At 41.0% G+C, this 144,179-nt stretch overlaps 1 protein-coding gene across 1 annotated transcript; it reads right to left on the bottom strand.

The window, feature by feature from the left end:
• Nucleotides 1-52,318: 52,318 nt before the first annotated feature.
• Nucleotides 52,319-112,130, bottom strand: LOC135557211 (TOX high mobility group box family member 3-like). The gene is made up of 7 exons (XM_064990418.1): nt 111,370-112,130; nt 76,702-76,755; nt 65,780-66,022; nt 56,373-56,633; nt 55,889-56,119; nt 55,140-55,220; nt 52,319-54,683 (listed from the first exon to the last, which is right to left on the bottom strand). The coding sequence occupies exons 1-7, from the start codon at nt 111,469-111,471 to the stop codon at nt 53,814-53,816; spliced, it is 1,842 nt and encodes a 613-aa protein (XP_064846490.1). The 5' UTR covers nt 111,472-112,130; the 3' UTR covers nt 52,319-53,813.
• Nucleotides 112,131-144,179: the final 32,049 nt, after the last annotated feature.

Genomic DNA, 144,179 nt, shown 5'->3' with positions numbered 1-144,179 from the left:
GGGATGCTGAGAAGTGTATGTATGTATTAAGTATCTAATTAAAATAAAGCAGTATAAAAATATGTATTCTAATTTCATAAATTCACAATTTGCAACAAACTCTCAGTTTTGCATAAATTAAGATTTTGTTCATAATATGACCACCCTTGTGGTCTGATTGTGCTTAAATTACTGTAATTATTATTATTTTACCTTTATTTAACTAGGCAAGTCAGTTAAGAACAAATTCTTATTTTCAATGACTGCCTAGGAACAGTGGGATAACTGCTTTGTCCAGGGGCAGAATGACAGATTTTTACCTTGTCAGCTCGTGGATTCAATCTTGCAACCTACCGGTTACAAGTTCAACGCTCTAACCTGCCGCCCCATTATGTATTCCTTACTGCCTCATTTACATAAATGCCTCATTTACATATAGCATTTCAATTAAAAAAGTGACTTTTATTTGAATCATCTCTGTGTTCTACATCAGCCCTGAAAATGTCATAACAATATGACCACCCTATTTGAGATATTGGACAAAACGTGCTGCATTTAAGAATCCAGACAGGCCATTTGGTGCCATTTCTTGCCATTATTGACTAGATATTAACACTGATCTGTCCGCGACCCTTTTGACCTTTTCCGATCATTTGAAAATAAGATAACTCAGCAAACGTAAGTCCTATCCTCATGAAATAATGTGTTCTGTGTTCCTGAGAAGCTCATCTATACCGTGGATAACACCAGAACTCACGTTCCATGTTGTCCCCTAACACCCTACTGTAGGCCTAGATTGTTTGCCCATATCCATCATGCAGCCCAATGTGACACATTGTGGAAATTATTTATTTTTTTAAATTAAAAATTAACAATAAATAAACATTGTGGAAATGATAAGAAAAGTTCAGGAAATACAGAAATTGATGAAAATGCTGACAACTATTTTTGATTGAAGTTGGATTGAACAGTACAAAACAATCCGAATGGAGAATCCCCCATTGAAATCACCTAATTTATGGATATAACATTTGTATTTCAGTCAAATACAGTCAAATACTGTCATACCATAAAAAATGTGTCCTGATTTGATAACTGCAACTATTTGAATACAGATTTCAGAAAGTGACTACTTTCTAACCTATTTGAATACAGACCTGAGAAATCAACTACTTAAAAAAATATTTGAATACAGAAGTGAGATCTGTACTTTTCTGAAACTATTGGATTGGCTGCCTTCATCTAACGGCAGGGCTGTATCTGGAACTGCATGTTGAAGATAAATAGAATGAATAGAGCACACACAATCTCCTATACTATTCCAATCTATCCTACAGTCATATTTGATCTGCAATATACATTTATATCTGAACATTCTGTAAATGTCCATTCTCCTGAATGTCCATTGCCCCAGGTGTACTGTACATCATCAAGTCAAACCAAATAACCAATTACATCATGTACAGATACGTATAAATAAGCTGTGATGATCAACTACTGTATGACTCTTTCAACTTGCCACAGAAACAATACATTTTATGATTTACAAAGATATAAACACAAAAAAGTGTTGGTCCCATGTTTCATAAGCTGAAAAGATCCCAGAAATGTTATATATGCACAAAAAGCTTATTTCAAACAAGAAAATGTGCACAGGTTTGTTTACATTCCTGTTAGTGAGCATTTCTCCTTTGTCAAGATAATCCATCCACCTGACAGTTGTGCCATATCAAGAAGCTGATTAAACAGCATGGTCATTACACAGGTGAACCTTGTGCTGTGAAAAATAAAATGACACCCTAAAATGTGCAGTTTTGTCACTCAACACAATGTCACAGATGTCTCAAGTTTTGAGGGAGCGTGCATTTGGCATGCTGACTGCAGGAATACACCAGAGCTGTTGCCAGATTATTTAAGGTTAATTTCTCTACCATAAGCCGCCTCCAGCGTTGTTTTAGAGAATATGACAGTACGTCCAACTGGCCTCACAACAGTAGACCACGTGTAAAGCTTCGTGTGAGTGAGTGGTTTACTCTTGTGAACAGAGTGCCCCATGGTGGATATAGGGTTATGTTATGGGCAGGCATACTGTCAACATTGATGACAATTTGAATGCAGGCATACTGTCAACATTGATGGCAACTTGAATGCACAGATATACCGTGACTAGATCCTGAGGCCCATTGTCGTTCCATTCATCCACCGCCGTCACCTCATGTTTCAGCATGACAATGCACGGCCCCATGGTGCAACAATATGTACACAATTCCTGGAAGCTGTTTTCCCAGCTCATTCATGGCCTACCTACTCACCAGGCACGTCAACGATTGAGCATGTTGGGATGCTCTGGATTGACAGCATGTTCCAGTTCCAGCGACTTCGCACAGCCATTGAAGTATGACAATATTTCACAGGCCACAATCAACAGCATGAGGCAAATGGTGGTCACACCAGATACTGACTGGTTTTTTTAATCCATGCCCCTACGTTTTTTTAAGGCATCTGTGACCAACAGATGCATATCTGTATTCCCAGTCATGTGAAAAATCCATAAACTATTGCCAAATCAATTTATTTCAATTGACTGATTGCCTAATATGGACTGTAACCCAGTAAAATATTTGAAATGGTTGCATGTTGCGTTTATATTTTTTTTCAGTGTATATACTGCAGAGTAATTCAAATCCATTTGCAAACAGAACATTGGATGCTTAGCAAAAACAACTTGAACCTCTTTCTCCATCTGAGGGTAGGCCTAAGTGTTCTTGTTTCAAACACACAGTATACTATCTCTAAAAGGATAGTATACTCCGAATACAAAATGACATGATTTTCCACCTACCTTGGCTGGAGTTTGATTATTTAGTTTCCTTTCGACACTTAATAGACATATTTTGTTACTTTTAGCATTCTCAGTAACACTTAACATTAAACTGTTATTGTGCCTGTGTAATAAAATGGAAATTAACTTTGGAGAAACATCTTATTAGCATGTTGTTACATAATACTTTGGTAATTATATTTTAATTCCATAGCAATGAGCTGAGTTTTTGTAACTACTGTACACGAGGAATAGTGACTGTTCCATATTCCACTTATGTAATAACTCCATTATTATGCAATTATAAAGCAATTTCCAAAGTCCTATGTAACAAAAATGTTGCTATTGTAATAATCACAAAGTTATTATACATGTATAGGAACTTGATGTCAAGTGATACTGCATTACCTTATGTCTCAGTTATGAAAATATACACTACCGTTCAAAAGTGTGGGGTCACTTAGAGATTTCTTTCTTGGCCTTCCAGGCAGAGATGCAAAGAAAAAGCCATATCTCAGACTGGAAAATAAGAAGAAAATACTAAGATGGGCAAAAGAACACAGACACTAGACAGAGGAACTATGCATAGAAAGTCAGCATCCCGGAGTCGCCTCTTCACTGTTGACGTTGAAACTGGTGTTTTGCAGTTGAGGACGTGGGAGGCATCTGTTTCTCAAACTAGACACTCAAACTAGACACTGTACTTGTCCTCTTGTTCAGTTGTGCACCGGGGCCTCCCACTTCTCTTTCTATTCTGGTTAGAGCCAGTTTGTGCTGTTCTGTGAAGGGAGTAGTACACAGCGTTGTACGATATCTTCAGTCTCTTGGCAGTTTCTCACATGAAATAGCCTTCATTTCTCAGAACAAGAATAGACTGACGAGTTTCAGAAGAAAGTTATTTGTTTCTGGCCATTTTGAGCTTGTAATCGAATCCACAAATGTTGATGATCCAGATACTCAACTAGTCTAAAGTAGGCCAGTTTTATTGCTTCTTTAATCAGAACAACAGTTTTCAGCTGTACTAACATAATTGCATAAGGGTTTTCTAATGATCAATTAGCCTTTTAAAATGATACACTCTGATTAGTTAACACAACGTGCCATTGGAACACAGGAGTGATGGTTGCTGTTAATGGGCCTCTGTACGCCTATGTAGATACTGTACGCCTTCTTTGAGGAAAAGATCATGATTATTAGAAAGCAAATTACGGACTCCTCTTTAAATCTGCGTATTCCTTCAAAGCTCAGTTGTCCTGAGTCTGCACAACTCTGCCAGGACCTAGGATCAAGAGAGACGCTCAAGTGTTTTAGTACTATATCTCTTGACACAATGATGAAAATAATCATGCCCTCTAAACCTTCAAGCTGCATACTGGACCCTATTCCAACTAAACTACTGAAAGAGCTGCTTCCTGTGCTTGGCCCTCCTATGTCGAACATAATAAACGGCTCTCTATCCACCGGATGTGTACCAAACTCACTAAAAGTGGCAGTAATAAAGCCTCTCTTGAAAAAGCCAAACCTTGACCCAGAAAATATAAAAAACTATCGGCCTATATCGAATATTCCATTCCTCTCAAAAATTTTAGAAAAGGCTGTTGCGCAGCAACTCACTGCCTTCCTGAAGACAAACAATGTATACAAAATGCTTCAGTCTGGTTTTAGACCCTATCATAGCATTGAGACTGCACTTGTGAAGGTGGTAAATTACCTTTTAATGACATCAGACCGAGGCTGTGCATCTGTCCTCGTGCTCCTAGACCTTAGTGCTGCTTTTGATACCATCGATCACCACATACTTTTGGAGAGATTGGAAACCCAAATTGGTCTACACGGACAAGTTCTGGCCTGGTTTAGATCTTATCTGTCGGAGATATCAGTTTGTCTCTGTGAATGGTTTGTCCTCTGACAAATCAACTGTAAATTTCGGTGTTCCTCAAGGTTCTGTTTAGGACCACTATTGTTTTCACTATATATCTTACCTCTTGGGGGGGATGTCATTCAAAAACATAATGTTAACTTTCACTGCTATGCGGATGACACACAGCTGTACATTTCAATTAAACATGGTGAAGCCCCAAAATTGCACTCGCTAGAAGCATGTGTTTCAGACATAAGAAAGTGGATGGCTGCAAACTTTCTACTTTTAAACTCGGACAAAACAGAGATGCTTGTTCTAGGTCCCAAGAAACAAAGAGATCTTCTGTTGAATCTGACAATTAATCTTAATAGTTGTACAGTCGTCTCAAATAAAACTGTGAAGGACCTTGGCGTTACTCTGGACCCTGATCTCTCTTTTGAAGAACATATCAAGACCATTTCAAGGACAGCTTTTTTCCATCTACGTAACATTGCAAAAATCAGAAACTTTCTGTCCGAAAATGATGCAGAACATTTTATCCATGCTTTTGTCACTTCTAGGTTAGACTACTGCAATGCTCTACTTTCCGGCTACCCGGATATAGCACTAAATAAACTTCAGTTAGTGCTAAATACGGCTGCTGGAATCCTGACTAGAACCAAAACATTTGATCATATTACTCCAGTGCTAGCCTCCCTACACTGGCTTCCTGTCAAAGCAAGGACTGATTTCAAGGTTTTACTGCTAACCTACAAAGCATTACATGGGCTTGCTCCTACCTGTCTCTCTGATTTGGTCCTGCCGTACATACCTACACGTACGCTACGGTCACAAGATGCATGGCTCCTAATTGTCCCTAGAATTTCTAAACAAACAGCTGGAGGCAGGGCTTTCTCCTATAGAGCTCCATTTTTATGAAACGGTCTGCCTACCCATGTCAGAGACGCAAACTCGGTTTCAACCTTTAAGTCTTTACTGAAGACTCATCTCTTCAGTGGGTCATATGATTGAGTGTAGTCTGGCCCAGGAGTGGGAAGGTGAACGGAAAGGCTCTGGAGCAACGAACCACCCTTGCTGTCTCTGCCTGGCCGGTTCCCCTCTTTCCACTGGGATTCTCTGCCTCTAACCCTATTACAGGGGCTGAGTCACTGGCTTACTGGGGCTCTCTCATACCGTCCCTGGGAGGGGTGCATCACCTGAGTGGGTTGAGTCACTGATGTGATCATCCTGTTTCAACTGTTCTGCCTTATTATTATTGTAGAAAGCTGGTTATTTATGAACTTTCGAACATCTTGGCCATGTTCTGTTATAATCTCCACCAGGCACAACCAGAAGAGGACTGGCCACCCCACATAGCCTGGTTCCTCTCTAGGTTTCTTCCTGGGTTTTGGCCTTTCTCGGGAGTTTTTCCTAGCCACCGTGCTTCTACACCTGCATTGCTTGCTGTTTGGGGTTTTAGGCTGGGTTTCTGTACAGCACTTTGAGATATCAGCTGATGTACGAAGGGCTATATAAATAAATTTGATTTGATTTGATATTCAATCAAAAAAATCTGCCATTTCCAGCTACAATAGTCATTTACAACATGAACAATGTCTACACTGTATTTCTGATCAATTTGATGTTAGAATAACATTAAATACATGAGGGACATTGAATCACCTAAAGATTAGAGTAGACCACTTTTACACATACACTACCGTTCAAAAGTTTGGTGTCACTTAGATATGTCCTTGTTTTTGAAAGAAAATCATGTTTTTTTGTCCATATGATTTTCTTTCAAAAACAAGTACATATCTAAGTGACACCAAACTTTTGAACGGTAGTGTATGTGTTAGTCATTTTTAAGCTGCAAAAGTGGTCTACTCTAATGTTTAGTTGATTCAATGTCCCTCATGTATTTAATGTAATTCTAGCTATAGGCTATATTAAGATTCATATCTAACAGCCCTCCACACCATGTGCTAGTGATCATATATTTTCATGAATTCAACTAACTATTGTCGTTTTTGGTTCTTCATTAAATATTTGTCAGCCATCAAATAAATATGTATTTTGCTTTCAAATACTTTACATGCATTCAAATAGCTTACATGCATTCAAATACCTTACAGGCATTCAATTAGCTTACATGCATTCAAATAGCTTACATGCATTCAAATAGCTTACATGCATTCAAATACCTTACATGCATTCAAATACCTTACATGCATTCAAATACCTTCAAATATGATTTGGTTTTCTGAGGCGTCCACAATGGCCAACCACAATCACCAACAGTGATGTAACCACCAAAATACTTAAAAATATGATTTGGATTTCTGAGACTTGAATATCAAAAAAATACTGTAGTTGGCTTTTAGTTGAAACTCCTCATAAACTATATTAGACTATCTCAAGTATTTGAAAACATTTATATACAACTATTTTCTGCCCAGGTCTGCTGTCCATTAAGCCAACTGACACCCCGTGGACATATGCTATAGCCGTGAAGTTGCCTAGTGCTAAGCTGCATTCACCACTGTTTAAATCAGCATAGGAAGTGACCCATTACCTGCTCAAGTGACAATTTGAATAAAATTCACATTTTGAAATTGAGTGTGCTACTGCATTTTAAACTCAAATCACTGAAAACATTTGCACAGCAGATGGCAATTGCTGTCTAATCAATCTTGATTATTGTATGAATACAAAGACAAAAAGGATCTGCTCATTCAACAAGTTACATAATCAAAACCTTGCTTGACTCAAGTTACTACAAGCCACACTAATTTGTGCACTATGTTACCATAACTAGGCCTACAGCAAGATCTTAATTCAGTCGTAAGATGATTTCCAAAACCAATATGGCCAAGGAAATGAAAATCAAGGGATCCAAAGAGCAGTGACAAAGACCCAAGTCCATCAGGGCTTAAATGGTCAGTTCATTTCAACACTGCAGCTGTTATGGTGGACGCTTTGTTACAGTCTATGGAGCGTCCACAATGGCCAACCACAATCACCAACACTGATCTTCCCCAAACCAATGACCCTTAAACGCACCCAATGACCTCCCAAAGGAAAGAAATATGTCAGATAGTCCTAATGTTACTAGGAAGAGAGATGTTATGGAGCACAGCTCCTAATCACAGTGTAGCTGCAGTTCTGAGATGGTCCACTCCAATCCTACTATCCTACTGTAAGTGTAGGTCCCCTCTCCTGCAATGGTGTGTGGCTGCCTGTGGCAACAAGCTACAGTCTACGTAGGCCTGCAGGAAAGCAAGACAAAATTCGGTATTCCAGCAATCAGGCTTACAAGCTACCATCGTCATACTTCTTTTGATTATAAATGGTAAAAAAAACACTAATGATCTAGGGTTAGATTACTTTACCACTGAATACCAAAACATGGCAATTATCCAAAGCCATTTATTTCTCAAAGACTCAAAAGATTATAATGTCTTTGACCATCTTGTTTTCCCTTTCTCCGTACAGTATCATTAAGGCGTCCAACCACTAGGACTACCAAATAACTTAGATTAATAGCCCAGGTGTTTATTTGCTTAAATCACCAAAAGGTGCGTACTAGACAGGCTTTTATTTGAGCCAGGCTTTTCCTTAATGTACATAACAATGCAAATGTGCAAAAGCTAATTGTTTAATTCCAGCATTCACTTCCAGCATTTTAATAAATGTATTCAATTCCTGCACTAATATGTTATCATTTACACACTGTGTCACGTTTCTTTTGTCTTAGTATGCCTGTATACATTGTTTTAAAATCATTTATAGAATAATTATTCTCCTCTTTGACTGTGTATTTTCGGCAGATCTTACTTTCACCACTGGAAGGTTATTGGCCGATTTCTACATGTCTGATCTCCCAAAGTTGTTGACTGTCTTACGCTTGCTAGTTAGCTACCAATTCTCAGCTGTTAGCAGCCAATGGCTAGCAGTTTCTTACTAGTCTTACAAGCTTAAAGGTGCAATATGCAGAAATGCTTTGCCATTTCCAGTTTACTTAAATTATAAGTGTGCCTAATACAAAAAAAGTAATGTATAGTGTAGAGAATCATTGTACCATCTAAACCCCTGGGAAATATATTTTAATAACCAAAAATATTGTATTTTCATTTAATTGAAGTTTTACTGTATATAGACTGACTTATACAGGTTATATTTAAAAGTTTTAGCATTTGTGGCACAAATTCTATTCAAGTCATGTGCCCGAAATGTAATTTTTTTGCCTATCATGTCCAAATCATCCGAAAAATATAAAAAATGTGTTGTGAACCTTAAAGCTAAAATATGTAACTTTTTGGGAGACGCGAACAAATTCACGTAGAAATGTGAGTTACAGCTCTGTCATTCTCATTGAAAGCAATTCTAAGAAGCGGTAGTTCTGTTCTACTGCATGTGCGCTATTTCTATGCCTCCCGTTTTCAAGTTTCATTTTTGCATCTTTTCCTTACGTTTCTGTACACCAGTTTCAAACATTTGAAAATACAATCTTTTTTGGTTATGGAAAAGCGATTTCAAGGCGGTTTAGATGGTACAATGATTCTCTACACTATACTAGTTTGTTTTGTCACAAACTGAAATTAGGCAAACTATTAGAATTTTAGCAACCAAGAAATGGCGGAGCGATTTCTGCGGAGTGCATCTTTAATGAAACAAATCAAACATTAAACATTATAAACAATTTATGGTAATTCATGGTAACCTCATAAACAATTCATTTAGACAAGGCGTTTATTTGAAACAGGCATTTATTTGCTGAAATGTGTGACATTGCCGGGGAATTAAAAGGGACAGGCGGATATTTGAGACTTGCCATTTAATGCAACCGCTGTGTCAGATTTCAAACATCTTTACGGAAAAAACAAACCATGCAATAGTCTGAGTCTAGCGTTCAGACAACAAAGCAGCCAAAAAGATATCCGCCATATTGGGTGGTCGACATTAGTCAAAAATAGCATTATAAATATTCACTTACCTTTGATGATCTTCATCAGAATGCACTCCCAGGATTCTCAGTTTCACAATAAATGCTTGTTTTGTTCGATAATGTCCATCATTTATGTCCAAATAGCTTCTTTTGTAAGGGCGTTTGGTAAACAAATCCAAAAGCGAGTTCAGGTCCTGCCGAACAAAAAGTTCAAAAAGTTCCGTTACAGCCCGTAGAAACTTGTCAAACTAAGTATAGAATCAATCTTTAGGATTTTTTTAATCATAAGTGTTCAATAATGTTCCAACCGGAGAATTCCATTGTCTGTAGAAAAGCAATGGAACGAGAGCTAACTCTCTCGTGACCGCGCCACAGAGCCTGTGGTAATCTGCCAGACCTCTGACTCATTCCTCTCTCATTCGGTCCCACCTCACAGTAGAATCCTCAAACAAAGTGCTAAAGACTGTTGACATCTAGTGGAAGCCATAGGGAGTGCAACATAACCAATATCCCACTGTATCTACAATAGGGGATGAGTTAAAAACTACAAGCCTCAGATTTCCTATTTCCTGGTTGGATTTTTCTCAGGTTTTCGCCTGCCGTATGAGTTCTGTTATACTCACAGACATCATTCAAACAGTTTTAGAAACTTCAGGGTGTTTTCTATTCAATACTACTAATACTATGCATATATTGGCATCTGGGACAGAGTAGCAGGCAGTTTACTCTGGGCACCTTATTCATCCAAGCTACTCAATACTGCCCCCCTGTCACCAAGAAGTTGATTTAAGTTTTACAGTATAGTCTTATAGACAGACTTATACCAGACATCTCAGAAACACATGTCCTGACCTTTCCACAAAGCTCCTCCATTTATTTTTAATACAGTTTTTGTGAGGTGGCCTGTTCTCATAGCCACAAAAGGTCATAGCCAGCGCTCATGTTTGACGTACACCCGCTGAATTAGCTGCATCACCCTTAATCTTTTCAGAAAGCAGGTCTCGCCACTCTGACTCTTTGTCTCAAAGTTTTGTTTGAATGCATTTGATGCATTTTTAGGGTACTGTCTGACACTAACTATAACATGAGACTTCTAGGTTTATTGTTTTGGTTAATAAAAAAATATTGTTGTTTTGTCTAAATAATTCACAGGATGAGAGCATGCAATTTAATCTGATACAGGGTAGTGAATAATCCAGTGGCGGGCGGTGCTGTTTACGATTAAGGAGCACCATTTTTTTAATGATCATCATGGCCTTATTTCTATTACAGCATATTGGATGACTGTCATTCATACTCCATTCACCCAGGTCATCATAACATTGCTGCATTTACTACATTTTTAGGTTTAGGGTTACTTCCTGTGTTCTGCCTTTCAACCAGGACAACGGAATGGATCCCAGCCGGCGACCCAAAAAAACAACTTCGTAAAAGAGGGAAACGAGGCGGTCTTCTGGTCAGACTACGTAGACGGGCACATCGTGCCCCACTTCCTAGCATTCTTCTCGCCAATGTCCAGTCTCTTGACAACAAGGTTGATGAAATCCTAGCAAGAATAGCATTCCAGAGGGACATCAGAGACTGTAACCTTCTTTGCCTCACAGAAACATGGCTCACTGGAGAGACGCTCTCGGTGGCGGTGCAGCCAGCGGGTTTCTCCACGCATTGCGCCGACAGAAACAAACACCTTTCTGGTAAGAAGAGGGGCGGGGGCGTATGCCTTATGGATAACGAGACGTGGCGTGATCACAGAAACATACAGGAACTCAAATCCTTCTGTTCACCTGATTTAGAATTCCTCACAATTAAATGCAGACCGCATTATCTACCAAGAGAATTCTCTTCGATTATAATCACAGCCGTATACATTCCCCCCCAAGCAGAAACATCGATGGCTTTGAACGAACTTTATTTGACTCTTTGCAAACTGGAATCCATACATCCTGAGGCTGCATTCATTGTAGCTGGGATTTTAACAAGGCTAATCTGATAACAAGACTCTCTAAAATGTATCAGCATATCGATTGCGCCACCAGGGCTGGCAAAACCTTGGATCACTGTTATTCTAACTTCCGCGACGCATATAAGGCCCTGCCCCGCCCCCCTTTCGGAAAAGCTGACCACGACTCCATTTTGCTGATCCCTGCCTACAGACAGAAACTGAAACAAGAAGCTCCCGCGCTGAGGTCTGTCCAACGCTGGTCCGACCAAGCTGATTCCACACTCCAAGACTGCTTCCATCACGTGGACTGGGACATGTTTAGTATTGCGTCAGGCAACAACATTGACGAATACGCTGATTCGGTGTGCGAGTACATTAGAACGTGCGTTGAAGATGTCGTTCCCATAGCAACGATTAAAACATTCCCTAACCAGAAACCGTGGATTGATGGCAGCATTCGCGTGAAACTGAAAGCGCGAACCACTGCTTTTAATCAGGGCAAGGTGACTGGTAATATGACTGAATACAAACAGTGCAGCTACTCCCTCCGTAAGGCTATCAAACAAGCTAAGCGTCTGTATAGTGACAAAGTAGAATCTCATTTCAACGGCTCAGACACAAGAGGCATGTGGCAGGGTCTACAGTCAATCACGGACTATAAGAATAAATCCAGCTCAGTCACGGACCAGGATGTCTAGCTCCCAGGCAGACTAAATAACTTTTTTGCCCGCTTTGAGGACAATACAGTGCCACTGACACGGCCCGCAACGAAAACATGCGGTCTCTCCTTCACTGCAGCCGAGTGACATTTAAACGTGTTAACCCTCGCAAGGCTGCAGGCCCAGACAGCATCCCCAGCCGCGCCCTCAGAGCATGCGCAGACCAGCTGGCTGGTGTGTTTACGGAAATATTCAATCAATCCCTATACCAGTCTGCTGTTCCCACATGCTTCAAGAGGGCCACCATTGTTCCTGTTCCCAAGAATCTAAGGTAACTGAGCTAAACGACTACCACCCCGTAGCACTCACTTCCGTCATCATGAAGTGCTTTGAGAGACTAGTCAAGGACCATATCATCTCCACCCTACCTGACACACTAGACCCACTCCAATTTGCTTACCGCCCAAATAGGTCTACAGACGACGCAATCTCAACCACACTGCACACTGCCCTAACCCATCTGGACAAGAGGAATACCTATGTGAGAATGCTGTTCAACGACTACAGCTCGGCATTGAACACCATAGTACCCTCCAAGCTCGTCATCAAGCTCGAGACCCTGGGTCTCAATCCCGCCCTGTGCAACTGGGTACTGGACTTCCTGACAGGCCGCCCCCAGGTGGTGAGGGTAGGCAACAACATCTCCACCCCGCTGATCCTCAACACTGGGGCCCCACAAGGGTGCGTTCTGAGCCCTCTCCTGTACTCCCTGTTCACCCACGACTGCGCGGCAACGCACGCCTCCAACTCAATCATCAAGTTTGCGGACGACACAACAGTGGTAGGCTTGATTACCAACATCGACGAGACGGCCTACAGGGAGGAGGTGAGGGCCCTCGGAGTGTGGTGTCAGGACAATAACCTCACACGCAACGTCAACAAAACTAAGGAGATGATTGTGGACTTCAGGAAACAGCAGAGGGAACACCCCCCTATCCACATCGATGGAACAGTAGTGGAGAGGGTAGTAAGTTTTAAGTTCCTCGGCATACACATCACAGACAAACTGAATTGGTCCACTCACACAGACAGCATCGTGAAGAAGGCGCAGCAGCGCCTCTTCAACCTCAGGAGGCTGAAGAAATTCGGCTTGTCACCAAAAGCACTCACAAACTTCTACAGATGCACAATCGAGAGCATCCTGGCGGGCTGTATCACCGCCTGGTACGGCAACTGCTCCGCCCACAACCGTAAGGCTCTCCAGAGGGTAGTGAGGTCTGCACAACGTATCACCGGGGGCAAACTACCTGCCCTCCAGGACACCTACACCACCCGATGTTACAGGAAGGCCACAAAGATCATCAAGGACAACACCCACCCGAGCCACTGCCTGTTCACCCCGCTATCATCCAGAAGGCGAGGTCAGTACAGGTGCATCAAAGCTGGGACCGAGAGACTGAAAAACAGCTTCTATCTCAAGGCCATCAGACTGTTAAACAGCAACCACTAACATTGAGTGGCTGCTGCCAACACACTGACTCAACTCCAGCCACTTCAATAATGGGAATTGATGGGAAAGGATGTAAAATATATCACTAGCCACGTTAAACAATGCTACCTAATATAATGTTTACATACCCTACATTATTCATCTCATATGTATACGTATATACTGTACTCTATCATCTACTGCATCCTTATGTAATACATGTATCACTAGCCACTTTAACTATGCCACTTTGTTTACATACTCATCTCATATGTATATACTGTACTCGATACCATCTACTGTATCTTGCCTATGCTGCTCTGCACCATCACTCATTCATATCTTTTATGTACATATTCTTTATCCCCTTACACTGTGTATAAGAAATTAGTTTTGCAATTCTTAGTTAGATTACTTGTTGGTTATTACTGCATTGTCGGAACTGGAAGCACAAGCATTTCACTACACTCGCATTAATATCAGCTTACCATGTGTATGTGACAAATAAAATTTTATTTTATTTTATTTTATTTACATGATACACTAAGTTGCCTTATACCCAGCACGTGGTCCCCCCAACATAGCCTGCAAATGAAAGTTTATAATGTAGGTGCACAGGTTGAGAGACACATTGGAGTGATTGGTGACAGACAGTGACACATTCTTTACCACCTTGCACTCTCTTGCCTGCATATAGCTGATCGAGGATGTAATCATTTGTCCAAACAGTTGCAAAATTAGAGTTTCTATTGAACAAATTCAGGCAGGGCCATCCACGTTTCGCCTTAAGAAATGTTTTGCAACAGAATCGGTGGAATGAATACACCCCTGATCACCCGTGCAGACACAGTTCACTTTCATAGCAGCCATACAACATCATCATCACATCTTCGCATTCTCCTCCTCTCACATTTTCCCTTCGCTTGTGGAACGCGTTGTGCACTTCAGCTGTCTGTGACCAGGGGAAAAAACCTCTCCAAGTCAAACCTTCATATCACAACCGCTAACCGCTACACAGTGTCTTCATCGTTGTCACCATATTAGCTAACACCATTGTCAACATAGCTACTGGAACTAATGTGTTAATAAACCCACAATCAGCAAGCAGTTTAACACTTACACCCTTGGGCCCTGGTGGTACAAAATTAATACAACAGAAAGCTTACCTTAACTTGGAAGAGTTGGAGTGTTAGATTGCCTTAGCCTGCAAGCTAACATAAACCATTCCTCTCTGTTTGAGTCAGGTTGTTGTGTAGGCTAAATTAACTGCATTGGCTAGCTAAATAAGTGAAAGTGAATGTGGAAAAATACAACTATTGTCTTTCTCTTTGAGTCAACTACTCACCACATTTTATGCACTAGCTAAATTAATTAGGCCCTAATCTATGGCTTTCACATGACTGGGCAGGGGCGCAGCCATGATGGGCGCAGGAGGGCATAGGCCCAGCCACCAGGGGAGCCATGCCCAGGCAATCAGTATGAGTTTTCACCACAAGAGGGCTTTATCACAGATGGAAATACTCCTCAGTTTCATCAGCTGTCCGGGTGGCTGGTCTCAGGTGTAGAAGTTGGATGTGGAGGTCCTGGGCTGGCGTGATTACACGGAGTTGGCAGTTGTGAGGCCGGTTGGACACACTGCCAAATTCTCTAAAACTATGTTGGAGGCAGCTTATGGAAGAAAAATTAACATTAAATTATCTGGCAACAAGTCTGGTGGATTTTCCTGCAGTCACCATGCCAATTGCACGCTGCTTAAAAACTTGAGATATCTGTGGCGTTGTGTTGTGTGACAAAACATGAGACAAACAGACAGTATAGATTCAGTATAGATTCATTCTCTGATCCTTTGATTGGATGGAAAACATGTCAGTTCATGCTGCAAGAACTCTGATAAGTTAGAGGATGTCCTCCAGATGTCATTATAATTACTGTGTATGTCTATGGAAGGGGGCTAGAACCATGATCCTCCTAGATTTTGTATTGAAGTCAAAGTACCAAAAGGGGGATGGAAAATAGTTGTCCTCCGGCTACACTATGGTGCTACCCTACAGAGTACTGTTGAGGGTACTTCATTGCAAAACAGTGTGTTTTTAATTAATTAATCAGTTATTTGGTGACATGAATATATTTAGACTAGTTTTATCTAAAAGGTTTTTTGATGTTTCACTATTTACATTTTTATGAAATTCATTGAGTAGGATGGTCCTCCCCACTTATTTTTTTTGCTTGACAGTTTACCCACCCTTTGCTGAAAAATGTACTGTCTTGCTTTTTTTACCACTACATCACTGACTATGGCAAAGCCTTACAGCTCTTACACTAACTCCAATCATCCCAAATACAGTAAATAATTTAATAACCCATATGCATGGATGAGGGGGATGGGGAATAGCAGTGCTTGTACTATTCCATCAATCAAATGTGGCATTGCATTCTCATTTGAATTGTTAAAATGGAGTGAAATTAAGAACATAGTGAAAAAAGTACCCCTTATGAATGTGAACAGCTTTTGAGGGTAGGCTTGGTTGGGGTAGGGGTCATCCAACCTGACATTGATAGATCATACTTCCGCAGATGATGAACACAGAATTAGTGCATTAGACCCACCTTCTGTCACCCAGACCCCACCATCACATCAAACACCAAGACAAATTGACTGCACCCACTGATTAAACTGGTTCCAGTCAGTAGCATGCCTAGGCTGCCTATGTTTGTATGAATCCTGGCTGTCACCCAAATCACAGAGCCTCCACTTCCCAACCCACACTGTCCAGCTTTTCCAATTAGGCTACATTGGTATTGAGGAAGTGGAAGTAGAGAACATAGACATGTTCAGATGAACCCTGACCACTGTGCAGTATGGGAGGAATTGGCCATGGACTGTAGCCATATTGATTCCTGAACCTAGATAGTGGCTGAAACAACTGACCCATTGTTAGCAGTGTGAGGGCAAAATGTGCAATTAGTCTTCTCGTCCATATCAAAATATTACAAGCTTAATTCGTAAGGTTATAGTTATTGGGCCTATTGGTAACTTGTAGGCTACACCAATATGAACTTCTTTGCGCAATATCTTCATTCCCAACATTTTTCTTCATAGTACATTTTCCTTGAAAGAAATGGGCGTATAGGCTGCTAATGTTTGAAATAGTTTGTATAGATACTTGACTTTACTCACCATCAAATGCTACCATTCCAGTTCAAAACTTTAATTATGGCGTCCAAAGCTTGGTGCACTGACGGGAATTGTACATCTGTCTCCTGTTCCTTCCCGAATCCGAAAATGTCTGTCTCCTGATTTTTTCTGCATCCGAACATCATACAGGTGTTATTGACTTCAAGAGAAGATGGTGCGAGTCTCACATTGACCCACGAAATGATATAACCTGCAAAAAATGTGCACGGAAAAATATGCCACTGGTTAAAGCTACAACATTTATGTCGAGAACAAGTGTGTAGTGCTGTGGAAGCTTGAAGGCCTCTGTCACGCCTTGGTCTTAGTATTTTGTGTTTTCGTTAATTAGTTGGTCAGGCCTGGGTTTATGTTGTTGTATTTCGTATTGGGGTTTTGTAGTTATTAGGATTGCGGCTGAGTAAGGGTGTTGAATAGGCTTGGCTGCCTGAGGCGGTTCTCAATCAGAGTCAGGTGATTCTCGTTGTCTCTGATTAGGAACCGTATTTAGGTAACCTGGGTTTCACTTTGTATTTTGTGGGTGATTGTTCCTGTCTCTGTGTAGTGTTCACCAGATAGGCTGTAATTAGTTTTCACGTTCCGTTTGTTGTTTTGTATTTATTTAAGTTATTTCATGTATCGCTATCTTCTACATTAAAGACATGAGTAACCACCACGCTGCACTTCGGTCCGACTCTCTTTCAACAAACGAAGAACGCCGTTACAGAATCACCCACCACACACGGACCGAGCAGCGTGTTAACAGGCAGGAGCCACAGGAGAGGCAACAGAAGCAGCTTCAGTGGGAGAGGCTGCACCACTTGGAGAACTGGACATGGGAGGAAGAACTGGACGGAAAAGGACCCTGGGCAAAGCCTGGTGAATATCGCTGCCCCAAGGAGGAACTAGAGGCGGCTAAAGCGGAGAGGCGCTGATATGAGGAGGCAGCGCGGCGACGTGGATGGAAGCCCGAGAGTCAGCCCCAAAAATTTCTTGGAGGGGGGGGGGGGGCTCAGGGAGAGTGTGGCAGAGTCAGGAGTCAGACCTGAGCTCACTCTCCCTGTTTATCGTGAGGAGCCAAGGAGGAGACCAGAACCGGTGTTGGAGGTGAGCGAAGCAGAGACTGTGAAGGAGTTAATGGGGAAATTGGAGGAGAGAGAAATGAGGGAGTTGCTGTGTTGGTGCTTTTTGCATGGAATTCGCACGACAGAACGTGTCAGGGATTTGATGGCACCTGGGTCAGCGCTCCATACTCGTCCTGAGGTGCGTGTTAGTCGGCTGGTGAAGTTGGTGCCAGCCTCACGCACCAGGCATCCTGTGCACATCCCTAGCCTTGCACGTCCTGTGCCAACACTGCTCTCAAGATCTCCAGCACGCCTTCACGGTCTAGCCCATCCTGTGCCACCAGTCTGCATGGAGCAGCCAGAGCTGTCAGTCTGCATGGAGCAGCCAGAGCTGCCAGTCTTCATGGAGCAGCCAGAGCTGCCAGTCTGCATGGAGCAGCCAGAGCTGCCAGTCTGCATGGAGCAGCCAGAGCTGTCAGTCTGCATGGAGCAGCCAGAGCTGTCAGTCTTCTTGGAGCAGCCAGTCTGCATGGAGCTGCCAGTCTGCATGGAGCTGCCAGTCTGCAAGGAGCTGCCAGTCTGCAAGGAGCTGCCAAAGCTGTTAGTTTGCATGGAGCAGCCAGAGCTGTCAGTCTGCAAGAAGCCGCCAGAGCTGTCAATCTGCATGGAGCAGCCAGAGCCGTCAGTCAGCATGAAGCAGCCAGAGCCGTCAGTCTGCCAGGATCCGCCAGTCAGCCAGACTCTTCCAGATCTGCCAGTCAGCCAGACTCTTCCAGATCTGCCAGTCAGCCAGACTCTTCCAGATCTGTCAGTCAGCCAGACTCTTCCAGATCTGCCAGTCAGCCAGACTCTTCCAGATCTGCCAGTCAACCAGACTCTTCCAGATCTGGCAGTCAGCCAGACTCTTCCAGATCTGCCAGTCAGCCAGACTCTTCCAGATCTGCCAGTCAGCCAGACTCTTCCAGATCTGCCACTCAACCAAACTTTTCCAGATCTGCCAGTCAGCCAGACTCTTCCAGATCTGCCAGTCAGCCAGACTCTTCCAGATCTGCCAGTCAACCAGAATCTTCCAGATCTGCTAGTCAACCAGACTCTTCCAGATCTGCTAGTCAACCAGACTCTTCCAGATCTGCTAGTCAACCAGACTCTTCCAGATCTGCTAGTCAACCAGACTCTTCCAGATCCGCTAGTCAACCAGACTCTTCCAGATCCGCCAGTCAGCCAGGATCTGCCAGATTCAACTGCCTGGCTGGGCTTCCTCTCACTGCTGGGCTTCCTCTCAGTGCTGGGCTTCCTCTCAGTGCTGGGCTTCCTCTGTCCCGAGCTGCCCCTCTGTCCCGAGCTGCCCCTCTGTCCCGAGCTGCCCCTCAGTCCAGTAGGGTTCTGGGTGAGGACTACTAGGCCATGGTCGGCGGCGAGGGTGGACAATCCTAGGACGCGAAGGGGAGGAACTATAACATTTATGGAGTGGGGTCCACGTCCTGAGCCGGAACCGCCACCATGGACAGACGCCTACCCGGACCCTCCCTATGGTTTTGAGGTGCGTCCGGGAGTCCGCACCTTAGGGGGGGGGGTTCTGTCACGCCTTGGTCTTAGTATTTTGTGTTTTCGTTAATTTGTTGGTCAGGCCAGGGTGTGACATGGGTTTATGTTGTTGTATTTCGTATTGGGGTTTTGTAGTTATTGGGATTGCGGCTGAGTAGGGGTGTTGCATAGGCTTGGCTGCCTGAGGCGGTTCTCATTCATAGTCAGGTGATTCTCGTTGTCTCTGATTGGGAACCGTATTTAGGTAGCCTGGCTTTCACTTTGTATTTCGTGGGTGATTGTTCCTGTCTCTGTGTAGTGTTCACCAGATAGGCTGTAATTAGTTTTCACGTTCCGTTTGTTGTTTTGTATTTATTTAAGTTATTTCATGTATCGCTATCTTCTACATTAAAGACATGAGTAACCACCACGCTGCACTTCGGTCCGACTCTCTTTCAACAAACGAAGAACGCCATTACAGCCTCCCTTTTTTCCATTTCAAAATGCACTGTCTGCCTTGTTGTTCATTAAACTCAGCAGACCCCCTCTTGCACAGTGGAACCCTGAAAAATGTGTGATCATCTACAGGAGTTACAGCGAAAATCACTGGGAAAATAAGCCAGAAAAAAAGCCATACAACATTTGTGTTGTAATAATTGGGTTGTTTGCTCTATAACTTGTTATTTCATAGGCCTTGTGACCATGATATATAATGCATTCTGGAAGTATTCAGACACCTTGACTTTTTCCACACTTTGTTATGTTACAGCCCTATTCTAAAATTGATTCAATTATACATTTATATCATCAATCTACACACAGTACCTCATAATGACAAAGTGAAAACAGTTTTTCTGACATTTTTGCAAATGTATTAAAAATAAATAAAAAATATCTTATTTACAATAGTATTCAGATGCTTTGCTCTGACACTCAAAATTGAGCTCAGGTGCATCCTGTTTCTGTTGATCATGCTTGAGAAGATTCTACAAGTTGATTGGAGTCCAGCTGTAGTAAATTCAATTGATTGGACATGATTTGGAAAGGCACACACCTGTATATAAAGTCCCACAGTTGACAGTGCACGTCAGAGCAAAAGCCAAGCCATAAGGTTGAAGGAATTGTCCGTAGAGCTCTGAGCCAGGATTGTGTTGAGGCACAGATCTGGGGAAGGGTACCAAAACATTTCTGCAGCATTGAAGGTCCCCAAGAACATAGAGGCCTCAATCATTGTTTAATGGAAGAAGTTTGGAACCACCAAGTCTTTTCCTAGAGCTGGCCGCCCAGCCAAACTGAGCAATCGGGAGAGAAGGGCCTTGGTCAGCGATGTGACCAAGAACCTGATGGTCACTCTGACAGAGCTCCAGAGTTCCTCTGTGGAGATTGGAGAATCTTCCAGAAGGAAAACCATTTCTGCAGCATTCCACCAATCAGGCCTTTATGGTAGAGGGGCTAGACGGAAGCCACTCCTCAGTAAAAAGCACATGACAACCCGCTTGGAGTTTGGAAAAAAAAGCACCTAAAGATTTTTGGACCATGAGAAACAAGATTCATTGGTCTGATGAAACCAAGATTGAACTCTTTGGCCTGAATGCCAACCGTCACAACTGGAGGAAACCTGGCACCATATCTAAGGTGAAGCATGGTTGTGGCAGCATCATGCTGGGGATGTTTTTCACCGGCAGGGACTGGGAAACTAGTCAGGATCGAGTCAAAGATGAACAGAGCAAAGTGCAGAGAGATCCTTGATGAAAACCTGCTCCAGAACACTCAGGACCTCAGACTGCAGCCGCCGGAGTGGCTTTTTTGACAAGTCTCTCAATGTACTTGAGTGGCCCGACCGGACTTGAACCCAGCCGAACATCTCTGCACAGGCCTGAAAATCGCTGCCAAAGTACTGAGTAAAGGGTCTGAATACTTATGTAAATGTAATATTTCCAGTTTTCTTTTTAAATAAATTAGCAAAGATTTCTAAAAATATGTTTTTACTTTGTCCTTATGTGGTATTGTGTGTAGATTGATGTGGGGAAAAACTATTTCATACATTTTAGAATAATGCTGTAATGTAACAAAATGTGGAAAAAGTCAAGGGGTCTGAATCCTTTCTGAATGCACTGTACATTAAAAGTGCTCATCCAAGAAGGCTCAAGGTCGTTGGCCACAGATATAATTATGTCAAATCACGTTATATCTACTGTAGATTTGATTGGACTGATCATGTCAACATCATACTTTCAAAATCGTATCTAGCAGTCATCATCATGAATCAAGTCGACAATCTACTGGCAAATCCTTTTCAATTCTTGTCGTATGAAGAGAAATTATGAAGAGAAATTATAGATAAAATGTATCGGTGCTCATCGGCCATTGGACATAAACATTACACAACAAGTTGGAAATCCAACAATGAGTAGTTTGGAAGGAATCAGTGGCTAACTACAAGCAATCACTATCCTGCTATTCAGTGGAGTGGGTGTATAGTCCAAATCTTGGTTTTAAGGTCTCTTTCTAAGCTTAAAAGTGTAAACATTCAACAAGATGGGGCCAGAAAAGGTTGAATACATTGCCATGCTGTCAATCCAGCATGACTTCTGCCGTGTTCAAAACAACTGGAAACTCGGAACTGGAAAATCTCAGACTCCAGTGAGTTCAAGACAACAGTGAACTCTGAAAACAATTAGCTCCGTCTGGGAAAATAAGTTTTGAACGGTCATTCAACTTGGAATTCCAAGTTGGGAACTTTGGCCTCTTTTTAGTTCCAACTTGAAGACCGCTGACTCCATGATTCGACCTTGTTTTTTTTTCACATTTCCCAGTTGCATTGAACGCACTGTAAATCCAGAGAATGACAGACTTTGATAACAAAGTTTGATGACAACAGTTGCCCAATTACGACCGCCGTACCACCTTCCTCTTCAAGTGAGCACAGCACAACAAGAAGATTACAACAAAGTATTGAATGCTGCTGCATAAATGATATAATATTTCAGGGAGATTTGTGTACTGTAGCTAAGAACGTAATACTAAGTGTATGTTGTATAGTAAGCTGTTAGTAGCCCATGAGCCTCACCCTAAAAATGTGGTCCCTGTCCCCTTCCTAACTTAGCCCACTGTTCTGACTTGGTGGTGCACATGTAGCCTATAGCCTGTTTAGAGAAATGTAATCATTGAATATCGTCTGCTTTCATTGTCTGCTTATATGCCCCCATTATTTATTCTACGGTTCTGACATGGGGTACAGGGAGAATACTGTAAGAATGGACTATGTTTTTAATTCTGTCGCTGTACATTTCAAAAGTGCTGAACAAATAGTTATATTGACTACATCTGTCCTAGCTCATTAATGCCTTAATCGAAATGATGCATTGCCACTTATCCGCTCTTTGTTCTCTTATGCCATATCTCAATTGTCAGTATACACCACATTTGTTTAAGCAAGTCAGCCATATCAGCTATGTTTTTTAAAAGGCAGTAAATGAGGCTGAATTAAATGTTTAGCTGCCAGACAAGGCTCCGCTATTAGCCAGGTGTAGCAGTGGTAAGGATTCACTCCATGGTGCAGAAAATAAATCTCTGCTGTTGGGACAGCTTTGTTTAGTTTGTGGACACTGTTATATATTGTTTAGTGTTGTGTTGTGGCTTTGCTGGCATGCATCTAAAAATGTTTTTAAGTTTGCTCCAGCAAGATTTACATGTTAAAATATGGCCACTGGTTTATTGAGATGCGTGAATACCCTACTCCAAAGGCTTGATTTTATGGCTATTTTTAAATGAGTGATTTATGTTCACTACTTGGTCAATTGATTTGATGAATAAATCTACCCAAATAAATTCTATGAATTGATAGTTCACCTCTCTGTTTTCTTTATTCTGTAATATGGGAAAATTGTTACCGTGTGTTCAGGCTAATCAAATCAATGTTTATTTAGCTATGTCCTTCTAGAACCAGGCCGCTCCAATCGTTTAAATAAGATTTATCAATATCTGTCCTACTCATTATTATTATTATTACAAATAGGATATTATCACTTCTCACAATGGTGCCCTTTAGTAAAGTTAGATCAAAGCTGAATCAATGTCTTGCAAGATCAAATAACGATTAATTTGTTTTTTACATTAAAATAAACAAATATTATACCATAGTAGGCCTATAACATTACTGTTACACCAAAATTCGCTCCTCATTTCTAATTACATTTTAGGATGGTTAGCTGAAGCTGAATAGTAAAAATAAATGGGCCAAAACTCAATAGAGCCACTAGGCAGGATATACTGTATGCTTTGATTATATATTAGTTTGATAACACCATAAAAATGTATATGCTGTTGATTGAATTCCAAATATTTTATTATTTTTGTTTAATTTGAACCTACCTGCTTGTTTTATATCAGCCTAGAAGTCATACTAGGCCAAAATCTAATAATCAAATCAAAGTTTATTGGTCATTCAAGGTAGACAGTTTAGTATGCTATAGCAGGTGCAGTGAAATGCATATATTACTAGCTCCTAACAATGCAGTAAAATGTCAAAGTACACAAATAATAATTTAAAAAAATAATAATAATCTTGAAATGTCGGAACGAAACCAATTAACAACCCAAAGAACACTATAACAGTAATCCAAATGCAATCTACACTTTATGTATAGACACTGGAGGAAATCCTTTTCTTTTATCATAAAAAACTCCCTTGTCGATGACAATTATACCCATGATATGATGCAGCCACCACCATGCTTGAAAATATGAAGAGTGGTACTCAGTGATATGCTGTGTGAGGTTTGCCCCAAACATAACAATATGTATTCAGGACATTGTTCAGGACAAGTTGTTTTCTTTGCCACATTTTTTGCAGTTTTACTTTTGCAGTTTTACTTTAGTACCTTATTACAAACAGGATGTATGTTTTCTGTATAGGCTTCCTTATTTTCACTGTCAATTAGGTTAGTATTGTGAAGTAACTACAATGTTGTGGATTGTTAAAGACATCCTTCCCAATCTCACTCTCCCTTCCTTACTATTCAGTTCCAGTGACCTTTTGAGATGCTATGGTAATATCAAATTCCCCTCGTCTAGCACATGAGTCAAGTACCCTCTTTGGCCTTCTCGGGGGGTTCATGGTGTATCAGGAATATGGCTCCCACGATCAGACAGCTCGGGACGGCCAGCACACCTGTGAAGCCCCACCCTCTCGCAGAGAACATATCATCAGCCAGAGGTCAAGTCACACTTTCATTTCTATGAACGCTCACAGCGGGGAAAGGTCGGGTATAAGGGAATCTTCAGTAGAGAGTTAAACCCCGAACCCTGTTGGTTATGGTTCTGCTCCTACACCTGTGATTGTTCGACAGTGTCAGTGTCTTGCCCTCTTACAATGTGTGATATGCACCCAGGTAGCTCTTTCAGCTATTCTCACCGCGAAGGCTGTCACCAGGAGTACTTGGTATGGCCCCTCCCAACAGGGCTGCTTCCTGTCTATTCTCCTCAGGGACTGGATTGAGTGAATCTCCTTCTCCTGTAATTCACCTGTAGTGCATAACATCTTGGACATACAGGTTTGGTTAACAAACAGTTTCTCATTTGTTCTATCTGATTATATCTGTAACTTCTATGCCTACTTGTTATCTAGAATTTTGTAATGTTTTTATTAGTTTATTATCCAGTAGGCCACAAAGTGTCCTATCCTAGGCCCCCCTAGGCCCCATCCTATCCTAGACCACAATTTACCCATCCCCCCTTTGATACCTGGCTCTGCCCAGGTAACAACCTTGCCTACTCTAAACAATGACTTAGGTAAGATTAGTAAATTATCCTTATGTTCTGACATTATCATGTAGTCCCCTTTCATTCTCCACATATCCAATTCTCCCTTGGGCATCCATTCATGTCTATCCTGTATCAATTCACTGTCAAGTGTCTTATCTACTTTAAGAGATATCTGTGCTGCTTTGTATGTTCTTAAATATATATATGTTTATCTATTTAAACAGTAGCCCTTTTCTCTCCTTTCTTATTTCACAGACACTAGTCAACGCTACTATTTCGGTGTCACTCCAATCTTGCTCATTTCCTGACCCCCCCTTCTCCTCTCTGCTCTCCAACCTTCAAGGTCTCAGCAGTGTGGGGAGGGCTCCTCTGTCTGCCTTTTCCCCTATCTGTCTGTTTCTGTCTTTTTCTCATAACAGTCAGTAACAACTATGTGTTGTTTCCAAATATTAACTCAGTGTCTCACTGTTTGGCTTTATCTAAAATAATGGATTTTAGAAAAAACATGTCTATGGTAGCAATCTCTAAAGTCCTTACATAACCTGAATCACCACAGATGTCATATATCCCTATCAACTTTAGTACTATTTAAATAAAAATCTTCTAATGGTCTGTCACTGGTCTTAGTATTTAGTGTTTTCTTTATTATTTTGGTCAGGCCAGGGTGTGACATGGGCTTATTATGTGGTGTGTTTTGTCTTGTTTTTTTGTAGGTATTGGGATTGTAGTATAGTGGGGTTATCTAGAAAAGTCTATGGTTGCCTGAAGTGGTTCTCAATCAGAGGCAGGTGTTTATCGTTGTCTCTGATTGGGAACCATATTTAGGCAGCCATATTCTTTGAGTGTTTTGTGGGTGATTGTTCCTGTCTCTGTGTTTGTTTGCACAACATAGGCAGTTTAGGTTTTTTCACACTGTTCGTGTTTTCATCTTTATTAAAGATGTATACAAATAACCACGCTGCATTTTGGTCCTCCTCTCCTTCATTGGAAGAAAACTGTAACATGGTCAAATAAAGCCAAAAGGAATGCTAACCATATCATATCCTTTCTGTACTAATGAGCTCTCTCCTTCAGGAGCCCACTGTATTTTATCTAACAATAACATGGGTTAACCTTAAAATCAGCCTCATCAATAATTTAATATATGTTGCATAGTGTGGGATACCTTATCTACAGTAATTTACCATCCCTAAGAACTGCAACTTATTTCTTTTCATTAATTTTAATGCTTATAACATCACTATTTTTCTATGTATTTTCCTGGCCTATTGGCTTAAAATATTTCCTGTCCAAACCTCAATGTACCTTAACTTCCCCTATTTATTATCAATGATAAATAGGATTTTTTTTCCTGTTGTAATACCAAATCAATAATAGCCAATTCGAAACCTTCAGTCAGTGTTTACAACAGAATCCCTAAACCTCTTCCTCACTAGAGTTTATTCCCCCGCTCCCCATAATTTGTCCTTCCACTTTCGCCTCTGTGGTTCAAACTACAATTATGTCCAAGAGCTTTAAACTCCATCATAAGTAATTTACCTTGAAATCAGTATCACAAATGACCACAAATTCCTTATCCAAATGGCCCTCCCCAGAGGCTGATCAGACCACAAGGGAAAGCCATGATAGAGGTCAAAGGTTATACCACCCTTTTACAGTCATGTTCCATACTATATTGAACATATTAACTTCTTGATGCTACCCATCCCTTAAGCGGGATAATTGTCATCAGCAACCGCTGAATAGCATAGCGCCACAGTCAAATAAAATTACTAAAATATTAATATTCATGAAATCACAAGTGCAATATTGCAAAACACAACTTAGCCATTTGTTAATCCACCTGTCGTCTCAGATTTTGAAATGATGCTTTAAAGTGAAAGCAATCCAATCGTTTGTGTTAGTTTATCGATAGCATATCAAAACATTATGTGCACTAAGCATTAAGTAGCTAAGTCACGAAAATCAGAAAAGCAATCAAATTAATCGTTTACCTTTGATGATCTTCGGATGTTTTCACTCATGAGACTCCCAGTTACACAACAAATGTTCCTTTTGTTCCATAAAGATTATTTTTATATCCAAATACCTCCGTTTGTTTGTCGCGTTATGTTCAGAAATCCACAGGAAAGAACGGTCATGACAACGCAGACGAAAATTCCAGATAATATCCATAATGTCCACAGAAACATGTCAAACATTTTTTTATAATCAATCCTCAGGTTGTTTTTAAAATATATATTTGATAATATATCAACTGTGAGTGTAGGTTTTTCAATAGGACCGGGAGAAACAATGGCCGCTTTACTCTGTTACGCAAAACTCATTCTGAGAGTCCGCACCTATCCACTTACGCAATGTGATCTTTCTCGCTCATTTTTTAAAGTAAAAGCCTGAAACTATGTCTAAAGACTGTTGACACCTTAGGGAAGCCATAGAAAAGGAATCTGGTTGATATCCCCTTAAATGGAGGATAGGCATGCATAGTAACAGGGAGGTTTCAAAATAAGAGGCACTTCCTGATTGGACTTTCCTCAGATTTTCGCCTGCAATATCAGTTATGTTATACTCACAGACAATATTTTGACCGTTTTGGAAACTTTAGAGTGTTTTCTATCCTAATCCAGCTGAGAAATAGGCAGTTTCAAATGGGTACGTTTTTTAGCCAAAAACAAAAATACTGCCCCCTACACGCAAAAGGTTAAAGAACCCTTTATCTAAAGAATTCACGTGTTTAATTAGAACTCAGAAAATAAAACTCCTAATATTCCATATGTGAGTGTACCCCTTTAACCTCTTACATCTATGGGGGCGCTATTTCATTTTTGGATGAAAAACGTTCCCGTTTTAAACAAGATATTTTGTCACAAAAAGATGCTCGACTATGCATATAATTGATACCATTCGAAAGAAAACACTCTGACGTGTCCAGAAATACCAAGATATTCTCTGTGCGTGCCCTAGAACGTGAGCTTCAGGCAAAACCAAGATGAGATGGCATCCAGGAAATGACAAGGATTTTTGAGGCTCTGTTTTCCATTGTCTCCTTATATGGCTGTGAATGCGAGAGGAATGAGCCTGCCCTTTCCCCAAGGTGTCTGCAGCATTGTGACGTATTTGTAGGCAGATCATTGGAAGATTGACCATAAGAGACCACATTTACCAGGTGTCCGCCCGGTGTCCTGCGACGAAATTGGTGCGCAAAAGTCACCTGCCAGTATTTTTCCATGCGATACAGAGAGGAAAGCAAGCTTCCACGAACTGCATATCAATGAAGAGATATGTGAAAAAACACCTTGAGGATTGATTCCAAACAACGTTTGCCATGTTTCGGTCGATATTATGTAGTTAATCCGGAAAAAGTTTTACGTTGTAGGTGACTGAATTTTCGGTTCGTTTCGGTAGCCAGACGCAATGTAGAAAACGGAACGATTTCTCCTACACACAGACGCTTTCAGGAAAAACTGCGCATTTGGTATGTAACTGAGAGTCTCCTCATTGAAAACATCAGAAGCTCTTCAAAGGTAAATTATTTTATTTATTTGGTTATCTGGTTTTTGTGAAAATGTTGCGTGCTAAATGCTACTCAAAATGCTATGCTAGCTTTGCATACTCTTACACAAATTAGTCAATTTCTATGGTTCAAAAGCATATTTTGAAAATCTGAGATGACAGTGTTGTTAAGAAAAGGCTAAGCTTGAGAGCAGACGCATTATTTTCATTTTATTTGCGATTTTCAGAAATCATTAACGTTGCGTTATGCTAATGAGCCTGAGGCTTTAGTCACAAACCCGGATCCGGGATGGGGAGTTTCAAGAAGTTAAGATATCTTGTCTCTAAACCCAAACGTTTACTAAAAACAAAACCTAATAATTATGATAATACTATTGTACTCCCTCAAATCCTTTGTTTTAAATTTCCTCAATGTTTCATATAACTCAGTCAGTCATTCTCCAAATAGTCTCCCCAAAATGCTTGTTAGGAACACCCTGCCATTAGACACACACAACTGTGATAAACGTGCACTGTCCCTTTAAAATCAAATGAACTCAGCCTGCAATCCTCTGCGGACCTTTCATTGTTCCCCGTAATGGAAACAGATTATAATGTTAGTATACCTTAACTTCCTGTTAAATTTCACTGGTGTTACCTAAACAATCAAACCAAAATCAATAACCGGGAACTATTACAAAACTTTTAAGATACAACTATTCAGACCTCCCTCTCTTATAGCCAAATATAGCCCAGTGAACGCTACCAATCAGTGATGGCCAGCTAGCAATTTTGTTGCTAGTTTTAGCATCTTTTCAGACTACCCTGACGATATTGAGCAACTTTTAAAAACGTATTTGGAACTTTTATCAACTTTTGAAAAGTGACTCAAATCTACAACGCAAGCATTTTCCCTCTAAATGACACAAACTATTTTCTCTGTCACCCTCAGTCACAACCTCATTGCCTGGCTGCAAAAGTGCATTGTGAGAGACGTCAGCAACAGGCGGTGCCCAAGCCGCAGCAACTTCAGCCAATTGCAAATCATTGTTGGCTGACTGCAGCAGCAGTAGTACGGGTTCGACAAGCCAAACCCAATTAATCACAAATGTTGGATCTTGAATAGAACTTACAACATCAATCAACATCTCTTAATCAAAATTGTACTGCCAGAAGTACAGAAAAGAGTGTACCTGAACAACGGTCAAATCAATTTGAGTAACGTTATTGTGTATTCAACGTAATGACGCAGTCTTACGTTATCACACAACCTGCCTCCAGTAACTTACCCTGAAAATTAGTAGCCCACACAGCAACTAACTCTCTCATTCCTGCCTCTAGGCAAAAATATACCCCCTACTCCAACTGAGTTCTGCTTAAATCCTATCGTAAGAGCAAAACCAAACTTTTCAACTTTCTCTACTCCAAAATGTAAAAGCACCATGTACTTCGCTAAATGTATAATGTATGTTAAAAAAATATTTTGATGGGCACAACACTACAGTAGTTATCTCTTTGTTATTATTTCAAATTCATTAGATGTAGGTAACTGTCTCATCTATGATTCAGCATTTTGAATACGACTCCATTCCCAATACGTTATTCCAGAGGGCTATTTAGGCAAGATAGCGTATTCCAACGACATCGCCCTGCTATTATTTAGAATGGATTGGTCTTTCCATTTCACCTAAACAATCTATTAAAAAGTTCAATTTATATCTTATACAAACACAAGCGAACATATCTTTCTCGGCAAAACATACAAATAGTTTAAATTACAATCAAAAACTCAAATTTTAGTCAGAGCATTTACCTGGAACCGAACTTGGGTCTCAAGCTTGGAATGATGCTGGTTTACCACTGAACCACCATCACTATTGGAATGATGGAGCCTCCCCACCAACACCCCGATTATTATGGTTGTCTGTAGTCACAAACTCCGGCACCGAGACAATTCCCAGAAAATAGCCCTAATTCAAAGGTCCAAGCTTTTACCCAGCAAGAATTCTCCTTACTCTCTCTCTCTCTTTTTCTATATGTCCCCTTATTTTCTTCTATGTGTATGTGCTTTTTACCTTCTATGTGTGTGTTCTTTTCTACCGCTATTCAATTACTATAGTTATAATCTACAGTATATTCTCACAATATAGTTGTATATATTTCTATGATCTATGTATGTGCTGTATACAATTACCAAGTCATTATGTTTGTTCTCCTGCCTGACTAAGTGTGTGTCTCTTTAATGCTTACAATCTATGTGTATGGATTTCTATTTGTGTTTTCTCCTTTCTGGAAACTTTATCTATAGCGTTGACTGTCGATCGGATATTAGGTGTTACCTATACAACTATAAGCCATTACCCAGGGGTCATAAATCCCTAGTTAACCTCTTATTTCGGGTTGTGTCGGAGGATTTTTAAAGTACACCAATATCTCGTATCTCCCTTCACTACTTTAGGCTTCCCTCTCCTCCTTTTTGGACACTATCCAAGTGTTGAGTAGGTTAACTGATCCTGTTAGTTATTATTTGTACAAGACATCCGTCCTACCTAACAACACCCATTTAGTATCCCGGCTTAATCTCGGGCGAATGGACCTCTGTTATTAAGTTTAGTTTTATTTATGGTAGGACTCCTTACCTCAGGTCATCGCGGACCTGTTACAACTCTGTATATTGGTCATACAAAACCGTGTGTATATTGGTCATACAAAACCCCATAAACCTGTTTGGAATAATGAAGCTCCTATTATTGATAAATTCTAAACATTTTTAGAACATCAAATCAAAGATATCATTCGCCCCAAATTCCAGAATAAAGACCATTTACCGTCGTCTTGTAGACTGGGAAAAGCAATGTTCGTGAGATTCCGTCACCGTCTCTGTCGGCCTTAGATATATACCGGCCTGTTCTTTGAACCCCAATTCAGGGGCCAGGTCTTTAATTTACGGTTCAACGACCCGCCCGTGCACGGTTTTCGGCGTGCTACCTTCGGACGACAGGGACAGATTTTGGAAATCCGCTCGAAGGACCAAATTGTTAAAGGAATTTTACAATTCCTATATGTATTCATTAACCAATTCAATTTAAATCACTCTGTCTGTTCTAAGAATTTGTAAGATCCTTATTTGCATAAAATGGACAGAGACCAGTCGACCAAAATTAGCCAATAGCATTTATTCTCGAGAGCGCTGGTCATAATACAATGTACATTGGTTTATATACCTAACATTTCATCATAAATGTCCCTCCTCCTCTCAGATACAATGGCAATATAGTTCACAAGCCTTTCCACATTGTCTCCCACCTGTTAAGCAATCTACTACAAGACCAAGGTCTCCCCCCTCCCTGGGTAGGGACAGAATGTCCTGTAAGGAACACAGTATTGAGGGTCCTTACAATCATCTGTATGTGTGGGATACAGAGATTGGGTAGTCATTGGGTAGTCATTCAAAAATCATGTTAAACACTATTATTGCACACAGAGTGAGTTCATGCAACTTATTATGTGACTTGTTAAGCACATTTTTACTTGTGGATTTATGCTTGCCATAACAAATGGGTTGAATACTTATTGACTCAAGACATTTCAGCTTTCAGTTTTTTATTAATTAGTAAGAACGTGCAAAAACAAAATTCTTCTATGACATTATGGGATCTTGGGATCTTGCCAGGGACAACATATCTCAATTTCATCCACACACCTACTCATTCAAGGGTTTTTATTTATTTGTACTATTTTCTACATTGTAGAATATTAGTGACAACATCAAAACTATGAAATAACACATATGGAATCATGAAGTAACCAAACAAGTGTTAAATAATTAAAAATATATTTTATATTTGAGATTCTTCAAAGTAGCCACCCTTTGCCTTGGTGACATCTTTGTACACTCACTATGGACAGTATGTCAACAGAAAAGGTGTGTACACCAGTAGTTATATAGGAAGAGCCATGACTAGAATACAGTATGTACTGCACATATAAAGTGGGTAAAACTGTATGTAAACATTATTAAAGTTACCAGTGTTCTATTGGGGCTCCTCAGAGGAGGAAGGGGAGAACCATCCTCAGTGAATTTCATTAAGGAAAAATTGTGAAACAAAAAATGTTATCCTTTTTAGATAAAACTATAATAAATATATTCACGTCACCAAATAATTCTTAAAACACACTGTTTTGCAATGAAGGTCTACAGTAGCCTCAACAGCACTCTGTAGGGTAACACCAGGGTGGGACCGGAGGACAGCTAGTTTCCTTCCTTCTCTACGTACATTGACTTCAATACAAAACATAGGAGGCTTGCAGTTCTCAACCCTTCCATAGACCCACACAGTAGTTATGCAACTTCCAGAGGACATCCTTCAACCTATCAGAGCTATTGCACCATGAACTGACACATTGTCCACCCAATCAAAGGATCAGAGAATGAATCTAATAGTGAAGGCATAAGCTACAGCTAGCTAGCACTGCAGTTCATACAATGTGGGGAGTAGTTTAGTCAAAGAGAGAGAAAGACAATAATTAATTTCTTTAAAAATGAAGGAGAAGCAAGAGAGAGAGATTTCATTGTTTTTTTTTCACTTTCACTTAACTATATGCAGTTAGCTAGTTTAGCATACTCAAACACCCGGCTCAGACAGAGAGGGATGCTATGTTAGCTAGCTGGCTATGGCTATCCAACACTGGAACTCTTCCAAGTCAGGGTAAGCTTTTGGTGTTATTAATATATTGCCACTGTGGCCTTCTGGTGTAACTGTTAAACTGCTTGCTGACTGTAAACTGTACTGCATGATTGTAGTGTGTTTACTAATTCATTAGTTCTAGCTATGTTGACGATGACATTATCTAATATGGGGACAACGATGTAGGCAGTGTGTAGTGGTTAGAGGTTATGATATGAAGGTTTGGCTTGGAAATATGTTTTGCCTAGTTACAGACAGCTGATGTGTTGTGCACTAAAGCACAAGCGAATGGAAAAGGTGAGAGAGGAGGAGAACCTGTAGATGCGAGAAGGAATTATACAAGCAAAATTATTATGCTGTTTGTATGTGGCTGCTATGAAAGTGTAAAGTGGGGGTAATGAGTGAGGTAATGGAGTCCAGGTGTGCTTAATGATGAAGTGCAGGTGCGCGTAATGATGAATGCCAGGTGCGCGTAATGATGGTCCCCTGCACCGGTGGTTAGTAAACTGGCAACGTCGAATGCAGGAGGGGAGTAGACGTGACAGAAATTGAACTGTGTTTGTGTGTGATCAGGGGTGTATTCATTCCACCGATTTGGTAAAAAAAATCTTAAACGGAAGCCAACGAAATGAAACTGGGATAAACATACCTGAATTTGTCCAATAGAAACTCTTGTTTGCAACCGTTGGACTAATGATTTCACCCCAGATCAGCTAGATGCAGGCAAGAGTGTATTGAAGAGTGTAAGAAGGCGGTATTGAATGTGTCGCTGTCTGTCACATTGATTAATCACATTTTTCTCTTGATCTTTGCACCTACGTTTTAATTTAATTTTAGAGTGTCATGTAGTAGCCTAAACCTATCAATGTTATATTGAGCTGGGTGAATGGAATAGGATGACAGTAATACAATATGCTGTAATAGAAAGAAGGCAATGCTCATAAAAACATTTATCTTCTTCCCTCATCTTAAACATCACAGACCGTCACTGCAGTGTTGAATGACAATACATAGGGCAGAAGTCTCTACAGTGCAGGGTTGAGTACCGGGTGGTAGCCGGCTAGTGACCGTGTCTAAGGTTTTAGTGAAGGGTTCTGGGCGGACACGGCTAGCGATGATTGTTTAACAGTGATGGCCTGGAGATAGAAGCGGTTTAGTCTCTCGGTCCCAGCTTTGATGCACCTGTACTGTCTCTACCTTCTAGATCAGGGCTGCCCAACCCTCTTACTGGAGATCTACAGTCTTGTAGGTCTTCAGTCCAACCCTAATTTAGCATATCTGATTCAGCTAGCTAAGGTCTTGTTGAGCAGCTAATTAGTAGAATCAGGTGTGTTAAATTAGGGTTGGACTGAAAACCCACAGGACGGTAAATCTCCAGGAAGAGGGTTGGGCAGCTCTGTTCTAGATGTTAGTGGGGTGAACAGGCCATGGCTCAGGTGGCTAAGATCCTGATGATCTTCTTGGCCTTCCTGTGACACTGGGTGCTGTAGATTTCCTGGAGGGCAGACAGTGTGCTGACCGCACAACCCTCTGGAGAGCCCTGCAGTTGCGGGCGGTGCAGTTGCAGTATCAGGCGGTGATATAGCCCGACAAAATGCTCTCGATGGTGCATCTGTAGAAGTTCTTGAGGGTCTTAGGGGCCAAAACAAATTTCTTCAGCCTCCTAAGGTTGAAGAGGTGCTGTTACACCTTCACCACGGTGTAGGTGTGAAGGGTGTGTTTCAGGTCCTCAGTGATGTGCACACTGAGGAACTTGAATCTTTTGATCCTCTCCACTGCTGCCCTGTCAATGTGGATGCGGGCATGCTCTCTCTGCTGTCTCCTGTTGTGCATTATCAGCTCCTTCATTTTGTCGACATTTATGGAGACGTTATTTTTCTGGCATCACTCAACCAGGGCTTTCACCTCCTCCTGGTGTAGGCTGTCTCGTTGTAGTTGATAATCACGCCTACTAGGAGTTCAGGTTGACATTCACAGAGCATGGACTTAGAGTAAACTGTGTAGGCCTACTGTAGGCTTGGATCTGTGTGTGTAGAGTGGGAAGAAGAGTGCAAACCTCTGACACTGCACTGAAGACCCCTGCTTTTTCCCCTGTTCCCTCCCCCTGCACTGGCCCCTTCCCTCCCTCTGTCTCTCTTCTGTACAGTGCAAACAAAGAGAGGACACAAACAATGGATCACTCTGAGAGCTGAATGGCTTTGCGGGTCAAGCACTAAACCCCCTTTTTGACAGAAACACAACCCACACTTGTTCTGCTGAAGAGAGGCTGACCCTCCCGGCAAAGAAATAATGAACGCTGCCTGTGCTTTAAACTGATAAAACTGCAGGCACTGAAATCAGTACAGCAGCCAAATCACCTCTAATAGGCTAATGGTAACAGACTGGAGCCTGCCCCTCTCTCCTCCTTCTCCAGGCATACAGACATAGTGTCATTTAACTTAGCTACAGTAGATTTAGAAATGAATGAGGAGAAAGTTGATCTAATTATGTTAGAGTCTTAATTTCAAAACTCCTTTTTCCTGAAAAAGTATTTCCAAGATCAATCTATTGAACAACATAAATCTATTGGAAGAGACAGCATAAATAACAAACTGACAATCCGGTGCAAAAACAACACCTGCATACATTTGTTAGTCAAATTGCATTTGTTAGTCAAATTGCATTATCATCAATGTCTGTTTGTAAATGCAAGTTCCACCAATAGACACCTCTCTTACAGCCTCAGATGGAAAAGGAAATGTACCATTCATTCACAGTCATCATTAAACATACTTTCAGTATCCCAACATGCACACACACCTTTTAGGCAACTAGCCTTGCAGTTAATAGCATTGGGCAAGTAACCAAAAGGTTGCTGGTTTAAATCCCTGACCCAGCAAGGTGGAGACATCTGCCTTTCTGCCCAGTTAATCCCCAACAACAACTGTTCCCCGGGTGCTGATGACATGGATGTTGATTAAGGCAGCCCCCCGCACCTTACTGATTCAGAAGGGTAGGGTTAAATGCGGAAGAGACATTGTGGTTGAATGCATTCAGTTGTGCAACTGGCTAGGTATCCCTTTCCCCTTTCCGCCTCTGTGTACTGGTGGTAGTATATTGTTAGTGCCCACTGCACTGCATGTATTTGTGACACGTTGTTACTTTTGTAGATGGTTGCCCTATTCTGACAACAGTTCTGTGTGGCTCTAATAGTGTTTTTACAGCTCACAGGTTGCAGGGTTTGGCACAATTCAGAATTGAATTGAGAGTGCCTCAAATTCCAATGAAATCTTTGAATTGAATTTGAATTGAAGTAGTAAACATGATACAGAATTGCAAATTTTATTTGGATTAAAGGAAATAGAATTGAAGGAATTGAAATTCAATGAAATCCAAATTCCTCTTCTATTCTATATTAGGTGTACCCTATACAAATATACATATTGTACATAAAACATCAAACATGTCGTTAAATACATGAATATAAAATATTGTTTGAACATTTGATTTTCAGAAGAAAATGTAAAAAATGTATGATCAAGGAAAACAAACACTGTATGAGAATATTCTAAGTTATTTTTAATTTCATAAATCACTTAAATTTGGATAATTGTGGGGAAAATTCATTTCCCAGAATGCATTAGTTTAACCCTCAAGTTGACCTTCAAAAAGAAGCCAAACAAATGAAATGGTTGGTGGAAATATAATTGGCTGTTCTAAGCACTAATGTTGAAAGAGAAACATTGTTTCCAGGCAAAAGTTATGTATTCTTTGGTATCTGGAAGTGTGACCTGTCAGAATCAATGAAACTCACATGTTCTATGACTGAGTGGGATTTCTTTGAATCTGAATTGAGCCCAACCCTGTCAGGTTGTGTCCGAAATGGAACCCTATTTCATATATATTGCACTACTTTTGACCAGAGCCACCATGGGGCTCTGGTCAAAAGCAGTGCACAAGTGAATAGGGTACCATTTCTGACACAGTCACAGTCTGCATGGACAGCTGAAGTCTGAAGGCATGCAAGCTGTTCAGTCTTCCACATCTCCTGGCTGCTCCTCCCCCAGGTCAACCAGCCATACATTAGAGCAGGATCAGTCTCACAGGGTCCAGGGACTGGTGCCAATCATTCTACAATACAGGGCAATGAGCATCACACTGATGGGGACAAATAGAGCCCCTTAATAAGGAAGGATGCAATGAGATGCACTCATTTAGGTTGTGACCCAGCCCTCTCTGATTATGTTTATATTTGTTTACCTAATCTGTTTGTTTAGTTTAAGTGTAAAGATATGTTGATATGGTCTGGTGACAAGGTATGTTAACTATTATACATTTCTATATTCTCTGAAAATACCAGTTTTTCTTCAGTGGATCATTCGATTTTCCTTCGATTTGTTGATTTTGAATGTGATTTAGTCTGTTGATATGGTCTTATGATTAGTTCTCAGGCTTGTCAACTATTACACATTTCTAGTATATTCACTAAAATAATTCTTCCTTCTCTATCATGTGATTCCCCCTCTGGCCCTCTGCCTGTTTAATTCAGTCTCATTTAACACCTGTGTTTTACATGCTCTCCTACCAGCTTCTCCATGCTACAGCAGGCACCAGGACAGTGATAATATACCATGATGTTTCCCCCCTAGTCCATTTGTTTTTGTCCCCGGAGCACACATAGAACTGAGGGTGACTGTGTGAACAGTGAAACCATCCTCATCCACAGTCTCCGTCTTTATCATCTCCTGATCCACTGATGCTTTAAGGCTCTTGTAGACTAAGGGATTAAATTGCACTCACTGTTTCTGGATAGACACTTGTTACTCTGATGATTTGAGGGAGCCAACAAAAATGTTCCATCTACCTCCTCTCCTGCTCTCTCCCTCTCTCCACTGAGTAATATTCAGCGCGGTCAAACTTGTCTAACCTTTTCCTGCCCCCTTTGTTTGGCTTTTGTTTGGCAACAGCTGGTATCATGTTTTTTTTGGTCAGCTGTGATTGCTCCAGGCAAAACAGCAGCAGATGGTGTTTTGCTATGCATGAATGGAGCGTTAGAGGAGTTTGGACTGAATAGGCCAAGTTTTGAATGGTGTCTACAGAGCACCTGCCCCTTGTAGCATCAGTGACATCCTAGTGGCTTGATCTATCTTAGCCTCCCGGTTTCCTTCTAGTCCAAAGTGGATAATAAAAGAAACAAGAAGGGGGATCCTTGTTGGACACGTCCATATTTATTGATTTTCCTCCAGAGCAGAGGAAGACATAATGGTGGTATATAGTCAGTCTGACTTAATTGGATATGACACAGCACACACATGTCAGCTATCACTTTGGTCTGGTTTTGTTGCCATAGAAACAGGTGAGCTCGGTAATAGTTTATAAACAGGCTAAGTAAATTGCAATAAAAAGCAATGTCAGAGAATGGGCAACTCTGCAGAACACCTCTGGGCTATGATGTTCTGTCACAATATACTGTAGCCAGAGTTCTCAAATCACTGACATAAATGACCAGTCACTCGTAGCTACAACTCAACACAAAATAAATACTGCAAAATACATTAGAACTTCAGAATGCTTGCCTGACAACTCATCCTGAATTTAATTCCATGGCTCTATCGATTGCTCCATACATCAGTCTCAATCTACCATCCTAGAAATTGTTTGTGCAGACGTAAAAATTGTGATTCATGATTTGTGTAGACCGGCTCTGGTCCAACCCATCGGTTTCTGGGACTAATCAGATCGGTTTGAATGTGTTTGCATTTGAGAAGTCATCGGGGAGGACAAATTCAGAGGGCGTGGCATTTGGCCGGAGCGATGTGGATGGGGTAGCCGGTCAAGCTGCAGAATGCTAAGTGTAGTTGCCCACTTGAAAAAAAAACTGGTTGAATCAGCGTAGTTTCTAAGTAATTTCAACAATAAAAAATTCAATGTGATGACGTTGACTCAGCGTGGGAAACTGATTGGATTTGCAAAAAGTCATCAACGTAAGGGAATTTAGTCTTTTTTTCATCCAACTTTTCACCTAAATCCAATGACAATTGTGATATTTTGTCACGCCCTGGTCGAAATATATTATGTTTGTCTTCATTTATTTGGTCAGGCCAGGGTGTGACATGGGTTTTTGTGGTGTGTTTTGTCTTGGGGGTGTATAGCATAGTCTATGGCTGCCTGAGGCGGTTCTCAATCAGAGTCAGGTGATTATCGTTGTCTCTGATTGGGAACCATATTTAGGCAGCCATATTCTTTGAGTATTTCGTGGGTGATTGTTCCTGTCTCTGTAGTCACCAGATAGGCTGTATAGGTTTTCTCATTCCGTTTGTTGTTTTGTATAGTAAGTTATTTCATGTCTAGTTCATTCTTCATTAAAGAACATGAGTAACCACCACGCTGCATTTTGGTCCGCTTCTCCTTCAACAGACGAATGCCGTTACATATTTTTGGTTGATTTCATGTTGAATTCACATTAGCTGACAACTCAACCAAATTTCTATCAAAACTAGACATAGAACTGACTCCTGTGCCCAGTGGGTGGTCTCAATGTATATTCAGTTCACACCATGGTTGGACGATAGGCAGACTTGATGGCATTTTTGTTCAACTATTTGACTTTAGATGTTTGTTCGATGAGCTTTGCAGAAGTTGACAGTAACGATTGTGGAATGTTCCCTTGCCTCGTACTTGAGGAATGTGTTCTGATTCTTGTTTCTGTTCACCCTAAAGTTTCTTCTGGAGCTGCTGCTTTCACCTGATGGTTGGATTTAAAGAGACATGAGAACTAAAACAAACTGAAGTGATGTGTAGTGACTGTCTTAGAATAGTTTCATTCGGCTTGAGTGTATAAAACATTAGGGACACCTTCTTAATATTGAGTTGCATCCCCTTTTGACCTCAGAACAACCTCAATTTGTCAGGGCATGGATGTGGCCCTTGTTGTTGGCTCTAATGCTTCCCACAGTTGTGTCAAGTTCGCTGGATGTCCTTTAGGTGGTAGACTATTCTTGATACACATGGGAAACTGTTGCCTGTGAAAATCCCAGCAGAGTTGCAGTTTTTGACACTCAAACCAGTGTGACTGGCACCTACTACCATACCCTGTTTAAAGGCACTTCAATATTTTGTCTTGCCCATTCACCCTCTGAATTGCACACATACCCATTCCATGTCTCAAGGCTTAGAAATCCTTCTTTAACTTGTATCCTCCTCATCATCTACACTGATTTGAAGTGGATTTAACAGGTGACATCAATAAGGGATCATAGCTGTCAAATGGATTCACTTGGTCAATGTCATGGAAAGAGCAGGTATTCCTAATGTTTTGTATGCTATACTGTCAGAGTGGATTTCCAGTTTGTATTTGGTTCTATTTCAGGAGGTAGCCTATACGCTGGGTTCGTAAGGATGTTTGTTAGCCTACATAAATGCCAGATTGCAAACCTATAAAACACGTCTGGAGCTGGGTACCCCTCTAAATATGGTATTTTATATTTTTATGGTAAACTAACGCCAATAGCAGGCCTGTGATATAGTGTGACTTAGCATGAATCTCAGACCAACTAAGGTCAGTAGAGTGGTCAGTTCAGCCTTACATTCACTGAATTCAACAAAAGAGGGGATAAACCTAAAGACTGAATCACTGTCACCAAGGATTGAGAATGTGTGTGTGCTCAGTTTCAATGTGTTGGTTATACTACCAACACGGCAAACTACTGCTGTAGTTTCTTTTGTTTTACAAAAAACAGAGCAAAGGACCCTAACCCAAGGCATTATATTCTTTTTAGTAGGTCGAAATTCATTATAGCGACAATAAAATGCAAATGACCTACACTAACATTATGGATACGTATCAGTGAAAGTTTTAGAGGCGACAGGGTAGCCTAGTGGTTAGAGCGTTGGACTAGTAACCTTCCGGTTACTAGTCCAAACCCCCGAGCTAACAAGGTACAAATCTGTCATTCAACCCCTGAACAGGCAGTTAACCCACTGTTCCTAGGCTGTCATTGAAAATAAGAATTTGTTCTTTAACTGACTTGCCTAGTTAAATGAAGGTGAAATTACAGGGGTTGTATGGTGTTATCACAAGCTTCCCACAGACACTAAATTTGTCTTATCATCTGGAGAGTTTGCTTATCGTCGCAACTACAGTGGGGCAAAAAAATATTTAGTCAATCACCATTTGTGCAAGTTCTCCCACTTAAAAAGATGAGAGAGGCCTGTAATTTTCATCATAGGTACTCTTCAACTATGACAGACAAAATTAGGAAAAAAATTCAGAAAATCACATTGTAGAATTTTTTATGAAATTATTTGCAAATTATGAGAAATTTTATTCCGCTGTGCAATCCGGTTTCCGAGCCAGTCACTGGTGCACCTCATTCACGCTCAAGGTACTAAATAAAATCATAACCGCCATCGATTAAAGACAGTACTGTGCAGCCGTCTTCATCGACCTGGCCAAGGCTTTCGACTTTCTCAATCACCATATTCTTATCGGTAGACTCAGTAGCCTCGATTTTTTTAATGATTACCTTGCCTGGTTCACCAACTACTTTGCAGACAGAGTTCAGAGTGTTAAATCGGAGGGCATGTTGTCCGGTCCTCTGGTAGTCTCTATGGGGGTGCCACAGGGTTTAATTCTCTGGCCGACTCTTTTCTCTGTATATATCAATGATGTTGCTCTTGCTGCGGGCGATTCCCTGATCCACCTCTACGCAGACGACACCATTCTGTAAACTTCTGGCCCTTCCTTGGACACTGTGCTATCTAACCTCCAAATGAGCTTCAATGTCATACAAATCAAATCATCAAATCAAATTTTATTTGTCACATACACATGGTTAGCAGATGTTATGGTACCAAGAGAATTCTCTTCGATTATAATCACAGCCGTATATATCCCCCCCCAAGCAGACACATCGATGGCTCTGAACGAACTTTATTTAACTCTTTGCAAACTGGAAACCATTTATCCGGAGGCTGCATTCATCGTTGTTGGGGATTTTAACAAGGCTAATCTGAAAACAAGACTCCCTAAATTTTATCAGCATATCGATTGCGCAACCAGGGGCGGAAAAACCTTGGATCACTGTTACTCTAACTTCCGCGACGCATATAAGGCCCTGCCCCGCCCCCTTTCGGAAAAGCTGACCACAACTCCATTTTGCTGATACCTGCCTACAGACAAAAGCTAAAAAAGAAGCTCCCACGCTGAGGTCTGTCCAACGCTGGTCCGACCAAGCTGACTCCACACTCCAAGACTGCTTCCATCACGTGGACTGGGACATGTTTCGTATTGCGTCTAATAACAACATTGACGAATACGCTGATTCGGTGTGCGAGTTCATTAGAACGTGCGTTGAAGATGTCGTTCCCATAGCAACGATTAAAACATTCCCTAACCAGAAACCTTGGATTGATGGCAGCATTCGTGTGAAACTGAAAGCACGAACCACTGCTTTCAATCAGGGCAAGGTGTCTGGTAACATGACTGAATACAATCAATGCAGCTATTCACTCCGTAAGGCTATCAAACAAGCTAAGCGTCAGTACAGAGACAAAGTAGAATCCCAATTCAACGGCTCAGACACGAGGCATGTGGCAGGGTCTACAGTCAATCACGGACTACAGGAAGAAATCCAGCCCAGTCACGGACCAGGATGTCTTGCTCCCAGGCAGACTAAATAACTTTTTTGCCCGCTTTGAGGACAATACAGTGCCACTGACACTGCCTGCAACGGAAAAATGCGGTCTCTCCTTTACTGCAGCCGAGGTGAGTAAAACATTTAAACGTGTTAACCCTCGCAAGGCTGCAGGCCCAGACGGCATCCCCAGCCGCGCCCTCAGAGCATGCGCAGACCAGCTGGCTGGTGTGTTTACGGACATATTCAATCAATCCCTATACCAGTCTGCTGTTCCCACATGCTTCAAGAGGGCCACCATCGTTCCTGTTCCCAAGAAAGCTAAGGTAACTGAGCTAAACGACTACCGCCCCGTAGCACTCACTTCCGTCATCATGAAGTGCTTTGAGAGACTAGTCAAGGACCATATCACCTCCACCCTACCTGACTCCCTAGACCCACTCCAATTTGCTTACCGCTCAAATAGGTCCACAGACGATGCAATCTCAACCACACTGCACACTGCCCTAACCCATCTGGACAAGATGAATAACTATCTGAGAATGCTGTTCATCGACTACAGCTCGGCATTCAACACCATAGTACCCTCCAAGCTCGTCATCAAGCTCGAGACCCTGGGTCTCGACCCCGCCCTGTGCAACTGGGTACTGGACTTCCTGACGGGCCGCCCCCAGGTGGTGAGGGTAGGTAACAACATCTCCTCCCCGCTGATCCTCAACACTGGGGCACCACAAGGGTGCGTTCTGAGCCCTCTCCTGTACTCCCTGTTCACCCACGACTGCGTGGCCACGCACGCCTCCAACTCGATCATCAAGTTTGTGGACGACACAACAGTGGTAGGCTTGATTACCAACAACGACAAGACGGCCTACAGGGAGGAGGTGAGGGCCCTCGGAGTGTGGTGTCAGGAAAATAACCTCACACTCAACGTCAACAAAACTAAGGAGATGATTGTGGACTTCAGGAAACAGCAGACGGAACACCCCCCTATACACATCGATGGAACAGTAGTGGAGAGAGTAGCAAGTTTTAAGTTCCTCGGCATACACATCACAGACAAACTGAATTGGTCCACTCACACAGACAGCATTGTGAAGAAGGCGCAGCAGCGCCTCTTCAACCTCAGGAGGCTGAAGAAATTCGGCTTGTCACCAAAAGCACTCACAAACTTCTACAGATGCACAATCGAGAGCATCCTGGCAGGCTGTATCACCGCCTGGTACGGCAACTGCTCCTCCCACAACTATAAGGTTCTCCAGAGGGTAGTGAGGTCTGCACAATGCATCACCGGGGGCAAACTACCTGCCCTCCAGGACACCTACACCACCCGATGTTACAGGAAGGCCATAAAGATCATCAAGGACATCTACCACCCGAGCCACTGCCTGTTCACCCCGCTATCATCCAGAAGGCGAGGTCAGTACAGGTGCATCAAAGCTGGGACCGAGAGACTGAAAAACAGCTTCTATCTCAAGGCCATCAGACTGTTAAACAGCCACCACTAACATTGAGTGGCTGCTGCCTACACACTGACACTGACTCAACTCCAGCCACTTTAATAATGGGAATTGATGGGAAATGTTGTAAATATATCACTAGCCACTTTAAACAATGCTACCTTATATAATGTTACTTACCCTACATTATTCATCTCATATGCATACCTATATACTGTACTCTATATCATCGACTGCATCCTTATGTAATACATGTATCACTAGCCACTTTAACTATGCCACTTTGTTTACATACTCATCTCATATGTATATACTGTACTCGATACCATCTACTGTATCTTGCCTATGCTGCTCTGTACCATCACTCACTCATATATCCTTATGTACATATTCTTTATCCCCTTACACTGTGTATAAGACAGTAGATTAGGAATTGTTAGTTAGATTACTTGTTGGTTATTACTGCATTGTCGGAACTAGAAGCACAAGCATTTCGCTGCACTCGCATTAACATCTGCTAACCATGTGTATGTGACAAATAAAATTTGATTTGATGATTTGATTTGATTTAATGCGAGTGTTGCGAAATGCTTGTGCTTCTAGTTCCGACAATGCAGTAATAACCAACAAGTAATCTAAGTAACAATTCCAAAACTACTGTCTTATACACAAGGGATAAAGGGGGATAAAGAGGGGAGGGGATAAAGAATATGTACATAAAGATATATGAATGAGTGATGGTACAGAGCAGCATAGGCAAGATACAGTAGATGGTATCGAGTACAGTATATACATATGAGATGAGTATGTAAACAAAGTGGCATAGTTAAAGTGGCTAGTGATACATGTATTACATAAAGATGCAGTAGATGATATAGAGTACAGTATATACGTATACATATGAGATGAATAATGTAGGGTATGTAAACATTATATTAGGTAGCATTGTTTGAAGTAGCTAGTGATATATTTTACATCATTTCCCATCAATTCCCATTATTAAAGTGGCTGGAGTTGAGTCAGTGTGTTGGCAGCAGACACTAAATGTTAGTGGTTGCTGTTTAACAGTCTGATGGCCTTGAGATGAGCTGTTTTTCAGTCTCTCGGTCCCAGCTTTGATGCACCTGTACTGACCTCGCCTTCTGGATGATAGCGGGGTGAACAGGTAGTGGCTCGGGTGGTTGTTGTCCTTGATGATCTTTATGGTCTTCCTGTAACATCGGGTGGTGTAGGTGTCCTGGAGGGCAGGTAGTTTGCCCCCGGTGATGCATTGTGCAGACCTCACTACCCTCTGGAGAACCTTATAGTTGTGGGAGGAGCAGTTGCCGTACCAGGCGGTGATACAGCCTGCCAGGATGCTCTCGATTGTGCATCTGTAGAAGTTTGTGAGTGCTTTTGGTGACAAGCCGAATTTCTTCAGCCTCCTGAGGTTGAAGAGGCGCTGCTGCGCCTTCTTCATGATGCTGTCTGTGTGAGTGGACCAATTCAGTTTGTCTGTGATGTGTATGCCAAGGAACTTAAAACTTACTACCCTCTCCACTACTGTTCCATCGATGTGGATAGGGGGGTGTTCCCTCTGCTGTTTCCTGAAGTCAACAATCATCTCCTTAGTTTTGTTGACATTGAGTGTGAGGTTATTTTCCTGACACCACACCTCCTCCCTGTAGGCCGTCTCGTCGTTGTTGGTAATCAAGCCTACCACTGTTGTGTCGTCCGCAAACTTCATGATTGAGTTGGAGGCGTGCGTGGCCACGCAGTCATGGGTGAACACGGAGTACAGGAGAGGGCTCAGAACGCACCCTTGTGGGGCCCCAGTGTTGAGGATCAGCGAGGTGGAGATGTTGTTGCCTACCCTCACCACCTGGGGGCGGCCCGTCAGGAAGTCCAGTACCCAGTTGCACAGGGCGGGGTCGAGACCCAGGGTCTCGAGCTTGATGACGAGCTTGGAGGGCACTATGGTGTTCAATGCCGAGCTGTAGTCGATGAACAGCATTCTCACATAGGTATTCCTCTTGTCCAGATGGGTTAGTGCAGTGTGCAGTGTGGTTGAGATTGCATCGTCTGTGGACCCATTTGGGCGGTAAGCAAATTGGAGTGGGTCTAGGGTGTCAGGTAGGGTGAAGGTGATATGGTCCTTGACTAGTCTCTCAAAGCACTTCATGATGATGGAAGTGAGTGCTACGGGGCGGTAGTTGTTTTGCTCAGTTACCTTAGCTTTCTTGGGAACAGGAACAATGGTGGCCCCCTTGAAGCATGTGGGAACAGCAGACTGGTATAGGGATTGATTGAATATGTCCGTAAACACACCAGCCAGCTGGTCTGCGCATGCTCTGAGGCTGGGGATGCCGTCTGGGCCTGCAGCCTTGCGAGGGTTAACACGTTTAAATGTTTTACTCACCTCGGCTGCAGTGAAGGAGAGTCCGCATGTGGCCTTCCGTGGCCTCCAACTAGTCTTAAACCAAATGCATGCTTTTCAACCGTTTGCTGCCTGCACCCGCACGCCCGACTAGCATCACCACCCTGGATGGTTCCAACCTAGAATATGTGTACCTATAAGTATCTAGGTGTCTGGCTAGACTGTAAATTCTCCTTCCAGACTCATATCAAACATCTCCAATCTGAAATCAAATCTAGTCGGCTTTCTATATCGCAACAAAGCCTCCTTCACTCACGCCGCCAAACTTACCCTAGTAAAACTGGCTATCCTACCGATCCTCAACTTCGGCGATGTCATCTACAAAATAGCTTCCAATACACTACTCAGCAAACTGGATGCAGTTTATCACAGTGCCATCCGTTTTGTTACTAAAGCACCTTATACCACCCACCACTGCGACCTGTATGCTCTAGTCGGCTGGCCCTCACTACATATTCGGCGCCAGACCAACTGGCTCCAGGTCATCTACAAGTCCATGCTAGGTAAAGCTCCGCCTTATCTCAGTTCACTGGTCGCAATGGCAACACCCACCCGTAGCACGCGCTCCAGCAGGTGGAGCTCACTGATCATCCCTAAAGCCAACACCTCATTTGGCCGCCTTTCCTTCCAGTTCTCTGCTGCCTGTGACTGGAACGAATTGCAAAAATCGCTGAAGTTGGAGACTTTTATCTCCCTCACCAACTTTAAACATCTGCTATTAGAGCAGCTAACCAATCGCTGCAGCTGTACATAGTCTATCGGTAAATAGCCCACCCAATTTACCTACCTCATCCCCATACTGTTTTTATTTATTTACTTTTCTGCTCCTTTGCACACCAGTATCTCTACCTTCACATGACCATCTGATCATTTATCACTCCAGTGTTATTCTGCTAAATTGTAATTATTCGCCTACCTCCTCATGCCTTTTGCACACAATGTATATAGACTCTTTTTTTCTTTTTTTCTACTGTGTTATTGACTTGTTTATTGTTTACTCCATGTGTAACGCTGTGTTGTTGTCTGTTCACACTGCTATGCTTTATCTTGGCCAGGCTGCAGTTGTAAATGAGAACTTGTTCTCAACTAGCCTACCTGGTTAAATAAAAGTGAAAAAAAGGCAGAATCTGAAATGGCAGCCTATTCCCTAAACCCCGAGTTGGTATTCCCTTCGACCTCGCCCAACAATTGGGGAAAACAAACATTCTTTCCCGTTGACCCCCATTGTAAAAGAGCCAACTTCGGCGTAGATTTTTTTGTTATACAGAAATAACAAAAATTGCTGAAAAGCTGCTGTGCTGGTCAATGTAACCAGGTAAGAAATCCCACGAGAAGAGCCCTGTGGTTTCAGGTTTTCGATGTGGAAGACTGGGAACTTGTGGGGACTCGGGGTCCAAGTAGGGAAAACATTTAATCACAGGTAAGACATTTGTTCAGTATAGTCTGTTTGTAACTCCACTCACTACTTGTAGCTTTATAGTCCGTTTGTTTGTGTTGTTGTTCTTGGCTAGCGTGGCTAACTAGGGCGCTGTCACGAAATGGGGCATTAGGGAAGCCCTACAATATTACATTTTTCTAAGGAGTGAGAACGCTTGGGAGCAGGCAATGCTGAAAAGTAATCTTTAGACATGTATTTTTCTTAAATGTAGTTTTTTAATTGACTAAAACAAGCAGACAAAAATAAAATTGCATTTGAAAAAGGTTAGTTTTTGCTGTTATCCAATTGGGTAACCACGGGTTGTTTCACTCACAGGCGGGCTGGGCCGCAACGTTCTATTTAATACCGACTGGCACAATACAGTGTACTAATTTTGAACGGGGTTCACATAGGGCTCTGGTCAAAAGTAATGCGCTACAGATGTAGGATCTTAATTTGAGCCAGTTTGCTATAGCTGGAAAATAATCCTGTCGCGTTGTGAATTATTATGTGGATTATAATTAACTGACATTTTTGGGGGGGTTAATACATTATTTGTAAGGGAAAATCAAATATGAAATCAAGGTGAATTTACAAACTTCAGAAGTCCTTTTAAACCTTAAATACAGTTTTACATTTCCTCTATTGCAGGAAAGTTCTCTTGCAAAAGCGTGATCAATTTAAGATCCTACATCTGTATAAAGGGAATAGGGTGCAATTTCAGACAACCAAAGGCTGCGTGCTTTTTATATTAGACATAGTTTTGATGGGCAAAGTGTCAGTTCAGCAACTCTGCATACCGGAGTTAGAGTCCAAGTCCAGACACAGATATTGGCTGTAGCTTGGGTGTGGGGTATGGTCCAAGCCTACGTGGGTCTGGGTGTTTGGGGGACTAGGAGTCAGTAGCAGCAGGGCTATTGTAATGGCTACATTGTATCTGTGTATTGAACAGGAAAACACAGGACCCAAATAAATCATTCAAATGTAGGGATCATACAGGTTCCACATCTGGCTCCTCAGGCTTCCTCTAACACAAAGCCAAGCATATGAGACATAAGACCCGAATAAGGATGAAGGCAACTGGCTCAGGTTATCCATGAGTCATATAGCCCAGGGATGGGCAACTTTAATGTGGTAGGGGCCACAAAAAATCTGAACGCATAATGAGGGGCCACAGTTGTGAGCAAAACCTTTTAGCAGTCCCTCCTCCTGAGAGAACAGAGCCATTTTTTAAGTTTTAAAGTTATTTTTTTGCACATTTTGTCATGGGGCATAGAGATAATTTAGTAGTTTTAAAGCATGTTTGCTGCAATTCTACACATTTTGCCATAGGGTGGAGAGAATTTACAATTTTATAACTAATTTCATGCAATTCTACTCATTTTTTGTGCTGTTTTACAGCTAATTTCAAAACATTCTACACATTTTTTCACAGGATGGAGAGAAATGTTAGCAGTTTTTGATATGATATCTGAGTGAGACCGACTAATAAAATCAATGGGGGCCCCCGGCAGGTAATTTAACCAAGATTAATAAGTTTAGATAGCTGGTCGCTAGACTAATTTACCAATCAAAAAAAAAATAGCTTACATGGGCTAATTGAGTAACTATCAGTGACTGACAACAAGAGAAAAACTGGTGATTCACAATCAAATTTCTAAATTGTACCTTGTGTATTTGTCACGAATCCCTCTGGAACTTTCATTACACACAGCTGGCCCCTATTCCCAGTGATTAGTAATTGTATAAGTGTGTCCTTGGTTTCCATTGTCCTGTCGATTATTGTTACTATGTCCGTTGGTGCGTGTGAGCACCTGTGCTGTGTGTTTTGGCTTCCATGCCATTGTGGATTGTGCAGATGATTACGGGTCTCGTGTGTTAATCATTGTGCGAGTGTGTTATTTATTTGAGGTACTCCTCACTCTTTTGTTTGGGTTTCAACCCTGTGTTTTTGTATGGTGTTTGTTTGGTCCCTGTGCCTTTACAGGGCACTCCGTAATTTGGGTACAATAAAAAAAACTACTACCTATTCCTGCGTCTGTCTCCTGAATCTCTTTATACCAACGTGACAGAATAGTAGAATACTAACTTATAACAGTAAGTTGAGACCCCGACTGAGTTTTCTTTGTTGTAGAAATTTACCAGAGGGCCTTCAAAAGTTGCCAATTGCTGATATAGCCTAACATATGAATTATTATGTTATGTTTGTTATCAAAACTGCCAAATTGTGAGGAGGGATAATTTATATTAAATGTTGCACTAGCCTACTTCTGCAAAAGTAGATAAATACACTGGTTATGATGTAGTGTAAATGCCTGCAGAAAACCTCAATGGAAGTCCACTGAAAGCAAGTGAAATATATTCAGCTAGGTCTTCAATCTAATCCAGTCAGTCTCCCAAAGAAGACTTACTCAACAGTAATAATTTAAAATGTATGTTGGGGATGTAGGCTACTAACAATGTTTTGAAAATAAATCTGTAATATTTTTATTGAACAGTCCCTAAACTCCCATCCCTGGCTGTGAGATATTTGTCCACACAGTGACCGCAGTGCTGTGGGGTTATGGAATAACAAGGTGCTCCATGCATTATTAATGGAAGCTCGACCATGAATCTGTTTAGAATAATATCAGCCATTTCCCTCCGCCTCATTACTGTGTGGTTTTAAGCATGTGTTTGGTCGCCATGGACACCCCACTCTACAACATTCTCTCTCCCCCCCCACCTCCCTCCACCCACCCTCTCCTATTGAGATTCAGATCATGAACAGCACTTGCTGTTTTTAATTTTCATTTCATCATAAGCGCTTTTAGACTGTTGCTAGAGCTTATTTGCAGTTTTTCTGCAGACCTCTTCAGTACTGCCTTCTGACAGGACAGATGCTGCAATTAATCACGCCGGGCAGAGAAATGGGCATCGTTGCTCCACACAGAGATGAAGAGCCAATCACTACACACTACAGCATCAGCAGCCAGCCCTCAAAACCCAAATTAGAAATGCCTTTTCAAACTAACTAATTGAATACAAAGCCACATTTTGAAAATTATATCAATCGGTGGTATAAAATATGCATGAGTTTTATTTCACAATTTTTTTTCCAGGTCCAGATTTATTTCACAATTGGTTTATGATACGTAGTCTAATGGCTTTTCTGCTCATTGTGGATATATGATAATTATTGTTTGCCAGTCTTCCCTCCCCCACTCATTCACCATGTTGATGTAAGCTCAGAGCCCCCTGATGATTGGGGCGGCAGGGTATCCTAGTGGTTAGAGCGTTGGACTAGTAACCTGAAGGTTGCAAGTTCAAATCCCCGAGCTGAAAAGGTACAAATCTGTCGTTCTGCCCCTGAACAGGCAGTTAACCCACTGTTCCTAGGCCGTCATTGAAAATAAAAATGTGTTCTTAACTGACTGGCCTAGTTAAATAAGATACCATTTAAAAAATGATAGGCTATCTTAGAAATAAAGTAGTTAATATGTGGTGGTACAAAACGGTTAGTTCCTGGTGAAGAAAGAGTCAGAATCCAAAAACATTTGACTGAGACAAGCACCAGTTACATGCTGACTCTTTCCAGTCTCAACACTGTTTGTTTGACACAGTTACAATGGCTGGTACTCCATGTTGAAATCACAGAGAAACATATACAAACTATAATAATGGCAACAGGAGAAGTAGGTTTTATATCCCTGCATCGTTATTATTATTATTAAACGTCTTATTTACTCCATATAAAGCATACATATCACTTTTTTTTAAATGATCTTGAAATAATTCTATACATAAATATTGTTTTTCTTTTCACATTTTTCAAAAATAAAGGAGACTTCATACAAAATTATGGCTAATATCATGGCTTATAGTATAATAGAGTATAATATCATGGCTTATAGTATAATAGAGTATAATATCATGGCTAATTATACTATTATGGCTAATAGTATAATAGATGGAATGTCTCTGGTTGTGTTTTCATTTAAACTCAAATGTTAAATTAAATGTCCTATTAAGAGCTCAAAAACAAGTAGAATATTCATACTAAAATGCATTTATTCTATGGACAGTTTTAAGAAAGCAGTTGGATTTTTATCTGTAAGCAAAATACAAACAAATTAATTGTTGCTATTATAACTCATAAAAAAGTATAAAAGAGCAGAAATGCACTACGTGATATAGTAATCATACAGGTCATTTTACCAATGTTTTAATTACAGCCTCACATATTAAAACTTTACAACAGGTGATATGAAAAATGTACAACGCTTCTCTTTTCATCATGGATATATCACTTCATCTGGCAAGAAAATACCCTCATTGCCTTTTCAATTGGCTCTGACAGTGCAACAAAGTGTCTGCTACTTCTTCTGTTTACTTTTGATAAGTTTTGTAGTATCAAGGAGTACGTAGTGTAAAAATACATCAATCAATCATGAAACCATCAACCTTGATCGTGGCATGTTTCATTTACCATAAAATATCCCCTTTATCACACCAAATAAAAACATAATTTAATTCTTAAACATCTGAGGTAAAAACAAAGACATAAAAGGAGGATTTTTTGGAGTGCCAGTTTTACACACACTTTTTGAACAAATGGGTATTTTAGTGGAAAGAGGAGGTCCCCAACTCTACAAAACACTTACAGCAGGTTACATTTACAGTTTGATGACATAAATGATCTTATGGCAGTATATGTCTCTGTCTGTCCATTCCTCCATTCCTCCATCCAGCAACCCCCACAATCCCCCATCCCCAAGACATTTTTCAGTTCCCTTTTTCCTTAAGATATTGTCTCTTGCCTTCATGCCATAGGATGAATGCACTCAGATATCACATTGGCCTGAAATGCATGATGGTTTAATGGAGAGTTTCCTTGAGACAATTTGTTAAACAGTTACATCTGCAGGAATGTAGGGCAAGAGAAAAATGGGAAAAAGGTAGAAAGTCTCATAATATACTGGCCAGTGTGGAAACAAGTTTAATGTGTGGGTTACTGGTCTCCAGTATTGTACCTGTAAGTCATTCAGTTCAGGTGTTCTTCTCTGGGAGAGGTTAGAGCTGCAAAACAAAAAGCCTGTTGAAATCCATTCATTGTGTCCAGTAGTTGGGCTGAAATGACAACTTTGACCTCATAAATAAAGCTTTATCATTAAATAAAAACAGGGCATTCCTTCCCCTGTGTGAGTCAGGTACACCAGTCCTTTCACAAATGTGCCCAAAGTCAGTTTTGAATTGACAATTGAGCGGAGAAAGACAAACAAACAAACAATAAACAATCAATGGGCATTTGCCTACCGACTTATCCTCATAGCGCAGCCTATTTTATAGACAAAATCCAGCTAAGTTATCTGCCCCTTTACACGTCTACGTAGGTATTCATATCCGTCTATAACAATGGACAAGTTCTTTGTAAAACATTCTAATTCTTACACACTTCTTAAGTGCAACTTAGAAAAGCAACGTGGAAATTATGCTTTTATTTCTATTCCTCTTCTTTGAGATAAGATATCTTCCATTCATTTGGCTCAGTAGATGGAGACCTGGGACAGAACCTGGGCGTGGGCCTGGATCTGGGAGGGGTGTGGCTGCTGGGGAGCGGGTTGGGGACTGCCCATGGAGGCTGAGCCCCCCACAGATTGAGGTGTGCTGGGTGAGTGTTGTGGTGGGGAACACTGGGACTGGTGCTGTTGCTGCTGTTGTTGGAGATGCTGCTGCATCTGCTGCTGGTGAAGCTGCTGCATCTGCATCTGGTGGAGTTGCAGTTGCTGTTGCTGCATATCATGCCTCTGCTGCTGCTGCTGCTGCTGCTGTTGTTGTTGTTGCTGCTGTTGTTGTTGTTGCTGCTGCTGTTGCTGTATGTTGTGTTGCTGCAGCTGCTGCTGGAGGTGGTGCTGGAAATGCTGATGCTGCATCTGCTGCTGGATCTGCTGGTGGTGCATCTGCTGCTGCTGCATCTGGTGGTGCTGCAGATGTTGCTGCATCTGCTGCTGCTGTGTTTGCTGCTGCTGCAGCTGCTGCATGTGCCCCCCCACACCACCCTGCATGGGCGGGCTCATCTGGGACACCGTGGGCTGGGCCCCGGCCACCATGGCCCCTCCTCCACCACCTCCACCCATCTGGTTCAGCAGCTGGGATGGCACACCGTTGGTCATGTTCTGGTGCTGCACCGTCACCGAGGTCACGATCTGGTTGCCCCCCAGCCTCATCTGCAGCGGCTTGGGGGCGATGGCCCGTGGCATGCCGTTCTGAAGAGCCTGGGCCATGGAGGACATGGAGGACATGGACGGGTGCTGGGAGAGTGGGGAAGGGAGCATCAGACCTGGGGACAGGCTGGTGGAGGCCAGGGTCTGCTGGACTGAACGGATGGTCTGAGCCTCTGCTGATTCCTGGGCAGCCTGGGAAGTGAAACAACAGTATGTTAGATACAGACTAGGAATGGACACTAGACTTACTCACAAAATAAATGTTTATTTCGACAATAGCCTGAGGTAACAACGTAAAGCTATAAATCCTCTAACTTTCTAAGATTGCCATCTTGAAAAGATTCAGGATCTGCATGCAGCTCGTGCAGGAAGATTTGAATATCTAAGTTTACTACTTGTCACAATGAAATTCAAATCAAATCAATGTTTCTTTTGTCACATGCGCAGGATACTGCTCGTATAAGCGGTACAGTGAAATGCAGCACTCCTCAACAATGCAGTACAAATATCAATATCAATTATAATCAAGTCAAATCAAAAATATAACAAGTCAGAAATAAAAACTAGGGGTCTTAGGCTTCTTCCCAGCAGTTCACACTTCTGTAAATGTAAATGTAAATGTAAAAGTGAAAGAAAGCAGTGTCTCACCTTTGAAACCAGACTGGCGCGGTAGGCAGCGAGGGCTTTTAAATATTCCTTTTTAGCAGCCTCTGTTTTGCTTTTATAGCCCTGTTATGACAAGACGGACAGGTGTGAATGACAGGTGATAAACAAATGATCACTCTGTAAAGAGATACAACATATAAATGCAGGCATAGGCAGCACAATATAACTGACTAAACAGCCTTCTACTTTTGATGTCTATATTCATTGATTTATTTTTGTAGCTCTCGACATTGATTGGGAAAATAGTGGGCAGGAGAAATTATACAATCTGACTTCATGCATCCCCTTAGAGCAATTACTGCTAATTACTGATCATCATGCATTTGCTTCTCAATCAGATATAAAAGTCAAGGGCCAGTATTCACAAAGCATCTCAGAGTAGAAGTGCTCATTCAGGATCTGGTAAGTCTCCCCTGTCCTGTTCATATATAATCGTATTCAGTATGATCTAAAAGGCTAAACTGATTCCATATCAACACTCCTAGTCTGAGATGCTAGGGCTGTGTTTACACAGGCATCCCAATTCAGATTAGTTTTTTCTTCCACTAATTGGTCTTTTGATTAATCACAGATCTTTTCACATCAGATCTTTTTCAGAGCTGAAGATCAGAATTGATCTGAAAAAAAAGATCAGAATTGGGCTGCCTGTGTAAACACAGCCTTTGTGAATGCAGACCCAGTGGTGTAAATGTCATAGTGTAGGATTGCCCTGACAGATAATGATGGATTACCTGCTTCTGTTCCTCTCCCAAGCCATCCCACATGGAGGCCACTATCTTGGAAACCTCTCCGAAGGTGGCGTTGGGGTTTTGACCCTTAATGGCGGCCTGTGTGTCTCTGAAGAACAGGGCGTAGGCTGAAACTGGCTTCTGGGGCTCATTGGGGTCCTTCTTCTTCTTCTTCTTGGGGGTCTTGGGCTTCTTCCCAGCATCTGGTGCTGGGCGCTTTTCTCCTGCCATTACCTGTTACAAGAAGAGTGATCTGGTTTAGACAGATGAATGTAATTCAATGGTGACTTGTGGTAGTGCCAGAGGAATGTGCATGTGACACTTTACTAACACAACCACCTTCAACAAATGCATATGAATATCAAGCAGTCACTGTGCTATTCAATCAGGTCTATTTCACACTAAAGTGAGCACAGTTTTAGTGCAGTCTTCTTTAAAATGTGTTTTTAATTAATTTATTTTATTTCATAGAGTTTTCCTCACTCACCCTATTGTCCTGGTCTTGGTCGTCCTCGTTGATAGAGCTGGAGGGTGAGGGTGTGGCCGACTTGCTGGCTGGTGGTGAGGGCGAAGTATGGGGGATTTTGGGTCCTGTCATGTTCAAGCCTAGCTGGGCACTGAGCTGGGACTGGTTGATGGTGGTCAGCTGGTTCCGGGACATCATACCATGGGGGTTGTTCATGCTGATGATGGATCTCATGACCATGGCGGGGTTAGGGGGGTACTGGCGGAGGTGGCCCTGCATGTTCTGAATCAGAGGAGAAAGAGAGGGAAAGCATCTTGTAAGAGACTGTACTGTATCTGTAGCCTGGTCCCAGATATGTTTGTGCTATATAGCTATTTGTTTGGCATGACAACCAAATAGGAGTTGGCTATACAGCACAAACATATATTGGACCAGAGCATAACAGAACAAAAATCTGGTCATCACATTCTTCCAGACTGTCACATGGCCACAATGCATCACATAACATAAAACATGGCCCTGGGTCTTTAACTTCTCCCATTATCAACTATGATGAATTATCTTGAAACCTGAGTAGCCAGTTTGATCTGCCATTAATAAATAGCTTCACAGCTCAATTGATACAGTTCACAACACTCTATTGTATGGACATCTGTGGCACAGCTTTGACTGCTCAGACCCTGGTGTATAATGGACTGAGTTAGTACCCTTGAGATAGTTAGGCTACATAACCTCAAATGCCAGGACAAAAAAAATAAAGATTGTGCAAGTCACGATTTGTATGCACAATGACTACCTCGAAAACATTTTGGATTTAATGCCCATACAACAAATAAAAATGTTATACATTTCTGTGAAATCTGACATTTTGAAGGTAATAAATTTGCCCTAGCTGGCAGATGGGGGCCCAAATGATACCTTCTCCATTATGTTTAAAGATGAAATGCTATCTGCTGGCAGGTTTCATAGATCATACTTTAACTGCCAAGGAGTGAAAATATATTTATATATAATCAACTCTATAAATCAACTGTCTGAAGGGATACGATTGGCGTGTCATGGGCATTTTTCTTCCTCTTTATACAACGCTGAGTATATGATACCATCAATACCATCTTCATATTTTCTAATATATCTTCCAGATAAAACATTATGGTTTTCAAAATCTCTTTGTGTAAAGGGAGAGGTAGAGATGTTTGCATTGAGAATTCCACTGAGGATGGAATTACATGGCCTGTCATTCTCTCAGAGTGGAGAATGATCAGGGATGCAGCGGAGCTGACAGGGAATAGTGAAAAATAACCAAACACAACAAAAATGTGATTTGTTTAGGAGGTGTGTGTGTGTTTGTGTGGTGTGTGTGTGTGTGTGTGTGTGTGTGTGTGTGTGTGTGTGTGTGTGTGTGTGTGTGTGTGTGTGTGTGTGTGTGTGTGTGTGTGTGTGTGTGTGTGTGTGTGTGTGTGTGTGTGTGTTCGTGTGTTCTCCCTGAGTAACATCCATCTGGTATTCAGCAGCAGCACAAACTCCATCTCTCCCAACATCAACACATCATATACCCACACACCTTGCTTTATTGAGAGAACCTTACGAACCCTGTCTTCAAAACAATATTCAAACACCTTCACAGAATAGAAACATATTGAATTTACAATCCATTTGTCTCCCATCTTTCTTATGTGCCATGTCTACTACCTATCATAAATCAGTCTACAAGGCAGATATGTATTCAATGTTTACATAGAAATACTCCACCAGAGACAGAATAGAATACAATTTAATGATGCAAACATGCAAACCATTCAATTCGCTCTTTGAATAAATAGTGAAATAAAACATGCCAACCTTTCAATTCGCTCTTTGAATAAATAGTGAAATAAAACATGCCAACCATTCAATTCACTCTTTGAATAAATGGTGAAATAAACTCGAGCAATGGGATAACGATGTAATATTGATTTACATATCTTCAGTTTTCAAATGTTCCACTTGATGTGTAAGTCTCATTGTCACCTCCAGTAGTGAGCTACAGTAAGTTAGTGCTCTGAGTGACTCTCTGCTCATTGAGAGCATCACAGATGAAACACACTGAGCTCTTTAGCCATGACCATCTGTGTAACAACATTTCAACACAATATCACAATAATGCAATATCACTTAGAGCAATGACACATCATGCCATTTGTGTCAAATGTTGAGTTTTCTTAATAACAGCTATGGCTCTGCCCTATTCAAAGATCGTTTGCCTTTCAAAATGTATCTTGTGTTTGCTGGCTTTAGGGATAGCTGGCCTTTTTGTAAATGGGTTTGTGGTGAAATAGCTTACACTAGTGTTACAATAATATCACCAAACCCAGATTGCTATACAGACTATAGTGGTATAATATTATAAACTTGACTGGTGGCTATAAATACATCTACGGCTATTTTCTTCAGCTCACAACCACTTACCTAAAAGAGTGAGTGATTAATGTAATCTATATGAAAAATATATATATTTGCTATGCAACTACAGTGTAAAAAAAAGTACCATGTATGTAAAATGTGTGTAACATATATGCTGTATGTAACAAAAAAGCTGTACAAACAAAGTTTGAAGAGGAGTGAGTGATTATAGAGTAGGCGAACATACCCTAGCTTAGGCCTAATGTTAACACATCTATGTTAAGCATACTATCAAAACACCCCTGGATAATACTAGTCCCTGAGAAAGGTCTACAGTGGCTATGATTGTAATGTGTGAATCTGCAACAAGTCTGTTAATTTATGTCCTTCTGTCCTCTCAGTTGCATTTTAATTAGAATATTGTGTGCGTCCCAAATGGCACCCTATTCTTTATATAGTGCACTACTTTTAACCAGGGCCCATAGTGCACTATGTAGGGAATAGGTTGCCTTTGGGACGCAGATTTGTCTGCAGTCACAGCAGACATCTAAGAAGATAGCTTGATAGTCATCATAAATCTGTAAATAAGTCCTTATCTTGAATGCACAGTGGCCAGATGTGACAAGCGGGGCAGCAGGTAGCCTAGTGGTTCGCGCGTTGGACCTGTAACCGAACGGTTGCTGGATCGAATCCCCGAGCTGACAAGGTAAAAATCTGTCATTCTGCCCCTGAACAAGGCAGTTAACCCACTGTTCCTAGGCTGTCATTGTAAATAAGAATGTGTTCTTAACTGACTTGCCTAACTAAATAAAGGTCAAATAAATAAAAAATCCCTATCAGGCTCCATGCAGCTTGTGTGTTTGTATACATGGCCATGTGTATCAAACACAAGTAAACCTAGAGTCTATGCAATCTACTCTCCAATCAATATGGCTTTGTGAAGGAAATCTTGAGATGGAGACTCTCAACATCTATGCCTTTTAAAAAACCTCAAGCTCAAGGAGCCAGCAACTCACGTGTACCTGTCAAGCTGTCACAAGCATATTGGCTTGTTTGATAGAAGGTTGTTGGCTTTGACTACACATCCTATCCTCTCCCCTGCACCAAAGCATCCCAACAACTATGTATAAGATGCAATAAAAAACCCAACAATAGCCGAGACCCTTCCACAACACACTGGCTAATAAACACAGCAGCTGGACTGAAAATGCAACATTACTCATTCAGAAGTACCAGAGATAAAATCTCAATAGCAGTGATGTCAATGAAAAGAGCCTTACGTCTGTTCTTGAAGATATTGGAATCAGAATTTGAGGAGGTGGGGAATTTAACAGGCTGAAAAGAATGTTAACAAGTTAAATTTCCATTCAATCAACGACAGAGGCTCTTGGAAATGTTCCATTGCAGAAGAGGGGTAAAATCATCTATATGGTAATTATAAGGATGAGTCCCCCAGTAACTTTCGCCAGCATGAAAGGTCAGTCCTATTAAAGATAGTTTATCAGTCCTCTGCACATAGTCCTTTACTGCATGTGCTTTTAAACGGGTACATCTTATTTTCTTACTCCTCCCTTTTCGGCTCCCTGGCCGCAGAACCTTGGTGCTTAAGCCAAATGAGAAAAATGGAATTTAGAATGCTGGTAAAGGCTATAATAGCATGAAGATAAATTGTTTTTCGACTCCTCTCTCCCCGGTCTCTGGCTTTAACAAACCTCACAGTATACTGCTGTGCATATACACAGTCACAGTCCGTCCACTGACTAACCCCTCTCCATCCAACCTCCAAGCCCAAAAACAAAATCTTCCCTTCCACACTCCCATTTTACCTGACCTTGAAGGGCTACACATCCCCTTCCCCTTCTCCCGCTCCCCCATAAATGCCCTCCCCCAAAACCCTTCCTTCCCCCATTTCTCCCGGTGCACTGTGGGTATTTAAAACTTGTTCAACATGATATCATTTCATTTCAAGTGCTGGCTGCCTAAGAAAACTAAATTACAGAATCAATCATACAGAAGGTCAGGCTGAGACTTCATTACAAGTATTGCATGCCTGCATGAATATCTTTCATTTCTGACTGACCAAATATGTCACAACATCTGTCTGGCTGAAAGTAAAAAGAGAAAAGAAACAGGATGAAGAAAACAATGAGAAAAAAATCCACTCTCTGAAATGGATGTACAACTGATGTCAGTGCTACTCAGCTTGGAAGGAAGATAAGAGAGTGTAAAAAAAACATTGTTTCTGCAACACTGGTCATATTTTCATTTTATTCAAGACAGTCGTTTGTGACGGGTCAGAATCTAGAGGATTAGATTCATAGACTATCTGTACACTATCAGGGAGTAATTAACATACTGTACATACAGTCAGCTACAAATCCCCAGGTCAGACCAAATTGCATGGCATTACTGGGTGTTGGCTATAGAGAAAAACAACTGTCGATGAATGTACTAGTCTAGCTGGCTAAATGTTTAGGGTGAACGTAGCGCAAATGATGCAGATTAGATTCCTACTGACTTGGCAAATAGTCCGTATGTATTCATGTAAATACAATAAACATGCATCTTTGCATCAATTTTGGGCAACAAACTAAGAAAGATACATGACTCCATATTAATTTCTATTCAAACGGGATATTTGGGCTATTTCTAACCCAATTATGAAGATGTGACACGTAGAGGGGACCTTTTTATAGACAGCCATATCCACCCATACTTTCGTTACAAGGGAGGAAACATGGGAAAAGTCTAACTCTGTGCAAGGATACTGTAGAGAAGACAGAGATATTTTCAGAAATAGCACCCAGGGGCCTGTGCAGTGCATCGTAGAGAGCGAAAGAGAGAGAGAGAGAATGAGAGAGAAAAAGAAAGCGAGAATGAAGGAAACTCTAAATAAATAGAGACTGGCAGTTCCACCTCCAATAGTATTTGGCACTATTGACAAAGACCAAATCACAAATCAGGAGGACACATGCTGCGAGACACAAATGACAGTCAGAAGCTTGTTAGGAGAGCAGATTCAATAAATAATGACTTGCTTTCTGCCAGCCCACAGACATGTATTTCTCTTTGTAGAACCATAGCATCTGTGGCCAATTTGCAAGACATACATGGAGCATTAGGGGAAAGGAATTAGTGGAACACTTGGCAGAGCAACTACATGGAGGGGGGATTTGAAAATGGTACAGGTACATTGTACACCCATTGTTTGTTTTTTTGTCGTGGTGGTGTAGCGAGAGGCTATCACAGTTACGAATTATCCACTACCACAGAGCTAAGAGAACAGAGAAAACTATTTGGGGAATATGAAAACTGTGGCTGGTTGGGAAACGTACTTACTATGTTTGCATGGTTTATTTATATGTCCTTGCAGACGTTTCAAATAAGAGATATACAACAGTGTAGTGTACATAATGTTGTCCCCCAATGTCATTCCACTGACAAAATGAACCTAAAATGTAATAACACTTTCATAAACACTGTATAGTTCATTAAAATAGTTACTTCCCTCGACCCTTTTCAAATCTCAAACCAAAGACAACGGCATAGATCAATGTAATTTCCCTGCGTTGTCTCTGTGTTCAGGACTTTTAGGGATCAACCCCATATCCAGAACATAATGGAGTTCACGGTCAGTAAGCCTTTCTGCCTTTCTGTCTGTGGTACAATGTTTGCTGAGTGATAAAGGAGCAGAGCAGTGTGCAACAGTCTCCCAGTGACAATGCCACGAGGCAAAGGAGCATAAACCTCACATTCTTTCCCTGTAGTTTTAATAGTCTCTCCTTACAATCAGAGACATGAGCCATGCAAATGGTGTTAAAGAGGAATAATGTTGGAGAATCAAATCTAATCCTCCACCAAGTCGTGAGAACAGTCAGGACTGTAATTGTGTCAAGGTTCCGTTTCTTCTCCAGATGTAAAAAAGCTTAACTGACCATGAAATGAAAATTCTTTAGGCAAAAGCCTTCCGGGGCTCGCTTATGCAGCACAGATATTTTAAAAGCTGCAATTATTTTACATGCCAGCAGCATGGAAGGGAGGAAAAAAGGCAATGAAATGTTAAAGCGCCTGCCCATATCGGAATGTAAATACATATTCTGTAATATCATACACTGTATGTGATTCACCATATGTGTCTGGTTTAAAAGTGGGGGGTCGGAAATACATTTTTACATGCATAATATGGCTAAAACTATCATGATATTTTTGTTCAATGTAATGATTGTTTTGCAGTTCACCACCCAAAAAACACAGCATCAATATCATCTTTCTGCTTATAATGCTTTTTGCTTCCATATTTTCTTCCTATAATGATCCCATATTACTGTGATAGTGTCAGCGAGTGACATTTCCACATTTCCTTCTCAATGCATTTCATCCTCAATGGCATTTAAGAAAGCTTTTTCTATCAAAATGTTTTAAATCTATAACATTGAACTCTATCAACATACAGAAAGTGATGACTGGGTTCTGGAACCATTCCACATTCTCTCATCCACATCAATGGACAGGAAGGCTAAGCTGGAGATCCATTCATTGACTCCCTTTCTAAGTACTCACACCAAAGGTTAATTCTAGTAGCATCGTGATATTTAACCAAATACAAAACCTGTGATTCGGGAACTCAAACAAAGCTCTGTCTGTCAGTTGACTGGGTGCATTCAGGCTCTGAACATAACAACATGTAGATAAAGGCATGGAAACACATCATGTGACAGTGGAGGGGACAGGACAGGACAGAATGATGCATGAGCATCTACAGAACAGGGTTTCTGGAACCAACATACATAATACTGTATACGGGCCCATGAAACCGTTGCACTTTTAGGGGACTCACTTTCATCACTCCCTGGAGGGGCAAAAATACATTGTGCCATCATGCCCATGATCCATTCATATATTTTCCAATTACAAAGAGGGTTATTTTTGTAGGCTTTGTTTTTCCTTTATAAACCCAAACAGAATTCAGTATTTACAGTGCCTTGCAAAAGTATTCGGCTCCCTTGAACTTTGCGACCTTTTGCCACATTTCAGGCTTCAAACATAAAGATATAAAACTGTATTTTTTTGTGAAGAATCAACAACAAGTGGGACACAATCATGAAGTGGAACGACATTTATTGGATATTTCAAACTTTTTTAACAAATCAAAAACTGAAAAATTGGCCGTGCAAAATTATTCAGCCCCCTTAAGTTAATACTTTGTAGCGCCACCTTTTGCTGCGATTACAGCTGTAAGTCGCTTGGGGCATGTCTCTATCAGTTTTGCACGTCGAGAGACTGAAATTTTTTCCCATTCCTCCTTGCAAAACAGCTCGAGCTCAGTGAGGTTGGATGGAGAGCATTTGTGAACAGCAGTTTTCAGTTCTTTCCACAGATTCTCGATTGGATTCAGGTCTGGACTTTGACTTGGCCATTCTAACACCTGGATATGTTTATTTTTGAACCATTCTATTGTAGATTTTGCTTTATGTTTTGGATAATTGTCTTGTTGGAAGACAAATCTCCGTCCCAGTCTCAGGTCTTTTGCAGACTCCATCATTCTTCCAGAATGGTCCTGTATTTGGCTCCATCCATCTTCCCATCAATTTTAACCATCTTCCCTGTCCCTGCTGAAGAAAAGCAGGCCCAAACCATGATGCTGCCACCACCATGTTTGACAGTGGGAATGGTGTGTTCAGGGTGATGAGCTGTGTTGCTTTTACGCCAAACATAACGTTTTGCATTGTTGCCAAAAAGTTCAATTTTGGTTTCATCTGACCAGAGCACCTTCTTCCACATGTTTGGTGTGTCTCCCAGGTGGCTTGTGGCAAACTTTAAATGACACTTTTTATGGATATCTTTAAGAAATGGCTTTCTTCTTGCCACTCTTCCATAAAGGCCAGATTTGTGCAATATACGACTGATTGTTGTCCTATGGACAGAGTCTCCCACCTCAGCTGTAGATCTCTGGTGTTCATCCAGAGTGATCATGGGCCTCTTGGCTGCATCTCTGATCAGTCTTCTCCTTGTATGAGCTGAAAGTTTAGAGGGACGGCCAGGTCTTGGTAGATTTGCAGTGGTCTGATACTCCTTCCATTTCAATATTATCGCTTGCACAGTGCTCCTTGGGATGTTTAAAGCTTGGGAAATCTTTTTGTATCCAAATCCGGCTTTAAACTTCTTCACAACAGTATCTCGGACCTGCCTGGTGTGTTCCTTGTTCTTCATGATGCTCTCTGCACTTTTAACGGACCTCTGAGACTATCACAGTGCAGGTGCATTTATACGGATACTTGATTACACACAGGTGGATTGTATTTATCATCATTAGTCATTTAGGTCAACATTGGATCATTCAGAGATCCTCACTGAACTTCTGGAGAGAGTTTGCTGCACTGAAAGTAAAGGGGCTGAATAATTTTGCACGCCCAATTTTTCAGTTTTTGATTTGTTAAAAAAGTTTGAAATATACAATAAATGTCGTGCCACTTCATGATTGTGTCCCACTTGTTGTTGATTCTTCACAAAAAAATAAATTTTTATATCTTTATGTTTGAAGCCTGAAATGTGGCAAAAGGTCGCAAAGTTCAAGGGGGCCGAATACTTTCCCAAGGCACTGTACATACTGCAACCATTGTCTAGCTAGCATTGTGATACTATTCCATCCTCCAGCTTTATAAACGGGCCAGATGTTGTGCCAGATGCAGTAACAACTAGAGGTGTGCACTGAGTGCAGTGAAGGTTACTCTATGGCCTAATAAAGGGTAAGGGTATTCTCCAGGTACTCAGATCATACTGTAATGGTCACATGGGCTCTCCTGACCTTTTTTATTTATATGTGTATATGACAGCACCTTGATCCTGTACCCAAGTGTTGGTGCCTGGTACTCTATTTTCTCTGTGCATGAATAAATATGTCAAATTGACACCTTAAACCCACCCTAGCCCTATAATTACTGATGAGGTGCATGTCCTAATAGCACGCTGTACTTGATGCCTATGCATGTGACCATAGTATCTATTAAATCCCTCTACCCTAAGTGTTGGTCCAGTCTAGTACTCACCAATGGCAGGCCGTTGATGCTGGAGAGCCCCTCCTGGTCCACAAGGTTGCGTGAGATGGTGATGGAGGGCAGCTCCAGGCTCTGAGGGGGGAACTGGGGGGTGAAGGGTCCCCTGTGCTGGAGCTGGTGCCCCGGGAAGGGGGAGTCCACATCCGATAGGCCCAGGCCAGACTCTGTCTCTGGAGGAGGGGTGATGGGAGGGATCTCAAACTCCTCATCTCCCAGGCTGGGGGTGTGGAATGTCTAGAGAGCAGATAGGGAGAGGAAAGTACACGGTCATATCATCGGATTCATGTTTGCGAAATCAATACAGATTATGTGTACTGTATAGGAAACTAGTAGTGAAAGTTGGCTGAGCAGGAAAAGGAAGGAAAAGCACACTGTCACTTCAATGTATTAATTTATGATCAGTGTATGTGTACTGACCCTACAGGCCTAGATACTTTATAGTGACATTTAGCTAAAACTATCTGCAGATGTAGGATCTTCATTTGAGCCAGTTTGCCAAAGCAGGAAAATAATCCTGCAGCAACAGGACATGTGAATTATTATGTGGATTATAATTAATGGAAAAAAATAGACAAATATGCACATCCAATTCATCAGGTGCAGGCCAGAAGAACGTATCAAAGAAAAAATAAATGTCCACAACTCTGGTATGATCCCAATGATCATGTTACAGATGTAGGATCTTAATTTGATCATCCTGTTGCAGGAGAACTTTCCTGCAATGCAGGAAATGTTAAAGGTGTAGTGTATTTGAGGTTTAAAAATAATTCCGAAGTTTGTAATTTCCACTTTAAAATTTCAGAGTAGATTTTTCCTTATGAAAAATGTGTCAACCCCTACAAAAATTTCCATTAATTATAATCAAAGGAAAAAAGGAATATCCGCAACTCTGCTATGCTCCCATGGGGATTTAATCAGACGCACAAAACAGACAACGTTTCGATCCGAGTTGGAAACATTCTTATCTCTCATACCTGCATGAAGCCTTCCTTTCAGGGATTTATTGTTTAAAGTGGGAGATGTTCGGTGGAGTGGTGCTAACACTTGTCTGTAACCATACAGAGATGTAACATTTCTTAAAACCCATTAAAGTCCACTCTGAGCAAAGTAAGGAGGGAAGACGGAAAAAAAGCAACTACAAAAAAGTGAAGAAATCATGAGAGAGGAGAGGATACATGATAAAAGCCCCTTAATCTCAGGGATGGAAGATCTTGGGTCTGAAGTGCGGAGAAAATACACGTCACAGAGACATGGGTTTAAAGAAAATATTCTGAGAAATATTACGCTTGGCCAGAAGGGTTTCTCATTGTTCCCCTTGGTTGAACCCTTAAATCTGCTCATCAAACAGTCTAATCCCTCTGCCTGTGGAATTCAAGCTTTTGGTCACACTTAATTAGCTTATTTGGATTCTTGGAGATGGTACCGACTGCTCTGCTCACCTACTTCTGGTCTTGTCTTCATTGGAACATTCCTTAAGCCACTCAGTAAAAGGCCAATGTATTCACATAGCAACCCACTATGACCACATCAGACTTACATGCATATAGGACACGAGACAATTGGATACAGCCACTACTAGCATGGCAGTCAAGATACTCTTTCCTCAATATCAAAGGTCTAAAGTCGAGTTGAAATAAGTATTTCTGTTAGCTTTAGGTCAGTGTGTTGATATCAGTGTTAATACACTTTTTACCAGGACAAGCTTAGAGGGGAGGCAGAACAGAAGTCCATCAGCCTCTCTCTCTCTCTCTTTCGATCTCTCTCTTACAGGCAATGAAAAAACCTAAGGCAGTGGCAGCAGAGCGAATATGCCAGCTTAGTCCTTGATTAGAGAGTAGTAATGTTTCTGTTGCTTGCTTTGGCACACAGACACTTGAAACAAATTCATTGCCTACTCAGGGCAGCTGTCTTGACAAGCACTGCTGAATTCCAGAGGCAGAGACAGCTAATAGAGTTGTATTTTCCTGTTCCCTTAGTTTCAGACCACTTTTAAACTTTCTGATGCTTGTTTCACAGCTGTTCAATCAGTCCTCCTTTCTGAAGGAGTCACTGCATGTTCATCACAGCTTCCTCAAGGCTTCCTCATGCTTCGGTTCGGAGGGCGCCTAGCAGGACTCAACTATGTGAACCAAACTAGTGTGCTCGCATACCTTTGACCTTTGCTTGAAAAGACCTTCGCTTTAAAAATTAAAAAAAAATGCCAATAGTACTAGTTAGTCCATCTTGAGACGCCGTAACCAGTATAGAATTACTCAAAATTAATCTCCTTTTTACGCTGCTGCTACTCTCTGTTTATCATATATGCATGTCACTGTAACTATACACTCATGTACATACTACCTCAATTGGGCCGACCAACCACTGCTCCCGCACATTGGCTAACCGGGCTATCTGCATTGTGTCCCACTGACCACTCGCCAACCACTCGCTACTGCTACTATATTTTCATCATATATGCATAGTCACTGTAATCATATCTACAAGTACATACTACCTCAATCAGCCTGACTAACCGGTGTCTGTATGTAGCCTCGCTACTTTTATAGCCTCGCTACTGTATATAGCCTGTCTTTTTTACTGTTGTTTTTATTTCTTTACCTACCTATTGTTCACCTAATACCTTTTTGCACAATTAGTTAGAGCGTGTAAGTAAACATTTCACTGTATTCGGCGCACGTGACAAATAAACTTTGATTTGATTTAAGATTAATCTAAGATAACAAAAAAAAAATCTGTCATTAATTTAGATGTTTATGCCAAGGAGATCTTAGTCGCTTTACACCTAACTAGGATGTTTGGTTTAGTATTTCTCAAGTGAAAAGATTTGCATGAAAACGAGTCGTCTATCGTTGAATAACAACAAACACTTCATTGAACAATCCCTACTGTTGACCAATTACAGACAAAGGGGGATAGATTTGATTTGCCTCAATAAAAAATTATGTGTGTATGAACAGCCGGAAAAAAATCTAGCCAAAGGACAAAACAAACAACATTTTCACAAAATGTCATCATAATATATGTTTGAACTGTTTCAGTTGGGAAGCATGCGGACGATTTTATACTGTCTTAGAAAAAAGGGTTCCAAAAGGGTACTTTGGCTAGAACCCTCTGTGGAAAAGGTCCTACATAAACCCAAAAGGCTTTTACCTGGAAACAAAATGGGTTCTCCTATGGGGACAGGCAAAGAACTGTTTAAGGTTCTAGATACAGTTGAGGTCGGAAGTTTACATACACTTAGGTTGGAGTCACTAAAACTTGTTTTTCAACCACTCCCCAAATTTCTTGTTAACAAACTATAGTTTTGGTAAGTCGTTTAGGACATCTACTTTTTGCATGACACAAGTAATTTTTCCAACAATTGATTACAGACAGATTATTTCACTTATAAATCACTATATCACAATTTCAGTGGGTCAGAAGTTCACGTACACTAAGTTGACTGTGCCTTTAAGCAGTTTGGAAAATTACAGAAAGTGATGTCATGGCTTTAGAAGCTTCTGATAGGCGAATTGACATCACTTGAGTCAATTGGAGGTGTACCTGTGGATGTATTTCAAGGTCTACCTTCAAACTCAGTGCATATGTGCTTGACATCATGGGAAAATCAAAAGAAAACAGGCAAGACCTCAGAAAAATAATTGTTGACCTCCACAAGTCTGGTTCATCCTTGGGAGCAATTTCCAAAAGCCTTAAGGTACCACGTTCATCTGTACAAACAATAGTACTAAAGTATAAACACCATGGGACAACGCAGCCATCATACTGCTCAGGAAGGAGACATCTCCTAGAGATGAATGTACTTTGGTGCGAAAAGTGCAAATCTATCCTTGAACAACAGCAAAGGACCTTGTGAAGATGCTGGAGGAAACAGGTACAAAAGTATCTACATCCACAGTAAAACGAGTCCTATACTGACATAACCTGAAAGGCCGCTCAGCAAGGAAGAAGCCACTGCTCCAAAACCACAATAAAAAAGCCAGAATGCGGCTTGCAACTGCACATAGGAACAAAGATCGTACTTTTTGGAGAAATGTCCTCTGGTCTGATGAAAGAAAAATAGAACTGTCAGGCCATAATGACCATCGTTATATTTGGAGGAAAAAGGGCGACGCTTGCAAGCTGATCCCAACCGTGAAGCACGGGGGTGGCAGCATCATGTTGGGGGGTTGCTTTGCTGCAGGAGGGACGGTGCACTTCACAAAATAAATGGCATCACGAGAAGGAGAATTATGTGGATATGTTGAAGTAACATCTCAAGACATCAGTCAGGAAGTTAAAGCTTGGTCGCAAATGGGTCTTCCAAATGGACAATGACACCAAGCAAACCTCCAAAGTTGTGGCAAAATGGCTCAAGGACAACAAAGTCAAGGTATTGGAGTGGCCATCACAAAGCCCTGACCTCCTATAGAAAATGTGTGGGCAGAACTGCAAAAGCATGTGCGAGCAAGGAGGCCTACAAACCTGACTCAGTTACACCAGCTCTGTCAGGAGGAATGGGCCAAAATTCACCCAACTTATTGTGGTAAATGTGTGGAAGGCCACCCGAAACATTTGACTAAAGTTAAACAATTTAAAGGCAATGCTACCAAATACTATTTGAGTGTATGTATACTTCTGACCCACTGGGAATGTAATGAAAGAAATAAAAGCTGAAATAAATCAATCTCTCTACTATTATTCTGACATTTTACATTCTTAAAATAAAGTGGTGATCCTAACTGACCTAAGGCAGGGAATTTTTACTAGGATTAAATGTCAGGAATTGTGAAAAACTGAGATTAAATGTATTTGGCTAAGGTAAACTTCCAACTTCAACTGTATATATTTTTTCTAAGAGTGTAGAGGAGAGCAGGATAAATTACAGAAAGCTTTTAACAACCATGTACTGTGCTCTACTCTACTACTGCTATCTTATTTAATGTTAACGCCACTGAAAAAGCACTGGAACTTTTTTATTTTTTTATTTAACTAGGCAAGTCAGGTAAGAAAAAAATATTATTTTCAGTGATAACCCACTGTTCCTAGGCTAACTGCCTTGTTCGGGGGCAGAACGGCAGATTTTTACCTTGTCAGCTCAGGGATTTGATCTTGCAACCTTGCAACTGTTTGGTTACTCAGCCAATGCTCTAACCAGGCCAATGCTCTAATCAAGAGAGAACATCATCATCACAGGCTTCATTACCAATCTGAACCTGTCATTTAGAGAAGAATGATGTGCAGTAAAAAAGGGCTTCTCTGTTTGTTTGGCTGGTTTCACAGGCCTCAGAAGGATACTTTAGGGGAGGAAAAATGGACATTGCCATTACATTAATTTGTATTACTCTCTGACCTTTTCATATGGGTACAACTTGCCAAGATCTGTGTGGAAGGAGCTAAACCAGGACAGTGAACAGAGCTGGATAGGGATGTTGGACTGTAGGCTGATGCATTGTGGCCTGAATTATAGTGGCAAGCAGAATGAGTTTTTAGACAGCCTTCCCTTAGACGAAGATGAGCAAAGGTGAGCTCCATTTTTATAGTAAAACAGAGCTAATGTGACCATGACCTTCAAGACACACTGACCTGCCCTGGAGGGCAGGAATAGAGGAATGTTATTTTCCTAGTTTCTGATAAATAGTGTAATGGAGGGAGGGAGAGAGAGAGGAAGTGAGATCGATATCAAAGACTCTGGTTGTGTTCCTCATCTCCCGTCCATAAAGATGATCCAAATTAACATCTGCACGAGTTGGGAGCTGAAAATTGATACATGAAGTTAGCTAAGGCTCGCCTGGGGTACGGAGGGAGTGTGTCAGCTGTCAGTGCAGGGCAGGCCTCTCTTCCTCAGGGGAGGGGTGCCAGACTAGGAGTGCTTGCCTGCCTGCCTGGCTGGATGGATGGCTGGTGGAGCCCAGAGAGTAACACACTGTTACAGCATTGCAGCATTACTGCCTGGTGTCACTTCACATAAAACCTGGCTAATTCTGCACCAGGAGCAGTTTAGAAGGGCTCTGATCTCAGATTAAGAGATGCACAATCCACTTCCTTCACATCAGCAGCCTGGTTATCCATTTAAATTGTTATGAAAGCTCAGCCCAGCCAAGTGCCAAGCAAACCAGATGTTGGCTTCATGTGTGTGTGTCCATGTCCGTCACTGTGTGTGTGTGTTATGTGTTATGTGTGCCTGCATGTGTGACGGGTCGTTCCATGGGCAGGCGGAGGATCCGATGGCATAGGGGGCAGAGCAGGGCTTGTAAGAGGGAGCTGAGGCCAGACCAGATCAATCCAGCATGTGTGGGCAGATGTATAGGGAATCTCCCAAGCAGCCACAGAGCCCCAGTGCTGTATGATATAGTGTGTTGTTAATACACAGGCAGCATTACGTGCATGGTGAAAAGGCCATTAGATTTATGACAAACACATTGGCTCACTGCTAAAGTGTTGACTATTGGAGCTAACAGGCAAGGATTATGGAAATGTTCAGGAAAAGCATGAGACGATTCATGGTTGAGTTTCAGATGCTAATGATCTGATGTGTTTCTGTGAACCATCGAGGACTCCACTCTCTCTCATATTCCTTCTATCTAGAACATGTATGGTGTTCTCACTCCCAATATCGAAGACAGCAGCAAGAAAAAGCTTTTGAGGCAATATCTCCAGCCTTTCAATAAACTTCTGTAATCCAATTCACTGATGCAATAACCAAGACTTGTTAAAGGCAGAGCCATGCAATTACTGAATATAATAGGCCCCGGGATCAATAGAGCCAGGATTGAGACTCCAGTTTCCAATATCTCGCGAGGCAGCAGAGCATAAAGCTACTCAAATGATAACATCACGGTGGGACCGCAATCAACATTTCAAATGTGTAACCATCTCGAATCCTTTTCTACATAGATCATTACTCCTGTCTAATTTGATTGGAAGGGAGAAGTGATACCCACCGCTGAGTGGAATTGAATCCCGGTGTACAGTATCATACTCTCTAAGGAGAGCAGTCAAGCCTCCCTGTCAGGATGGGTGTTTTAACAGGAGCACACCAAGGTCATGTTATCTCATTCTGTAAGTGCAGAATAATAACACACCAGCCATCTACAGTAAATATCCAATGTTATTTTATCTGTTACATATGACGTTTTGGTTGGTTTTGATACACCAGCCATCTACATATCCAATGTTATTGTATCTATTGGATAAGCATATTGGTTTATTTTGATACACTAGTCATCTAAGTATCTAATATTGTTTATAATATCTATTTGATATAATATCTAATATAATATCTATTTGAATAAGCATGTTGGCTTATTTAAAGATGTTCTCTGAGTTTGAGTATACCAGTGAGTAATAGCATGTAGTGTTTGTGTAGAAATTACTCATAAACTAGTGTTCCGTATTATACAAGAGTTGCAAGAGAACTGATGTTAGCTTTTTTTTTTACAATTACCGTTAGCCTCAATTGTCTATGCAGAATGCAGTTGTATATATTTAGCTGCTGTCATAGTCACTCATTCATCATGGAGCCAGATCCATTTTGGCTGGTGCTGGTACAGCCTTCCCTTCCAGTGCACCCAGAGCCAAGGCCTGTCACATTAACTTGATTAATACAGCGTTACTGTAGAGAGAAATCTCATTTTAGTGTGAAATTACACAACTCAAAGTGGAAAGTCACTTAAATTTCTCCTCAGTTCAGGTTACAAGAAACAATACTTCACATACTCCAATCCTTTTTTCATTAGAAAAAATAAATTATCTATGCTCTGCCTGTGGTTACACCATTTTTTTTATCATTCTCTCTTTACATGCACACACACACACACACACAAAAAGTGGGCTGAAGTACAATGCCATCTGCGCCGTAACACTGGAAACAGTTGTTCCTTTTGATAAAATGCAAATGAGCTGCTTGGCTGTTCTATTAACTCTCCTGCCCTCGCCCTACCACCCGCCCACCAGCCCCCACCCTGCCAGTCCAGCCACACTGGGCTTTCACAGCTTGGGCTGAATGCTCTCTGAACAGCTTGTGATGGCGTGGCCTCGACTCGCCTCACCACAGAGGGCCTCAGCCATAGAAGTAGAGTTACTAGATTGGGTTAAAAAAAATCACCTTTGACCACGGCACATTGAGTTGCATGAGGATGCCAGTTCTAGTAATTATATTTCTTTGGCCTCAGCAGCCCCTGGACATGGAGGATGGATGCACCTAGTTTGAGAAAATGTGTTGGCAAATGGAACATCTCCCTATATGACTCTAAACTTCTTGATGCTACCCATCCCGTTAGCGGGATCATTTTCATCAGCAACCGCTGTAATGCTATACATAGCACCACAGTCAAATAATATTACAAAAAAATATTAATATTCATGAAATCACAAGTGCAATATTGCAAAACACAGCTAAGCCTTGTGTTAATCCAGCTGTCGTCTCAGATTTTGAAATTATGCTTTACAGCGAGAGCAATCCAAGCATTTGTGTAAGTTTATTGATAGCATAACAAAACATTATGGTCACGAAAATCAGAAAAGCAATCAAATTAATCGTTTACCTTTGATGATCTTCAGATGTTTTCACTGACGAGGCTCCCAGTTACACGACAAATGTTCCTTTTGTTCCATAAAGACTATTTTTATACCCAAAATACCTCCGGTTGTTTGTCGCGTTATGTTCAGAAATCCACAGGAAAGAGCGGTCACGACAACGCAGACGTATATTCCAAATAATATCCATAATGTCCACAGAAACATGTCAAACGTTTTTTATAATCAATCCTCAGGTTGTTTTTAAAATATATATTCAATAATATATCAAACGGGTGTGTAGGTTTTTCAATAATACCCGGGAGAAACAATGGCCGCTTTACTCTGTAGCACAAAACTCACTCTGAGAGCCCCCACCTATCCATTTACGCAATGTGATCTGTCACAATCATTTTTCAAAATAAAAGCCTGAAACTATGTCTAAGGACTGTTGACACCTTAGGGAAGCTATAGCAAAAGGAATCTGGTTGACATCCCTTTAAATGTAGCATAGGCATGCACAGAAACAGAGAGGTTTCAAAATAAGAGGCACTTCCTGATTGGATTTTCCTCAGGTTTTCGCCTGCAATATCAGTTATGTTATACTCACAGACAATATTTTTACAGTTTTGGAAACTTTAGAGTGTTTTCTATCCTAATCTGACAATTATATGCATATTCTAGTTTCTGGGGCTGAGAAATAGGCAGTTTCAAATGGTTATGTTTTTTAGCCAAAAATGAAAATACTGCCCCCTACACGCAAAAGGTTAAGGCTTTGTAGTTGGGTCAGTCTGTGCAGTCCCTGCTGTACTGTAACTGCTTGACTGAGTAGCATCACCATTGAGGTATTGAGTTAAGAAACTATAGCTTTCTCAACCATGGAGAGAGATGTGATGTGTAACATTACAAAGGAATCTGTTTTGCTCTTCTCTATGGCAATACTGTGGTTGCTTGGTACATGGTTGAGAGAGCAGGCTAGATCAGTCTCTCTTTAGACAGCACCATGGTACTCTAAACAGTATGAGATTGCCCTGTTTTGAACTACTGTGGATGGATGATGGGTATTTTTGGTGCACTTATCCCTAATGACAGGGCAGGAGAGAGGGTGGAGGTCGACTACACTGGTATATTTAGCACACGGTTGAATCCTCAGTCACCAACGCTCAGAGGGACATGAAATGTGAGTTTGGCAGCTTAGCAGCAGTAGTCCCAAACCTACTTTATGTGTCCTTACCATAACATACACAGATCATTCAGATACTTCTAAAGTCATGCCACATGACATTCAAGGCATTGGAACTGCCAGGCAAGACAGAGAGTGGTTTTGTGAGTGATGGCACGTGTTTCTCCTCAGGCTCCTTGATCATGTCTTGAAACACGAGGGAAAACAGGTGATTACATCCCTAACTTTCTGACACCTCACCTTGACTCACCTAGAGACATCACAAGTCTTTCAGAAGAGAGGGCTCTATATTGAACTTGACTAATCTTACTAATTATCTGCGCAGGGTCTTGCTTCAGTATGAAGCAATTTAACAGCAATATAACAAAGCCTTATATTAATTTTATTTTACTAGGCAAGTCAGTTAAGAACAAATTCTTACTTTCAATGACAGCCTAGGAACAGTTCTGCCCCTGTTCAGGGGCAGAATGACAGATTTGTACCATTGTCAGCTCGGGGATTTGAACTTGCAACCTTTCGGTTACTAGTCCAATGCTCTAGCCACTAGGCTAGCCTGCCGCCCCAATAGAAAATAAAAAAATGAAGCAATTTATCAGCAATACAACAAAGCCTTACTCGATGTTAAAAACAATTGTAGACTATAATTTGCTATAGCTTGTATGCTGGTACACTGTCTGAAAAAAATAGTAGTTATCTCTGACATCTTCATCTGATTCATTGACTTCCCTACATCTCCATTATTGGCCTTGACATGATCAGAATGTGGAGAAGGGATCAGAGCGTGGAGAAGGGATTAGAACGTGGAGAAGGGATCAGAGCGTGGAGAAGGGATCAGAGCGTGGAGAAGGGATCAGAGCGTGGAGAAGGGATCAGAGCGTGGAGAAGGGATCAGAGCATGGAGAAGGGATCAGAGCGTGGATAAGGGATCAGAACGTGGAGAAGGGATCAGAATGTGGATCAGAACGTGGAGAAGAGATCAGAAAGTGGAGAAGGGATCAGAAAGTGGAGAAGCGATCAGAACTTGAATCTGAACGTGGAGAAGGGATCAGAACGTGGATCAGAACGTGGAGAAGGGATCAGAACGTGGAGAATGCATCAGAATGTGGAGAAGGGATCAGAATGTGGAGAAGGGATCAGAATATGGATCAGAACGTAGAAAAGAGATCAGAACGTGGAGAAAGAGATCAGAAAATGGAGAAGGTATAGTTGAGGAAAGTGGAGAAGGGATACTTACATCACCACCACCAGCGACATCTGCCATGTTCATGTAGTTGTTGTTGTTGGCAAACTGCAAGAGAAGAGAACAGATCATCATTATACCTCTGGCCTCGTACCAAGATTATGTCAAATCAGTGTCACAGAGATATTTCCTTTCACAGATCCATTCAATTAGTGCCACTTGCGTTTACATTTTTCAAATTTACATGTTGAGTTAAGTCCTAGTTGTTTCTGCTTGGGTGAGTAATTTCTGCCACATTGCTCTATTGTCACGTAGTAGAAAGATGTCTTTCGAGAGGTTATAGCCAATTCACTGCAAGGTAATGAAAATCTGGGCCGGCTATTCATGCCTTATGGGATGGTAATTAAGCACGGGTTTGCATCACAAAGCAAAGTATCAAGATGTTCTGGCAGGTTATTAACTTCAAGTAACCCAAGGGAGGAGGATGCTGCCAAGGAACAAAAACAAGATGGTGGGAGAGTACCAATAGGACATGGAGCGGTTGTGGTTTTTTGGATTGGTGAAAGGCAAGCATGAATGGAGGGGATAAGTGTATCTAGATGAGCTATTACAAAATGTGTCCTCTAGTTTAGTTAAGAAATAGCAACAGCGCTGTGTTTTGCGTTCATGACGAGCCCCCTAAACCCACACACACAGCCCTCTTAGCAAAATGGCTGCCACTTCCTTTCTTCGGAGACACAAGCGTGCTGACAGGTAGGAACAATGGGAGACAGAATGAAGAATTATGCACTAGCAGCTGGGCCCTAGAGCACAATGCACCTCTCTGTGACCAGGCTACAGCAGCAGCACAAACCCCACAAACCCCAGCCTACACCGGGCAGGGAGGAAGAGGGGAAGAGGTTTGTGTCTTCATGAGTCCTCCCTCTGTGAGACACTTTCTCCATTTGCACAAAGCGCTGGAATAATCTCATTTTGTGTATTTATTTCAAAGTCATTCTAGTGAAACATTATGAATATGGAACAACTCAAATATAGAGGGAGAGAAAAAATGGTTTCTTATCTTTAGCGGAAGCCAAACAATAGTGGAAATAAATTAAGACCATCAGATGAGAAGTGCATTAATTTATTTTCCACTCCTTTGTTTTTTTCTCCCCTTGTTTTCTTGTGAGTGGTTAGTATGCGAATGTAATTACCAAAAGAACTGTGGCTAATCAACTGTGAATGGTATCCATTAATTAGCCTATGCCTTGGAGAGAGAGCGTGTAGAATCAGCAGCAATGTTAACAGCGTAATGCACCAATGAGAAGGGAAGCCACAAGACCCACTAGCAGTTGGCAAAGCAGGTGGTTTGATACATTCAACACAACCCGTTTGAAGACCTCTTTACCTGGAGCTGTCCCACTGAACTGTATCTGAGCTGAGCACTCAAACACACACACTTCCCCCCTCTGTACTTTCAGACCTGACATGGCCCGGGTACATCGGGCATTCTGAGGAGCACAAACAGACACACACACACACACACACACACACACACACACACACACACACACACACACACACACACACACACACACACACACACACACACACACATCTGGCATTCTGAGCAGCACTCTGCTAGTAATTAACCTTAACGCAGCCTGGGCTTATCTGTGAAGTGTTACACTGTCCCCTTCCTTTAGATTACAAATTGAAGCCTCAGAGATATCGCTCTCTATTGAAACACAGGCAACATTGTGTTGATGTAGGGAGAGATAGGAGGGTTTTGTGCAGTGCTACCTCTTCCTAACCCCCTTGGTTTTCACTGGTGAGTGAACAAACAATAGCTCTGGAATCAAGAGAACTCTCTGAACATTCTGGAAAATGGAGAGGGAACATAAGAATCTAAGGAGGTCAATACATAATTTTGTTGTTATTGTGGGCTTTCTAATGGCAAGAACTGATGCGGAGGTAGGCTATGTGTTCACAGAGCATGCAGGCAGATTTGAGTGTGTTGGTTGTCAGTGTTTAGTTAATCATTAATGTCATCAACATCCAACCGTTTCCCAATGCAATTACTACCTTCAATATACAGATGTAGGATCTTAATTTGATCACTCTTTTGTTGCTGAATATTTTTCTGTGCCGCAGAAAATGCAGTTGAGCTTCGTGATCTACATAAATTCACTGAAAACCCGCACTAACACACGGTTATATTGACAGTATTCCACTTTTCATGTAGCTTCATTTTGACCAGCTAATAGCCTAACCACTGATCAAGCAACATTATGGACTAAACATGAAAATCCTGTTGCACAGGATTATTTTGCTGCGACAATACAGGTCACATTAAGATCCTATATCTGTAAACTACCGCCTCTGTGGTGTGTGCTCCCAACACATGGTGAATTTATACCTCAATAATACTGTATGTACATATCAGAGAACAAATCCATGTAAATTCTTCCATTGGTTGCCTCTCCTTCCAGTTCTCTGCTGCCATCGACTGGAACGAACTACCAAAATCTCTGAAACTGGAAACACTAATCTCCTCACTAGCTTTACGCACCAGCTGTCAGAGTACCTCACAGATGACTGTACCTGTACATAGCCCATCTATAATTTAGCCCAAACAACTACCTCTTCCCCTACTGTATTTATTTATTTATTTTGCTCCTTTGCACCCCATGATTTCTATTTCTACTTTGCACATTCTTCCACTGCAAATCTACCATTCCAGTGTTTTACTTGCTATATTGTATTTACTTCGCCACCATGGCCTTTTTTTGGCCTTTACCTCCCTTATCTCACCTCATTTGCTCACATCATATTAAGACTTATTTTTTTTTTTTATTTTACTCCATGTGTAACTCTGCATTGTTGTATGTGTCAAATTGCTTTGCTTTATGTTGGCCAGGTCTCAATTGTAAATGAGAACTTGTTCTCAACTTGCCTACCTGGTTAAATAAAGGTGAAATACAAAAATAAAAAATACAAACACCAGGCTCTAAGGTGAGACAATAGGAAAACAAACAACAACAATTGATGCTGGCCTGAGGTCCAGTAAATTAGCTTCAGAGAAAACACTGCAAAAAGGAAAGTTTTGTGAAACTCTTTAGGAAGACTGCCCTGTTTCCATGAGGTGTGTTTTATTGTGCTTCCAGTTCCAGGGCCCAGTTCTTTCCTCTGAGAACTATACTGTGTATCCCAAATGGCACCCTATGCCCTATGTAGTGCACTAATTTTGATCAAAACCCTATGGGCCCTGGTCAAGAGCAGTGCACTATAAAAGGAACAGGGTGCCATTTGGGACACATCCTAGTCTCTCATCAACACCATTGGAAATAGTCCCCAGCCTCCAGTATCAATCTTGACCATTAAGAGCTTTACCCTAACGTGGCAGTCGCTTGGCCACATCCTCAGTGGACAGCAAGTAGCAACACGATCAGATCTTGTTATTATTATATTGTTGCTCCCAATTAATCTTTGTGGAACGCCGGCGTTTAATGTTCATGTTTCACGGCCGGCCCTGAGTCAAATGCCAGATGAAATTAAGTGTGATTGGAAGGTCTGTGCAGCTGACGGCAGAGCCTGCACTAAAATGGGTCAGAGCAGACAATGAGCGCTCTGTAATTAAAATGATGAGATGAGCAGGATGGATGAACAAACTCTGCCTGCTACAGTCCTCGTTAGGACAAAACCAAACCACGCTATGTTACACAGGAAGCTTTTTGGCAGCAGTGAAATCTGCCACTGGTTGAACTAAGGGGTATTATCACCCGAACATGACAGAGTAAATGTTACAGAAATGTTATCATGGGGTGTTCTTATAGGAACCAGGGAACTGGGAGTGAAAAATCTGTAGGAACATAAGAGCACAGCAGCAACAGGCCAGGCCAACCTGTTACTAAGCATTAGACAGCCCTCACATTCAAGTTCCAAGCTCAGCATGATTGGAAAAACAAGTGATGTCTCTCTTTCCCTCTCCCAATCTCTCTCTATCTCATAAAGGCTCTATCTGGCAGAGGGGAACAAGCAGCAGTAGAGTAGAGTAGAGCTTTAAAATAGCCTTGGGATAGAAGGCTTTTATTAATAGAGTGGATCCATGGCCAAAGGAGCTCTGTGTAACACGAGCCTCGACGGTGTGAGAGAGACAGAAACGGCTAAATGACAGAGCAAACACACTGACTGACCGGCCATCTACCTAGTGTTTTCACTCCCAGCCACTTCCTCTCTATCTGCACCAGCAGCAAATTTCTTTCTTCAATAAATGTTTCAGAGAACAGAGAATTAAAGAGCTTACATGATCCTGATCCTGCCGTGAAAAGACTGTAAATTCTGTACTGTCTGGGAAAACACTCACAGAGAGAGACAGAAAAGCATTAAGCTTTCCTCACAGTGAATCAGACGAAGAGATTAGTTCATATTTCTCTCTGTGTTTTGAGGAGGGAAAGAATATCCAATATTTTTTCTATTGGCAGTCTTCGCTCACATTATAGTGCTATGATGAGCTTTGTGAGAGCTGGAAGAGGAGGAGGGGAGATGGTGGCTCTTTACATCTTCATTTGCTGAGATGCATTTGCTTTCTCCATGTACTGTAAATACCATAGTAATTCATCGGTTTGCTTTTATTTGGCAAGACTTTCCACCCAGTAACTTGCATTAGGATCTTTTACTTCACATTTTCCTGTATGCATATATATTTACAAACTGACATTCTCCACAAGCAGGTACATTTGATAACCCTGGCAAAGCCATTGTATGACAGATACCAGTGTCATTTCAATATCTTCTAACCATAGTTCAAGAATATTTGTATGAACATATATCATATTGGAAATAAGCTGTTGACAGCTATTATACCAAACACTATTATTTCAACCCCAGGGCAAACACAATATTACACCAGTATGACCCCATCGAACCCCCAGTATGAGGTAGGAACCAAATGGATCAAATCAGTAAACATGGGAAGGACAAGTTAGACCCACAATTATGCCTTGAGAGCCTCTGTTGGCCAACTGTCATATGATGATGCTCATAAATGTCAGCTTGGACTGTTGTGCTGGTTTGGTCACCATACAGTCCAGATTCACAAGAGCATGAACAGAGAGCAAAGTCATCGAAAACATAATTTTATAAGAAAAAATCAAGTAATTCTTTCCTCTTAAGTCTTGGAGTGTAAAATTACATACTAAATTGAATACAAAGGGTCTAGAATCTTCCCTCTTCATCTGAACTATTCAATTCCAAAGTTGACTCATGAATAAAGCAACATGAAATTACCTCACAATAACTGATTGGCCATGTCACAAATATCCAGAGAAGAGAAAAAACAATGTCTACTCTGTGATGGACGAGACACAGAATGAGCAGAAAATAGGCTACTTAGGTTACACAATACAATCCAAAGCCATCAGTATCAGTACCTGCTTGACAGCAGGTAAGCACCTTGACTGTGTTCCTCCTCCCTCCTCCTCACAGATACACCAAAAACTAATTCAATCTAGAACAGCCATTCGCCAGAAACATATCAGCTGCTGACAAGCAATTTTACAGTTCAACTATGAGCTCAGTAATCACAGCATAGCCTCTGTTCTCCAGGACATGATGCTTATGCTAATGTAATTTCCAGTCCAGTCATCGCTCTGTAAGAAGGATAAAACACCAGTCAACTTGCAACTACACTATGCCTCTAGTTCAGTCCAGAGTATAAACACAAGTACTTTGCTCTGTTTTTTTATTTTAATATTTCCTTTAAGATGACAGCCACTGTAGCTTTGGCCCTTTCATTTAGCAGAAGGGAAGGAGACCAAGACTAGCAATACAAATGGAACACTTTCCCTTCTGCCCAACCTCCACCAGGCCAGTTGCAGCTTGGGTAAACACCAATCTCTGATTCCCTGGGTCCTCCTCACCAAATACATGCTCATTTACCACCCAATTCAGCATAAACAGTCTGCAGCTGGACCCTCCTGTGATTATAGGGGCTATTTACCCCCAGCATACCCCCATACATGCAGTGCCAAGCTGACACATATAGATATATATATATATATATACCTCACTATGTGTTCTGCAGTCAATTTGTAAAGCGACTCCAGTGCACAGCGTGTCCACACAGTCAGCTCACAAGCTGTGTTCTGATCTGCAGGATGGATCGATCTGTAATTCAGTTTAAAGCTAAAATCATTACTCCCACAGCACAGCACAGACTGTTCCCTCCCATCAGAACTAACTGACTGTTGGTCCAGGACTACACAAGAAGTAACATTAAAGTGAATTTCTCTCTGTCTGTCTCCCATCTTTCCTTCTCTCTCTTATTCTCTCTACTAGAGGTTGACCGAATATGATTTTTCAACGCCGATACTGATTATTGGAGGACCAAAAAAGATACAGATTAATCGGCCGTTTAAATGACAATTGCAACATTACTGAATGAACACTTATTTTAACTTAATATAATACATCAATAAAATCAATTTAGCCTCAAATAAATAATGAAACATGTTTAATTTGGTTTAAATAATGCAAAAACAAAGTGTTGGAGAAGAAAGTAAAAGTGCAATATGTGCTATGTAAGAAAGCTAACGTTTAAGTTCCTTGCTCAGAACATGAGAACATATGAAAGCTGGTGGTTCCTTTTAACATGAGTCTTCAATATTTCCATGTAAGAAGTTTTAGGTTGTAGTTATTATAGGAATTATAGGACTATTTCTCTCCATACCATTTGTATTTCATTAACCTTTGACTATTGGATGTTCTTATAGGCACTTTAGTATTGCCAGTGTAACAGTATAGCTTCCGCCCCTCTCCTCGCTCCTACCTGGGCTCGAACCAGGAACACAACGACAACAGCCACCCTCGAAGCAGCGTTACCCATCACTCCACAAAAGCCACAGCCCTTGCAGGGCAAGGGGAACAACTACTCCAAGTCTCAGAGCGAGTGACGTTCGAAACGCTATTGGCGCGCACCCCGCTAACTAGCTAGCCATTTCACATCGGTTACACCAGCCTAATCTCGTGAGTTGATAGGCTTGAAGTTATAAACAGCTGTTGACAAACGCACAAAGGTGCAGTTTGAATGAATGCTTACGAGCCTGCTGGTGCCTACCATCGCTCAGTTAGACTGCTCTATCAAATAATAGACTTAGTTATAACATGATAACACACAGAAATACGAGCCTTAGGTCATTAATTTGGTCGAATCTGGAAACTACGTTTATTCTTTCAGTGAAATACGGAACCGTTCCGTATTTTATCTAACGGGTGGCATCCACAAGTCTAAATATTCCTGTTACATTGTTACATTGCACAACCTTCAATGTTATGTCATATTTACGTAAAATTCTGACAAATTAGGCGGTCCAAACTGTTGCATATACACTGACTCTGCGTGCAATGAACGCAATAGAAGTGACACAATTTCACCTGGTTAATATTGCCTGCTAACCTAGATTTCTTTTAGCTAAATATGCAGGTTTAAAAATATATACTTCTGTGTATTGATTTTAAGAGAGGCATTGATGTTTATGGTTAGGTACACATTGGAGCAACAATACGCACTGCATCGATTATATCTAACGCAGGACACGCTAGATAAACTAGTAATATCATCAACCATGTGTAGTTAACTAGTGATTATGATTGATTGCTTGATCATTTTTTATAAGATAAGTATAATGCTAGCTAGCAACTTACCTTGGCTTACCGCATTCGCGTAACAGGCAGTCTCCTCGTGGATTGCAATGAGAGGCAGATGGTTAGAGCATTGGACTAGTTAACTGTAAGTTTGCAAGATTGAATCCCCCGAGCTGACAATGTAAAAATCTGTTGTTCTGCCCCTGAACGAGGCAGTTAACCCACCGTTCCTAGGCCGTCATTGAAAATAAGAACGTGTTCTTAACTGACTTGCCTAGTTAAATAAAGATTAAATGAAGGTGTAAAAAAATGTTTTAGTCCAAATCGAGCCTCTGTAATCCAAAGGTTAGAAATGCTAACAAGTACATGTAACATCCCATAGAGAATGCTAACTAAATGCTAACAAGCTTATTGTGAACATTTTATACAGTCTCTGACCTAAATTATTTACAGGACAGACATCCCAGCTCATAAATTTATACAGAAAAATGCTACACAGTTTGTTGCACGCACAAAACAAATAATAGACAAGGCTCCAGCAATAGATTCTCTGGTGTTACCAATCTTAGCTTGATTTTGGAATAAGTTAACTAGCTACTAAATTAGCAAATCAAAAGCACAACTGCAGAGCAATTAGAACATTTTAGACAGCTAACTTAATAGTAATAATATATCTTGCTGGCAAAGATTTAGTTGTGAATTCCATGTAACAACTACTGTAACAAGGCTCCAGTCTCTCGCCATTGTGTGCTTGTAAACAATCACCACATGACTGGGAACGATAATGAAAAATATGTGACAGGTGAAATAAAGAATCGGATTTTCTTAATCTCCTAACGTATTGCACAAATTGACTGTAAATATTTACTTAAAAAGTAGCTACAAACAGTAAAATGTGTAAAAAAAACTTCAAATAACTCGTTTCAACGGTATTGACGGTATTGAAAAACGATCCCATGGCTATTTCCAAATATCCAGTTATATGGTACAGTATATACGGTATACCATTCAAGCCTATCTCTCACCCCTCACTAGATTGGAATGGAGCAGTAGAACAGGTCTGAGAGAGAAAGGCTTGGTGTTATCAGAGGTCTGGATCTAACAGATGACAGTTTTATTCAGTTTGTGTCTGATTGTCTCTCTCTTTAACAGCCTGTCCACTCTTCTTCTCTGGCCCTGCATTGGTTGCATCCCAAATGGATCACTATTCCATAGGTCTTTCGTCAAAAGTAGTGCACTATTTAGGAAATAGGTTGCTATTTGGGACATGCCCATTGTGTTGTCAGTCTGCCCTGTTTGCTTTAATAAATCTGACCTGATGGAATTGTTTAACCCCATGCTGGGAAATCAACATGGCTATAAAAGACCACCTGTTCACTGTTCACTTATACTCTACCAGTGTTTGATGTCTTGCGTCACAAATATTACTCTATTACCTATATAGCAGTACTTTTGACCAGAGCCCTATGAGAGCCCTATGGGCCCTGGTCAAAAGTAGTGCACTATGTAGGGAATAGGTTCCCATTTGGGAAGCAACCTCGGTGGAGTTGAGTGTATTAATAAAACTGAGTTTCAGGTCTCATGTGCAGGTCCCCTCAGAAAGATTTTGTGTAAGCTCACTTTAACTTATATGAAAGATACAGTCCCAAGGGTGCTCTCTCTGAAATGTGAGAGCACCTAATATAGATGTGTCTATTTGGGGCGGGAGTTAAACCTAAGTAGAGCTTCCCAGGTACCATGTTACAGTACATGGCATAACTAAGAACATTACTGCTTTCTTGTTGCTGGCTTAAGAAACATGGGCTACACTTGGAAACAAGCTGAAGTGGTCAATTAAGAAAATAAAGGAAATGAGATTGAATGATTTTATAGAGTGCTTTGCTTTCAAGTTTCTTCTCTGGGCCAACTTGTTTTGGTAGTGTTGAGAGAGAGACTGTAAGTAAATGTCTGAGGTTAGTGATGCAGACAACTTTTGCCGTGTTCGCTGCAGAGCAAACATAACCAACACTGGGCCGAGGAGAGTTGTGGTTTGGTTCCGTTTGAAACATTTTTCTTGTTATTAATCCTGTGTCACATATTCACCGTTGTCCAAAAATGTTCCCTACAACTCAAACAATGCTTCATCTGTTTCAGGAATATGGAATATGTGGATAAATAGGCAGTATCAATCAACCACGTTCGGAATTATGATGACACAAAGCTACTTCCATTACAGTCAATACAAATTCACAAAGTATGTCAGAAATGCACTGGATCTGTGATAGATGCCCACCAAAGCCTCAACACTGTAGTCGATACTAGGACTGTTGTGGTGACCGTATTACCACTACACCGGCGGTCAGGCAGTCAAATTCCACGTGACCATTTAGTCATGGTAATTAGGCTTCTCCAAGCTCTGATGCTGCTGATGGTCATTAGTAGTCTACCAAACTTGCTAACTGCCTGGTACTCAGCACTTTATTGTCCCTCTAATCACTCTGACATCAATGCAAATGTGTTCGAAAATCCAATCAAACACTTCATGAGAGCTCATGAGCTCGTTTTGCAACATTTCTATAGGCTCTGCAATTGCGTGAGAAAATAGAGGGATGGACTCTATTAAAAAGAGGAAGATCCCACCAGCTTTCTATAGGCTATGCCTACTATATTATTTTTCAACTCCTAATATTAAGTACATTGCTTATATTTACAGCAGGGGTATAGCCTACCTGGCTGGCATGGAAATAAACCACTGGAAAAGAGTTCTACATTTTTTTCCCGCTGCCCCTGTTTCGATATAGGTGCATGATTACGGTCCATTTTAAATCAAAACAAATTTCACACATATGTATTATTTAGTAGATGTTGTCACATGTGCTCACCTGCGTGTCGTCAGACTCACCTGGACTCCATCACTTCCCTGATTACCTTCGCTATATATGTCACTCCTTTTGGTTCCTTCCCTATATATGTCACTCCCTTTGGTTCCTTCCCTATATATGTCACTCCCTTTGGTTCCTTCCCTATATATGTCACTCCCTTTGGTTCCTTCCCTATATATGTCACTCCCTTTGGTTCCTTCCCTATATATGTCACTCCCTTTGGTTCCTTCCCTATACATGTCACTTCCATTGGTTCGTTCCCTATATACAGTATGTTACTCCATTTGGTTCCTTCCCTATATACAGTGCCTTGCGAAAGTATTCGGCCCCCTTGAACTTTGCGAACTTTTGCCACATTTCAGGCTTCAAACATAAAGATATAAAACTGTATTTTTTTTGTGAAGAATCAACAACAAGTGGGACACAATCATGAAGTGGAACGACATTTCTGCTTTACAAGGGATGTAGAGCCTTGCTATAATGTGAAGAAATAGCCTAATAGTTTATCAACTTGTTAAGCTACTGTAAATGTTCTGATCTGTTGTGTCAGCCACATTGTGTAAAAAAGTTTTTTTTGGTGCTAGTGGTTGTATTCATTTGGGATCTATCGCAGCCCACAACTGTCCAGGACTATGTTTTGAATATTTATTTATTGCACAGACTAGAATAGGTCAACCTTTGTACTATGGGGGATAGTAGATTGACATAGGATGGTGCTTTTTCTGTACGTTAGGCCTACTCATCAGCCTGCACAATAAAACAAAGCAGAGATCGTGCCTTTCAAGCAACTTTTTCAAATTATCATTAAAGTCGCATCATGCAGCCTTACAATGTATTAAAAATCTAAACATATAGCCCAACATTGGTAGAACAACTAAAGTTACATTAATAACTCTAATGAAGCATATAGGAGTAGCTATTTCTTTCCTAACCGCTCAACACAAAATAGTCACATGTACACACTCCCTCAAATCGTTTGGAGAATCCTTTCTATTTTATTCAGCTATGTTCCATTCTATTCTTCATACTATAAAATAATGGCACAGAATTCTAAGCAAATCTTGTCTGCTAAATTAATTAGTGTAGCCTACTACAGCCATTTGGCATAGCCAGATCAGGACCTAACATAAGGACAACTCAGAGTATGCTATTCTGTTCTTCTGAAATAGACTACATTTTCTTATCATGCTTCTTTAGACCTGTCTAAAATAAATAATAGATTTATTGTGAAGGTGTAGGATATATGACATGGATTTATGAGGCTTTTTAAAGTGTATATTTCCTAAGGTCAGCATCAGTGGCTTGTATGCTGTGTGTGGAAGCCAGTAGATGCTAAATGTGTTTATGTTAATTAACGGTCAATTACCGTGAGACCGACAGTCAGTTGACTGACAATCACCGGCTGACAAACCTTTGTGACCGCCACATCCCTAGTTGATATCAATAATGACCAAAAGCATCTGTTCTAGCACTTTGCCTACATGGACTTGTGTCCTTAGCCTGGGTCCAATCCAGCTAGTCTACATATTATGTAGATGAACCACCCTCTCCTCTTCTCCCTTTACCACTGAGTCTGATCTGGTCCACACTCCCGAGAGCAAATCCTAAAAGAAAGCAGTAGCTGAATGAGGGGTTTCATCTTTGATCTAGCGGGGTGCAATGCCATTGGCCCGCCGCCACAAAGGGGCTTAGGGCTGAGGAGAAGAGTATAAGGCCTCAGAAACATGTGGAAGCTTTCCCACAATGCCTGCTGTTAGCAGCACAGCCACAGACACACAAGCCCAGTGCAGTCAAACATTTGATTTACCTGTGTTTTATATATATACAGTATTTCCACCCTATGAGGTTGGAATAATACTGCAAAATTGTGAAAATGATGACAATGTCCTTTTAGTGTAAGAGCTGTTTGAAAAGACCGCCTGAAATTTCAGCTTATTTTGCTGGAAGGAGTTTTGGCCTGCCTAGTGACATCACCAGGATGTGCATTACTTAATAGACCAATAAGAAAGAGAGTTCCAAACCAGCTAGTTTTCAGTTTTCCCCTCCCCGCTCAGACCACTCCCAGACAGCTATTTTTGCTTCTTTTTGACCATTTTAATTTAAAACAATCCCAGTAAGGTAATCAATTGTTGCCCAGAAATGATTTGATATTGAGATAAGAACAGCTGCATTGGACCTTTAAGGAAATTACATGAGAGTAGTCCAAATCAGCTTGGTGGTGGTGTTGTCTTGCATTCACCTCTAAACCTTGAATGTCTACATGCTGTTTACTTTGGGACAGCTTTGAAGTAACTCCAGCACCAACATGCTATCATTTAAACCAGGCTTATTTTTACTGCACTCTTAGCTCTCTGGTCTATGGCTACTGTGGTTTTAGGTGTGTCATTATCTGAGATAATGCATTGTTTAATCGCCATATAGAAAAGATTTTCATCACAGTAGATGGGTTTGTTTCAGTGGTATTAGTGCTGATGGTGGTGTTGCTGTACTAGATATGACAGGTGGGTATGGGCTCAGTGACCTGGATCCATCCCTATAGAGAGCTGCGGAGAATAGAGTCTTCTCCTATTGCGCTGGCAGAACAGACACATTTCTCTATTCCCTGGACACTATTACTGGTTAAACACACTCATTAGAATGGTTTTGCCTCTGTACACACTGCAAAACGCAGGTACCAGTCACTGTTTGAGGGACTCACTGTAAGTTAATCCTCTAATTCTTTGAGAGTAATTGCATAAAAATGACATTTAACTCAGGAGGTTGAAACAACATTTATAAACCAGGCTGCCATTATGATTTGACTCAGGCAGAAAAGCTTCCTGGATTAAAAGTGACAGTATGAAAGTTTTCTACCATGCAATGCTTATGTAAATAGATCTGATGTACCAACAAATTATTCCACCAGCAAATTCATTGTGTACAATCAGTAGGATCTGTAGTATTACCTGTTAAGCTTTCATGCTTCTTTTCTTACTTGCAAAACAAAACTCTTTATGCTAGTAATGGATTAGGTAAATACCTGTGTTTTTCTCCAAGCATGTATTGTAAAGATACAGCTGTAAACTGGCATGGGTGTACTGTATCTATCTACCCTGTGCTGTGCTGTGCTGTGCTGTTGTAACAGTATAAGTTTTGACAGTCCCCTCGCCCATACCCGGGTGCGAACCAGGGACCCTCTGCACACATCAACAACAGTCACCCACGAAGCATCGTTACCCATCACTCCACAAAAGCCGTGGCCCTTGCAGAGCAAGGGGAACTACTACTTCAAGGTCTCAGAGCAAGTGACGTCACCAACTGAAACGCTATTTAGCGCGCACCGCTAACTAAGCTAGCCATTTCACATCCGTTACACTCACCCCCCTTTTGACCTCCTCCTTTTCCGCAGCAACCAGTGATCCGGGTCAACAGCATCAATGTAACAGTATAACTTTAGACCGTTCCCTCGCCCATACCCGGGCGCGAACCAGGGACCCTCTGCACACATCAACAACGATCACCCATGAAGCATCGTTACCCATCGCTCCACAAAAGCCACGGCCCTTGTAGAGCAAGGGGAACTACTACTTCAAGGACTCAGAGCAAGTGACATCACCGATTGAAACGCTAATTAGCGCGCACCGCTAACTAAGCTAGCCGTTTCACATCCATTACACTGTGCAGTGCAGTGCAGTGCTGTGCAGTGCTGTGCAGTGCTGTGCTGTGCTGTGCTGTGCAGTGCAGTGCAGTGCAGTGCTGTGCTGTGCTGTGCTGTGCTGTGCTGTGCTGTGCTGTTCTGTGCTGTGCTGTGCTTTGCTGTACTGTGCTGTGATGTGCTGTTCTGTGCTGGCTGCATGCATCCTTCCTTTCCATGCATTTTTCTCGATAAGACTACAGTAAGTATAAACCGACCAGTTGTTCAATCTCTATAAATCTGAGAAACACAAACTGCTGAGCGGTGACTCATATATCAGTCTATTATACACTACAGGGCTGACTGTATTAAACAAATGGATTTGCCTGCAGCTGGAGGAGAGAGCCAGTATAGGGGAGCAAAGGTTATTGTCTAATTTCAATCTTGGCTGCCTTCCCAGAACTTTACCACGTTCCAATTTGTGGCTGTGTTGCTTGGCACTACTGACAGAACAGAGAGAGGTGCTGCTGCAAATACTGTTTGTGTTCGGCTACAGAAATGTGTCTGGAAAACTGGCAATCAACAGGTCGGCACAGATTAACGCAATGACTGGAGCAAATTAGCTGAAATTGTGGAAATGCTATGGATAAAGATGTTTTCCTTTGGGTTGTTGAGCGACATATATCTGCCATTTTTGCCAGTCGTTGTTAGTTGTTACAGTATCGTTCTCCAACACAATCATTGGGGGATGGTATGTAAGATCACATACACACAGCATGTAATGAATTGTTTTATTCCAAAGTGAAAGGACAGCTGCAAAGGGCAACTGTGGACAAAAAACAGCTGTTTAGACCTGCATATTACAGACAATTAGCTATTTCAAGTATGTCTTTTCCAGCATACTGCCCTCCATTCAGCAATTTGACTGACAATTCCTGGCAACAGGGCCTCCGAAAACGAAATAAAAAAAACAAGCGTCTGGTGAGTTTCAGATATTATTTTCGTTATGTGACAGGAGCCATCAAGACTAAATGCTCTGTTCATTCTTTTCACTCTATTTACAACTGAAGTGCCATTTTAACATTTCACTTTTCAAAGGAAGTGTAAGATTATGATACCTACTGTTGAATAATTACAAAGACTTAATCTTCACTATTTATTTCACATCACAGCAACCAGTGACATTTAGAGAGCTTAAGAAGAAATCCGCACTACAGATATGTTTAAACACAATGTAAAATGATTCCGTTCCTCAATGTTAGAAAGAACAACGAGATCAAAGTGAACCTGAAAATGACAGTCCACAGAGTTAATGTTTTAGAGGATTTATTTTTTACAGGGAAGGAAAAAAGAGAAGCTGAGCTTAGCTAGCAAAGCATTGACAAAGGTGACGGAGAAAATATACCTCTCTCTATCTCTGTCTTTCCGTCTCTCTCAATTCAATTCAAAGGGGCATTTTTTGGCATGGGAAACATACGTTTACATTGTCAAAGCAAGTGAAATAAACAATAAACAAAGGTGAGAAGACACAAAACATTAACAAAAAACTATTTGAATTTAACAGTAAATATTGCACTCAAAAAGGTTTCAAAAAGATAAATACTTTTCAAGTGTTATATTATCAGCTATTTACAGTGTTTTAGTAATGTGCAAATAGTTGAAGTACGAATAGTACGGGAAGATAAATAAGCAGATAAATATTGGTGGTATTTGCAATGTTGTTTGTGCTCCTCTGGTTTCCCTTTTCTCATGGCAACGGGCCACAAACCTTGCTGCCATGATTGCACAGATATGGGAGTTTATCCATGTTTGATTTGTTTTCAAATCCTTTGTGGGTCTGTGTGATTTTCTCTCTCTCAAAAATATCCTTGGTGAGGCTGACACGTAAAAAGCATTTGACCAATCAAATACAGCCATGACACTTAAAAGTGTGGATTTCCCTCTGTATAATATGAGGCTAAGCGTTTGCCTTTACGACTAATGTATGAGCCAATGGTATAACTCATAAAGTCAGTCATGTGCACATACAGTACATTACAACCATAAACTAGCATCTGGTTCTGGAATGGAGAGTAGGAGAGTCATGGCAATGTCATTATTCTATCCAACTCCTTTCAACTGAGTATACTAGATGAAGTGAAATACATTACATTAAGATCATGGTTCAATTAGATTTGTTAGTGTGTTCTAGAACATGAGGATCTACTTATTGCAATGTAGATGTGCTTTAATGGACAGTTTAATGCTGGGTATCAATTAAGTTGACTTCAGAGATTAAGCAGTGTACAGTTTGTATTAAACAACTACGGGAAACAGTATCTGTTTTTCCACGCTTAAAAATAACACTGCTCATTTGATATTGTACACTACTCCACCTCTGAGGCAGGAAGGTCTGCTAAGTGTCCATAGCAAAATAAGCCATTGACTTCCCCCTTTGACCACAGCTCGCTCGGAGCAGTTTTATCCAATTTCTAACAGTCCAGGAAGATGATAAAGGGGTCAGACAGTGACATATGCTGTATTTGAGCCTTGACCTCTATGTTAGGGGTAAATGGGAACCACGCTGTGAATTTCTGCACCAAAATAAACGAGACAGTTCAGCAAAGGCCGGGTTCCACCATACGTTCTACAAAGAACCCAAGCACTTTCCCCACTGTGTGTGTGTATGTGTGTACCAACATGCCTCTCCATTCATCTTCATTAGGCTTGTGTTTGAACTGTTTCTCCACATCTCTGTAAGTATAGAGTCTACTGGGAGCAGCTGCAGCTCCTTCATACTGTAGCAGCCCACATCTCATCTACTCTACACTGTCCTTCTCACTATCCTTCACAGACGTCCTTCTTTAAAGACATAGAGAGTGAGAGGCTTTTAAACAGTTGTGCTGGACAGGTGGAGAGAAAACACCACTTTCTTTTGGAGAGAGAGAGAGAGACAGCCAATTTACCTGCAGAGAGGGGGGCAGATTCAAAGGACACAGAGATAATTCATCTCTTCATTCATGTAAACTGAAGAGATCGACCAAATCAGCTCTCCAACAATATTGACTGTTAGCTCCATGTATTTCAAAGTTTTTATTAAATCGGGAGCATTACTGCTATCATGCTGGCCCCAAAATCCAAATAAAGGCCTGGATTGGAAAACGAGGCTACCATCACACTGGGAAGCAATAATAATCCCAATCTCTTTATTCAAATCTGCCATGTGTGGATATTCAGTGTGACTGAATAGCCATGGGAATGTTGCTCCAGCATATCTCTCCTGTCTGTCTGTAATTGAGCAAATTTATACTCTGGAAAAGGCTTTCTTATTATAACTCAGCTACACAAGGTTTTCTATTTAATGTATTACTCATTTGTAAAGGCCTCTCTAAACAGGCACATTGCAAATTGTGATATATTATAGTTCAGTGAGTCTTTCTCACTAGCATCATCTGAATCCATATCCTTAATCTATATCATTTTTATATGATGATTTGTTACCCTCAGATTTGTTGTTGGCTCTCTCTCGCCCACAGACCATCAGACATCAGTGCTGGTTACGCTGGTCAGTGTAGAGTTGTCAGATCCAGGAATTCAAAGATCAGGAACAACAATAGCCAGAGGCCTGCCTGACTGGGCTCTAAAAGCCTCTATGTCAGCACACAGTGGTTTGACAGCCTGTGTAACAAACTCTGGATGTATTTTATCTTACAAGCTTTATATAGAGTGCTGCATATTCTCTCAGTTATGTTAGTATCACTTTCTACAGAGAAACATCATGTTCTTATAATTAAAAGAGAAACATGATACTGATCATATATTATCATGAGTGTTTCCTCACAAGTACTGTATGTGGGGTGAGTTAAGTGAATAGAATTATGTGGTCAAATATGACAAGATGCAAAAAAAGACAACAATTTAAATTAGTAAAACATGTGAAGCCATCACACTGAAGCCTAATAAAGAGCATATATTAATTGTAATCCCATGTGGGTAATTATGAAAGGAATATGCTCAACCGCAATTTGGGAATCTCTGCCAGAATCAGCAATAGTAGCCATTACGTTAACTACTGTACTTATATGATATAGTGCTGTGAATATCCTTTCCCTCAAATAATATTTTATTCACTTTTAGGAAAAGGGATATGTTACTTTTACGTTCCCTAAACACCGAATGCTATGATGCATGATTTGTCATTGTTATTCAGAACTCGCTCACCTCTACTTAAAACATGATCCTTCTGGAGTCTAATGAAGCACCAAGGTAGGTCCCGGGGGGTTCCGCCTTGCCAGAGAAAACCTCTGATTTATGTACTACTTTGTTTTTCCTGCTTAAGGCTTGCCTGTTGTGTTGTGAGAGAGATGACCCTGCCTGGTGATGAATATGCAGATGGAGCATTTACTCTTATTTGTTAATTAGCTCCTGTGAAAAATATATTCTCTCTGAAAATGTCAATACCCACAATACACTACAACAGCCAGTCTGAACATAAGGCTTTCTCTTTCTGTCCTATCGTTTCCCAGTCTCCGCCTTCTCACAATTAAACCAAAAACAATCTGCCTGTATTTGCAATGACATTCCATTGCTGGATAAACTTTGATACCCAGATGAAATAAAATGACACTTTTGGACGGCACTAAGCAGCCATCGTGCGGAACTGATTGGCTTTTAAAAACACCAATTAGTACTCAACCTTGTGGCTGTCCAACTGTAGCCTGCTAATGTGAGTGCACACACTTGTGATTTAGCCTCAATATCATGGCTCTATCAGGCCTCCGTTTAGCCTGGAGAGATATTAGCACAGCCCACTCTCTTGTTGGAGTGTCACGGACCTCTTCATCTGTTTTGAGTAAACAAAATAAAACTGCAACCGGAAAATATGAGGGCTTGTTTGTAGTTAGACATGCTGGAGGAAAACATAGAAAGGGAATTTGTGCTTTGATCTGCAAACATGATCTTAAACCCCCTGCACATTAAGCTAGTTCATAAAATGAAAGAGATCCTGGAATTGAATAAACAGGCCTGGTATGTGGTGGACACTGGTGGAAAATGTGTTAACGTTATGAAAACATTATACATCCTGCATTTTTTGTTGTTTAACCTTTAGCTAGGCAATTCAGTTAAGAACAAAGTCTTATTTACAATGACAGCCTACTGGGGAACAGTGGGTCAACTGCCTTGTTCAGGGGAAGAATGACAGACTTCAACCTTGTCAGTTTAGGGGTTCGATCCAATAACCTTCCAGTTACTGGCCAAACGCTCTAACCACTAGGCTACCTGCAGCCCCTGGATGCTGTGTATGTAATCATTAGTCCATCTGCTGAATGTACTATCCTCAGGCAAAAAATATATAAATTGGAAAGAAAAAATGTAAATATGCTTGAATTCTTTGAGCTTGTCCTATCTGTAAATAATTGGAAAGATGCTTTAATTCTTTGAGGGAGTCCACTAGGTTGGGCGATATACTGTTTACACCATATACTGGGGTATTTTGAAATACAGTTGGTATTATAAAAAAAAAAACTATTATTTGACACATCTTAGATTTCTTATAGTTATACTTTACTACCTCCGCAGCCCCATGAGGCAGGGGTGCCCACAGCCCCCCCCCTTGACTTTGTCAACATTTTGTTACAGCCTTATTCTAAAATTTATTAAATAGATTTTTTTCCGTCATCAATCTACACACAATACCCCATAATGACAAAACAGAAACAGGGTTTTTGACAATTTTTAAATATCACATTTACATAAGTATTCTTGGGTATGACGCTACAAGCTCAGCACATCTGTATTTGGGGAGTTTCTCCCATTCTTCTCTGCAGATCCTCTCAAGCTCTGTCAAGTTGGATGGGGAGCATTGCTGCACAGCTATTTTCAGGTCTCCAGAGATGTTTGATCGGGTTCAAGTCCGGGCTCTGGTTTTGCCACTCAAGTACATTCAGAGACTTGTCCCGAAGCCACTCTTGCATTGTCTCGGCTGTGTGCTTAGGGTTGTTGTCCTGTTGGAAAGTGAAACTTTGCCCAGTCTGAGGTCCTGAGCACTCTGGAACAGGTTTTCATTCAGGTCCTCTCTGTACTTTGCTCCGTTCATCTTTGCCTCGATCCTGACTGGTATCCCAGTACCTTCTGCTGAAAAACAACCCCACAACATGATGCTTCCATCACCATGCTTCTTAGGTGCCTTTTGGAAAACTCCAAGCGGGCTGTCATGTGCCTTTTACTGAGGAGTGGCTTCCATCTGGCCATTCTACCATAAAGGCCTGATTGGTGGAATGCTGCAGAGATGGTTTTCCTTCTGGAAGGTTCTCCCATCTCCACAGAGGAACTCTAGAGCTCTGTCAGAGTGACCATCAGGTTCTTGGTCAGCTCCCTGACCAATGCCCTTCTCCCCTGATTGCTCAGTTTAGCCAGGTGGCCAGCTCTAGAAGGAGTCTTAGTGGTTCCAAATTTCTCCCATTTACGAATAATGGAGGCCACTATGTTCTTGGGGACCTTCAATGCTGCAGACATGTTTTGGTACCCTTCCCCAGATCTGTGCCTCGACACAACAGATCTGTGTCTACGGACAATTCCTTCGACCTCATGACTTGGTTTTTGCTCTGACGTGCACTGTCAACTGTGGGACCTTATACAGACAGCTGTGTGCCTTTCCAAATCATGTCCAATCAATTCAATTTCCCACAGGTGGACTCCAATCAAGTTGTAGAAACATCTCAAGGATGATCAATGGAAACAGGACCTGAGCTCAATTTCGAGTCTCATAGCAAAGGGTTTGAATACTTATGTAAATAAGGTTTTTCTGTTTTATATATTTTATAAATCTGCATTAAAAATATGAAAATCTGTTTTCCCTTTGTCATTATGGAGTATTGTGTGTAGATTGTTGAGGATTTTTCAAATTTAATCAATTTTAGAATAATGTGGAAAATGTCTGAATACTTTCCGAAGGCACTGTATGTCTACAGAAGTATGTGGACACCCCTTCAAATGAGTGGATTCGGCTATTTCAGCCACACCTGTTGCTGAAAGGTGTATAAAATCGAGCACACATCCATGTAATCTCCTTTGACAACCATTGGCAGTAGAATGGGATTACTGAAGAGCTCAGTGACTTTCAACGTGGCACTATCATAGGATGCCAACTTTCCAAAAAGTAATGTTGTCAGATTTCTGCCCTGCTAGAGCCTCCCCGGTCAACTGTAAGTGCTGTTATTGTGAAGTGGAAATGTGGGGGCGCCCCTGCCTCGTGGTGGCTGTAGGGGTGCATGCTACACCTCTGCTTACAACTATAAATTCAGTATAACTATAAGAATTCTAAGATGTGTCAAATAAATTCTATCTCAGGGCTCCAGCTATGCATTTGGTTAGTCACTAGATGTCAAGATCAAGCTTCTTGGTTACGGCAGAGACATTCAATTCCCCTGGATGAAGATCCCTGTTGCCTAAATTGTTTTGTGTGTCAAATAAAAAATGTAATAAATGTTTTTGGGAGGTTACAGAAATGGTATGAAAATCTGGATACTGCCCAACCCTAGAGTCCATATTTGGCAACTAGCAAACTACCAGTCCAACAGAGAACAATATGAGTAATAACTTACAGTAATTGCAATAATAATGGCGAGCACAATTACACAGAGGAATGTGCTTCAAGTTTATGTTTGATAAGAGCCAAAGCATCAGACAATCACTGAGGTAATTACAGAAAGATATGTAACTCACACTCCTCCATATAACTTCAGCATATCGCCTCATTAACGACCATCTTAATTCCATTTTATCCACAGTTTATTACAATACTCACCACTCACAGATGTTGATAAACATGAATGAAGCTTCGCTTGGTACATGCCTCAGTAAACAATGCTTTTTTTCTGGTATTTCACACATTTGGGCCGAGAAAATGTATTATCTTTTGAAGCAATAGTTAATCGCTATATAGGCTAAGTATTGCTTAAATATCTTATTAGCATCTGGAGGATAGTTTGTGGAGGAGAAGTAGGTGTAATCTATGATGTCAGCAACAGGCTAATGTTGTCATTAGCCAATAGGAACGAATGTCTTACACTTACAGTTCAATCAAAATAAGACATCACCTGACATCCTCAATGTTTTGTGGCAACAGGATCCCTAGATAGTAGAACGCTTTATTAGTCAGTGATCAAAGCTAATGGTGCTAGGCCGCTAGCACTATGGCCTGTTAAGTAGCAAATGGTCTGGATAAAGCAGTAGGAACATGATCCAAGCTACTATCCAAAGCATACAGATATGCTGCTGTTTCAACAACATCACAAGTTAAGACCTTTGCAACAACAGACAACTGCTTTCAACATACACAAAGGATCTGACATTGGACAGTGACCAATCTCTGGCTCTCTCCAGGAGAATCAATGTCACTCTAATAGACTTCACTGAAAACAAACCACGACAACAATGAAATACTTGATTCCTTTAAATGACTGTTGTCATTCAAGCCAGCCACACCCATGTAAAAGAAAGTTTGGTGTATCAAGGGTAAACCCCTAAGTATTGGTGCACAGTGCCTTGCAAAAGTATTCATCCTCCTTGGCGATTTTCTTATTTTGTTGCATTACAACCTGTAATTTAAATTGATTTTTATTTGGATAATGAAATCCATGGTAGGCATGTTGTGTAAATCAAATGAAACAACCCCCCCCCCCTCCAAAAAATATATTTTGATTCCAATTAGTAAGACAACAAAATAGGAAAAATGCCAAGGGGGTGAATACTTTTGCAAGCTACTGTACATCAGACAAACAACTTGTGATACTACCTAACAGAGCTATCTTAGAATTGCCAGTAATCTCAATGTCACTAGAACAATCCCAATCCCAAAACCAAAACTCTGTAAGGTCTAGGCTGCTCTCCTAGAAGATGCATATTACAAGCTAATTGAGTCTGCTGGAAACTACAGGGGGGCTGAAGGTTCACCACGATTAGCTTGTGTAACTGCTGAAGGTCAACGCAGCTCTGCTGAGCAGCCACAAGCCTTCATAAAACCATGCAGCGTATCATTATTTTCACAGTGTTTCATTATGGACTGTTAACCTTGGCTAACTCCCCAACTAACGCTTTAATCAACTGCCTGTAATGTCTCTGATACAATGTTATCATTCTGCTTCTACTTCTCATTTATCATTTATCAGCGGGTAGGAAGGAAAAACGTACCTGTGTCTCCATTATAGAAAGAGAGAAAAAGAGCGAGAATAATAAGAGAGCAAGCTCCTTTCCCAAGATCTGCATGTGTCTGGAAAGACACACGTGAGTAAGAGCTTCCGAAGAGGAGAGAGGAACGTTCAGGGTTATTGCCCATTGTCAGAGAAACTAGATCGTTTTCCTAGAAAGGAATGGAGTATGAAAGACTTTTCAATAGCATGTAGTCTCAGGAGGAAACTAAAGGACTCCTCAATGCTGAGGCCTCTTTCTCCTTGGCCTGGTTCCTACCACTGGCATCCCACACCATAGCCACCTGTGAGGATGTGTACACTGGGTCCCACTGCAATGAAGAGATGAGCTCAAACAAAAAGCCTAAAATATCAGCTCCTTTCCCAAATGTACTAGGGGAGTCTTTATAAGACAAATACATTGTGGAACACTCTCATCAACTCATCAGTTTGCAAACAATCAGAGGTTGCAACCAGTGACCTCTAAACCCCACAAGAATGATTGCCAAGAAACAAAAGAGAACTTAACCAACTAGTGGATGACATTTCAAAGTCTTCTCCCTCCACATCAATACTGCTTTCAGAGATCCAGATGGAGGCCAGCAGCAAAGTGTCCCCTTATTGGGCCTTTATTGGTACATCCTAAATGCAACATTGAATTAAGGCAGGGGAAAGGGGAGGCACGCTTTTTGCTTAAGACAATACGTCTGAGGCCAATAAAATCAGCAATGAAGCAATCACTGTATAATTTTTGGAAACCATCTGAAAAGAGACCACTTTCCAGTTTTAATATGCGTATGAAATACATATTAGAGCCGAGCCAGAGCATGAGAGAAACCATATGTTTCTTGGTGGATAAAAAAAAATGATCCATAGGCTAGTGCTTTCTACAAAACCCTACATGTCTTTATCTTTTCTCCAATATATAAAAGTGAACTCATATAAATCTGCACTCCAACTAAATAGTGATTTACAGTAAATGTGTGGTACATTGAGAACAGATAGGGAAATGCTACTCGGGGGGGGAGTATGTTACTTATCAAAAGTTGGGTTCAGAGAGGATATGTGAGAGGGATTTGTGTGGTTGCCAGACGTGTTATTTTATTGAGAGTAATGGTGCACCCCATAGGCTGATACAATCTGACAACATCTTAATGGTTATTGAATATGTTAGAGAGAGTTTGATGTTTTAGTAAAATATCTGTTTTTATCTCTCACTTTTTCTCTTTCCCTGTTTTGATATTGGGGCTCACTCACCATGTGTCTTATTTCATATGTTGGCATAATGATGAATTGTTTTGGGTTGTACAGTCAAGCACTTTTTTCAGAAAAACATTCCAGGCATCACTGTGAACTGATTGCTTTGGAAAATTGTGTCCTTGGAGCTACGTACTACAGGCAGGAGTAGTAACTAGAATTGTGTACTTTATTTGTACTACACAAATAAATGAATACTAAGTATCCATATATGAGATTAATGCTTTCTGACAGAGAGGATAAATGATCAATATATGAATAGGCACTACTATCCAGTTAAAGAACAATGGACACAATCAACTATTTAAACCCATAAATAAACAACAAGAAACGAGAGGTCGACCGATTAATCGGAATGGACGATTAATTAGGGCCGATTTCAAGTTTTCATAACAATCGGAAATCGGTATTTTTGGGCACCGATTTCCGATTTAATTTTTTTTTTAAATACATTTTTTATAGCTTTTATTGAACTGGGCAAGTCAGTTAAGAACACATTCTGATTTTCAATGATTGCCTAGGAACTGTGGGTTAACTGCCTTGTTCAGGGGCAGAACGACAGATGTTCACCTTGTCAGCTCAGGGGTTCCAATCTTGCAACCGCACAGTTAACTAGTCCAACGCTCTAACCATTGCCCTCCACGAGTAGCCTGCCTGTTACGCGAATGCAGTAGAAGCCAAGGTAAATTGCTAGCTAGCATTAAACTTATCTTATAAAAAACAATCAATCATAATCACTAGTTATAACTACTAATCCAGTTTAGCAGGCAATATTAACCAGGTGAAATTGTGTCATTTCTCTTGCGTTCATGGCACGCAGAGTCAGGGTATATGCAACAGTTTGGGCTGCCTGGCTCATTGCAGACTAATTTGCCAGAATTTTACGTAATTATGACATACATTGTAGGTTGTACAATGTAACAAGAATATTTAGACTTAGAGATGCCACCAGTTAGATAAAATACCGAACGGTTCCGTATTTCACTGAAATAATAAACGTGTTTTCAAAATGATAGTTTCCGGATTCGATCATATTAATGACCAATGGCTCGTATTTCTGTGTGTTATTATGTTATAATTAAGTCTGATTTGATAGAGCAGTCTGACTGAGCATTCAAACTGCACTTTCGTGCGTTTTGCCAGCAGCTCTTCACAAGCACAGCGCTGTTTATGACTTCAAGCCTATCCGTCTCATGGCTGGTGTAACCGATGTGAAATGGCTAGCTAGTTAGCTGGGTGTACGCTAATACTGTTTCAAACGTCACTCGCTTTTAGATTTGGAGTTGTTATTCCCCCTGCGCTGCAAGGGCCGCGGCTTTTGTGGAGCGATGGGTAACGATGCTTCGAGTGTGGCTGTTGTCGATGTGTTCCTGGTTCGAGCCATGATAGGGGCGAGGAGGGGGACGGAAGCTATACTGTTACACTGGCAATACTATAGTGCCTATAAGAACATCCAATAGTCAAAGGTGTATGAAATACAAATGGTATAGAGAGAAATAGTCCTATAAGTACCATATTAACTACAACCTAAAACCTCTTACAATGGAATATTAAAGTCTCATGTTAAAAGGAACCACCAACTTTCATATGTTCTGAGCAAGGAACTTAAACGTTAGCTTTTTTACATGGCACATATTTTACACGGCACACATTTTTACATGGCACATATTACTTTCTTCTCCAACACTTTGCTTTTGCATTATTTATACCAAATTGAACATGTTTCATTATTTATTTGAGGCTAAATTGATTTTATTGATGTTTTATATTAAGTTAAAATAAGTGTTAATTCAGTATTGTTGTTATTGTCATTATTACAAATAAAAAATATAAAAAATCATCCGATTAATCGGTATCGCCTTTTTTGGTCTTCCAATAATCGGTATCGGCTTTTTTGGTCCTCCAATAATCGGTATCGGCTTTTTTGGTCCTCCAATAATCGGTATCGGCTTTTTTGGTCCTCCAATAATCTGTATCGGCTTTTTTGGTCCTCCAATAATCGGTATCGGCTTTTTTGGTACACCAATATTCGGTATCGGCTTTTTTGGTCCACCAATAATCGGTATCGGCTTTTTTGGTCCTCCAATAATCGGTATAGGCTTTTCTGGTCCTCCAATAATCGGTATCAGTATCGGCCGACCTCTACAAGAAACAGAAATATTCTCCCAAGAACAGCTCTTTCAAAACTCTCAGAGCTAGTCCTACACATAGAAGAGAGACAGACAAGGCCATGTCAGCACAGTGCCTATATACTGTACATCTCTGCTACCATTTAATTCTAACATAAATTATGGCAAATTACATTTCCAGGAAAAACAAAGGACTTTCTGCAATAGAATATTCTTATCATTCTAATGCACGTCTATAAAAGATCCAATTAAAATCTGCCAGAGTGTGATGGCGCTTTTCCAATTTATATCAGCTTTTGAGGAGACTATTAAAGTTTATTTATTAGGTGAAGATGACTTTAAATACTACACTATTAACGCTGCAGTAAAATTGGATTAGTAGAGTGAGATTTTAACATTTACCCTGTTACCACATATATAACGTTGGGGGAGGGGCGAGCTACGATCAATGACTATGACCTTCTGAGGCCAACATGGCTCCCCTATTTCCATAACACTGACTCCAGCTGTTGGCTTGGGGACCTCTGCACTGGCTGGGAAAATGTAAGAAAACAGTTTGGAAATGGAGATTAACATAGCCGTTAAAGTCAGTGTGTTCTAAACATGACACGGATTATTTGCTAACTACTGTATTACAGTAACCAAGGCATAGGTCCAAGTTACATTAAATCACCTATTGAAAAACAGTACGTTGTTACTGTGGTTCATTTCAGTCTTCCATTTAAACATTCAAATAGCTGTTGTATTACTCCATTTTCTGTGCTCTTTGTTCAGCAGGTCTAATGGATATTTGCCCACCTGCTGCCATTGTCTTCTCCCTAAAGGACAACCTGGTGGTGACACACAGTGAGCATTATGGGAATGTTACATGGTCGTGGTGGCGCTATGGGCAGCTGAACAAAGGATAGCTGGACTAATCACCACAGTATGGCTGCATCTGATATTGCACCCTATTCCCTATATAGTGCATATTGTTTTACCAGGGCCCTGGTCAAAAGTAGTGCAAAGGGCATTAGGTGGCATTTTGGATGCACATAAATCTCCTTTGCCTTGTACGTAATATCTCTCTCTCAGTCCCTACAGCACATAGCTCACTAATGAGGTGACATTTCACAGTCACGACAACACATTTCCCTGCAAATGAATGTCATAATAACAGTCAGCAATACCTTGATGAGAAGGAAAATATTTCCTTTCTGAACAGTAAGGGATGGTCGGAAAAATTGCACATTCAAACAATTGAACTTTTAAGTCTCGTTTTCTTGACATGACCTCCTATTCACGTGTTGAGTGAAGGGGGTCATGCATATTTGATTGTGTAAAACGTCACATTTCTAATCTATCTACTAATTCAATCTGTGTTGGATTAAAGGTTAAATCCAGGGGAGATCAGTTAAATGTTTATGATACAGTCCTCCGTCAGCCCATTACGAGGCATTAGAAATTAGATATGCGAAAAATGTGATGGCTGCCTCACTGCAACAGTGCTTTCAAAATAAATGTAAGTGTCTTAACTGCAATGCGAATAATTTATAGGACACAATTTATTGAATCACCCAGACAGAACTGATTGACTGGTCCCACTGCTTAATTCACAGTAAAAGCCATTTCTGTGGCACATAATCATTTATTCTCTCTCTTTAAAGATGGAATCCTTAATGGTGAAGCTGTCATGTACGTTTGGGATATTATAACACCACAGAAGTTACAGCAAACAACACACACAGTTGTTTTGCCTCAAACATCACTGCACGCTTCAATAGAACAGCAGAATATGTACTGGACAGGAGTTTGGTGGCACCTTAATTGGGGAGGATGGGCTCGTGGTATCAAATACATCAAACACATAGTTTCCATGTGTTTGATGCCATTCCATTTGCTCGTTCCAGATATTATTATGAGCCGTCCTCCCCTTAGCAGCCTCCACTGATGTACTGAAATTTGTTGTACCACGCTGCTTATTTCCATTTGGATGCTGCTCACCTGAGTTTAGTCGACAAAACAAAAACAATAACAATGGCGTTCGGGTGAACAGATTCTATCTTTAATAAGTCAGTGAGGTTGATGCTGTCAGAGATGTAGCGAGACAAATAGGATGAGACGGTTTATCGTGGTGGAAAAAGAAGATCTCATGGTGAGTTAGTATACCCTGGTGTGATATAAAGAGACATGTTAGGCTTGCCTAACGACTCACCCTGAATTTAATTATTCTGCTCTATCAATCGCTCCATACATTCAGTCTAAAACTGTAGTTTGTGTGACTTCAAAATGAGGGTAGTTGTAGAGAACAAATTAATTAGCGATTGGATATTCTCTAACAAGTATAACCAATCAGAGTACCAAAGTTAATGATGTCATCATATAGGCCAGCTCAGGACCAATCCATCGGTTTCTGGGACCAATCAGAACAGACAGAATGTGTTCCACATTCTCGTAATCGTTGGAGATAGAGGCAATTCCAGACTCAACGTGGAGAAGAAACATCAGTTGGCCAGAGCGATGTGGATGAGTAGCCAGGCAAATGCTTGGCTGTGGTTTTAAAGCCTAAAGAAAGTCCATCTAGGACCCTTAGGCAGAGGACATGCTACGGCTCAAGTTTCCAGGGTACAGTACCTTTGTTAAATGATTCAGAACTTTGACAGTTTAAGCAATACTAGTTAAATGAGGCCTTTCTCTCTCATTCACTTGCAGGTGTGTCATGATAAATGACCGTAACCCTACACCGAGCATTGACACCTCAGCTCTGAGCTACTACCCGTCTATTATATCTGAGTGCTGTGGAGCTGTAACAGTGACACGGCTGTTGGATTGTCCAGAGAGAAAACAGAACCTTCTGAGACAGTCTCTCTGTTCCCATGTCCAAACTAGCATACTACTTAAAAGGAAGCAATGTATCGGGCATGTGTTCTACGTCGTAGGCTCGTGTGGACATTCCAAAATCAAATCATATTTTATTTGTCACATGCTTGGTAAACAACAAGTGAAATGCTTACTTATGGGCCCTTCTCAACAATGATACTAGAAAAGTAGATACACAATGAGTAACTTGGCTATATACAGAAAGTACCAGTACTGAGTCATTGTGCAGGGGTACAAGGTAATAACATGGCTATATACAGGAAGTACCAGTACTGAGTCGATGTGCAGGGGTACGAGGTAATTGAAGTAGATATGTACATATCGGTAGCTATAAAGTGACAATGCAACAGGTTAGAAAATAAACAGTAGAAGCAGGGTACAGTATGTGATGAGTCAGAAGAGTTGGTGCACAAAGGGTCAATGCAAATAGTCCGGGTAGCTATTGGTTAACTATTTAACTAACTATTTAGCAGTCTTATGGCTTGGGGGTAGAAGCTGTTCAGGGTCCTGTTCGTTCTAGACTTGGTGCATCGGTACCGCTTGCCGTGCATGCCCATTATATTGTTTCATTCTAAGTAGTATGCTAGTGTGGATATTCAAATGTAGCAATACTGTGTGAACTCTTATCTACATGCAGCCTGCTGGCTGATGATGGTGATGTGAGGAGATGGAATGGATTCATGAGCACTGGGTGGTGGTTGGATTAAAAGTGGACACCGCAGAGACATACAAACACAAACAGGAGCACTCCCTGTGTGTGTGTGTGTGTGTGTGTGTGTGTGTGTGTGTGTGTGTGTGTGTGTGTGTGTGTGTGTGTGTGTGTGTGTGTGTGTGTGTGTGTGTGTGTGTGTGTGTGTGTGTGTGTGTGTGTGTAAGGAATGATGCGTGTAATAGCTTAGATCATCTACAGCGCAGCCATAGAAAGCAGACAGTATGATCTACTAATGTTCCACCACAAGGCCACCTCTAATATACAGAATATGACTCACAGTCCAGACACAGCTTCCATAGCAACAACTATTAGTGTCTTCCATGCAGGAAGCTTTACTGAGCTGATAGAAGTTCAGAGCTAGGACAAAAACGTAAACACTACATCGTTAATCACATACACACACCAGTTTAAATAATGTAGATAGAAATTGGGGAAATTGTCTGAATCTGCAGAGAAACTCACTTTCGGACAGAGCATCCATTAGCTCAGGGGTTCCAAGTACTGTACTTCAAGTGAGCGAGCTAAAAATACATTTCCCCAATCTCAAATGGAAAACTGGCTCTTTAATAAATCTGTTGAACTAGGCTTCTGACAAGCTGCAATTAAAATGCCCAGGAAACACATCAGCTTTTCACTTCCTCAACATTTAAACATTTAAACATATAACTTCAGTTACATCCATCAACTTTAGAAAACGGCAAAGTAAGCAGCTTCTCGGGGTACCAGCGATTTAGAGTCCTAGTAGTGTTTGGATATGTTTACAATGTGTGTGTGGTGAAATGGCACCAGCTGTGTACACTGACAAGATGCACACGGCCCACTGTGTGTTTGAAGAGCGTCTTAACCCCTTCAGTACCAATCCACAGACGGGACAACAAAGACCACGGGGGGCTAGGCCAATCTGGCTGTAGGGGACAATGGGGAGATATTGCCCCAAGGGTTTTCTGGTGTGAAGGGACTGTAATGTAGCATCTCTGAGTCTATTTATGTCCTTTATGCTTTGTTTCCTATACATATGCAAGGGACAATAGGATCCAACCCATCCTCAATCAGGCTTTTGTTTCACCTACATGACTCATTTAAAGGCTCAGTAAAGTCCTAGAGTATGCCGACTGCAGCTGCAGCCTTCCATCCTCATTTACTTATTTATTTTATTTTTTATTTCAACTTTATTTAACCAGGTAGGCTAGTTGAGAACAAGTTCTCATTTGCAACTGCGACCTGGCCAAGACAAAGCATAACAGTGTGAACAGACAACAACACAGAGTTACACATGGAGTAAACTATTAACAATGTGTTATGCTGTGAATAACTTCCCATTTGTTGTTCTTACAGTGTATATAGTCTATTACGTATGACAGACAAGTGGTTGATACAACTCAAAGTTGAAATATAATCCATTGATAAGCGTTTCCTTGGATAAGAGGAGACATATCCATTTGGTACAGTCACAGAGGCTATTTGTCATCAGAGCCAATCAGCATTTACTATCAACCCTGCTCAGTGAAACACACTTCCTGTTTACAGCGGTTGTCATTGAAAGGATTCTTGGAAGACAATCATTCACTCTTCCGTAATGACACCTTTTAAACCAACAGAAAAGTATGGCTACGGAACAGTGGAAAAATGATATCAATCACAGTTAACACAATGCTAATGCATATTACATAAACTTTGGATCTGAACATAGCCATCCACAATTTATAATCACTTACTGGCCGTATTAGTATTAGTTTCACAAACTGAAACTCTGTAGTAGTGACAGTGTTGCAGGTGCAACACATTCCTCAGTTACATCTGGTAACAACCAACTAATTACCTCTACCAGTGCAGCTAATGAAATGTATATTACATCTAAAACATTATTAAACTTCAGGGGAGTATAACACAGGACTATGAATGTGCCAGTAACAGGGGAGGGGGGGGGGGGGGGGGCACGCTCATGAACAAAGGCATTTCAGTCAATCAAACAGTCAAATCAAACCTGACTTTGAGACATGCTAGATGTAAACCAGTACAGTTGAGAAAATACCAAAAAAGCTCACAGCCTTTAGTAGTGTCCAATCTGAAGAGTTTGCCCAGTTATGTAGACCACAAACTGTCCCACATTTAAACCAAGGGGGACATATAAAAGATTCAACTTTTGAGACAGAAAAGGAGAGAAAATACACCCCGATGACCAGAAATAATCTAGGCGTGTATTCATAAGGTTTCACAAGTGAAGCCGGGCTTCTTGTAAATTTCACTGACTAAGACCACATGTGCTCAGTATAAACCAAAGAGCCAGTAAAAGCCAAGTCATTATCCCAGATAAATTGAATGTAATGTAAGACTGCACACAATTTCTGAAGTACCAACTACCAACCAATCAGTGGCTAAAAAGAGTCCCTGTGGGTATATACCCCTAAACATAGTTGCCTTGTGTCCCAGCTTAAATCAAAGCACTTTACCAAAGGCACCCTGCTGAGACTGCCCTGTCATACACCTGAACACAATCCACACATTAAATATTAAAAAGGTATAGAATAATAGGTAGCATAGATGAAGTGTGCTTTAAATCAGCTCTTAATGACATTTATCATCAAGGGTCCGAGGTTCAATTCTACTAGATTACTAGCAGCTCATGTTCCCTTGTAAAGTACATGATATTAACATATCCCCTTCATCTCATTGCCAAATCACGGCTGGATTCATTAGTCATGAATCATGATGACTGTAATACCTAATTAAGATTGTGCCACTCATTTGGATGTTTCTGTAGATTTAAAAGAATCTGTGATGTTTGAAAGTGATTAAAACGGAATTATTTCCTCAGACAACATTTTGAGGGTGTTACTGTTTATACATCACATTGAGTACCCATTGACATTGACCAAGGCACTGTTAAAGCTTCTTGGAGTGGGAACTTGACATGAAAGCTATAATAAATAACTCTTTTATCAACCCACGTTAATTTGAGTCTCTACAACTTGAAAACCTGACACATCGTCTGGATGACTAATGTTTCCTCTCTATGAGTTTGGTCGAATCAGTTTCGGGATGATGTGCCTTGCATTATGCAAACACATGCAAATCTCCCTTCCACTCAGCATGCAGGGGCTTCTGAATTGGCATGTGATATGTGGTTTGTGATGAGACATGTTGCAGAGGGAGTGCTTCATTTCCTCTCCCTCTCAGACTACAATTGCATTTTGGCCTATTCCTGACAGAAATACTATTTCCTTTCTCAAACTTTGGCCCGGGGAGTTTTCAAGCAAACACAAAACCACACTTTATCTATTATAGGACAGTCAAACAAATGTGGTTGCACTTGGGAGCTTTAACAAGCCTGGGCTATTTGGCTAAGCAGACGCAAACACTGCTCTGGTCTCAGAATGTTCTCAGAACAGGATTATATTACGTTTTCTACTGCTTCTCAGAACAGTTTTAGAGGATGTTCTGGGGAAAGGTCTGGAAACTCATTTGATATGGACTGTCTCTCTCTTTTGGCAGCTTACCATGCTTCCACATCCTGAAGATGTTGTCAAATAGAGCCATTATCCTTTTCAAAACAAATACTCCTTTGTGCTTGTGATACAAAAACACCAAATATCTGCTGCTGGTTGTGTACCAAACCACCTGTCATTCTGGGACTGTTTGTGTAAGGATATCTCACATAGGATAACCCTACTAGGGAAAGTATGACATTATTTTTCAAAACACTGCAACACATCAGTAAAAAGGGACATGTTATCTGTGAGCAAAAGAAGGGATCACGATCTGAAACAACAGCAGTTGAATCAGACATCAGATATCAACATAAACAACCTGCTCACTTCAAGGACAATTAATACCTTTCACAATTCATGAATTGGCCTCAAATATGACCAGCTCTATAGGTAGTGACATCACTTTATCATGTGCCTTCAGAGAATCTAAAACATATGAACTGCATGTTGATTGATGATGTAGACTAGAAGCTCCAGGTGGAATTATAAACACTGCACATTAAATGATTAAATTATTATGGATCAAGACACTTTTTAAAGGCTCTGTCACACATGTAATCAAGTCGATCACTCATTGTAAAGTAGCAGTGTCACTGCCACCAGGCATGAATAGCTTACTCTGCAAGAGATAGGATACCAAAACTTCGTCCAACAGGGAGATGTGCTATATGAGAAAGCATTTCAACGCGTAAACATTATGACATGCAGAACTCCAGCACCAAATGAAGATGGTAAAACTTGCCTAATTGATAAAAGTGTGTAATGCACTGGTAAAACGACCTCTTGTCTTATTGTGTTATTCTGTCTATTTTATAAAAGCTTTGTAATGCCAATGCAGAATAGGATTAGATGATGAAGTAGCCTAATTAATTCTAAAAGAAAACATTCCCAATCGAGTACAACACCATTTGCCATTGTATCAGTCTGTCTGGACTCAGGGGGAATGGGGTTTGAATACAGTGTGCAGAAACAAGATAGAAGTACGCAAAACAATGTAGATCACAAATGCTCACCTTATTATAGTTGTAGTAGCCCAAACAGTGGGAAAAATCCAGGTTTGGTGGGTCTCCTGGAATAGGATTTCCTCCAGCAGTCGGATAAAACCGTACATCCATGATGTACCAGGCAACAGCGCAGCTGTACTGTGAACAGACCTCAATTTGTTTCTACCTTTTTACAATCCACGCGCACAGAGTGAGAGAAAGGCGGCGAGGCGGGCAAGCTTTATCGGGACCGTAAATCAAATAAATAGAAAGCGGGATAAGAAGAGGTAAGGGATAAAATACGACGTTTTGTTATTCCTCTTCTATTTGTTGAAGAAGCTTTTCATAGTTTTGAAACCCAAATAACGGTTGAGCTATGTCCAAGCTCGTCCTCAAGGTTTATGATATATGCGCCAAGCGGTGATGTTTGCCCATGCATTTAGAGGCAGCTGCTGTACACAAAGAAGCCACGCGACCGGCAGGGACAGACTGCACAATCGTCCTTCCCCTGTTCAGCTTGCGAAACAAAATTGAAAATAGAGCTAACGTTGTAATAGGTGTATAATAAGAAGTTTTCCCCCCACCCTCTCGTTTCTTTCAGAAGTTGTTTTTCCTCAAGTTTGCACAGTAGTTGGCGAAGGTAGCACAAAGCAATGAGGATATTGTATTCCCTAGAATTCTGCTATAGTGTTCCACCAGTGGAGAGTGGGGTTTGGGACAAAATCTGATAAATTTGTGCGGTCAACCAATAATGTGGAATTAGTAGATTTGCTTTACAACACTAGATAGAGGCTTGGTTCAGTCTTTGGCTCTGTTGATGAACAATGTGTGAACAAATCGGGCTACTCCCCGAACACAGCACGCCACTCCCATTTAGCCAGCATTTGCCTCAATGAAAACACTAGATCGTTACATTTTACTCTGCTTTCAGTCTCTGGGGATACTTTGATTGACAGATTTTATATCAAAATACTCAATCAGCAATATACACATGTTTTTACAGCAGTTGATTGAATTGCGAATTGAGTGGGATACAAACAATTTGTTTATGTTTGTAATAAACTGGTAATAAAATGGTCATGAACCTTATTACTATAATTGTTTCTATGTGCTTTACTAAATCACACATTTTTCCTAATGAAAATCTCTTCAAAACAAACAAACATGAGTTTTGAAAGCCAATCCAATCTTAGGAGTAGTTATAGCCTGAAGCAGCTTGTTGGTCCCCTCCCTAATATGACCACATGGGACACTAGAATGAATACAAACAGTCTATTTGCAATAATCATCATGTCTCAGTGATATGTAGCCCTACTTGTTTATTTTCTCCTCTGAAAAGATTGAACTAACAGTCAGTCTCCCATTACAGGGATTGGAGGAGATGTACTTTATGTGTGCTCGGCCTCTTATGTATATAATGATAACCTGATTTCTTGTCAGGCCGAGTCAAACATATACGGCCACATGTAGAGACATGGCCTATTAGATACTTCAACCACCTGCCTGCACATCTATCTCTTCGGGATAGTAGGCCTGCTGCATACATACTGACCAGTGGAGAGAAGAAAATGAGGGGCATCACTTATTAGCAACCACAAAGAGACCCCGGACAAAGGGCTTTCTATTACCTTTCTGTCACTAACTCACTCACTCACACTCACACTCACACTCACACACTCACACTCACACACACACACATAAACATCTAAAGACAAAGTATTTGTCTTGTATGTAAACACATATCTACACATATACCTAATAATTGAGTGCTGTCATACATGTTAGAGAAATGGAGAGCTTGCGTTACTGAACATCTCAGATCTGAGGTTCCTTTGTGGTCCCAAGTGGGTGAAGGTTTGGTGTATGTTTTCATTGTATATTATTCTGATATTCTGAACATGGGAGGTGTTTAGCATGTGTTATTGAATCAAATAATGTTTGAGTGCTGTCCAACGATCCAACGCTTGCTTTGAAATGGTTAACAAATTGTAAAAAATCCATGTAACTTCGCCAAGAAAATATACTTTGCATTTATGGATATGTTGACCCAAGGTGGATGTTTTTATGTTATGTTTCTGGATAATTAAACTGCAAACGTAAAAAAAAAAAAAAAAAAAAAAAAAAAAAAAAAGCATTATACATGTACACATACAGATACACCCACATATACACTCAATCACATCTCTTTCACTATCACTCACTCACACACACACACACACACACACACACACACACACACACACACACACACACACACACACACACAAACACACACACACACACACACAAATAAAAACCCACACAATCTCCCACATAATTTATCAGATAAGAGTGCCACCGCCCGCCCGCCTTACTACATTTCTAATTCAATAGCTCATGGTTATTAGATATGTTTTGGTTTTGAATAAAGCACGGCTGTGCTCTGGCTCCGGCAGGTCTTTGGGTTGGTGTTGTTATTTATTTCTGTGTTTAATGTTGTTCGTCCATGCAGCTGCGGAGCTGAATTCATTTCCGTATTGTTGGTTGGGTGTCAGTGTCCCAGCCTGATGAATTATGCCTTGCTACCATGGATATGTCCCAAATGGCACCCTATTCCTGTTATAGTGCACTACTTTTGATCAGGGATTGGAATAGTGTGCCAATTGGGATGCAACCATTTGTCATTTTCTCCCTCTCCAACTCTCTCAGGCAACATTGGAACCATTTGGTAACCTGAAAACAAATTATCTTCCGCTAGCTCTCGTTCAAATTCAATTAAATCAGTGCTGAGTAATTATGTGGAGGTACAAAAGAGTAATAAATGCAAAATAATTAATTAACCTAATAATCTTTATTTATGGTCCCCCTCATATTAAGTATGGGATTCCATTGTGCGGCAACCTGAACAAATAACTACTGTTGGATATTTGTAACTGAATTCTCGTGCTTGTTTTTTATCCTGTGTTACATTAGTGAAATAAAAATGCTCATTATTTCCCATCTCTTTCCCATCTCATATTAAAAACAGCTCAGGTACATGTCATACCCAGATCTGTTCTGATGACCATCTCATTCACCCATTAAGCACATATTGTGCATGATGGATACAGCTGCATCAGCATACGTGTTAGAATGTCAATCTATTCCAGGAAAGTGGAGAACTTATGTGAATTACTGACATGTGTTGGACATAAGATATGCAACCCTAACACTTGACCAAATGTGATGTGCAGAACATGTATTATCAAGCTACATTTGCTAAGACGAGACTAGATGATTTTATCAAAACATATAACATAATACTGTACATGTACAGCAAAACAAAATGTAGCTTTCATCGCGGACGCTTTTATCCTTACTGAAGGGCACCATGTACCCAAGGACAATGTACAAATGTATTATCTCCATACTATTCTACTAAATCCACAACCTACTGTAACACTATTTCCAAGGCTACAACCTCACCTTGACATGGGAAGCCTGGAAGCTTCCTGTGCTTTGTGGTTGTTCTGTCGGGCCATTGGTTAATTAAACCTCAATCTATCCAGCCAATGGTTGTTTTGTGCATGTGCACCATAGCATTCATCCATTTAATGTATCTTTGTATGCTGAACAAAAATATAAATGCACATGTAAAGTGTTAGTCCCATGTTTCCTGAGCTGAAATAAAAAATCCCAGAAATGTACCGTAAGCACAAAAAGCTTATTTCTCTAAAATGTTGTGCACAAATTTGTTTACATCCCTGGTCGTGATCATTTCTCATTTGCCAAGCTAATCCATCCACCTGAAAATTGTGGCATATCAAGAAGCTGATTAAACAGCATGATCATTACATAGGTGCCCCTTGTGCTGGGGACAATAAAGGCTGTCTAAAATGTGCAGGTTTGTCACACAAAATGCCACAGATGTCTCAAGTTTCGAGGGAGCGTGCAATTGGAATGCTGACTGCAGGAATGTCCACCAGAGCTGTTTTCAGATAATTGAATGTTCATTTCTCTACCATAACGTCGTTATAGAGAATTTGGCAGTATGTCTACTGTAACTTCAGTAGTATCACAACTTGTTGTGTCTAGTAATACTGTAATTGTAATTCATGAATAGATGAATGGATGAATGAAATTCTTTGAGAGGAGATTTGTATTTCACATTATTTTACTTTAATTATATGGGAATGGTGCAAGCAGGTTGGCTGTAACGTGTTAACACATTACAGCATGTCAATGAATATTTGGTGTTTTATATTACTTTCACTTCTAGAGGCCTGAACAAAAGCTTCCACTTGGCAGCGACAACAGTGCAAAACAAACCAAGGACATGGCAAAATGCTCAACCATTAAAGGTTTAAGACTTGCTGCCACTCCAATCTGTCCCCTATACAATTTACATTGATGGGGCACTGCTACATATCAGTTAAATTGGTACAGCACTCTCACTCATGGGTGCAACAAATATAGCCTAAAAATATGTTAAGGACCCAGAAACAACAATACCATGTACCCACTAGTGGTTAAAAGGTTTTTGCTGCTCTAATAATACAGTGTGGTATTGTATTCTGTGGGATTGAATTACAGTCCCATTTGAAAATGGCAATTATTCACAGAATCCTGTAGTTAAACGTTTCACTGTATTTTGCTGTTAATAATACCCAAAATTAGCATATAAATGACAGTTTTCTATTACAGTGCACTGTTGGTGATCACTCAGTCAGTTCACACACACATATACACCTCCCTGACACACACTCCTAGGAGATAAATAGTGGCCTGCAGCTAGCCACTGAGGAGTGCACATGAAGTGGATAATGCAGACCCAAACCCCACAGAGAGAAAGAGACAGCCTCCTGAGCTGTGGACAGTCATTAAGCATCTTTCTAGCTCCTTTTGAATACCTCCACCACAGAAGAAGATACTGTGCCATGATTTACAGTCATTTGACCAATCAGATCATATCCTTTGCGTGCAATTGGGTGTTGTAAAGAAAACTACAGTGTTCTAAAAAAAGGAATGTGTGTTTTATTTAAATCAGATTGGTTGTGATGCAGTCTGACATGATTTCATTGCCTATCATATGGCTGGTATATTTCCAGTCCAACCTGAATGTCTCCTGAGCTGATTGTCTGTTTTAAATGCAACCTGGAGGACTTGGTTCTGACTGGTACACGACATCCCATATGGCACCTTATCCTCTATATAGTGCACTACTATAGTGCACGATATAGGGAATAGGGTGTCATTTAGTCTGAGCATATCTAGCATCCAGCATTGTTCATCCTGCAGGAGATAGATTTAGATGTGCTGTGCTGTGTTTGCGTTTCATGCCATGCTCTTGGGGACCATTGCCTCTATTACACTACTCGGTAATGATGAGAAGATTAAAGATTAAAGCCAAACTGAACCATCCTCTTCCTCTAAGGTGATAGGCCTATGCGGTGATGTCACATGGCATGTTTGTGTAACATTTCTTTCAATGCTGAATCATATCCGCGGCACCTACATTTGCATTTGAACATTTGTAATACCATTAACGCCTCAAAGCACAGTTTCTAGGGAATATTTGTTACTGAAACAGTTATTTTCATTGACTGTTGTTTAAATGCTCAAACATGAACATGAAATGGGAGATAAATCTGTCTCCAGAATGTGTAGCTTTTCAATGATGATGTCTACTAGAAACCTATTCAATTTTCATTGAATGATGTTCTATACTAAGGTGCTGAAACTCCATTCCACTCAGTCCCACCCATCCCAAAATACGGTGCATACTAGCACCCTAATTAATATGCATGACTTGAGTTCCCTCCTTAGTGGCCAGCATTGTATTTATATTCAGAGACAGTTTAATCATTCAAAGTAAGCCATCCCCTATTCAAGTAACACATACAGTACATTAAACAAAGACAAAAATATTGTTTATAAGTAACGTGTTACACAGTAACCACTGTTACTGTTAATACTGTGTTATACAGTTATTACTGTATACAGGACCTAAATAACACTAGCTACCCCTCTCATAACCCCCAAGTAGACCAAAAAAAAAAGTCTAGAGAACTCTGACAAATCTACAGGATACTTCATTATATTATTCTCAATTAAAACCTGTCCTCAGCAGCATTAGTAATCTTAGCGCTCGTCATTTATACTAATTAGTAGAGCAGCCTCCAGTGTCTCATGCTGGAAGAGGATATTTCAATATCCCATTAAATGATGCAGAGATATGATGCTGATTGACATTCTGTAAAACTCGGGGAAGTAATTACATTATATGCTTCAGTGTTTTTATAATCATTTCATATTTCACAAGGCTTTCAGTGTGTAAAACATATAATTGTGAGAACCCTCCACAAGGGCTTCATATTAATGTCAGCGTGATACTAAAGTTAAAGAATCTTATTATCTGACACTTTTACATGGTATTTTTGTATAAGGGTAATGCCTGCACTTCTTTGTATACAATCTGATCTACCCACAATATTGACAGATACATGAAACTTAAGATTGTCTTGAGGTAAAATAAGAAATAGCTATCTCCCAAAGAGCTTATTTTTCAAATGCTACAGCATAATGAGATTTCTACCCACATCCTCTTTTGATGGATAGTTTGGGGTTGCCATTTTGGTAAATTAAATAAATTATTCTGCCACAATTTGCTTTGTCACGTCTTTGTGTAGTCTGTTCCCCTTCAGTGCTCTGAATGAGAATGTTTTCTCTTCATCTCATCGTTAACTAAGCAAATTAGCATGTTTACAGGCTTGCTGTCACCCTCCTGCATAAATACCCATCTACATTGATCCTATTGTTGTCTGAAATTCAAGTATGTCATGGCAACGCATTCTCTCTGCCATAATGGTAAGCAATGAATTCTGCTAGTGACTTTCATGGTAACATGTTCCTGTTCAGTTTTTACAAATCAAATCAAACATTATTTGTCACACACGCCGAATATGGCAAGTGTAGACCTTCCCATGAAATGCTTACTTACAAGCTCTTAACCAACAGTGCAGTTCAAGTAGAGTTAAGAACATATTTACCAAATAAACTAAAGTAAAAATAATTAAAATTAACACAATAACATAACAATAACGAGGCTATATACAGAGGGTACCAGTAGCGAGTCAGTGTGCGGGGGTACAGGTTAGAGGTCATGTATACATGTTGGTAGGGGTGAAGTGACTATGCATAGATAATAAACAGCGAGTAGCAACAGTGTACAAAACAAATGGGGGTCCGGTGGCCATTTGATTAATTGTTCAGCAGTCTTATGGCTTGGGGGTAGAAGCTTTTAAGAAGCCTTTTGGTCCTAGACTTGGAGCTCCGGTACAACTTGCCGTGCGATAGCAGAGAAAACAGTCTATGACTTAGGTGACTGGAGTCTCTGACAATTTCATGGGCTTTCCTCTGAGACAGCATATTATATAGGTCCTGGATTGCAGGAAGCTTGGCCCCAGTGATGTACTGGGCCGTACGCACTACCCTGTGTAGTGCCTTACGGTCAGAGGATGAGCAGTTGCCATACCAGGCAGTGATGCAACCGGTCAGGATGCTCTCGATGGTGCAGCTGTTGAACCTTTTGAGGATCTGGGGACCCATTCCAAATATTTTGTTGTCATGCCCTCTTCACGACTGTCTTGGTGTGTTTGGAACATGATAGATCGTTGGTGATGTGGACACCAAGGAACTTGAAACTCTCGACCCGCTCCACTACAGCCCCGTTGATGTTAGTGGGGCCTGTTCGGCCCGCCTTTTCCTGTAGTCCACAATCAGCTCCTTTGTCTTGCTCACATTGAGGGAGTGGTTGTTGTCCTGGCACCACACTGCCAGTTCTCTGACCTCCTCCCTATAGGCTGTCTCATAATTATTGGTGATCAGGTCTACCACTGTTGTGTCGTCAGTAAACATAATGATGGTGTTGGAGTCGTGTTTGGCCACTCAGTCGTGTATGAACAGGGAGTACAGGAGAGGACTAAGTACACACCTCTGAGGGGCCCCAGTGTTGAGGATCAGCATGGCAGGATGTGTTTTTGCCTACCCTTACCACCTGGGTGGAAGTCAGGTGGTAAGGAAGTCCAGGATCCAGATGCAGAGGGAGGTGTTTAGTCCCAGGGTCCTTAGCTTAGTGATCAGCTTTGTGGGCACTATGGTGTTGAACGCTGAGCTGTAGTCAATGAACATCATTCTCACATAGGTGTTCCTATTGTCCAGGTGAGAAAGGGCAGTGTGGAGTGTGTTTGAGATTGCGTCATATGTGGATCTGTTGGGGCGGTATGCGAATTGGAGTGGATCAAGTGTATCCAGAAGGATGCTGTTGATGTGAGCCATGACCAGCCTTTCAAAGCACTTCATGGCCGACGTGAGTGCTACGGGGCTGTAATAATTTAGGCAGGTTACCTTCGCTTCCTTGGGCACAGGGACTATGGTGGTCTGCTTGAAACGTGTAGGTATTACAGACTCAGAGGTTGAAAATGTCAGTGAAGACACTTGCCAGTTGGTCCACACATGCTTCGAGTACACGTCCTGGTAATCCATCTGGTCCCGCGGCTTTGTGAATACTGACCTGTTTAAAGGTCTTTCTCACAACAGCTAACGAGAGCGTTATCACACAGTCATCCAGAACAGTGCTAAAATAATGACAAGGCCCTATTAGGGCTGTCACGGTGACCGTATTACCGCCACACCGGCGGTCACGAGTCATGAAGGCAGTCAAATTCCACGTGACCGTTTAGTCGCGGTAACTAGGCTTCTCCAAGCTCTGATGCTGCTGATGGCCATTGGTAGCCCACCAAACTTGCTAACTGCCTGGACTCAGCACTCTTGTCCCTCTAATCCAGTGGTTGCCAACTTTTTATAGTGCTGTACCCCTTCAAACATTCAACCTCCAGCTGTGTACCCCCTCTAGCACCAGGGTCAGCGCACTCTCAAATGTTTTTTGCCATCATTGTAAGCCTGCCACACACACACTATACGATACATTTATTAAACATAAGAATAAGGGTGAGTTTTTGTCACAACCCGGCTTGTGGGAAGTGACAAAGAGCTCTTATAGGAACAGGTGTCACGTTCGTCATAACGAGGAGACCAAGGTGCAGCGTGATAAGAATACATTCTTCTTTAATGAAAGAGAAACACTGACCAGAGTATACAAAACAACAAAACGAACGTGACGCTATAAGACACAAGTTTTGACAAAATGGAAAATGGCAACCTAAATAGGATCCCCAATCAGAGACAACGATAAACAGCCTATGGCGGATCCTCACCATAGACCCCGGGCTGGGGACCGTCGCTGGAGACCCCGGGCTGGGGACCGTCGCTGGAGACCCCGGGCTGGGGACCGTCGCTGGAGGCCCCAGACTGTGGCACATCGTTGGAGGCTCCGGACTGTGGTCCATCGTTGGAGGCTCCGGACTGTGGCCCGTCATTGGAGACCCCAGACTGTGGCCCATCGTTGGAGGCCCCAGACTGTGGCCCATCGTTGGAGGCCCCAGACTGTGGCCCATCGTTGGAGGCCCCAGACTGTGGCCCATCGTTGGAGGCCCCAGACTGTGGCCCATCGTTGGAGGCCCCAGACTGTGGCCCATCGTTGGAGGCCCCAGACTGTGGCCCATCATTGGAGGCCCCAGACTGTGGCCCGTCGTTGGAGGTTCCGGACTGTTGTCCATCGTAGGAGGTTCCGGACTGTGGGCCATCGTTGGAGGTTCCGGACTGTGGCCCGTCGTTGGAGGTTCCGGACTGTGGCCCGTCGTTGGCGGTTCCGGACTGTGGCCCGTCGTTGGAGGTTCCGGACTGTGAACTGTCGCCGGACGCTCTGGACTGGGTACTGTCGCTGGACGCTCTGGACTGGGTACTGTCACCGGACGCTCTGGACTGGGTACTGTCACCGGACACACTGGACTGCCGAGGCGCACTGTAGGTCTGGTGCGTGGTGCCGGGGACTGGTGCTACCAGGCTGGGGACACTCACCTCAGGGCGAGTGCGGGGAGGAGGAACAGGGCGTACCCGACTGCCGAGGCGCACTGTAGGCCTGGTGCGTGGTGCCGGTACTGGTGGTACCTGGCTGGTGACACGCACCTCAGGGCGAGTGCGGAGAGGAGGAACTGGGCATACTGGACCCTGGAGGCACGCTGGAGGAAGAGGACGAGGAGTAGGAACAGAACACACTAGGTTGTGTAGGTACACTGGAGAATTGGTGTGTATAGCCAGCATCAATGGTTCCGGAACTTTAACACATGTTTCAGGATGAGTACAAGAAACGGACACAGGTGGCATCGGACAGCTGACACGCTCCTCAAGGCGAATGCCGTGCATACTATGCCAAACCATCAGCTCTCTCTCTCTTCACTCTCTTCCAATTTCTTCAACAACTCCTTGAATGTCTCATAATCTCCCCTCCGTTCACTCTCCACCAATCTGTCCAATAACTCCTCGACAATCTCAGACTCACCCCTCAACTTTGCCGTCTGCTCCATGTGCTCCCCCCCAAAAGATGATTGGGGTTTCTGTGGCCTACCTCCCCGACATCGTTGCTGTCCTCTCTTACTTTGCCGTTCTTCCTGCGCAGTTCCCACCTGCCTCCATGGTAGGCGATCCTCTCCTGCCAAAATCTCCTCCAACGTCCAGGATCCTTTACCGTCCAGTATTTCGTCCCAGGTCCATTTTTCCACAAAGCGCCGTTCCTCCCTTTCACGCTGCTTGGTCCTGGTTTGGTGGGTTATTCTGTCACATTCGTCATAACGAGGAGACCAAGGTGCAGCGTGATAAGAATACATTCTTCTTTAATGAAAGAGAAACACTGAACAAAGTATACAAAACAACAAAACGAACGTGAAGCTATAAGACACAAGTGCTGACAGGCAACTACACATAGACAATAACCCACAAAACCAAAATGGAAAATGGCAACCTAAACAGGATCCCCAATCAGAGACAACGATAAACAGCTGCCTCTGATTTGGAACCAATTCTGGCCACCATACACCTACATTTACCTAGACATACCAAAACCCTAGACAAGACAAAACACACATACCACCCTCGTCACACCCAGACCTAACCAAAATAATAAAGAAAACAAAGATTACTAAGGTCAGGGCGTGACACCAGGGCGCAAATAACAATATAATAATAATCAATAATTTTAGCTCTTTATTTAGCCATCTTACATATAAAACCTTATTTGTTCATCAGAAATTGTGAATAATTCACCACAGGTTAATGAGAAGGTTGTGCTTGAAAGGATGCACATAACTCTGAAATGTTGGGTTGTTTTGGAGAGAGTCTCAGTCTTAAATCATTTTCCACACACAGTCTGTGCCTGTATTTAGTTTTCATGCTAGTGAGGGCCGAGAAGCCACTCACATAGGCACGTGGTTGCAAAGGGAATCAATGTCTTAACAGTGTGATTTGCCAAGGCAAGAAACTCTGAGCGCAGCCCTATCCATAAATCTGACAGTGGCTTCTGATTAAATTAAATTTTCACAGAACCGCTTGTTGCAATTTTGATGAGGCTCTTTTGTTCAGATATCGGTAAGTGGACTGGAGGAAGGGCATGAAAGGGGTAACGAATCCAGTTGTTTGTGTCGTCCGTTTCGGGAAAGTACCTGCGTAATTGCTCACAAAGGTGCTTCGCTTTATCACATTTGACATTGTCCATAAGCTTGAGTTCATTTGCACACAAAAAATCATACAATGATGGAAAGACCTGTGTGTTGTCCTTGTTAATGCAGATAGGAAAGAGCTCCAACTTCTTAATCATAGCCTCACTTTTGTCCTGCATATTGAATATAGTTGCGGAGAGTCCCTGTAATCCTAGATTCAGATCATTCAGGCGAGAAAAAACATCACCTAGATAGGCCAGTCGTGTGAGAAACTCGTCATCACGCAAGAGGTCAGACAAGTGAAAATGATGGTCAATAAAGAAAACTTTAAGCTCGTCTCTCAATTTTAAAAAACGTGTCAATACTTTGCCCCTTGATAACCAGTGCACTTCTGTATGTTGTAAAAGCGTTACGTATTCGCTGCCCATATCATTGCATAGTTCAGAAAATGCACAAGAGTTCAGGGACCTTGGTTTAACAAAGTTAACCATTTTCAATATAGTGTCCAAAATGTCTTTCAAGCTGTCAGGCATTCCCTTGGCAGCAAGAGCCTCTCGGTGGATGCTGCAGTGAACCCAAGTGGCGTCGGGAGCAACTGCTTGCACGTATGTTACCACTCCACTATGTCTCCCTGTCATGGATTTTGCGCGCCATCAGTACAGATGCCAACACATCTTGACCACCAAAGTCCATTTGATGTCACAAAGCTGTCCAGTACTTTAAAAATATCCTCTCATATTGTTCTGGTTTCCAGTGGTTTGCAGAAGAGGATGTCTTCCTTAATTGACCCCCCATAAATGTAAAGACATGCCTATACCAGGACCTGTGCCAGGCCCGCCATGTCTGTTGACTCATCCAGCTGTAATGAATATAATTCACTGGCTTGTATGCGAAGCAGTAATTGTTTCAAAACAACTCCTGCCATGTCACTGATGCGTCGTAAAACAGTGTTGTTTGAAGAAGTCATTGTCAGTATATATTTTTTTTGCCTTTTCCCCCAGCAATGTCCCAGCCATATCCGCGGCAGCAGGAATAATTAAGTCCTCCACAATAGTATGGAGCTTGCCTGTCCTAGCCACTCGGTAGCTCACCATATAAGACGATTCTAGCCCTTTGTTATTAATGGTATCTGTTGCTTTTATACAGGTCTAACTACTCAAAGGTCATCTTTATTCTCGCTTAAAATACCTCCCGTAGTGTCACGCCTTGGTCTTAGTATTTTGTGTTTTAGTTTATTAGTAGTCAGACCAGGGTGTGACATGGGTTTATTATGTATTGTAGTTTCGTATTGGGGTTTGTAGTAGTTGGGATTGTAGCTGATTAGGGGTGTGTGTGTTTAATAGGTTTGGCTGCCTGAGGCGGTTCTCAATCAGAGTCAGGTGATTCTCGTTGTCTCTGATTTAGAACTGTATTTAGGTAGCCTGGTTTTCGCTTTGCATTTCGTGGGTGATTGTTCCTGTCTCTGTGTTAGTTTCACCAGTCAGGCTGTAATAGGTTTCACGTTCCGTTTGTTGTTTTGTATTTATTAGTTGTTCATGTATAGTTCGTTCGTTTGTCTTCACTAATAAACATGAGTAACTTACACGCTGCATTTCGGTCCGACTCTCTTTCAACAAAAGAAGAACGCCATTACACGTAGCTTATTTTTGAAATTGTCATGTTGTGTTTCTAAATGTCTGCGCAAGAGTGAAAGTTTCCCGTGAGAGAGTAACGGTTAATGTGATTGGATGTTAATTATTAATGAATTAATTGTTGTTATTTCGCTGAACACTGCATGGTTTAATTGTATTTTTGGCTACTCGTGTATAGTCCAAAATGTATAGCCACGTTGGAAAATATAAATGTACTGTTTGAAAATGTGAAGAAATAAAAATGTTAAATACATTTTTAAAACTTCTTTATTTGGCGTCACCCACCGAAGGCATTGCGCGTATCCCTAAGGGTATAGGCTATGCAATTGCGTGAGATAGCATCTATTAAAAAGAGGAGGATCCCATCAGCTTTCTTTAGGTTAGGCCTACTATATTTATTTCTCAACTTTCCTAATATTAAGCATGTTTCTTCTCTTTACAGCAGGAGTATGGCCTCCCTGGCTGGCTTGAAAACGAAACACGGGAAAAGTGTCCTCCATTCGCTATTTAAGTGCATAGATTATATGTATTTTTCCCACTGCCCCTGTTTTGAGACAGTGCATGATAATGGTGCATGATAATTCTAAATCAAAACAAATTTCACACATATATTATTTAGTATACGTAAAGAGAAGATTAAATCAAGAATAGTCTGATGTGTGATATAATCCTATCACTTGTAAATGATGCCCAGTTTGTGTGCAAACAGCACATGCCTTTTTCCCCTGACTTTTTCAAATCATAGTCGCACATCTCATGTAGCATAGCCCATAAGCCTATTTGATAAGGTTTGTATCGCAACACAAGTGGCCAAATAATTCACTTTACAACTGGTTTAGAGCCGAACTGGCATACTTTGGCAGTGCGTGAGTTTCAAGTTTGATGAAAATAATAACCAATGGAATAGGTCAACTTTTTTACCATGGGGTAGTGGATTGACATAGGCTAGTGCTTTTGCTGTTCATTAGGCCTACTCATCTTGTTGGCTGACAAAAAGTAAATGTGGACAGTTTGTCAGATTTCCACCCGTCTAATGTCCATTGCTCTTGTTTCTTGGCCCAGGCAAGTCTCTTCTTATTGGTGTCCTTAAGTAGTGGTTTCTTTGCAGCAATCGACCATAAAGGCCTGATTCACGCAGTCTCACCTGAACAGTTGATGTTAAGATGTGTCTGTTACTTGAACTCTGTGAAACATTTATTTGGTCTGCAATTTCTAAGGCTGGTAACTCTTATGAACTTATCCTGTGCAGCAGAGGTAACTCTGGGTCTTCATGAGAGCCAGTTTAATCATAGTACTTGATGGTTTTTGTAACTGCACTTGACATTTTCCTTATTGACTGACCTTCATGTCTTTCAGTAAGGATGGACTGTCGTTTCACTTTGCTTATTTGAGCTGTTCTTGCCATAATATGGACTTGATATTTTCCAAAATAGGGATATCTTCTGTATACCACCCCTACCTTGTCACAACACAACTCAAGCTCAAGCACATTTTTAAGAAGAAAATAAATTCCACAAATACATTTTTAACAAGGCACACCTGTTAATTGAAATGCATTCCAGGTGACTAACTCATGAAGCCAGTTGAGAGAATGCCAACAGTGACTACTTTCAATAATCTCAAATATAAAATATATTTTGTTATGTTTAACACTTTTTTGGTTACTACATGATTCCACATGTGTTATTTCATGATGTTGATATCTTCACTGTTATTATACAATGTAGAAAATAGTTAAAATAAAGAAAACCCCTTGTATGAGTAGGTGTGTTCAAACTTGATTGGTACTGTATATGTATATTTGGTGTGTAATGTGTATATTTGTGTTGTATTGTGCAGGGCACATGTAACCCAAAAGAGTTCTACCTTGAATCAAAAAGGGTTACCCTATGGGGACAGTCTAATAACCCTTCATTTCTAAGAATGTAGAGTTGCCAGGGTCACAGGCTGTTAAACCCTCTCATCTCCATAGCACACATGAAAGGTACTGCAAAAGAATGAATCTAAGGACAGAGTTCCAGAGACTGAGTCTATTTAGAAAATAATTTTCTGCTCTTATGTGTCCACTAATGGCAGTGATAATGCTGACAACTGGCATCAAAGACAAGTTATTCTGTTTGATTCAGTGTGACCACTCGCTAATGGCTGTCACTGGTCTTATTCTGATGTTTATATCATAGGTTTGTAGCTAGGAATCTCATCAATATTTATGCAACACTGCAGTTAAGCACTGCTCACTCCTCACTATTGCACAGCTTGAGGGCTGTTTGCCGTTAGCTGTTCTGCTTTGAGCGTTGAATATTACATATAGCCCGTTGGATAGAAAAGCTCACAGGAGTCTAGCGGCTGTCGGCTGGCTTAATCTGAAGCTCATTTAAAACAAGACATGAAGACTTTATCTTACCCATAGGTGTCCAGTAGAGATAGCTGTTGAATGATGTATTTATTTTGTGCTTCTACCGTGGCCTTGACTATTACTGTAGTGTTGGTCCCTGAGCATTGATGAAATACAATCTGATCACATGGAAATTATATGTGATATGGTATGGACACTGGTCTTGGAAAGGGACCCTTACATTTTGCTGTTTCAATAGATAGAAGAGCAATAGAATAGCATTTCCTACTTGGTTGTATCTTGATTTGTTTTCTCAATGATGATATCATAGCTTGTCTTTACGATAGCCATTCAAACACATTAAACAGTAGCCTGAGAATGGAGTTGGCCTCTTGGCCCGTAGTCTTTCGAATTAAATGTCAACAAGAGTGTAAAACTAAATGTGACTTCATATTCCGTTGAATATAACTGTGTCATTTGCTGATATTGAGTCTGCCAGAGAAGTAGGCATCATCTCTATGGTGATAAATTAGTCCAGATTTGTCCCTGTTTGAGTGACACGTATTTGATTTCTAGCAAGTAGTTAATTTCAATCTTAATCGGGTATGCTATCATTTAACTCAACTTCCTGTCATTCCTACTGATGGAATAGAATCCTGTCCTCTGGACTCATGTCACTCTATTTGACTAATGTCATTCTATTTGATTCATGTCATTCTATTTGACTAATGTCATTCTATTCAAATTATGTACAGTTGTAGGATCCTAATTCGAGCCAGTTTGCTACAGCAGCAAAATAATCCTGGAGCAACAGGAAATGTTATTTATTATTTGGATTATAATTAATGGACATTTTTGCAGGGGTTGATACATTCCTCGTAAGGGATCTTCAAGTTTGAAATGGCAGGAAAGTTGTTCTGCAACAGGGTGATCAAATTAAGATCCTACATTTGTAATTCTATTTCAATTTCTAAACACAAGCAACCTGCTGAGGTAAATAGTAGCTACACTGTTGATGGCACAAACATATTAGGTTGTAACATGTATGGTAATATAACTAACAAGTCAGAACAAATTGATATTGTTTTTCTATGACAACCAATCTAATCTGATTCCCAATACAGATATTTGATTTAGCGTTAGGGTTGCCATGACACCAGAGGAGTGTCATATTAAGCTCTGTGAGAACTGGCTCAGTCAGAAGAGAGGGAGGACAGCCATGTTTAGACAGGGGAGAAACAGAGGTAGTAGATGATCTTAGCCAGGATCATACTGCTACTGTCTCTGTCTCTCTCAACTGTCATTTACATTAGCACAGAGAGATCAGAGGCTCAGTCAGATACATTCAGAGTCTGATTAGTCATTTGAATAGTGTCCATATCATGGAGATCTATGTCATGTGACCTTTGTTATTCTAATGACGACTAACAGAGATGAGAGCATATTCAGACTACAACTTGGACACTATCCAAAATGTGCTCTTAAGTGATGAAATGAGGGTTTTGGAATAATAATAGCTTTTAGATCATTCTCCGTTTAGAACATAATGGATGATAAATCCCCCTACAGTATACTGTTAGCTACCCACAGATAAAGGGCTTGTACTTATCCAGAACTAACAACTTCTCTTGTTTGTCTTAGTTTATGTATTGGCTTATTGTAGATAAAGACAACCATTCAAGCATTTTGTGGTCAGGTTTAAGCATACATGTTTGTTTACTGTATATAAACCCAATTCTTGTACAACTATGTCTTGCGTGTGTATCAATAGTATTCAAACTGGTGTCCAACAACTATGATTTTAAAAATCTGTGATTAAAGTTCTTGTAGAGAGAAACACTCCATGTTACCCAAAGCAACAGAAAGAAAGATTCATTCTAGAATAGAGGTGGAAGACATAGAAAGGAGGAGAAGACGATAGAGGGATAGATGTCTGCAGACAGTCAATTTACTCCCAAACACTGTTTGGGTTATTGAGAATGATAACAATGTAGTGAGGAGGCCTTTGTATCGTCACACACAGACATGTGTTTCTCTGAGGCAGACATAATTGGCATTCTTTCCTTCCCGGTTCTATCTGGGCAACATCAATCTGTATTGCAGGGCTGTCAGAACTGTCTGAGTCACAGAATAAAGCCTGGCTCCTAAAAGAAAGATGCTGTGAAGTGGTGGAGCTAACAGCTAACCACAAGATGTTGCTGAGGATGAGAGGATATGATACCGCTGGTCGACAGATAGAAGAGACTCAATCCTACTCTTTACTCCATGTGTCATGGGGCAGGTTCAGTGAAAAACAGACTTTAGCACTAAAGCCCCATACATGGTGACAGTTACAGATGGATTCTCTTTTTGATGTCCAATACCACATCAATAACAGAGAAAATGGACAGGTGTGTGATGTACAACACCAGAAACCATGTCATAAAATGACAGTACACAGACTGGCTTTACTGTCAATGGATTTGGATTGCTTATTTCTTTTAAAATGTGAACAAATGTAAGGCTTACAATTTATAATTTGGATGGTATACATGGTATAAGGATACATGTATTTCATAAGGATAACATGATAACATATTTATCCATCTAATAAAATAATGTGAGACTTTTTCAAATAATCAGTCTACATTATGAACATTATGAATGTTCTGAATTCTCTCATAACTAGGATAAAAAAGATTGTTTGAGGGAGAGGCAATATTTTACTGGGTGAAACAGGAGCAGGCAATCTGCCTTTAGAGTAGAGAAGGCAGCAGTGTTTTATAATGGAAGAAATTCAATGTGACATGTCGAGAATGAATTGCTCAGTCAACCAGAAATATCCCTTGTTCTAATGGCTTGGGACATTCAATGGTGTATTCCCTCCCCATCTCTCACTCTCTCTCTCTCTCTCTCTCTCTCTCTCTCTCTCTCTCTCTCTCTCTCTCTCCCACTCTCTCTCCCCTTCCCCCATCTCTCTCTGACTCTCTCCTCTTCCCCATCTCTCTCTCTCTCTCTCTCTCTCTACCACTCTGTCACTCTACCTCTCTCTCTACCTCTCTCTCTTTCTCTCTGTTTGTGAGTCTATATGTGTAAACCCAACACGTTATAAATGATCTATGACCACTGATATTGATATTACTCTAAGAGTGGCAGCCATGTTTCCACTAAAGAAGCTACATTTGTACAACAAGAACCAAAGGACCTAATTGACTTATGAAAATTTAATTTGCTCGGATTTCATCGCCACGCGTTGTAACAATCCATTGATTCATTTTTCAAACAGAGCTGACCTGTCTCTAAGGTTAATTAGCCAATAAAGTAAAGGGAAATTCTGGACCTACTGTATCTAAAATTGTATTACAATGTACAATTTGAAAATACACAGTAGCCTATAAAGCTCCACTGATGGTTATTGTGCTGGTCATGTGTACAGTGAGCTATGTGTATACAGCATCTTATATCTGTCATCATACTGGTAGAGATTTTTGCTTCTCTGGTTTAATTTAAATGTAGATCTTCGGTCAGTGAAATAAAATATTCCCAGGGCATTCCCCTCACTGGAGAGATATGGAATATATTGTCATGTATCCTTTACCAGTATCGCAAAATATATTTAGAAATCCATGTTATTCAATTATTGCACCCACATTGCTCGCACGCGCCAATGAGCATCTACGATGCCAAGGGCTAAAATAGAACTCCTTTCTATTTCTGATGCAGATCGGGCTGAAAGTCCTGCCTCTCCCATCTCCTCATTGGTTTATAGAAGCAGGTACCCATCTCCTCATTGGTTATACCCACGTGGGTGATTGAAAGACGAACTGTTTTGCCTGTAGTCGTGGTAATACTATGAAGGTTTAGATGCCAATCACCATATAAGTTCAAAGATGAAAAAGCTGGAAGGAGGAGAGATGACTAGAAACGATTCGGTTGGATGTTTTATGTGTTGATTAATTGGCGGAGTAGAGGAGCTTGTGCATTTCAGGTAAAATAACAACTCAATGTTTCTATCCCAGGACAAATTAGCTAGCAACAGCAAGCTAGCTAAATAGGAAAAATTAGCTAGCAAGTGCACGCTAACTAGCTAAATTGCCATACATGTTTAATGCTTTTCAACCTGTCCCCAAATTAATGTGATTGGTTCAGAGTTTGTTTTTCTATTTTAACCTGCATGTCGTGATCGCTTTTGGTGTAGGGGGACAAAATAAATGTATGCACAATAGCGCACAATGGCGCACGCGCGCAACCGGTTTGGGTTCCGTGTAAGGGTGTGCTCTACACAAGATTGACATTTCATTTATCAGTCCTGTCCACACACGATCTCTCTATACCTTGCATGACATAATGATCTTCTCGGTGGTTACTCATTGGTTGTAAGATCCCCTTCTATTATCAAAGACTGATAAATGATGATAAATGTCTAAGATGTCACCATCACATCCATTACAGGGGTATTTGGCCACACACTCACACACAATTTCATTATGTATCAGTGAGTGTGTCAGTGGTATTGTTGTAAATAGTGCTGATTCTCCCGTGTCATCAGCAGGGTTTGGTGGAGGACGACACAGCATCTGATCTGCCCATAGGATGGGTTAACAGTAACACACACTCACAGTCAGCGTAGCCTACCACTGCCTCTCTGAATACTAAATAACTCTATATAAATACATTCAAAATGGTGTGAAGATCAGCTCTCAATGTGGTAACTATACTGTATGTACTGTACTTTCAACCAGAAACAAGAAATTATCAGGATTCAAAGGCTAAAAAGACATACTACATCTGGGAGTTATCCTACCTCTCTATCCTGTATATCCCTATCTGTCCTCTGATACCAGGTTATACTGAAGCTTATCATGATTACAGATTAACCAGGGGTGAAAGTAGATTACATTTCTTACCGGTAAGGAACACCTAAGTACATGCACACACTTTTTTTTAAATAGGCCTACTACAAAAATTACAGGGTAGCCGACTCTGCTGACACTGACAAATAGACCAATAAAAACTATTTTGTCTGATCCACATAATCTGCCTACAAAAAGGGGAGACACAAATACAATATGACGTCCATCTAACCTGGAGGAGGAAATTGTCTGAAAACAAACAAAAGTGGCACTGACCCAATGATAAAGACACTGAATAGAGGTAGAGGTATATCAAGCTATACTCAAAGCTCCAATGTTAGCTTGTTTTAACTACTCCTATAGAAATGGTAGTCTGTAAGGTACTCAGTAGGATGGTCTGATTTCACTATTATTAAAACAAGACCCAGATGGCAAATATAAATATCCAGTCTATCTAAAAGAAAACTGGAGGCCCTTTACATTTCAATGTTGTAATGCAAAAATACTAGCGAAATACATAGCACTCAGAATTAAAAAGGTTTTACCAGATATTGTTCATCCTGATTTGACAGGTTTTTTACATGGACGATACATTGGAAATAATGTACGACAACTACTAGAAATAATATAACATGAAACATCTAAGAAGCCATGCCTGGTATTTCTAGTGGATTTTTTCCATTTTGGTGATTCTCTTATAAAATAGGTAAAAGTAATGTATAGCAACCCCAGGTGTAAAATAGTAAATAGCGGCTACTTCTCAGAGAGTTTTGAATTGTCAAGAGGAGTTAAACAAGGGTGTCCGCTCTCACCATATATATTCGTTTTTGCCATCGAAATGCTAGCTATTAAAATCAGAATCAGTGTAAATAAGAATTTAACTGATCATCAAAAAGAAAGGAGGACCAAGGCACTCTTCATATAATAGATTAAAATGCCTTTATTAGTATGGCATGTTCAATAGAAACAACATTTTTTTTTTTAACCGACGCGTTTCGGCTGCATGGCCTTCGTCAGGGAGTACAAAAAAAGAGGAATACAAGGTCCTCTTTTAAACAGCTTATCAATTAGCCCTAATTGGAAGAGGGAGTGGTTACACAATTGATTGGACACACCTAGTAAGCAATACTGTACACATTAAAATACTGTAGCTAAGTTATCATAAAAATACAACTCCAAATTAGAAGTATCAGAACACTAAAAGGTAGTTCTAACCTTAAATATGACTGGGAGAAGTGTAAAGAATAAGAAAGCTAAATATACCATAGTACACTAGAACACAGCAAAACAACAACAGTCTAACCATAGCTGAGGGCAAATTAAGCAAAATGTCCACTGGATGACAGCAAATAGACCCATCACGACCCTACAGGAAGGGTGAGAAATCCATATCTTCATTTAAACCAGGGTATTTAGTGGCCTGTAGTTTGTAAATCCATCTCTTCATTTAAACCAGGGTATTTAGTGGCCTGTAGTTTGTAAATCCATATCTTCATTTAAACCAGGGTATTTAGTGGCCTGTAGTTTGTAAATCCAAAAACTTTCCCTCTGGTTTAACTGTTTAAGACGGTCCTCTTTTCTAATAGAGGCCGGAATATGATCAATACCCATAGCTTGTAGGGAGGCAGGGTTGCCATGGTGTAGGGACTTGTAGTGCCTTGCCATGGGGTAGTCTTCATTACCTACCCGTATGGCGTACTTGTGTTCCGCTAAGCGGTCTTGAAGGCGTCTCTTTGTCCTTCCAATGTAGAACACCTTGCATTGTGGACATTCCAATCTATAGATGACATGAGTGGTTTTGCAGTTAATGAAATGCTTGACGTAATACTCCATTTTGGAAGCTGTGTCAACAAAATACTTCTTCTGTACAATATTACTGCAATGGTTGCAATGGTTACATTTAAAAGTGTTTTGAGAGTCACCCGGAATATAACTGTGGACTAATTTGTCATTTAGGGTAGGACATCTCTTAAAGCTTATGACTGGTGGCTCAGGAAAGACTTGGCGTAGTAGCGTATCACTTTGGATGATTCTCCAATTGTTTATAATGATTATTTTAATGCTCTCTGCTTCAGTGCTGTATCTTGTAACAAAATACACTCTCTCCGATGTATCACAAGGTTCTCCCCTTCGCAACAAGTTCTCTCTGTCAAGTTATCCAGCCCTTATAGCGGCATCTTTCAGGGCCTGAACGCTGTAGCCCCGATTCTAGAAGCGATTCTCCAATTCAACAGATTTGACACTGGAGTCTGTTTCCTGATCGCAAATTCTGCGGACTCTTTGGAATTGGCCATATGGAATATTCTCTGTTAGCCTTCTGGGGTGAAAGCTGTCTGCCCTCAGAATGGTATTCCCATCTGTAGGCTTACTAAAGATTGATGTGTGCAAACAACCTTTGTCATTTTTACTAATGTCGAGGTCCAAAAGATGAATGTTATCCTTGCTGTACTCCATAGTTAGTTTGATGTTAGTGTTAATGTTGTTAACGTATTGGTGGAAGGAAATAGGTTAATATTCTGAAACAGACCAAAACAGGCAAACATCATCAATATAGCGTCCCCATCATGTAATCCAGTCAAAGAAATGGTTATTAGAAGGATCCAAAATGAAGTCATTCATTTACCCAAGTACAAACCAGCGTAGGAAGGGCTGTCGCTCCCATGGCACACCCTTTGACCTGTTTAATACGGTCCTGAAAGATAAAGATGTTATGATTAAGAGTCCATTCAGTCAGTGAGACAATGAATTCTGTAGGAGGCATCTCAGTTTCAGGTCGGGTACTCAAGAAATGGTGCATAGCTGCCAAACCTTGTTCATGCTCAATGGTGGTGTATAGAGACTCCACGTCCATGGGGACTAAAAAGGAAGCTGTACCTATATTGTTCAATTCCTTCATTTTGTTCAACACATCTGTGGTGTCTTGAAGATAGGATGGGAGTGACGTCAGAAAAGGCTTAATAAAGTCATCAATGGACTTAGAGATGGCAGACTTTCATTACCACTAGGGTTGAAGGTAAGAGATTGGTAGAATTCTTCATTGTCTAATTGACGGTAGGCTTCTGTTACATATTTGTCTTTACTCCACACTGCTGTAGCACCACCTTTGTCTGCTTTTTTTTAACCACAATCTGTTCATTTATGGACAAGTACGCCATATGGAACACAAGTACGCCATACGGGTAGGTAATGAAGACTACCCCATGGCAAGGCTCTACAAGTCCTTACACCATGGCAACCCTGCCTCCCTACAAGCTATAGGTATTGATCATGTCCCAGCCTCTATTAGAAAAGGGGACCGTCTTAAACAGTTAAACCAGAGGGAACGTTTTTGGATTTACAAACTACAGGCCACTAAATACCCTGGTTTAAATGAAGATATGGATTTACAAACTACAGGCCACTAAATACCCTGGTTTAAATGAAGATATGGATTTACAAACTACAGGCCACTAAATACCCTGGTTTAAATGAAGATATGGATTTACAAACTACAGGCCACTAAATACCCTGGTTTAAATGAAGATATGGATTTACAAACTACAGGCCACTAAGTACCCTGGTTTAAATGAAGATATGGATTTACAAACTACAGGCCACTAAATACCCTGGTTTAAATGAAGATATGGATTTACAAACTACAGGCCACTAAATACCCTGGTTTAAATGAAGATATGGATTTACAAACTACAGGCCACTAAATACCCTGGTTTAAATGAAGATATGGATTTACAAACTACAGGCCACTAAATACCCTGGTTTAAATGAAGATATGGATTTACAAACTACAGGCCACTAAATACCCTGGTTTAAATGAAGATATGGATTTACAAACTACAGGCCACTAAATACCCTGGTTTAAATGAAGATATGGATTTACAAACTACAGGCCACTAAATACCCTGGTTTAAATGAAGATATGGATTTACAAACTACAGGCCACTAAATACCCTGGTTTAAATGAAGATATGGATTTACAAACTACAGGCCACTAAATACCCTGGTTTAAATGAAGATATGGATTTCTCACCCTTCCTGTAGGGTTGTGATGGGTCCATTTGCTGTCATCCAGTGGACATTTTGCTCTATTGCCTTCAGCTATGGTTAGACTGTTGTTGTTCATGTTTTGCTGTGTTCAAGTGTACTATGGTATATATAGCTTTCTTGTTCTTGACACTTCACCCAGTCATATTTAAGGTTAGAACTACCTTTTAGTGTTCTGATACTTCTAGTTTGGAGTTGTATTTTTATGATAACATAGCTACAGTATTTTAATGTGTATAGTATTGCTTACTAGGTGTGTCCAATCAATTGTGTAACCACTCCCTCTTCCAATTAGGGCTAATTGATAAGCTGTTTAAAAGAGGACCTTGTATTCCTCTTTTTTTTGTACTCCCTGACGAAGGCCATGCAGCCGAAACGCGTCGGTTAAAAAGAAAAAACGTTGTTTCTATTGAACATGCCATACTAATAAAGGCATTTTAATCTATTATATGAAGAGTGCCTTGGTCCTCCTTTCAATTTGATGACCAATTTACCCCTTTTACCAAAGAGAACCTTCTATCTACCTAATTGTGCTATTATGTACCTTAGTAGAAAGAGGAGGAAGGGAAGCGCTACTAAGAATTTAACTGACTTGCTTAGTTAAATAAAGGTTAAATAAAAAAAATTAAAGGTTGGGAACCACTGGTATGCGCTATGCTACACTCATACACAGTAATGCCTGTGAATGCAAACAAAACACACATATTTGCCTGTTTCCTCAGTGGTGGCTGAACACTTAATACCAGTATGTGGTGTTCTATGGGGGTATGAGGCCTGACAAAGTAGTGGACTAGACTGTGTCATTGAATCATTAGCAGTGGAAGGCCCCCTCCTGCAGAACCTAATGCACTGTTTCTCTGTTCACATGCTCTGCATTTAATCTATGGACCATGGCGCTGACTGACTGTGCTCTAATACTCTCTGACGCATTAGCATTAAGCTGGGGCTATAATATAATGTCTAGTAGATCTAGTAGAGAGAAAGAAGAGCCTCCCTGCTATGCAGCACACTGTTCAGGGACAATGCTTAGAATCACCACATTATTAGTCAATTCTCCCCAGCCATAAAGAATGAAAAAAAATGGGAGAAAAAAATTCACCACAGAATATTAATGCAAAAATCCAAACACATTTGTTCCCATGGCAACCATTCAGCATGTCATTCACATGTCAAGCTGCATCAGCGTGCGATGGGCTCCATTGTCCGAGGGCCTGCTGCTGCCTTGACGAGTCCCCCTCTGTTGCAGCACGGTTTGGACTGAGACACATTCAGACATCCCTTCAATCCCCCCCCCACACACACACCCCTCTGACCGACATCCAGGTCATTCACCACAGTGTTATTTCTCTCTTTAATTCACGTTTGGCTAGTTTTTCTTTACCGATAATCACACAACAAATAACCACCATGGAAAAAGAGAAGTAGAGAGTTAGAGAGAGAGAGAGAGAGAGAGCAGAGGCAGGGCTATTTTGCTTCTTTTTAAATAGAAAGCAAGGATTAGATTAAATTCAGGGGGCCTGCTCATTCAGATCAACACCTCAAATATTTCTGCTTTATTTGGTAGATTTAGAGGGCGGTAGGGTGAATGCAGAGCTCACGACTAGCTGTCTAGATCAGTTCGGCAATCACAATGGATGAGAAGGCCATTTGATTTCTGTAATGTCTGCTAACATGGTCTAGTGTTACCGATGGATGACTGGCAATGCTCCAGTATTTCCTCCCTGCATTGATGTCAACATTGTAGTGTTAAAGAACTCATGATTAAGCTTGTGCAGAAATGATTGTACTGCTATTGTAGCATGGTCAACTGATTGACGTTTACAGTGTTTTTGTTCAAGGCATTTGATAGTTATGATAGTGAGGGACAATGCTCAAAAAACTCATATACAGCATACAAGGTATAGGTCTAACAACATTTCAGTGCTATGCAAAAAACAACATTATTCATCAGAAACTGTCTAAAAAATGAATTATCCCTGTGCCTGTGAAGTACAGATTGTTTTCCTGAGTAAAGCTGAAGCTGAAGACGACCGATGATCATACTCAAACAGCAATCTCTCAATGTCTGTTCCGTGAGTGTGCATGTGCACGTGCGTGTGCATGTGTGGAATTGAAGCTGATGACAACAGAGGATCATACTCAAGCAACAATCCCTCAGACCAGCCCTTCACTGAGGAGCACAGCCATACTACCCCCCCAATCATCTGACAACAACCAGATCAATAGACATCAGTGTGCATAATATATGATATCAAACAGTGTTGAAATCTGTGTTGTCGTATTTCCATTTGATTAACCCTCCAGCAGCTCTTAATTAAATGAGCATGCACATCCAACAATACACTGATTATCTACTATACTGAGTCTAAAATAAAAGACTGTAGGAAAGAACAGTGACTTGTAATCGTGCATATACTACACTAATACAACTCCATGCTTTTATAAGATTCCTGTTTGTTATTGTTACACAATCTAATCTACAAATCGTTATAATGCTTGCTGTTATTCCCATGTTGTCCTTCCCTTCCTGATACAAAAACCCATCACAAATCTATTACAGCTCACCCAGAATGTTCCCAACTCCAGATGCCAGTACAGTCTATTTCAGCAGATACAGGAACAACTTTTGTGCAGTCTGTCTAACATTGCAGAGAATTGCACTGTAGTAACGTATAATGTCTTCCAAATAAGAATTCTGATGGATCAAACGAAAGGAGAGAGAAAGAGAGAGTGTGAGAGAGGGTGAAAGTGGCACGCACGCGAGAGAGAAAGAGAAAGGGAGAGAAGGAGAGAGAGAAAGAGAATTAGAAAGAGAGAGAGAGCAATAGAAATAGAGAGAGTAGTATTTTACTCTCCACCACTGTGGCTCACCCTTAGAGGTATTCAAACAACAACAGTGAAATGATGAACTCAGCACAGGAGCTGTAGAGCTGAATGAATGAGAACTTTATTTTGGGTATATTAAAAATTAAACAGAGCGGCACAGTAGTTGTATAATAATATACCAAAGGCACGTAGCCATGGAAATGGAAGGTCATTGATGTGCCTGCTGCATTTCCACTGTTCTCTTTTTTTATTTCCATCTAAGCTGAATGCCTGGGGGAGAGAAACTATCAAAAATGCTCTTTTATATTCAACATCTGTTTTACAACATGTAGTAATTAATACCGTGCATACTATTGTTGTTTAACAAGCACAGTGAATGATGTTCTTCTCTCTATACAGTAGCTGCATAGGAACATCTACCAGTATTCACTATCACCTCTCAAAATGCAGTAGCCTTGAAGTACATTCAGTGAATATAGATACAATATAAAATACAATGCAGTTTCACAACCCCAAAAGGTTTCTATAGTCTTCCTATAGTAAGTTATGTATTCTGCAATGTCCTGAATCATATTGCTGTTTCACCCCCAAAGCTATCTTAAACAACAACAGAAACAATCATAATCTTGATAATCAGCAGCTTATTTTATCTAGCGTTATTATGGTAAATATAGTTAAAAGACGTAAAGAGTAAGTCAGATTATCATACAGTATATAAAGCCAGAGGGATAACGTCTAAACAAACTCCTGAAGCTGCCCTCTGACCTGATATGAAGTGTGAGAGTGTGAGAAACGAGGGGTTAAACAGTGCCCAGGTTTAGGCTGCTTAACAATGTCTCAATGGTTAAAGTGTGGCGTGGGAGTGAAGGCTAAAGAGACATAGGACAGCCTCCCCGCCCACCCCTGCACCTCCCCTGCTCACAGCTAGTATCAGACCTAATGAGCCAGTAATCGGAGGTGTGGGATGTTTTTCTTTAGAGAAGCCTGGGGTCAGCAACACACAATGAAGACAACAACAAAGACTCTGTGGCGTAAATGATCGTTTTCTCTGAACTGCACCGTCAGCGCGACCTTCAAAAGCACGCTGACAGAATATTCACCAAAATTCTATGGAAAACATATGAAAGGGCTTTGTTTGTAGATTTTCCTTTTTTTAAATTATTGTAATGCGCCTGTCACGTCAAACCTCTGTGAGTTCTGGATCCAGTTTTGTGAGCATGCTCACTAGAGACAAGCTAATTTTCCCATAGTGGTTGGTCACACGTACTCATCAGTATGATCCATCCAGATGCTCCTGTAACAGGCAGTAATGTATTGTTTCTACTGTAGTTTCAAAGACTTCTTGGTATTTGTGCCACAAAACATTGTATTTAATGGCTCTGCTCCAAACTAAGTCCTGTTTCAATCAGTTAAGAGATGTTTTCTATCATCAATCCCCCATTCAATAGTGATACAGATGACACCTGGATGTCTGTAGCTACTTTTCCCTGTCCATGTGACTGTTCAAAAATCAACCATTTGGCCAGCCTCTCCATCCAAATGTATTTCAGGTGTCCAACTCTACCCCACAATCACAGAGCCCTCTGTGAAAGGCTGATTGGCTTTTTGTTAGTTTTGTATTCAAACGGAAAACGCTTTTGATATTTCTGCAATTATATCAGTGTTTGGCTGACCTCTTGAGCTACACACAGCTATCAAAACCCAACAATTTGTCTCTATTGTCTGCATGCGGCAGGGTGAAATGAAAGAATATGAAAGCACATAACAATGCTAACTGACTACAATGAGAGTTTACTGAATACAAAACCACCTGAGTGTTTAGACGGAACATTTAAAGCCTTGATAAAACAAGTTTTTTTATTGAGAAGAGTAGTGACAGATGTTTTCATATTTTCCATTTTACTTACTATAAACACAGAGGAAAGTTGTTGCTGTAATTGAAGTAGATAAGGTAAGGTGAATCAAGTAAGGTGTGCATTTTATTCAACAACTTTGTTTTTCAGAACATGTTAGCTAACTTCACTGGCTACTTGTAGTGTGACATGTCCGATGACGGACACAGGTGTGCTGCATAGGTTGTCCACCTCACCCTGTGCTATGATGTTATTCATCCCAAATCGATAAGACCACAGATGGCCCCTATACCTAGCCATCTGAGTGTTCAGAGGTGTGTCCACCCTCTCCTCAGATTTAGGTTTTTCTTTTCCCAGGCGTATTTATGGTGACAACACCCTCAAACTCCCCTCCTCACCCTCTGACAGACCTGGGTTCAAATACTATTTAAATTCATTTCAAATACTTTAGCTGTGCTTGATTGAGTTTGCCTGTTGCAATGGAGGCACAAAAAAGTCCCAAAAGCATAAACCCCACCCACCTGGCACTACAGGCAGGAAAGAGCAAAGGCTTACAATATTTGAAATATTTAAAATAGTGTTTGAACCCTAGTCTTCTCCTGTCCTTTCCTGGCCCAGCCATGTAGTCTCATAACCCAGTAGCCCAGCGCTGGAGGCTATGACACACAGCTCCACACTAATACGACCTTGGGGATATTAATATTATATCCTAGATGGAAAATTGCCTGTCACTTCATCATAGTTTCCTAGCTAACTCTGCACGGGAGTTGTGTCCACTGAATACAAATGGGGGAACAAGAACAAGTGTGAGCTAATTATATTTCATTTGTATAGGATGACATTGAAACAACACATTTGTTTATAGAAAACTCATTTGATGGCAATGGCTTCATCGTCCCCTCTCCATGCTCTGTGATAGGTTAACTAGCAATGAAGAGAAGACTTTTGGGCTAATTAGAATTGTAGCTGTCAGTGGAATTGGCAGGTCTGGAGCAGAGCAGAGCAGAGCATGGTTGAGTCACAAATGGCACCATATTCCCTATATAGTGCACTACTTTTGATCAGGTCCCATAAGACTCTGGTCAAAGGTAGTACACTATGTAGAGAATAGGGTGACATTTAGGACCCACACGTGGTTCTATAACCACACAGATGGGATTCATTGGTTGAGAGAATCTAAATCACTCTCAACCAATTGTTGATGTGAAAGTATGGTGTAAATTATAAACATAAGGACACTCACAGAATCAAGCTGCGTGCAGCATTGTACGCTTGTTAGTTTGTGTTTGTGTGCATGCATGAGTGTGTCTGTGTGATGGTTACCTCACTGACAAATCATACTGGGGTTAGATCTGGTTGTGCCGTATTGATCTACACTGCCTCTCAGACATTGTCTCATCAAGCCACCGAATGGCATTAGCCTGTGATTGAAAATTCCTTTAAAGTTAACTGCTGGAAAGGTGATTGATTGGGCAGCCAGTTAATTGAATTCTCCTCTAATGCACATTCATAAAACAGATGATTTCACTGATTATGACATGTAATAAAATATGGGTTCTAGGATGAAATGCCTATAGTCATCATAGGGATATGTTTAGATGTTCTTCATGTGACAAAGTATACATTGGAAGATCCATTGTGGCTCTGCATCAAGGATATTGGACACACAGGTTTCAGCTGTTTAGACTTAATCTCTTGTTAAATGCAAATGAGCACAGTTAAAAGCATCTCCAGCAAGCTCATTGTCAGAGATCTAATGAAGACCTAACACAAGGGAAAGAGGTAGAGGAAAGAGAAGCTACAAACTCTGGTCAGACACTTGTTTATGGCCATAGATTTGTCTGAGATTTTTATAGTCTCAACATTGTCTCTTGTTCTCATTTGAACATGTATTGACCTTGTGTTGCATTGATCAAAGCTTGAGACTCTTCAACAGAGAGGTATTGAACACTTGTTTGACAAGGTTCTGTCAAACGGTGTTGTCATGGCGACGAGCGGCAGCTAAACAAGGCAGTGCTGATGCTTTTGTGCGGTGCAGAAAGACAGTAAATTGCAAAATCTTTATGATATTTGTCCATTAAGAGAGCTGCAGCTGTGTTTGTAATGATTACTAATGTCATTAATTGCGCTCAGCTTTAGCTCATAGAGGCTTATAATGGTAGCAGTATACACGGCTACTGTATAATGCTCATGGTGCGTTTGGGTTTTCTGTTCTGTTCTGAGTGCGTCCAGCAGAGGACAGCCAGACATTGATCCTCCTATCCACTTTAATAATCCCTCTACGACTCACTTCCACTTTCATGAAGAACACAGTAATTGAGATGTATCCATTTACATCAGTTGGGTCTCAGTGTTTTTTTCTCCTTCCACCATCTTCCTCCAATCTTACACAATAGAAGCACTTGAGGCAAACTCAATTTGGCAAATACATTAAGGCCTGTGTCTGTCTAATCACCAGGTGTTTGGGGTGCCTGGTAATTCCACTTCCCATGGTGGATTGTGCACAAGCATCTTGACAAGGGCAAAGGTGAAGGGATGACAAGAACTCTGTAGCTCCCAGGCACAAAATAGCAGTGGTTAGATCATCACTGGACTTAACTGAATACGGAAAACATGGGTCAGAAAATGAAGGGTGATTCACTCTGAATCATTAGATTCCTGCTCTGCCTTTCTTTCCTCAACTGTAAGGTAGAAGCATGGCCAGAAGCGTTTCTTGGTTTTTAAAATTTGTGGCTTGGTGAAAGTTAACAATTAACCTCATGGTAAGGGACATGTTTTCTCTGTAGAAGGCAGCAGGGATTGTGCAAGCATTTTTGTTTTTCACCTTTATTTAACCAGGTAGGCAAGTTGAGAACAAGTTCTCATTTATAATTGCGACCTGGCATTGTGGTGCTATGAATATTTGAGAACACAAAAGAGCAATAGACTGATGCAGCACAGGCGTTCTACCATCTGTTCAGAAAACTCAACAGAGAGGGAACTCTATCTTCAGAGATGTTCATATTCAGAACACGCATAACAGACTATCTTTTGAGATATTCATATTCATGAGATGAGAACATAAGCAATTACAAGAGCTACTGCCATGACCTTTGACTCTCAAAAGTGGGAAATATCCCTGAAGGACCAAACACATTTCACCCATTGGTTGTTTTCATACAATTATTCATCTCTTACATATCTTCAAAGGATAGTTTTGTAACCACAGTAGTTAAAGAAGACAAAATTGTTGATATTTTCCCCCCAAAAAATCAAATTCATAATTTGTTTCCAAACTTTAATCAGGACCAAAATATCTTTCTTTTCCAGCTACTACAGTAACCTAACCAACCTTCAGATCTGTCAGATCTGTGTTGGAAAGACCTTATCCCTGTCTTCTTCCTTTAACTCTCACTCTGACAGAAAGAAGCTGTCCTTCCCCATCCCCGTCCAGGCATCACTGTTGCCATGCTTATTATATTCTGTCAAAACCTGCTCCCTCCTAAAGCTACTTAGAACTGCCGTTATGGTATAATACTGTCTGTTCTTCTCCACAATGTCCTCCTTCTACATTATCTCTCTGTCAACCTTGACTGGAGAAAATACATTTATTTTACATGGCCTTGATAATGAACAATATATGTTATCCTCTATTCTAAAATTGTCATGCTTTTTAGAATGCGTTCATTGGCAGAGAGAGCATCTACTTCATTAGCTTTGAAGTTCAGAGCTGATTATTGAAATCCATTAGGAGGATGTAAAATGGATCTGAT

Source organism: Oncorhynchus masou, chromosome 2, assembly GCF_036934945.1.
Source record: "Oncorhynchus masou masou isolate Uvic2021 chromosome 2, UVic_Omas_1.1, whole genome shotgun sequence".
Taxonomy (NCBI): domain Eukaryota; kingdom Metazoa; phylum Chordata; class Actinopteri; order Salmoniformes; family Salmonidae; genus Oncorhynchus; species Oncorhynchus masou.
The sequence above is the reverse complement of the archived record's forward strand: the minus strand, read 5'-3'. Positions and strand labels throughout refer to the sequence as shown.

Bases quoted from the DNA above. Each gene is read 5' to 3' on its own strand.
- LOC135557211 (XM_064990418.1), bottom strand. From the start codon at position 111,471: ATGGATGTACGGTTTTATCCGACTGCTGGAGGAAATCCTATTCCAGGA. The intron at 76,756-111,369 runs GTGAGCATTTGT...CTTCTCTTGCAG, and splicing joins GCTACTACAACTATAATAAG to TTTGCCAACAACAACAACTA. The intron at 56,634-65,779 runs GTGAGTACTAGA...CCTCTGATTCAG, and splicing joins GCATCAACGGCCTGCCATTG to AACATGCAGGGCCACCTCCG.